Below are 107,314 nucleotides of genomic sequence, written 5' to 3'. Positions count from 1 at the left end.
CTCCTGGGAATTTCATATATACCAGTCTCTAGAGTTTACAGAGAGTGGTATGAAAAACAAAAAACATAGAAACATCCAGTGAGTGGCAGTTCTGTTGGCAAAAACGCCTTCTTAATGAGAGAGGTCAGACTGACAGGAAGGCAAAAGTAACTCAAATAACCACGCATTACAACAGTGGTGTGCAGAAGAGCATCTCAGAACGCACAACACATCGAACCTTGAAGTGGACGTGCAACAGCAGCAGAGGAGCACATGGAGTTTCACTCCTGTACCTAATAAAGTATCCATTGAGTGTATGTTAAGTCACCAGGGATTTGGATTTAAATTCTACAGGAGGTTCAATGATGCTTTTGTCGAGTTGGAAGTTGCAATTTTATTTTCCAGTTAGACAGGCAAATATGCAGAGAACAATCTAAATTTATCAGTATCTTGAAATGAGGCACCCCCACTGAGTCTAACTGTCTGTAGAGCTGTCTGTTCTACAAAAGGCACTCAGACTCAGTGTGTTAGCAAAGTGGTGAACTTTAAAAGACAATTGTCAGCTTTAATACTTTTCAGCAAACTTAGGCAATCCTGCTTTCTGACTGCTGCACTTCAGAATTTATTTCCAGCCCTTACGGTGAATCAAATGTCTCTGGTCCAGCTTTTCTTTGTAATAGTTAATGGAAAGTGGTTATGCTGTCAAGTTAATATTGGCTCATAAGGTTGGTTCAGTAAAGTTTAGGTAACTCCTTAAAAATCTCTGGTAAATACACTGGCTGATACTGGTCTTGGTTTATTAGTATCACATGTATCAAGATACAGTGAAAAGCTTGTCTTGCACTTTGTTTAATCAGATCAGATCATTACACAGTGCAGTGAGCAAGAGTAAGGTAGAACAATAACAATGTAGAAAAAAGTGTAAAAGCTACCAGAAGAGTGCAGTACAGTACTGGTAAATGATGAAGTGCAAGCTCATTACAAGTTTGATTATAAGGCCACGAGTCCAGCTTATCATAGAAAAGGTAAGTTTGAAAGTCTGATAACCACGGGATAGAAGCTGTCCTTGAGCCTGGTGGAGTGTGCGTTCCTGCTTTTGTGTCTTCTGCCCAGTAGGAAAGGGGAGAAGGGAAAACACCTGATGATACGGAACTGTATGGACTGATTCTGGTGAAATGGATGAACCCATCTAGAGATTTTTGACCCATTGATCAGGTGGTTTGATGCACCTTTTGCCCAATGAGAAGGGGGAAGAAGAGAGAATGCCCAGGGTGGGTGGGATCTTTGATTATGTTGGCCGCTTTACCGAGGCAGCATGATGTGTAGGTAGAATCCATAGAGAGGGTGATGGTTTCTGTGATAGGCTGAGCAGTTTCTTGCAGTCACGGGCTAAGCAACTGCCATGCCAAACCATGATACATCCGTAATGGGACACTTTCTATATTGCATCAGTAAAATTAGTAAGGGTCAAAGGGGATATGCCAAAATATAGGAGTTGGTGAACTTTCCTGGCCGTGGCATCGCCATGTTTGGACCAGGCCAGGCTAATGGTAACGTTCACTCCTAAGAACTTGAAGGTCTTAACCTTCTGCACCATTGATGTAGTCTGGAGCATGTGCAACTCCCTTTTGGAAGTCAATGACCAGCACTTTTGCTTTACTGACATTGAGGGAAAGGTTGTTGTTATGACACCATGTTACGAGGCTCTCACTTTGCTTCCTGTACTCCAACTTGTCATTTTTTTTGAGGAACGGCCCACTACAGTATCTACAAATCTGTAGATGAAGTTAGAGCAGAATCCAGCCATGCATTTGAGAGCGTACAGGGACAGAGTAGGGGGGGACTACTTTCTGGGGCATCAGTGTGGAGGATAGCGTTGGTAGAGGTGTCATTAAGTCAAGGATCCAGTTGCGAAGAGAGGTGTTGAGTCCCAGGTTTAGGAGTTTGGAGATGAGTTTTCTTGGAATGAAAATTGCTCATGTGGTTCCATTGTTTAAAAAGGGTTCTAAGAGTAAATCTAGCAATTATAGGCCTGTCAGTTTGACGTCAGTGGTGGGTAAATTAATGGAAAGTATTCTTAGAGATGGTATATATAATTATCTGGATAGACAGGGTCTGATTAGGAATAGTCAGCATGGATTTGTGCGTGGAAGGTCGTGTTTGACAAATCTTATTGAATTTTTTGAAGAGGTTACGAGGAAAGTTGACGAAGGTAAAGCAGTGGATGTTGTCTATATGGACTTCAGTAAGGCCTTTGACGAGGTTCCGCACGGAAGGACAGTTAGGAAGGTTCAATCGTTAGGTATTAATATTGAAGTAGTAAAATGGATTCAACAGTGGCTGGATGGGAGATGCCAGAGAGTAGTGGTGGATAACTGTTTGTCAGCTTGGAGGCCGGTGACTAGTGGTGTGCCTCAGGGATCTGTATTGGGTCCAATGTTGTTTGTCATATACATTAATGATCTGGATGATGGGGTGGTAAATTGGATTAGTAAGTATGCAGATGATACTAAGGTAGGTGGTGTTGTGGATAATGAAGTAGGTTTTCAAAGCTTGCAGAGAGATTTAGGCCAGTTAGAAGAGTGGGCTGAACGATGGCAGATGGAGTTTAATGCTGATAAGTGTGAGGTGCTACATTTTGGTAGGAATAATCCAAACAGGACATACACAGTAAATGGTAGGGCATTGAAGAATGCAGTAGAACAGAGTGATCTAGGAATAATGGTGCATGGTTCCCTGAAGGTGGAATCTCATGTGGATAGGGTAGTGAAGAAAGCTTTTGGTATGTTGGCCTTTATAAATCAGAGCATTGAGTATTGGAGTTGGGATGTAATGTTAAAATTGTACAAGGCATTGGTAAGGCTGAATTTGGAGTATTGTGTACAGTTCTGGTCACCGAATTATAGGAAAGATGTCAACAAAATAGAGAGAGTACAGAGGAGATTTACTAGAATGTTACCTGGGTTTCAGCACCTAAGTTACAGAGAAAGGTTGAACAAGTTAGGTCTTTATTCTTTGGAGCGTAGGTTGAGGGGGGACTTGATAGAGGTATTTAAAATTATGAGGGGGATAGATAGAGTCGACGTGGATAGGCTTTTTCCATTGAAAGGACATGAGTTGAGACTTAGGGGGCAAAAGTTTAAGGGTAACACGAGGGGGAATTTCTTTACTCAGAGAGTGGTAGCTGTGTGGAACGAGCTTCCAGTAGAAGTGGTAGAGGCAGGTTCAGTATTGTCATTTAAAGTAAAATTGGATAGGTATATGGACAGGAAAGGAATGGAGTGTTATGGGCTGAGTGCGGGTCAGTGGGACTAGGAGAGAGTAAGTGTTCGGCACGGACTAGAAGGGCCGAGATGGCCTGTTTCTGTGCTGTAATTGTTATATGGTTATATGGTTTATGTGGAAAGTACTGATATATGAGCTGTAGTCAATAGTCTATCATAGGTTCCATTATTGTCTGGATGCTCCAGAGATGAGTGTACAGCCAAAGAGGTGTTGTTTGCCATAGAGCTGTTTCAGTGATGGGTAACTTGAAATGGCTGAAGGTTGTCTGGGAGGCTGATGTTGATGTGTGTCCTGTCCAGCCTCTTGAAGCATTTCATGATGGTGGCTATCAGAGCCACCGGGCATTAGTCATTAAGGCATGTTGCCTTGTTTTATTTTAAGATACCAGGATGATAGTGGTCTTCTTGAAGTACGGATTGAAGCAGGGAGAAGTTATAAATGTCTGCACATACCCCTGCTAGCCGATCCTCACAGGATCTAAGGATGCAGCCAGTTACTTTCACAGGTTCGCTCTGCAGAAACTGATTTTCACCCGCACCCGTGACCGTGAGCTGGGTTGTATTGGAGGCTCTCAATGTGACTAATGACTTCCCATTCTCTTTCTGGTCAAAACGTGCATAGAACGTGTTACGTTTATCAGGAAACTATGTTCTGTTGTCAGCAATGTTGCCTGACTTCATTTAATAGCCATTTATAGCATATAAGTTCTGCCACAACTGATAGCTGTTCTGGGATTCTGTTTTGGACTAGTATTGTCTCTTGGCATTACCGCTAGCATTATGGAGGTTGTATCTTGACTTCTTTTATAGATCAGGGTCACCTGATTGGAACACTGCAGTCCTGTCCTTCAGTAAGGACTGGATCTCCCGGTACATCCCTGGTTTCAAGTTTGGAAACATCTGGATTGTTCTCTTTAGTGCGCAGTGCTTAACGCATTTCCTGATCAAGCCTGTGATGGAGGCGACACACTTATCTAGGCGGGCTGCTGAATACGTTAATGTGGATCAGGCTAATGACTCAAAGCAGTCCTGTAGAAGCTGGACCTGTTTTCTCAGACCAGCATCGTTTGACTTTCTGTACTGGATCGTAATGTTTCAGCTTCTGTTTGTATGCAGGGACGACGAGCACAGCTTATAGCCTGATTTACCAAAGTGTGGATGAGATTGGCTTGGTAGGTTGTGTAACAACTGAGCCCCTGGTGGGACAGGAGTATTTCAGTAATGCATGCTTGAAGTTCACCTGGTTAAAATCATGAGCGATGATGAAGAAGGCCTCAGGATATCCTGTTCCAAGGCTTCACGTCTGCGTGGGGAGGGATGCAGGTTGCTGTCAGGATAGCTGAAGTGAACTCCCATGTATGGGCAACATTTTTCCATTTGTTCAAAGTTCAAAGTAAATTTATTATCAAAGTGCATATGTCAGCACATAGAATCCGGAGATTCATTTGCTTGCAGGCATATTCAATAAATCGAATAATCGTCGTAGAATCAGTGAAAGACCTCACCAATTGGGCAGATAATCAGTGTGCGAAAGACAACAAACAGTGTAAATACAAACAGAAGGAAGAAATAGTGATAATAAATAAGCAATAAATATCGACAACCTGAGATGATGAGTTTGAGAAAGCAAGTCCTTAGGTTGTGGGAACATTTCCGTGATGGGGCAAGTAAAGTTGAGTGAAATTATCCTCACTGGTTCAAGAGCCTGATGGTTGAAGTAATAACCAGTCAATGTACTCTCCACCACACATCTATAGAATTTTGGCAAAGTTTTAGATGTCACACCAAATCTTTGCAAACTCTAAGGAAGTTGAGGCACTTTCATGCTTTCTTCATAATTAAATTTCTGTGCTGGGTCCAAGACAGGTCCTCTGAAATGTTAAAACCGAGGAATTGAAAGTTGCCGGCCTCTCCATCTCTAATCCCCCATTGAGGACTGGAGTCAATAATTGGCTCCCAGGTAATGCCGACATTGATTAAGGGGTTATTGTGGCACCTCTCAACCAGATTTTCAATCTCCCTCCTTTATGTTGTATTGGCCTACGTCACTGGTGTCATCAGCAACTTGAATATGGCATTGGAGCTGTGCTTAGCCACACAGTCCTAAGTGTAAAGTGAGTAGAGCAGGGGGCTAAGCACACGGCCTTGTGGTGCACCAGTGTTGATGGAGATTGTGGAGGAGGTGTTGCCAATCCAGACTGACTGGGGTTTGCTGCAAGTGAGCACATCAAGTATCCAACTGTACAAGAAGGTATTGAGGCCAAAATCTTGAAGCTTATTGATTACTGATATTTCAGGTTTGGTGAACAAGAACTCATTTAGTCCCAGAACCACAAAGTATTGATTGGAAAGCGTACTCTTCAGCTTCTTACTTTACCTGAAGATGCTGTACAATGGGTAATTGGGAAGCCCTAAGGTTGTATGGAGCAGTCAGGTGAAGCAGATGTAAGCCATGTTTCAATATGACAGCAGATCTCTTCGGTAGATCAAACTTGCTCTTGGTTTATCAACTTTGTTCTCAATGGTCTGACATTATTCCACTCAAAATAGTGATCAATGATGCCCAGTGGATCATACATAGATAGTCAGGGAGGGAAACTGAGAAATAAGAGATTTTGTTCTAAGACATACATACAATGGTTACGTCCGAGGAAGCTTCTAGCGTAATGTTCCGCTGCCCCCTGGTGGTAACAACCTGAAATGGCACCAGTATAAATGTCAGAAAGATGCTGCAACCTAACACAGCATTAAAGAAACTCAGCGGGTTAGACAGCATCTATGGAGAGAAACGAACAGTCGGCAAGATGAAGGATCTCAAGCCAAAGCGTCAGCTGATAATTTCTCTCGTAGATGCTGCCTGACTCCAGCGCTTTGTGTGTTGTTTTAATGTTAAGTATCTAAAGGCAATGTTAGCTTTAGGCAGGATTTTTCTTTTATTTACTTTTTTTAAGATGTTGGCATCGTTGGCAAAACCAGCACTGATTGTCCATCCTTACCTGTCCTTGTGAAGATGATGGTGACCACCTCAGACTGCTGCTAACCTCCAGGTGAAGGTGCTTCCTCTGTGCTGCTAGATGTGAGGATGAAGAAACACCAAAGATCAAAGTACATTTATTATCAAAGTATGTGACTTGTCTCCTTTAGGCAGCCACAAAACAGAGACCCAATAGAACCAATTAAAAAAGACCCTTAGACACCCAATGTGCAAAACCAAGAACAAACAATAAAAAATGAGCAAATAACATTCAAAACTATCATTCATGAAAGTGAGATCACAGCCATGCAGCCAGTCACAGTCATTGGTTAATTATTTAGTCAATACTAAAGACATGAATTGTAGAGTCTTTGAAAGTGAGCCCACAGATTGTGGAATTGGTTCAGTGTTGAGGCGAGTGTAGTTATCCATGCTGGCTCAGGGTTGCATGGTGCTAACTGTTCCTGAACCTGGTGTTGTGAGATATAAGACCTGTGGCAATTCACAAAGGGCAGGACTCAGTCACTATCCATTTGCCCACTGCGTCTTGGGTATTTGTATAATCATCTGCGCTCAAGAAATCAGCAGTATTCTGTTTGACAACTTTGTGGGAATACTAACTGAGTTTGAATGAACCCTCATAAGGTCTTGAGCGGCTGGGGTCCTTCAGTGACTTGTTTCTTCAGGATGCGTATTAATTGCTTACAGTTAACCATGGGCTGAGCGGAGCGGAGACGGCAGGAATGCTGATGGGAAATGGAAGATGTTGAAAGATTTTAAGGTTGACGTTTCACCATTATTCAGACATGATCTACGAAAGCTAAATAACATAAGAAATATTCAATAGAACTAAGAAAGCAGCATCCATCCTCAAGGATTCTGACCATCCAGGCCATGCTCTCTTCTTGCTTCCTGAACCATTAGTTCAGGAACAGTTATTACCCTACGGACATCAGGGTCCTGAATTGGTGTGGATCATTTCACTCACCACAACTCTGAACTGATTCTACAACCTACTGATTCACTTTCAAGGACTCTTTACAACTCATGTTCTCAGTATTAATATTTAATTTGCACAAACAGTCTTCTTTGCACATTGGTTGTTTGCTAGTTTTCTTCTCTGGCCCCATGAAACCAGATGCAACATTAAAGCAGAGCTGTATTTGAACAAGTGGTGTTGGTGTTGGATCCCAAGGGAGGAATGATTAATTGCAGAGATTGAAAGTGGCTTGTAATTAGATTTGGTAAACCTGACAACACAAATGTCGTGCATTGACACGACCTGAGGTGGCATGGTGCCATAGCAATTAGTGTAACACTTTCTTTTGGGTGGCAACCAGAATGAGAGGTCGTTCATTGGTGAAGCAGCACGAGGTTTAAAAAGAGCTTGGCTGCTTTCAGCTTCTCTCTCGGCAGGTGGCAATCAGCGTAGGGCCAATAGAAAGAGAGGAGGTGTAAGCAGACCGGGCAGTGTTAGAGTGGACTTTGGCTCAGCAGGCTTTCGTGGGAACAGGTCTGGGAAGTACAGGTGGACCTGCAGCAATAGATACGAAATTGAGACAGGGTTTATAAACAAACCACGCGATTTATTAACCTCTGCTCAAAAACATCGAAAAGTAAACAAACGACAAACTGAACCGGTAGTTAACTGTTAGGCGGCAATATCTAACAAACAGTCAAACGTAGAAACTGTTCTTAACGAGTTCTCATCCAAGCACAGATGTAAAGTGGTAAATTCAAAAGTCCATGTGATTTATAGTCAGTAAGGAGAGACTTCCCCGAAACAAACGATTCCTTCGAAGTAACGACGAATCTGCCGATCACAGCTGAGAGGTGCCTTGTCCGAAGAAATAAAGTGTCCTAAAGGAACTGACCTTTCGGCTGGAGGGTGGTCACCGCACAAACCTTCCCGACATGCCACAATTCCCGAACGAAGATTCACAAAGGTCGATCATTCCCAAGACGCTGAACAACATTAACTTTATCCAATCCTTTGAACTCGGATAACGCTGGTAATGCCTTCACTCTCCGATACTGGACTGTGAGGGAAAAATAAACGTACAACAAGCAAAACCGGTAGAGCCTCCGCACCTCCGACTGGCGACAACAACATCGCACAAAAATGAGAACCGTGTCACAGTGGCGGGCTTTACCATTCCATCACGTGGCCATTACATCATCCCACTCACAAGACCTTACTGTGGGCGTGTAACAGTAAGTAGGAAAGTTTCTAGTAAGTTTTGTGTCTGTTAGTACATAGCTACTGCGCTGAGAATGGATCCGGAGATAGCAGTACATTCTTTGTGTGTGATTTGGGAGACCTCCAGTCTTCCTGATAACTACATCTGCATCGGGCTGTAGCTGCTGGGAGACCAGGTGAAGGAACTGGAGCTGCAGCTCAATGTCCTTTGGCTCATACAGGGAGAGTGATAGATAGGAGCTATAGGGAAGTAGTCACCCCTAAGTTGCAGAGCACCCCTGTGGCCATTCCCCTCAATAACAAGTATACTTTTTTGGATACTACTGAAGGGAGTGGCCTACCAGGGAATCCACAGCTATCGGTGTTATGTGGCCGGCAACAATGAATATAGAATTGAGTCAGGTTTTATAAATAAACATAAACATTTATCAAACTCTTTTTCTTTTTCAATCTTTTTATTATTATTATTAATATCAACATAGTAAAATTGATACATAGATAATGGGATTACAAACATACACATTTCAATTGAACATGAAAGAATACATAAGCAATAGTTACAGTATAAATGAGTCTTCCCAAATCATGGACGATACAAGTAACCAATAAACAAGGCAAACCTAGGTATATCATAATATATATTAAAAAAAACAGAAAAAAGAAAAAGAAAAAAAAATTATGCAAAAAAAACTAATCTAACAATCTAATAACTAATAAGGAAAAAAATGAAAAAAGAAAAAAGGGAAAAAGAAAAAAATGAAAAAAAGGGCTGTTTATAATATCTAACAAAAATACAAAATCATCAGTGTCGTCAACTCCGATCCTCTCAACATATGTAAAATCGAAACTGGAAAAACAAATAGGCTTGGAACAGGGTCATATTACATCATATGAAAATATTGAATAAATGGTCTCCATATCTTTTCAAATTTAATAGAAGTATCAAATACAACACTTCTAATTTTTTCTAAATTTAGACATAACATAGTTTGAGAAAACCAATGAAATACGGTAGGAGGATTAATTTCTTTCCAATTCAACAAAATAGATCTTCTAGCCATTAATGTAAGAAATGCAATCATTCGACAAGCAGAAGAGGATAAATGGAGTGAGTCCATCATTGGTAAACCAAAAATTGCAGTAATAGGATGAGGTTGTAAATCAATGTTCAATACCGTGGAAATAATATCAAAAATGTCTTTCCAATATTTTTTCAAAAGCGGACAAGACCAGAACATATGAGTTAAAGATGCTATCTCAGAATGACATCTGTCACAAATAGGATTTATATAGGAATAAAAATGAGCCAATTTATCCTTGAACATATGAGCCCTATGCACAACCTTAAACTGTATTAATGAATGTTTAGCACATACAGATGATGTATTAACTAATTGAAGAATTTTATCCCAATTCTCAATAGGGATAGTAAGGTTAAGTTCTCTTTCCCAATCATTTTTAATCTTATAGAAGGGCTCTGAACATATCTTCATAATTATATTGTAGAGTTTTGATATTAGCCCTTTCTGAGAAGGATTTAGTTCAAACAAATTCTCCAAAATACCTGAAGACACAAGATTTGGAAAGGTAGGAAGTACAGTATTTAAGAAATTCCTAATCTGTAAATATCTAAAAAAATGAAATCTAGGCAAATTATATTTATTAGATAATTGTTCAAAAGACATAAAACAATTATCCAAAAATAAATCGGAAAATCGTAGTAATCCTTTAGTCTTCCAAGCTGAATAAGCTTGGTCTATAATAGAAGGATAAAAAAAGCAATTGGATACAACAGGAATATTTAAAACAAACTGAGTCAACCCAAAAAATTTCCGAAATTGAAACCATATATGTAAAGTATGTTTAACTATCGGATTGTCAATTCGTTTCTGCAATTTAGAAAGAGCAAAGGGAAGAGAAGACCCTAAAATAGAACCCAATGAAAATCCTTGTACAGATTTAATTTCCAGGTTCACCCAATGAGGACTAAAAGATAAATCCCAATCCTTTAACCAACATATCAAATATCGGATATTGACTGCCCAATAATAAAATCTAAAATTAGGCAATGCCAATCCACCTTCCTTCTTTGCCTTCTGTAAATATTTTTTACCTAATCTAGGATTTTTATTCTGCCATATATATGAGGAAATTTTTGAATCAGCATTAGCAAAAAAAGATTTCGGAATAAAAATTGGTACCGCTTGAAATATATATAAAAACTTGGGTAAAATAACCATCTTAATAGCATTAATCCGACCTATCAGAGATAAAGATACTGGAACCTGTCTATTTAAAGGAAACAATTCACTCTTATTAAGATTTAATTTATACCCGGAAAAATTACTAAATTGAACCAACAATGATATAACTGCAGGAATGGATTTCTCAGGATCAGAAATAAATAATAATAAATCATCTGCATATAATGATAGCTTATGTATATCCGTCCCACGATTAATGCCAAAAATGTTCTGTGATTCTCTGATAGCAATTGCCAAGGGTTCTAAAGCAATATCAAATAATAATGGACTAAGAGGACAGCCTTGTCTAGTACCCCAAAATAAATGAAAAAAGGGAGATCTTTGATTGTTAGTAAGCACTGAGGCTACTGGAGTATGATATATCAGTTTAGTCCAGGAAATGAATGTCGGACTAAAATTAAACTTCTCAAGCACAGTAAATAAGTATGGCCATTCAACTCTATCAAATGCTTTCTCTGCATCTAATGAAATGACACATTCTGAAGTGCTATGTGAAGGAGTATAAACAATATTCAATAATCTCCTAACATTGAAAAAAGAATAGCGATTTTTAATAAAACCAGTTTGATCTTCCGAGATAATTTGAGGTAATACCTTCTCCAGCCTGGATGCCAGTAACTTGGAAAAGATCTTGGAATCTACATTCAATAAAGATATTGGTCTATAGGATGCACAGTCAGTAGGGTCTTTATCTTTCTTCAATATTAAAGAAACGGAAGCTCTATAAAAAGATTGTGGCAGATTACCCAATCTAATTGCTTCTTCAAAAACCCTGCATAACCAAGGAGAAAGAGTAGTGGAAAAACATTTTAAAAATTCTGCTGTATACCCATCTGGACCTGGTGCTTTCCCAGAATTCATAGAGGAAATAACCCCTTTAATTTCTGCATCCGTAATAGGAGTTTCTAATATTGAAAGATCATCTGATGATAATCTTGGAAAATTCAATTTCCCAAGAAAATCGCACATGGTATTATAATCATGAGGGAATTCAGAATGATACAGGGAGGTATAAAAATATTGAAAAGAATTGTTTATCTCATCATGGTTAACTGTCAGATCCCCATTCTGCTGACGAATCTTAGTAATTTGACGTTTAACCAAAGCATTCTTCAATTGACTAGCTAACAGTTTACCCGATTTATCACTATGTATATAAAAATCAGATCTGGTTTTCATTAATTGATTTTCAATCGTAGATGTAAGTAATAAACTATGTTACATTTGAAGTTCAACCCTTTGTTTGTAAAGCTCCTTACTAGGAGTAGTCGAATATTTCTTGTCAATCTCTTTAATTTTATCAACCAATAAAAGAGTTTCCTTCTTAATGCATTTTCTCAGACCAACGGAATAGGAGATAATCTGTCCACGTATATATGCTTTAAAAGTGTCCCAAAGTGTTCCGCAAGAAATATCATCCGTGGAATTAGTTGAAAAGAAGAAATCGATCTGTTCCTTCATAAATTTAATAAAATCCAGATCTTGCAGTAAGGTAGAATCAAATCGCCATTGTCTAGCACTAGAAGCTGTATCCATAAATTTAATAGAAAGTTTTAATGGAGCATGGTCAGAGATGGCTATAATATCATAATTACAACCAATTACCGATGGAATAAAACAAGAGTCAATAAAAAAATAATCAATTCTCGAGTAGGAATGATAAACATGTGAGAAAAATGAAAACTCTTTGTCCTTAGAATGCCGAAATCTCCAAATATCAAAAATTCCATTATCAGTCAAAAAAGAGTTAATGTAAGTGGCCGACTTATTAGGTGAAGTCTGAGTAGATATAGATCTGTCCAACAAAGGATTTAAACAACAATTAAAGTCACCACCCATTATTAACTTATATTCATTTAGATTAGGTAGAGAAGTAAATAAGGACTTAAAAAAATCGGGATAATCCACATTTAGAGCATAAACATTAACCATAGCAACATTTTTGTTAAAAAGTAAGCCAGTAATTAACAAAAATCTACCATTTGGATCCGAAAAAATATCGTGTTGGACAAATGCAATAGAGGAGTCAATAAAAATTGAAACTCCCTTTACTTTAGCATTCGAATTTGAATGGTACTGTTGACCCCTCCAAAACCTAAAAAAGCTATAATTGTCCTCTTTTCTCACATGAGTTTCTTGTACAAAAATAATATGTGCATTCAGTCTTTGGAATACTTTGAAAATCTTTTTCCGTTTAATCGGATGGTTTAAGCCATTAGTATTCCAAGAGACAAAATTAATGGTCTGAGCCATATTTTTGAAATCAACCCTTTGGTATATAAAGGGTTAACCAAATTATGAACTCATGCACCTGGAAGAGGAACAAAAGTAAGGGGCAGACCCGGAAGTGACGACATCGTGGACATTTTAGTAGTTTAAAATCAGCCCAAATGAAAAAACTAAAAAAAACTGATGTAAAGAACATCAGATTTAGAAAAAGACCTCCCACCCCCCACCCAAGAGGAGAAAGCTCCTCCCCAGCCAGGAAAAGGCTGGGAAAAAAGAGAAATGAAACTAAATCTACCCCCATATCAGCAGAAGGCAACTCCGTATATAAAGGATAAAAAAGATCCACCCAAACTCTAAAGAAATAATAATCACTATACTAAAACCAAACTTCTTAATATAATTGGTAGTAAAAAAACCAAAAAGAATATAATCACTAGTAACTTATAAATCGGGTTAAAACCCAAACAAACCAAAAAAAATTTAAACTGTGATAAGAGATGCATTATAGGAAGAAGACGAGACAGAAAAAAATGGCGAAATAAAAAAACCCAAAAATATTTTAGAGAAGAAACCGCCATCTTAGTAAAAAAAATTCACCTTCGAAGGATAAATAATAATGACCAAAGATAAAGTACAGTGATTGAAGTAAGTAAAATAAAAAGATTAGTACATCAAAAAAAAACTTTAACTAGAGTATAAAATATAGAGTAAGCCTACACCAATAGCCAGAAACAAAACAAAATCTGGTTTTGGAAACAAAAACCATCTTGCAACGATCAAAATCACTCATTTATTAGAGATGAGAATCCGCAGCAGTAGGGAAGTTCTCATTCAGGAAGCTTCGAGCTTCAGATGTAGAAAGGAAAACACGCCGTGATGCATTCCTTCTTCCTTCCCTTTTCTCAACTTCCTTTCCAGTCCTGATGAAAGGTCTCAGCCCAAAACGTCACCTGTTCACTCTTTTCCATAGATGCTGCCTGGCCTGCTGAGTTCCTCCAGTATTTTGTGTGTGATGCTTTGGATTTCCAGCATCTGCAGATTTTCTCCTGTAAGAATAGGATGAATGTGTGGCTGAAGATTTGGTACAGATCCAGGTTTCAGGTTTATGGATAATTGGGATCTCTTCTGGGGCAGGTATGACCTGTACAAAAGGTCTGGTTAAACCGGAACCCAATGGAGACCAATATCCTTGCAGGCAGGTTTACTCGAGCTGTTGGGTAGGGTTTAAACTTATTTGGCAGGTGGATGGGAACTGGAGTGCTAGGGCTGAGGATGGGCAGTTGGTATACAAGTAGATGCAGTGTGTAGTGAGACCGTGTGTGGCACGTGGCCAAGTGGTTAAGGTGCCGGTCTAGTGATCTGAAGGTCGCTCGTTCGAGCCTTAGCTGAGGCAGTGTGTTGTGTCCTTGAGCAAGGTGCCAAGGATAATACCGGTGATACCGGTGCCAAGTTGTATGGGTCCTAATGCCCTTCCCTCGGACAACATCGGTGGCATGGAGAGGGGAGACTTGCAGCATGGGCAACTGCCAGTCTTCCATACAACCCTGTCCAGGCCTCAGTCATCATCAAAAGTGGATGGACAGCTGAAGAAGTGAGACTGTAAGGAAGAACAGGCAGATGCTAGGACAAAATTGCAGTCAGTGAGATGAGTTAAAGTGTAACAGGGGGCCAAAATCAAAAAGGGTGATGAACACAGAACTGAAGGTGTTATATTTGAAAATGCGCAAAATACAGAATAAGGTAGCGCAGTGCAGATTGGGAGTGGACATCTCTGAGTCATGGCTGAAAGAAGACCATTGTTGGGAACTTAAGTATCAAAAGAACAGGCAGGTAGGCAGAGGCAGGAATTAAATCCTGAGAAAGAGGTGAGATGTAGAATCCTTGTGGATAGAGTTAAGAAACTGCATGTGCAAACCTGATGGGTGTTATATGCCAGCCTCCAAACAGTAGCGAAGATTACAGTATTACAGTGGAGTAAATGGAATTGCAGAGGCATGAGAGAGGAGCTGGCCAAAACTGATTGGAAGGAGACACTAGCAGGGAGGACAGTAGAAGAGCAACGGCTGATGTTTCTGGGGGAAATTCAGAAGGACAGGAAAGATACATTTCAAAGATGAAGAAGTATTCTAAAGGGAGAGTTAGGCAACCATAGCTGATAAGGGACAGCATCAAACCAAGAGAGAGAGCATATACAGTAATAAAATAAAAATTAGTGGGAAGATAGAGGATTGGGAAGCTTTTAAAAATCAACAGAAGACAATTTAAAAAGCCATAAATAGATAAAAGATAAAATGTGAAGGTAAGATAGCCAATAATATAAAGGAGGATACAAGAAGTTTTTTACAGATATATAAAGAGTAAAGGAGAGGCGAGAGTAGATATCAGACTGCTGGAAAATGACACTCGAGAGGTAGTATTGGGGATCAAAGAAATAGCGAATGAACTTAATAAGTATTTTGCATCATTCTTCACTGTGGAAGACATTAGAAGATTGTCAGAAATGCAAGAGTGTTGGGGCGGAAGTGAGTATAGTTGCTATTACAAAGGAGAAGGTGCTTGGGAATCTGACAAGTCACCTGGACCAAATGGATAACACCCCAGTGTCCCGTTTGTTTGACTTCGGCCAGATTTGAAGATATATTTTGCAAGCCAACAGCATTGAGTCTGCTTTGATCCTGATGATATGAACACTAACAGATTGATGCAAATAATGCTGGCCTCAATTTAAAAATATTTTTTATATGACGCATTGAAGCAACAATAAAAGAAACAGTCAGTTCACAAGAGCTTAAAAGCAATGTACTCACTATGTTTGTTTTAAGGATAGTCAATCAATCTTTAGGAATCTGCTTCCCTAACCAAACCTCACTTACTGTTAAAGGGTTGCTTTGAAAAAGATATGATACCACTTGGACAAACACAGAGTGCCTCCCCTAGTGAAGGGACTCAGCCTAAAACATTGACTGTTTATTTCCCTCCGTAGCCGCAGCCTGACCTGCTGAGTTCCTCCCGCATTTTGTGTAGGGAGAGGCAGAACTTAGCATGTGATCACAGAGGAATGAATGATTTTCACTAATTTTATCCAGCAGAGGGAGCTACACCCCTGGAGTCCAGGTCGGAACCCAATTCAGACCTGGAGTGCTGCAGCCTATCACCTGAGGTTTGGATGCAGTTTGTATTTCCACTTACTTACACTTCATATTGGTTTCCCTTGTAATATCTGAATCTGTGTTCCAGGGGAGTGGATCAACCTTCCAATGTATCACAGGAAAGATTCCAGCATGGATAAAGCGGTGACTGAGTGGCTGGAGGCAAAGTGTGGGAATAAAGGGAGCATGTCCTGACCGGCTGCTGTTCTACAGGGGTCTGTGTTGGGACCGATGCTTTCTACATTATAGTCAATGATTTGGATGATGAAATTGATGGCTTTGTTGCAAAGTTTGCAGAGGATATGAAGACAGGTGGAGGGCAGGTAGGTTTGAGGAAGTAGCGAGGCTACAGAAGGACAGGCATATTAGGAGAATGGGCAAAGAAATGGCAGATGGAATACAATGTCTGGTCATGCATTTTGGAAGAAGAAATGAAAGGGTAGACTATTTACTAAATGGAGAGAAAATACAAAATACTGGGTAGCAAAGGGACTTGGGAGTCCTTGTTCAGGATTCCTTAAAGGTTATTTTGCAGGTTGAGTCAGTGGTGAGGAAGGCAAATGCGATGTTAGCATTCATTTCAAGAGGACTAGAATATAAAAGCAAGGATGTAATGTTGAGACTTTATAAAACACTAGTTAGTCCTCACTTGGAGGATTGTGAGCAGGTTTGGACCCCTTTTAAGACCATAAGACTTAGGAGCAGAATTAGGCCATTCAGCCCATTGAGTTTGCTTTGCCATTCTATCATGGCAGATTCCCACTCAACCCCATACACCTGCCTTCTTGCCATACCCTTTGATGCCCTGACCGATCAGGAAACTATCAACTTCCAACTTCAGTATATGCACGGACTTGGCCTCCACCACTGTCTGTGGCAGAGCTTTTACTACTCTCTGGCTAAAAAAATTCCTCCTTACCTCTGTTCTAAAAGGTCGCCCCTCAATTTTGAGGCTGTGCCCTCTAGTTCTGGACACCCCCACCATAGGAAACATCCTCTCCACAGTCTCCACATCCACCTTATCTAGTCCTCTCAACATTTGATAGGTTTCAATGAGATTCTGATGTTTGAACCTTCTCCCCATTTAGATAATAGTCTGCACTATTTTTTCTTTTACCAAAATGCATCATCATACATTTCCCAACACTGTATTCCATCTGCCACTTTTTAGCCCATTCTTCCAATTTGTCTAAGTCCTGCAGCAATCACATTGCTTCCTCAGCACTACCTACCCCTCCATCTGTCTTCATATCATCAGCAAACTTGCCACAAGGCCGTCAATTCCATTATCTAAATCATTGACAAACAATGTGAAAAGCAGCGGTCCCAATACTGACCCCTGAGGAAGTCTACCAGAAAAGACCCCTTTTATTCCCATTCACTGCCTCCTGCCTGTCAGCCATTCCGCTATCCATACCAGAGTCTTTCCTGTAACACCATAGGATTTTATCTTGTTAAGCAGCGTCATGTGTGGCACCTTATCAAATGCCTTCTGAAAATCCAAGTAAATGTTATCCACTGCCTCTCCTTTGTCCACCCTGCTGGTTACTTACTCAAAGAACTCTAACAGATTTGTCAGGCAAGATTTCCCTTTACAGAAACCATGCTGACTTTGATTTACTTGATCATTAGTCTCCAGGTACCTGGAAACCTCATCCTCAATAATGGACTCCAACACTTTCCCGGCCACTGAGGTTAGGCTAACTGGCCTATAATTTCCTTTCTTTTGCCTTCCTCCCTTCTTGAGGAGTGAAGTGACATTTGCAATCTTCCAGTCCTCTGGGACCATGCCAGAATTAAATGATTCTTGAAAGATCATGACCAATGCATTAGCTATCTGTTCCTCCTCATCTCTGTGTATTCTTCTGTTCCGAGACTGTCCCCGCTGGTCTTAGAATTCTGCCTTGCTATTGGATAAATCCTCTCCACATGCACTCTATCCAGGTCTTTCAATATTCGACAGCTTTCAGTGAGATCCCTCCTCATTCTTCTAAACTCCAGAAAATACGGGCCAAAAGCAATCAGATGCTCCTCATACATTAACCATTTTGTTCCCAGGACCATTATGGAATTCTTTACATCTTTATTCAGTCCCTCCACTAACCCCACACACTGGTCCTACTTGCTCCCTATTCAATCCTCCAAACAAGTTATCATCTCTCTATCTCCTGTTTCATGGCTTTATTCAGTCCTGCTGTCTTCTCTGCCACATTATTCTGACTTTAGCTGTTACTTTTAAAATCTAATCTCAATGGTGTATTTAAATAAACCCTTAACCTCGTATTAAAAAGGTCTATCCCCCACATGACAGCTATTTACAAGAGACCAACTCTTCTCAACTCAAAGGTGCCATTTCTGTTCTCCATCAATGTGGCAGCTGGGATCTTGCGATTTTCCTGGCAATCTGGCTCCCATATGTAATTGAAGATTAAAGAACAAGGCTAAATAGACTATATTTATCTTACAGCAAACCTTTTGAATTAAATCAGTATTGGCACCACTGAGCTTTTGTTTTCCCTTTGTACAGCTGCATTTCTTCAAACGTACAATCCAATATGTTGCCGACATGTTCCCTTTGTTCTAGATTACAAGCAAATGTAAACCAGCAGCTCAATCATTTATCAGAGAGACCCAGCCTCCTCCGAGCCCATCTTGTCCAGAAACACCTCTCTAATGATTGCTGTCTTGACCTTTCCTGGCGAAAGAAAAACACACAACTCTATGTCACAACCGCAAATGTTCCAAAGCACTTAATGGTGAATTGAATTCAACACAAAGACATAGAGGAGCCAAAGAGCACTTGAGGTAAAGTGGATCAGAAGTGGCATTGGAGAGTCAATCACTCTCATCTGAGAAGGCAGGTAGGCCCTTGGCCTGGTGTTGAGAAGCTGGGGAACCTCCTCAATGCCACAAGGAAGTCTCCTTGAGGTCAGGATCCTCAAATGTTCAAATGCAACCACTGTCCAACTGTCATCTATCCAGCTTTCTCGTTCCTCTCAGTGCCCCCCCAACTCTGTCAAGCTCTGCAGTTTCTACTGGCCCTGGTCAGCTACACTCTTCCATCGGGCAGAGTCCCTTGCTAGCCCTCACTTTCACACTTCTCCACAAGTAGCTGTCAAGAAGTCTAATTCAAAATCACGTGACACATTTCTTGGTGGAGTCTCACAGAATACAAGTGAGTCTTTTAACTTCCTCAGTGTGCTTAAAGCTGCTGCACATTTATTAATGAGCATTCATAGCAGAATTCTTAATTTTAAGTGACAGAAAATATTCCTTGCATGAGCTGTTTGAGTTCCAATTCCACAGGGTGAAAGTTCTCTGACCAGATAACCATTCAAGCAGACAATAGATAATAGGTGCTGGAGTGGGCCATTCGGCCCTTTGAGCCAGCACCGCCATTCAATGTGATCATGGCTGATCATCCACAATCAGTACCCTGTTCCTGCCTTCTCCCCATATCCCTTCACTCTGCTATCTTTAAAAGCTCTATCTAACTCTTTCTTGAAAGCATCCAGAGAATTGGCCTCCACTGCCTTCTGAGGCAGAGCATTCCATAGATCCACCACTCTCTGGGTGAAAAAGTTTTTCCTCAACTCCGTTCTAAATGGCCTACCCCTTATTCTCTGGTTCTGGACTCCCCCAACATCGGGAACATGCTTTCTGCCTCCAGTGTGTCCAATCCCTTAATAATCTTATATGTTTCAATCAGATCCCCTCTCATCCTTCTAAATTCCGGTGTATACAAGCCCAGACGCTCCAATCTTTCAACATATGACAGTTCCGCCATTCCGGGAATTAACCTCGTGAACCTACACTGCACTCCCTCAATAGCAAGAAGGTGTGAAACTGGACAATGTACAAAAGTGGGCAATTTGATTCTGCAGACTATCATTGCCTATCAGATCCAACATTCCCCAGACCAATCACATCCCTGTTCTGGACTAACAAAAAAGCTAGTTACATTGTCTGTGGGTGACAATACAGACACCCAATGCAGCCCTTTACCTATCACCCTCCCAGCTTCTTACTTCATCCCACCTACCCTCCTCCAAACTGGCTTCACATATCACCTGCCAGCTTGTACTCTGTCCCTTCCCCCTCTCCAAACTCCTGGCCTCTTTTCCCTTCCTTTCCAATCCTGGTAAAGAATCTCGGCTCAGAACGACGGCGGTTAATTCATTTCCGTAGACACAGCCTGTCCTTGAGTTCCGCCAGCAGTTTGTATGTGTTACTCTGGATTTCCAGCATCTATTAGAATATCTTGTGTTTAAACCCAGTGCGTTATATTTTCACCCCACGCTTCAAATGCTAATGGACCCGGTCGCTTGAAGCTTCCTGGGCATTATTTGCGTTTCCCTCTTTGAAGCGCAGTTCATTGTCTGGAAAACATTCGAGAAAGTCGCTTTTAAAAATTAAAAGTTTTTGAGATCCGAGGTTCCACCCTGGCCTCTTCCTGTCTGAAGCCCAGTCAGTTCCCTGTAGGTTTAACGCACTGACTTGAGAGGAACATATTTGAATTTAAAACCACTTTTTCAGGGAAACTGAAGTGACCGATACTATTTTCGGGGAGACTTTCTGAACTACAGGGTTAACATGTGCCTCTCTTTTCTTCGCAATGAAGTCAGTTCTCCCTTGAGTCTTGTTCTCCCCCCCTCCCCCCAGCTCCGCCTCTGCGAACTTCTGTCTCCACCCTCGCCCCTGCCCCGCTTGCTGACGTGACCCGACCCGACCCGCTCCCGGGGATACGGGCAGCGCCAGAGCGCGGAAGGATGGCGAGGGCGAGGACCGTTTGCGCGGCGCTGTTTCTCACCCTCCTGTCCCGGCCATTCCCTACTGCCGCCTACTTTTCCGAGGAGCGGCAGCCCTTGGAGTCGCCGCTGCAGAGCCCCACCGTGCTGATCGCCATCATAGCCAGGAATTCGGCCCACACCCTGCCCTATTACCTGGGGGCTCTCGACAGACTGGACTACCCAAAGGACAGGATCTCCATCTGGTGAGTGGGGTTGGGGTTAGTCATATCCCTGTTTAAGCCTAGAAACGCGGGCGACAATGTACCCCCTACAATCGGAATACTTTCTCTGCAAGTGTTTGTGGCCCCCTCGGCTCAGCTGTGGACGTTCAAGCCAAAGTGCATTGCCTGAAGGGAAAGAACAGTCTTTGTGTACTGCCCTATTCAGCTGTAGATACCATTATCGTCATCCAGCGAAGAGTTAACGTTTACTGGCGCAAATTGCGGGACCTCATTGGTCCCTTGTGCCGTTCTCTAGAGCAAGTGAAGCACCCTCATTGCTTAACGCCTGGGGAGCTGGACATCCCAGGGCGCCTCACTGCCCTGAAGAAAAGTTGGTTTTGAAATGTGGCCGTCCACAACTGGGATACCAGATTCCAATATCCAATCAGGTCGTCTGTATGTAATGGTGTTGACTGAGGAATGGATGTTGGCCCCAAACACTCTGAGATTCTTGTTCAGTCGAGTGTCATGGGATTGTTGGCTTCTAACTGAGAGTCTGATTAATGGGTTTCAATTTATTGTTCCAACTGAGAAACATGAAATCTGCCAATTTAACTGAGATCAGACTAGTAACTTCAATGAGTTTAACTTGAAATCATCCCTCCTCCAAATCCCACACTGTTTTACAATGGCAGAGTGACGTTGTTGGGAACATCGTGTTGCCAAGTAGCAGAAAGTCCGGATGATGAACTACAATTTCTGTTGTCGATGGTTGGCTCACTGTGCAGAGTTGAGTTTGAGGTATTCATCCGGTGGGCAAAGTTCTTTTTTTTAGTGAAGGTGTGTCTGCTGCAGGTGGTACCGAACGAAGGGGATTGAGCTGGTAAAGAGTCTTCCCATCAAACCTGTGAAGTGCAGTGGCATGTACCCAGAATTGATAGATAACCTGTCAGTTGTGCAGGTGTAGAATTTGTACACGTTGTGCATGTGGAAACCCGAATAGGAATGCTCCAGATTAGATCCTCAGTGATCTTGACACCCAGGAACTTGAAACTGCTCACTCTCTCCACTTCTGATCCCTCTATGAGGATTGGTATGAGTTCCTTCATCTTACCCTTCCAGAAGTCCACAATCAGCTCTTTCATCTTACTGATGTTGAGTGCCAGGTTGTTGCTGCGGCACCACTCCACTAGTTGGCATAGATCACTCCTGTATGCCCTTTCATCACTACCTGGGATTCTACCAACAATGATAGTATTGTCAGCAAAGTTATAGATGGAATTTGAGCTATGGCTACCCACACAGTCATGTGTATACAGAGAATAGAGCAGTGGGCTAAGCACACACCCTTGAGGTGTGCCAGTGTTGATCGTCAGCGAGGAGGATATGTTATCACCAATCCGCACAGACTGTGGTCTTCCGGTTAGGATGTTGAGGATCCAATGCAGAGGGAGGTACAGAGGCCCAGGTTCTTCAACTTCTCAATCAGGATTGTGGGAATGATGGTATTAAATGCTGAGCTATAGTCAATGAACAGCATCCTGATGCAAGGGTTTGTGTTGTCTAGGTTGTCTAAAGCCATGTGAAGAGCCATGGAGATTGCGTCTGCTGTTGACCTATTGTGGCGATAGGTAAAATGCAATAGGTCCAGGTCCTTGCTGAGGCAGGAGTTCAGTCTAGTCATGACCAGCCTCTCAAAGCATTTCATCACTGTCGATGTGAGTGCTACCGGGTGATAGTCGTTAAGGCAGGTCACATTATTCTTCTTAGGCACTGGTATAATTGTTGCCTTTTTGAAGCAAGTGGGAACTTCGACCCGTAGCAGTGAGAGGTTGAAAATGTCCTTGAATACTCCCACTGGTTGGTTGGCACAGGTATTCAGAGCCTTACCAGGTACTCCATCAGGACCTTTGGCCTTGCGAGGGTTCACTCTCTTTAAAGACAGCCTAACATCGGCCTCTGAGACGGAGATCACAGGGTCATCAGGTGCAGCAGGGATCTTCACAACTGTAGTTGTGTTCTCCCTTTCAAAGCAGGCAAGGAAGCCGTTGAGTTCATCTGGTAGTGAAGCATCTCTGCCATTCATGCTATTGGGTTTCGCTTTGTAGGAAGTAATGTCTTGCAGACCCTGCCAGAGTTGCTGTGCATGCGATGTCCCCTCCAACCTTGTTCAAAATTGTCTCTTCATCCTTGAAATAGCCCTCCGCAAATCATAGCTGGTTTTCTGGTACAGGCCTGGGTCGCCAAACTTGAATGCCACAGATCTAGCCTTCAGCAGATGACGTACCTCCTGGTTCATCCACGGCTTTTGGTTTGGGAATGTACAGTAAGTCTTTGTAGGCACACACTCATCCACACAGGTTTTAATGAAGTTGGTAACAACTGCAGCATACTCATCCAGGTTCGAAGATGAATCCCTGAATACAGTCCAGTCCACCGATTCAAAGCAGTTCTGCAGGCGTTCTTGTGCTTCTCTTGTCCATAGCTGTGTGGTCCTCACTACTGGTGCTGCAGTCTTCAGTCTCTGCCTATACTCAGGGAGTAGAAGTACAGCTAGTTGATCAGACTTCCCGAAGTGAGGGCGTGGAATAGCACGGTAGACATTCTTGATGGTGGTGTAGCAATGGTCCAGTGTGTTGTTTCCTCTGCTATTGCAAGTGATCTGTTGATGGTAACTGCTTAGTAATTTTTTTCAGTCTGGCCTGGTTAAAATCTCCCAAAATGATGGTGAAGGCGTTAGGGTGCGCTGTTTCGTGCATGTTGATCCCATTACTCAGATCATCTAAAGCCTGCTTGACGTTGGCCTGAGGTGGAATGTAAACTGCTACCAGAATGACCCCAGAGAACTCCTGTGGTAGGTAAAAAGGATGACATTTCACTGCTAGATATTCCAGGTCTGGTGAGCAGAATTGGGACAGCTCTGATATATTTATGCACCAAGAAGAATTGATCATGAGACATACTCCACCTCTGCTTTTGAGAGACTCTTATTTATCCTGACGGTGTATAGTAAACCCCTTAATCTGAATTGGTGCATCCGATATGGAAGGAGTTAACCAGGGGTTAATCTACATCCTGACTGTTTACTAGTTTGGCCAATAAATCTTGTGATGAATATTATGGTATTATTGTAGGAGCCTAATTCTATCATAGAGATTCGCATTTTTAAAAATATTAAAAGCTTGCAGAACATTTCATATCTTGCAGAGCTGAGGTTTGGCAACCCATTCCTACAGCTCCTCACTCTTACAAACATTAATCACTGCTTTATGATATGCATTGTTTAGGACGGCACATAGCCAAGGTTTATTGCCCAATCTCAGGTACTTTGAGGTGTGTCTTTAAGTGGTTACAGGTAGATGGGAGCTTGCTCGGATACTTAACAGCTTCCATTTTTCTACCGTAGTGCCTTTAATGTCCCAAGGAGTTTCACAGGAAAAATCATCAATCAAAATTTGACAGTAACCTACAAAAGGACCACAACCTTGTAATAGGGTTTGGAGGCTTGTGTGCCTCAATGACCTGAAGAAATATGTTGGTTAGAGTCAGGGCTTTATGCTTTGGCTCTTGGTCGGGTCATCCATGCCAAACAGGTCTAAGGGTAGAGACCAGACTAAGAGTGGTCCACCGGTCCTCCAAGTCAGGGCTAACAACACTGACTGGTCAAAAAAATGTTGTTACGGAAACAGCAATGAAGAACCTTCAACGTTCGTGTGTGATGGTTTGGACAGACTGAGATGGAGGACCTTCATTGCTGCCCCTTTGGCGTAACGGGCAGAAACAACTACAGAAGGTGAGGAGAACAAGTGAAACTGTAGGTTGTAGATGCCATCGAGTCATAGAGGTACCACACAGAAACATGCCCTTCTGCCCTCTGCACTGACCATTTACACTAATGCTGTTTTACTCTCCACACATTCTCATCAACACCCCCAGACTCTACCACTCTACTAGAGTAGCCAATTAAACTAGCACTTTGCAGGCCTTTGGACCATGGGAGGAAACCAGAGAACCTGGAAGAGCCCATGTAGCTACAGGGAGATTGGGTGCACACACACACTCACTCACACACTCACACTCTCTCACACACACACACACACACACACTCACTCTCTCTCACACACACACACACACACTCACTCACTCACACACTCTCTCACACACACACACACACACACACTCACTCTCTCTCACACACACACTCACTCTCTCTCACACACACACTCTCTCTCTCACACACACACACACTCTCTCTCACACACACACTCACTCTCTCTCACACACACACACTCTCTCACACACACACACTCACTCTCTCTCTCACACACTCTCTCTCTCTCTCACACACACTCACTCTCTCTCACACACCTGTGTCAGTGTGAAACCTGTAAAGAGTGTTTTAAAGTAGTGAAGTGTTAGAGAGATGGAGAAATGTAAGGGAGGAATTGTTAAACTTCAGGCAGGAATTTTCTGTGCCCAGGTGTCCTTGGAGAGAGAGCATGCTGTGCCCGTCGGTTCCCTTGAAGCATTTGAGAACCAGTGGGTAGCAGAACAAGGATGGTCATGCTTTAATCTAAAGTTGAATTTTCTGTACAGTCTGCAAAATTTACACATTTTATCTGTGTTCCATCATGGTTACTTCATTACATGCACCTGTACACCTGCAGTCGTTAATGCAAATATCTAATCATGTGGTGGCAACTCAATGATTCAAAGCATGCAGACAGAATCAACAGGTTCAGTTGTTGTTCGGACCAAACATCAGAACGCGGAAGAAATGTGATCTAAGTGACTTTAACTGTGGAACGATTGTTGGTGCCCGACAGTATGGTTTGAGTATCTCAGAAACTGCTGATCTCATGCATAACAGTCCCCAGAGTTTACAGAGATTGGTACGAAAAACAGGAACATCCAGTGAGCAGCCGTCCTGTGGGTAAAAACAACTTCTTAATGAGAGAGATCAGAGGAGAATGGCCAGACTGGTAAAAGCTGACAGAAGGTGACGTGGCCATGCATTACAATGTTAAGGTATAGAAGAGCATCTCTGAATGCACAATGTGTTGAACGTTGAAGTGGTTAGGCTACAGCAGCAGACGCCTTTGAACATACATTTGGAGGCTACTTTATTAGATACAGAAGATACCCAATGAAGTGGCCACTGACTGTATGTATACAAACCTTTTTAAAGAAAATGTCTGCTGAAGTCACAGCTAACAGTAATGAAGAGACTAACCTCAGTAGGCCAGAAAAACCGTAGAGGGTATCAGACAGCAATTAAGAGCCAAGAAATGGAGCTGGTGATCCAGATTATGAAAGTCTGGAAAGGTCCTTTTCCCAAAGGATATTTATTCAAGTGGCAGATGTTTATATTGTAATTTCTGAGTTTCATGGCTGTTACTCTGGTTGTGGGGTCCACAACCAGCTGTGTTCATTGTCTCTTTCAAATCGGATGTCTTTCTTGTAGGGTGGCAACTGATCATAACATAGACAACACGACTGCCATCCTGAGAGAGTGGCTCATCAGCGTCCAGAGGTTTTACCACTACGTAGAGTGGCGTCCAATGGCTGAACCAAGGTATTTTTCTGCATCTGCCGTTCACCCTGCTTCCCGACTGGAGCTGGCTTTTGCTGATAGTATTTGGGTCAAACTTGCTGAGTATAACCCAGCTGAGGGCCAAGTCCCACTCCCCTCAACACTGCTGGATTCCCAATCCTTGGGACAGGAATCCCTTCTGCTAAATTGGTAATACAATTTCCATGTGGTAAAGGGTATCAAAATGACAGGGTGGGATAATTCTCTCGCAGGGCGTTGGAGTGAGCAGTCAGTGCTTGTATTGTTTTCCCTTTTGCCTGAGCTCACAATGGGTTAAAGAAGTCTATTTATTTAGCACCACTCACAGTCCAGCATATCCCACAGCACTTCATAGTGAATCAACAGCAGCCAAGCCTCACATAACAAGCTCTCACACAAACGGCACTGAGATTGATGATTGAATCATCGGCGAGCAGAGAGAATGCATCAGCCACTCCCTGGCTGGGAGATGATTCAAACTCGGCTGCTGCTCCGTGGCAGGGTGGGGTCATTGTGGGAGGGAGGCACTTACTAGGCAGAAATTGAGGAATTTTGCTCCCCTAGCCCCACACAAATGATTGTAAACAACCTGAGCAGCCTGCTGCAATTGCATGGAGGATTGTGATGCCTCGAACCAATGGTCAGGACAATGCTTGAAGCTTTTCCTGCTGAACTGCAGCCGAAGTCCAGCCAGACTGCATGGAGCAGTTGTGGGATTCCCATTGGCTCTTGATGTTGTGTCCTGCCATCCACTGTGTTTAAGTCCGTAATTAGTATTCTTATTATTTTTCTTATTGTTAAGTCCATTATTAAGGGTGTCAAAGGTTACAGGGAGAAGGCAGAGAATGGGATGGGGGGGAATAAATCAATCAACATGGAATGGTAGAACAGACTATGGGCTGAATGGCCTAGTTCTGTTCTTAAATGTTAGCCTTATTTGTCACTATGTGCATGGAAACATACAGTGAAATGTGTCATTTGGGTCAAATCAAATCAGTGAGGATTGTGGTGGGCAAGTGTTACCACACTTCTGGTGCCAGTAGAACATGCCTACAACTGGCTAACCTTAACCTTAACGTTACATCTTTGGACTGTGGGAGAAAAGCAGAGCACCTGGAGGAAACCCACGTGTACAAGCTCCTTACAGACAGCACTATAATAGTGTTGCACTATGGTCTTGTCTGAACTGGGTGAGCAATTTTGCTTTTCCCTTTTCCCGCATTGACAGGAGAGTTGCTGGGTGAAATTTCCAAGTCATCCCCCCATTCACCCTAACCCTAATTTCCCCAAGCTCAGCCCAGATTTGTAAATCACTTTTATGCAGATGGGTGGTATGGTATTCCTAAGTGAACATGGAAAACAATCACACACCCACCATTCCGCATTGCAGGAATGCTAAAGCTGCCACAGTCCCCATAGGAACCCATACTGTGGCCGGGCTTGAAGGAATGAGGTTAGACTAGTCACTGTGAAGGTTCAGCCTTCGACTTGAACCATGACACTGTTGTATCCTGGAGCTTCCAATCTCTCAAACCACCAGCACCCTGGAGGAACAGATAGAAGGCCTGCACAGCTGCAATTGATATTGCTGCAGCCTGCAGCTTTCGTGTATTTCTCTTGTGCGGGAAACGGTTTGTCGTGCAAACCATTTGTTTTTGAATTAGGTTCTGTGGAAAGATGCAGCTTGAGACAAATAGTAAACACAAAGTACACTGCAGATGCTGTGGTCAAATCAACACGTAGAACATGTTGGAGGAACTCAGCAGGTCGGGCAGCATCCGTGGAAACGAACAGTCAACGTCTCGGCCCGAAATGTTGACTATTCATTTCCACAGATGCTGCCCGACCTGCTGAGTTCCTCCAACGTGTTGTACGCGTCAGCTTGAGATGATCTTTCTGGGGGGAAAAAAGACCTTCCTATCTGCTTGCCCCCAATCACTGACTTTAATCCTTCCTGTGAGAGTTAGAATGGAGTAACAAAGCGTGGCATGTTGTGTGAATTTGACTGGTTCATGGGGCATGGGAGGCGAGCTGGTGGTGAGTGTCAGTATGGTTCACAGCTCTGGCACCTCACCTTCACTAACTGTGCAGATCTGTCCATCTCTCCTTCTCCGTTAAGGGCAGCTGGTTCCCATGGATGATGTCAGCAACTCAGAGGCAAATGAAGAAATAAATAAATAAAATCCTCATTGTTAACATAAAGCAGTACAGCATCATACAAGCCCTTCAGCCCACAATGTTATGATGACCTTTTAACTTCACGATCAATCCAAGCCTACACAGCCTAAAGCCCTTTGCAATATGATAGAATTCACCCTGCAGTTTGAGAGGGAGAAATTAAAGTCTGATGTATCAGTATGACAATGCAGTAAAGGGAATTACAGAGGCATGAGAGAGGAGGTGGCCAAAGGGACATTATGAGGGATGATGGCAGATCAACACTGGCTGGAGTTTCTGGGGTTAATTCAGAAGGCACAGGATAGATACATTCCAACAATGAAGGACGAGGTAACTGCGGCTGACAAGGGGAGTCAAGGACAGAATAAAAACAGAAGAGAGGGCATATAATAGAGCAAAAGTTAGTAGGAAATTAGAAGATTAGGAAGTTTTTAAAAAAAAAACCAACAGAAGGCAACTAAAAAAACAATGAGAGAAAAATTGAATTATGAAGGTAAGCTAACCAGTAATATACAAAATACTGGAAGAACTCAGTAGCTCAGACAGGATACCAAAAAGTTTTTTCAGATATATGAAGAGTAAAAGAGAGCGAGAGTGGAAACTGGAGCACTGGAAAATGACACTGGAGAGATAGTAATAGGGGACAGAGAAATGGTGGATGAGCATTTTGGTAAGTACGGTAAGTATTTTGCAGCAGTTTTCACTTTGGAAGGTACTAACGGTATTCAGGAAATTCATGAGTGTCAGGAAGCAGTGTGAGTTTTTGCTGTTACTAAGGAGAGGTGCGTGGAAAGTTGAAAGGTCTGGACCAGATGGACTACACCACAGGGTTCTGAATGTGGTAGCTAAAGAGATTGTGGAGGCATTAGTAATGATCTTTCAAGAATCACTGGATTCTGGAAAGGTTCCGGAGGACTGGAAAATTGCAGATGTCACTCGACTTTTTAAAGAGAGGAAGGCAGAAGAAAGAAAACTATAGGCCAGTTAGCCTGACTTCAGTAGTTGGGAAGATATTATTAAGGATGAAGTTTCAGGGGTACATAAAAGTGAATGATAAAGCAGGCCTAAGTCAGCATGATTTCCTTCAGGGGAAATATTGCCTGAAAAACCTGTTGGAATTCTTTGAGGAAATAACACGCAGGATAGACAAAGGAGAGTCAGTGGATGTTGCTTACCTAGATTTTCCGAAGGCCTTTGACAAGCTGTCACACATGAGGCTTCCTAACAAGCTGAGTGTCCATGGTATTACATGAAGGATACTAGCATGGATAGATGATTGGCTGACTGGCAGGAGACAAAGAGTGGGAATAAAGGGGCCTTCTTTCCACATTACATGTCAATGATTTGGAAAATGGAATTGCTGGCTTTGTGGCCAAGTTTGTAGGTGATACAAAGATGGGTGGAATGGCAGGTAGTGTTGAGGGAGCAGGGAATCTGCAAAAGGATTGGTCTCTTGTGAGAGCGAGGATGTGATGCTGAGGCTTTATAGGGCATTGGTCAGACCACATTTGGAGTATTGTGAGCAGTTTTGGGTCCCTTATCTAAGAAAAGATGTGCTGGCATTGCAGAAGGTCTGAAGGAGGTTCACAAGAATGATTCTGGGAATGCAAGGGTTAATGTATGAGTGGAGTCGAATGGCTCTGGGCCTGTACTTACTGGAGTTTAGAAGAACAAGTGAGCCGCTCATTGAAACCTATGTAATATTAAAAGGCCTAGATAGAGTGGATGTGGAGAGGATGTTTCCTATTGTGGGTAAGTCTAGGACCAGAGGGCATTGCCTCAGAATAGAGGGGTGTGCATTTAAAACAGAGATGAGAAGGAGTCTCTTTAGCCAGGGGGTGGTGAATCTGTGGAATTCATTGCCACAGATGATTATGGAGGCCAAGTCATTAAGTATATTTAAAGTGGAGTTTGATCGCTTATTGATTAGTCAGGGTGTCAAAGGTGACAGGAAGGAAGGAAGGAGAACAGGGTTGTGAGGGATAATAAATCAGCCATGATGGAATGATGGAACAGATTTGATGGGCCGAGTGGCCTAGTTCTGCTCCTATGTTTTATGGTTTTATGGTCTTTTTTTTTCTGTGCTAAGAGTCTCTTAAAAGTCCCTAATGTATCAGCTTAATGTACCACGTAGTGATTTCCAGGCTCTTAATCTGCCTAAAGAAATCCTATGTTTGACATATCCCCTCAACTTTCCTCCATTCACCTTAGTTATATATGGCACTAGGAGAATAATACTACCCAAGAACAAATACTGTAATCTGATTAAAGCCCGTCACCCTTCTTGGGAAGGGGCCCAGTGGACCCATGAAGTCTGACAGTCTGAAAAGGAACCCAGAAATCAAGAATCAGGTGACCTAGAGTGAAGTTCATCAGAGAATATGACTTACTGTGAGGTTGTGATGTGGAATGTGCAATGCAGGGGGTTGGTGGAGCAGACTCATTCCTAGTCTTCATATGGGAACTGGATAAATACCTGAAAAGTGGCAGTGGAGTGGGACTGTCTGGATTTTGCTTTCATAGGACTGAAATGATTCAGTGGCTTGAGTGGTGGTCTCCCGTGTGTGAAGCAGTGGTAAGACCAGGTAACCAAACCAAATCTCACCAACAATCTCTCCCTCCTCTCTCCCCCCTGTCCCCCTCCCCCTTCTCTCCCCCCTTCTCTCCCCCTCCCCCTCTCCCCCTTCTCTCTCCCATGACTAAAGCTACTCTAATTAACTTAGTAACTGAGTTCTGGTTTAACGTTAATCTTAAAACCTTGAGGTAGCAACTAGGAGGTTAATTCAGTGTCCTGTGAGTCTTTTCTATTTTGCAGTAGGTTAATTCTTGTAGGTGAGGGAATGTGAGTAGCATTTGGCAATCATTCTGTGCAGTTTGGGCTGTTTTTAACAGTTCATTATGGACACAGCATACATTCCATCAGTGAGTTCCTAGCTTTACAGTATTCCAGATTCTGATTAAACATTTTTAAAAGATTGAGGACAAGGGGGAGAACAAACTTTCATACTCAAAAGGGGTTTGAAGCTATGGAATTCAGTGTTACAGACTGAAGCAGAGACCACGGTAAAACTTAACCACAGTTTAATTGTGTTCCTAAGGGAATAAGGAATGCATTCATATATGAACTGATTACTCAAGACTCAGAATTTTACTCATTTCAAAGATAAACACTAAAATGAGCTGAAGTTTTCCATGTAGTTTGATTTAAAAGATACAACAATGTTTGTCTGTCTTATTTGTGTTTGTGGAAAGATTGTTACCTTTCTCTTGGCTGTATATGATCTGATGGATATATCAGGTTTCCCTGTTTAATTTCACAGTTTCTCCTGTGTAACCTTATGCTTACTGGGTCCTACTCTGCATGACATCATTCTCCCTCACGAAGTACCCCGTGGAACCTCAGATTAGTTTTCCAGCTGTCGGCTCAAACCCCATACTTGCTGCAGCTCCCATGTGTTAGCCCAATTGAATTAAACCATATTGATTTGGTAGTCCCCTCTGAATTTAACCTTCCTTCTTTCATAATCTCCAAATTGGACTGGGTAAGTACCTGAAAGAAAAAAGATCTGGCATGGTTATGGGGAGAGGGCAGAGAATGTTCTTGGATGGTTCTTCTACGTGAATCTGATAAGGACATGCAACAAAACGAAATCTCTCAAAAATCAGCACGCATGCGTGCACACGCGTGCGCACGTCCTGGCTGAGGCTTTGTGACTAAAACAACTCTAACTAACTAAGCCTTTCCAACCATTGCCAATTTACCAAGCCAGTGTAATACCAGAACACAATTACCTTTAACACATCGAACATGTGTTGGTACATTAGTACATCGAAGTATACAGTGGAGTGCATCATTTGCTATCCCAAGTGGATCTTGAATTAAACCTCATCGATATAGTGCTTCCCTAGTATTTATCCATTCTCCTTCCTGCTTAGCTGTCTTGCCAGTTATCCTGTGTAATCACGGATGTGTTCACTATTTAGCCCATCAAGATGTCAACTAGCTGCCTCTACTAGGAACATTGTCACCTCCTGAAGAAAAAGTGAAAACACTCCTGGGATTAGTTCTGTATTTCCCAGCTGCTAAATCCTTTTTGAAACGACTAACTTTTCCTTGAGCAAATGTCAAAGCTGATTGTATAGTCCTTCAACACAAGCAATCAGCTTCATCTTCTACTGGTTGTAATTTAAACACAATCATCTTGATGACCATCTTGTTCACTCCCTAAGGCTGTAAAGTCTGGGAAAAAGGTAATAAGGTTTATTGCAGAAATAAGAATGCATCACTTGTTGCATAAACTCAAGTGGAGGTGCCTGTTACCATCAGTGTGTTTCATTATCCCAGCCAGTCAATGGGCGTGGGGTGTGGGGGTGCACAGCACGGTAGCATAGTGGTTAGTGCAATGCTTTACTGCGCCGGCTATAAGATCGGGGTTCAATTCCCGCTGCTGTCTGTAAGGAACTTGTACAATCTCCCTGTGACCATGTGGGATTCTTCTGGGTTCTCTGGTTTCCTCCCGTATTCCAAAGATGTATGGGTTAGTGTTAGTGAGTTGAGGACATGCTGTGTTGGTGCCGGGAGCACGGTGATACTCGTGGGCTGCCCCAGCACAACCCTTGCTGATTTGATTTAATGCAAATTGTACATTTCACTTTATGCTTTGATATACTAATACACTAAGACATGTTCATCGTGTTAAAGCTAATTTTCTTCTGACGTTCTGTTGAGCTTTTGGGTATTGAATGGAGTTGGGAAATTGACAATGGTTGGTTACGTTTCTAAGAAGGATGCAAATAATTCTGTAGGGATTGTGGTTCTTGGAGAATCATTTTAACCAACGTAAAATGCTACTGAGGGAATTTCTTTCAGCAAAGCTTGTTGTCCTGTTTTTCACAAGTGGCCTTGGGGAAGTGAAGAGCAATAATAACTTGCCTAATATCACAACCACACGAGTCAATTATATGAATTATGCTGTGATTGAGATAATTACTTTTTAGTTTATTCTGCACTAAAGCCAATTGATCTGCCTAGTATTCAAATTGTACCAAGCTTCAAATAACTTATACTATGTATGTTAGCCACTACCACGGCTTCATTGTCATTGAAACCATCAGCCTGTCCTGATAGTCCTTATTCATTGCGTCAGCTTCCCGAACACCACGCGTTTAAGTTCTACTCATTTGAATGTTGACTACCCACACTCAATTCATTATCGACTTCTATTCTGTTTTTACCTCACCCGCAGCTTCCATTTCCCTGAGCAGGATGCTGTGCTGTATTTAGCACCAAATGTGCAGGTGTTTGGCAGTCTTGTAACTCTTTAGGTTGACTGTCATAGGAAGACTAAAGGCTATGGGATGTACACGGAAGTTGCATGTCAAATTATTGACCTCCAAAATAATGAGGAATTAAAGTGGGATCATGTAGGTTGGAGAACTGTGAAGCCCCTCTTTGGCTCCCTGATGCACTGGCTGGAAACAATTTAGGGGAACATCAAGAGATTCTTCATCCTCAAAGGAGTTCAGAAAGGCAAAACAGAGTCAGAGGGAATTGGATAAACTCCAGAAAAGCATGAAAAATTTACTCCTGCTGCAGTCAAGGTGGATGTAGAGGAGGAACTCTTGAGAGCTAACGAGATTACAACTCTTGCTCTTTGACTTGGAGTCCTCCAAGATCATCTTCTCATCCAAAGGTCACTTTTTGCAGCAGGATGAGATGTGCTTCACAACTTGAGAAAGAGATTGGCTTGGTAACATCCTCCTAGTCAGATATATTGAGGACCTTTTCATCCTTCCTTCACTGGTCTGTGCAACAGCTTCTTCCCTTTCATCTCAGAGCACGTGGGAGAGTCTGAACCAGTCACTGATCCCTTCATTCTCTTGAGAAGAATAAAAGTCCCAAAGTGATGGCTTACTGGTTGAGTGTACTTGGCCCTGTGGCACTGGGTGAACCCAGATATGGTGGAAGCTTTGTGATGCTTCAGATTGACAGCATGTCAAAGGGCATCATCACCTTCATCTTCAAATATAAGGGGAGAGGGAGGACGTGTCAATTTGGAACGTGGATTACAAAATCCTATGCAAGATCCTTGCAGATTGGGGCAGGTCTGTTCTGGGACAAAACCAACCTGCGCTTTACCAAGTAGGGAATTCTCTAAAAGCCTTGCTCTGCTCAGGATACCATTGCCCACATATGGGATGGGTCTAGAGTGAGGAGTGCACACTTGCCTGGTCAGCTTGGATCAGGGGCAGGCCTTTGACAGGATATCACACAAGTACATGATGGTGTACTGCCCAAAATGGGCTCTGGCTGGGAATCAGGAATTGGATTCAACTGCTCTTTGCGGACATCAATAGTACAATCCGAATGAATAGGTGGAAAACAGAAGGCTTCCCATTAAGTCTGGAGCCAGGCAAGGTTACTTGCTCTGTTCTGTCTTGTTTGTGTGTTGTATTGAATCCTTTGTCGAATCTGTCAGGAGCTATACTGGTGTAAAGGTAGCGATGCTCAGATCAAAGCCTCTCCGTAAGTGGACAATGTCACATCTTCTCCTCAAATAATCAGCATCTATGACCAGTTTGAGCTGACACTGGGGACTGGAATTAATAACACCAAGAGTTCTATGTCAACTGGCCCAACCATTCCTCTGTTTCCTCCCCCCCTCCTGCTGGGGTTGAGTCTGATTACCTGAATTATAGATAGCAGGAGAGGCGGTGGGGGCAAGAATTAGCTTTAACTTTATTTGTCAGATATACATTGAAACATTCAGAGCAACGCATCATTCGTGCCCACAACTTACTAATCCTAATCCGTATTTCCTTGGAATGTGGGGGGAAACCAGAGAGCCTAGATCATATATGTCAAACTCAAGGCCTGCGGGCCAAATGCGGCCCGCGGTGGAATTATCTTTGGCCCACGAGATAATATCTAATTACTATTAAAGCTGGCCCCAGTAATCGAAGTGCCTATGGTGTATGATATGGCTAATGCTGAGTTTATTCAGGTACCAGGTTTTCAGGGTTTTTAGTGTTTATTCGGCAGTATTCTTCATAAGAAACGGAATTTGTAAAGTGAAACACTTTGTAGTTATAGCAGAGACTGAGACACATGAGAGCAGGCTGAAAAAACGGAGGCAACGAAAGCTGCATTCACACGCGTCCGACTGATCCGCCCCACATGAAGCTGCATTTTGCTCAATCCGGCCCGTGACCTAAAATGAGTTTGACACCCCTGGCCTAGAGGAAACCCACGTGACCACGGGAAGAATGTACAAACTCCTTACAGGCCGCAGCGGAATTGAAAACAGATCAATGGCACTGTGTGAAGTATCATGTTAGCCACCACACCCACTGTATCGCCCTTACCTGGAGCAGATAGCTGAGGAGAAACAAATTGGGCAATGAGATTGGCACTCCATCTTGGTCAGCAGGGGCAAGGAGTTCTCCCACTGGGTATGCCATAGCAACAAGATGTTGGGACTTTGCTGGCCAGGACACTGCCCTGTGTAACACCCTCTCATGGTCCACTGTATGTTGAGGGGGATGGGGAACAGGGTGACATTGAAGCATTGTAGGAGAATGTATTGAATTACTGTGAATATAGAGAAAGGCCTACAAATTGTGTTTCCTATGTATATAGTTATTAACAAAGTATGTTTTTGAGATGAAGGAACTGAGGGCAACATGGCGCCAAGGCTCAGCAGAAGATGTGTCCCAGGGCTGGCAAGCCAAAGGAGGGTGTGACCTGGGGCTGGTGAGAGACAGGGGTATATTCCAGGAGTGGAGAGAGACAGGGGATGTGTTCCAGCAGAGGAGAGAGATGGACGTGTGTCCCAAGCTGGAGAGAGATGGATGTGTGTCCCAAGCTGGAGAGAGATAGGGGTTGTGTCCCAGGGCTGGATTGAGTCCCGGGCTTGAGAGGGAAGGGTTGAGTCCCGGGGCTGGGGCGAGTTACGGGGTGTTTCCCAGTGGGGAGTGTGTCCCAGGCTGAAGCAGTGGGAATATGCTCTGGGGTGATGTCCCTGGGACTGGTTCCCAGTGGGGAGTGTGTCCTGGGTCTGTGACCATTGGGGTTTGTCCCAGAATACACTCATTCTTTCAGGTGCATAAGGACCAAAGAGATTTACAATTTAATTCTCTTGCTTGTGGTTTTTCTATTTCTAATTCCTGGCTCAGTGTCTGATTATTTTCCCATCTGCCTGGTTTGTCATGGGACTCAGGAAATAGAATTATACATGCTTGTAAGTGCCTGACTGAGCCAAATGTGGATCGTGGAGTGGTCACAAGTGATGCTTCATTGCACAGCTGGTTCACCTACTGCTGTTCAACTTTATTCACACTCTGCAGGACCTGACAACTGAACATCCCATCATGGAATTGGGGCTGCAGATGAGGGGTGAGGGCTGTCTCCTGGTGAATGTTTTAATTGATTATCTGATCAAATAGTTACCATAAGGGACTGAAAAATGTTTCGAATGTTAATATTTACTCATGTAATCAAAAGCATAAACCCCATGGTTTACATTTTAAAAGTTTTCCAGAATAAAAACTTCCATCTGCTAGGAATTTGTATCTCTGCCCATTTGCCTATCTGTTCTCACTATATTGCTGTAATTTGTATTATCTCATAGTAAATCTGGATTTGAGCCTCTTTCTTTGAACGGTGTCACTTTTCTCCTCCATTTACTGTGCTTCACTCTCCTTTCCCTCCCCCTACATCAAATCATCTACGTTCAGATTTTTGTGTTTCTTCCCTTCCCACATTATGTTTCCTTTTCTGCTCTCCACTCTTCTTGTTAACAACTAATTGATGAAACTTTGGGCTACAATAAGATTCTGAGAATCTGCCATCCCACAGTTCAGAAATACTGACAGTTTGACAATGAGTTCACCAGATGCTGATCCCAGCACTCCTTCGACCACAGCAGGTTTCTCTATAGCACTCCAGGTCCCAGTTCACACACGGGGGGGTTTGGTTCCTGAGAAACACACAAAATATTTGAGGAACTCAGCAGGTCAGGCAGCACCTAAGGAGGGAAATGAACAGTTGGCATTTTGGGATGAGACCCTCCATCGTGACTGCGAGGAAGGGGGCAAAAGTCTGAGTAAGAAGGTCGGGGCAGGAAAAGGAGCACAAGCTGGCGGGTGATGGATGAATCTAGGTGAGGGGGGAAGGTAGATGGGTGGAGGAAATGGTTTGAAAGGGAATTGTGTGAGAAGCTAGGAGGTAATAGTAGCTGAAGAGGAAGGAATCTGATAGGCACTTCCTTTAACACCGGGTCATAGTTCCCACACTCGCTTTAACACACAGGGTCACTTCCTGTACACCCTTTCACACAACAGAGCACTGGTTCCTGCACTCCCTTTAACACATTCTGGAGCCCAATGTTGTGAGCTCACTCTGTCACAGCAGGACGTTGGATTCTGCATTTCTTTTAACTCACCAGACTCCCATTCTCCACTCTCTCTTTAAATCAACAGGCCTCTCTTCCATGCTCCCTTAACTTTACTAGGTTTACTCAAAAATTTAATAAATCTGCATATATCTTTAAAATTTGCTGATATATTATGGATGTTGAAGAGACTGTTAGATTGACACATGGATGAAAAGAAATGGAGGGTTTTGAGCTCTGTAGGAGGGGCGAGTAGGCTCCTTATGATTAGGGATAAGCTCTTACTATCTGTTAAATGCTCTCAATGGTATATGTCTCAACTAGACTCTGACAACCAAATCCAGCTCCTGATCTTCACGTGTAAGCCTGGCAGAGCCATTTCTACTGACAGGAGAAGGGGAAAAGGTGGGTTACTGGTGAGGCAGATGGGGCTCATCAGCTGCGATCGGCAGCTCATCGAGGAGAAGGAAAACTCTGATCTCAAACCTCTGTTAGCTGTACCCACTCATGGGGAAGGCTTCCGGAGAAAACCTCAGGGAAAAATCTAGAGCTGGAGTGCCTAAGGCAGCCCTACGTTGAGTTCAACGTTAATTGGCATCTCTGCTGTTCCCTTGGATTCATCAACTGTGTGGAGAAGGGTAGCCTGCTGCACGGGCAACAGCTTACTCTCCATACCATACTGCCCTGGCTGGTGTATTGATTGTACGTAGACGGCTAGGATGCAATATTCATGGTTAACGGCGACCAATGGAATCCTCAGCAGGGAAGGGTTAGATTGATCATGGAGTCGGCACAACATCGTGGGCCAAAGGGTCCATGCTGTACTGTACTGTTCTAGGTTTTGTTTTCTAAAATTATGTTAGTTGTAGGTTGGGGTAATAACATCCAATAGTTATGTACACCTCTAAAGCCTCAAACGAGCTGGAATAACAACTACACTGTACTTATTTAAGAACCACTTATGGATCTTGTGTGCAGTTGTGTCATCAGGTAGCATCTGTGGAGAGAGGAAGGAAATTAACAGAAAAAATGTGATTTGGAAGGGAATGTTCAGGTGAAGGTGTACTTCTACACCTGTTGCCCTTGTACTGCTTTATGGAGTTTGGGATGTGTTACCTACAAAGTCCCAGTGACCTGTTATACTGCATTGTGTAGATGATGATACTTGGGTGTATAGTTAAATTGAAAGTGGGTCTAGTGCCAATCAAATGGGCCACTTTGGTCCCAGTTGGTGTCTTGTTGGAGCTGCACTGACCCAGGCAAGTGGAAAACATCCCAACACTCTGCTACTGATGCACCATCAATAACTCACGCTGAGACGTAGGAAGCGAAGTATCGGCTTTTATTGACTGGAAGAATGAACAACACTACATCCTGGGGAATGAGGCAGAGCAACAGGCCACAGTTGCCTTTATACAGGGGTCTGTGGGAGGAGCCACATGAGCAGTCAGACAGGTATATCTAGTTCACCACAGCTACCATGACTTATAGATGGAGGATAGGCACTCTGGTGGAGTCTCTTTCCATAAAATATCCAGCACCTGAACTGCTCTTATAGCCACCTTGTTTATTTTGCTGGACAACTGAGTTTCTGTTTAATGCTGGCCTCAAAAGGGTTGAGGTGGTACTTCAATGACCATAATACTACTGAATATCAAAAGTCGGAGTCCAGACCATCTCATGAGGTCATTACTGCCGGCACTTGTGTGACGTGGCCAGTTATCAGATGGTCTTGAGTCAGCTGAGTGTGGGTATGGACTGTACAAATCTGCTCATTGTCTCCTGCATTTAATACTACATTTCTTGTCCTGTAGATCATATCCAAATGAACTGGGCCCTAAACACTGGACCCAAACCAGATTTGAATACATCATGAAGCTGAAGCAAGCCGCACTCAAATCTGCCAGAAAACAATGGGCAGATTACATCTTGGTGAGTTGAGCTGTCATCGTTTGCCTGTGAAGCAAAATGATTCTGCCATTCGGGATTTCCTCATGAGTGCCATTCTTCCATCTATTAATATTAAAACTGTCAGATGTGCCAATGATCAACGCAGTCTGGGGACGTGCTGTGGGCTGACGCCAGCATAGCGTGCCCACGGATGACTAACCCTAACCCATACGCCTTTAGGATGTGGGATGCAACCTGAGCACCCAGAGGAAACCCACGAGGTCCTGGGGAGAAAGACAGCTGTTCGTAGGAGGAGACCCAGGTGAATAGAGGTTAGAGGGCAGAGTGTAGTGAATTTGCCAGTGAAGGTGGTGAATAATCAGGCAGGGAAGCTTCAACAAGAGTCAGAGCCGGTGGATTTCAGTGTGATCGTCCTCTATACGACTGTGGATGGTAAGGATCTTGGTCACAAGCAATTCACAGAGTGGCAGGAAGAACCAGTAATTCTGACAAAAGCAACACCTGCAAAGTGTTGGAGGAACTCAGCAGGTCAAGCAGCATCTATGGAGGAGAATAAACAGTCAACACTTCAGTCCAAGACCCTTCACTGGGCTTGAGACATCAACTGTTTATTCCCCTCCATAGAAGCTGCCTGACCTGCTGAGTTCCTCCAGCATTTTTTGTGTATTGCTCAAGATTAACAATATCTGCAGAACCTCTTGTGATTCTGACCAGAGTCCCAATGAAGAGTCTCAGCCTAAAATGTTTGTTCCCCCCATGACCTGCTGAGTTCCTCCAGCATTTTGCATGTTTTGCTCAAGCTTTCCAGCATCTGCAGAACCTCTTGTGTTTAGAACCAGTAGTTAGACTGCTGGCAAGCTGAACATTGGTCATTTGAACACTGGTTCCCCGAGGGCAGGTTGGGGGGATGGTTGGTATGAGAGGAAGATGTGGAAATTGGATTTACATTGGGCTACACATCTTTAAACATTAAGTGTTTTTATGATGTGTGTGAAACATGCCAAGAATGAAGAGCTACATCTGGAGCACTGTAATTACCACGATGTAAACTCATTTTATCAGCTTATTAGTCTAATATAGGTGATACATGACCTGCTTTCTTATAGCACTCAAGGTATTTAATGGAACTGCCTTATTTTAATGAGTATTTAAACTGGTTTCTCCCACTAGCCACAGCAACCTGCTGACAAAATAGCCAACAAATGCCAGTTTACTGCCACAAGCTGCAATTGTTTAGTATTAGCTACATGTTTGAAATGAATAGACCTGTTAATCGACTGTGGCTAACGCCATCCAATTCGGTCTTGTTTTCATGGGGCAGGAAGCTCCGCAAAATATTGCAAGTGCACTTGACAGAGCCTGTAGCATTTTGTGTGTTACTGCTCGTAGGCTGCCTGTTTCTTTAATCTCAAGTCTAATTGCTGCAGATTGTGGTCAGTTGGAGGAAGATGGAAGGCTGAGAAATCTCTTTAATTCTCTTTAAGTTTGGGTACCTGGCAGTGTTAGTTCTTTACTGACACTGCGACTGCTCGGAGCTGAAGCTTGTATAGATTTCCTCATTCTGCAACAACAGTTCAGAATGACTGAGCAAGTTCAGTGATTCCTCCCATTCAACCCCTCACCGTCTAATGACCACACCTAGTTCTTTACTGGCACTGTCGCAAGTAAATGTTTGTTTAAACAGTGGAACAGTTACATTATCCACAGTAACTTTCCATTATGTCATTTTCTCCACTGTGTTCCCCCACAGTATAAGCTCCTCACTCCACCCAGCACTAATGTGCTTTGGAGCAGTAAGCAGAGGGTATATTAGTCTGAGCCTAATTGGAGGGGAGTGCTGGGGATGGATTTCCAGCTCTGTAGATACCATGAAGGGATAAGTTGGCACCAAAGACTGTCACACATAACCTTGGTCAAAGAATGAGGTGATTTTCACAGCATGTGAGTGAACGTAGACCAGACAAAGACAGTGTATTGTGCACTGTAAGAGAATGTGAGTGGCAGATATCATAGACAGAAGGATAATGACTGAGCCCTGAGAGTGGTGCCTCTCCAGTTGTCAGTCATTCCTCCAAGACTTGCTTATAGTTGCCCCTTGGATATCACAGAGGAAATCCATGGTTGGCCCATCCAGCTCCAGAGACTTGCCTCTCAAGAGCTGCTGGAAGGGATCAGTCAGCTCTGCACATGTCAATAGAACGTCCAGGATCAGGGCCCTCGAGTGGCGGAGAGGACTTCCAGGAGAAACTGGATAAATGTGAGGGAGAAGAAAATAGAAAGCTGGTACTGGTGGTTAGACTTCTGTGTGTCTGGTGGGGCTGTGAAAACTGGTCAGGGCCAACTGTCCAAGTACTCTGCTTCTGTCCCTTCAAAATTCAAAGCAAATCTATTATCAAAGTACTTGTGTGTCACCATATCCTAACTTGAGATTCATTTTCCTGCAGACATTTACAAGAAAATAAAGAAATACAATAGAATTAACTTTAAAAACTATAAGAGCAGATAACCAATGTGTTGATGAAGTCAAATTGTGCAAATATATATATTTTTTAAAAAGTTTATAGTTCAAGCTACACTTATTATCGAAGTATGTATACTATATACAACTTTGAGATTCATCTCTTTATAGGCAGCCACAAAATGAAAAAACCCAACAGAACCCATTAAAAAAGAAGACAAATATCCAATGTGCAGAAAAATAGAACAACTCATGCAAACAATAAAATGTAAGCAAATAACATTTAGAGCTAAAGTTCATTAAAGTTAGTTCTTAGCCATGAAGCCAGTCCTGGGGCCTGTTAGTTGCAGGCCACAGCTACAGTTCAGCGCAGAGATGAGAAAATCTTGCTGGACACTGGCCCAACGGCTCGCCTCCGTGCCCGACACTCTGAGCTTTTCAATCTAGCCTGGTGCTTAAGCTGGCCAAACATTGGCTTGTTCCTCACCCTCAGATACGGGCCCTGCCACTCTGATGAGCTCTTGGACCTGGCCTTCACTGCCTCAATTCGACTTGTACCCAACCTTTCCAATCTGGCCTGGTGCTTAAATCAGTCAAAAATCGGTTGTTCCTTGCTCTCAGGCCTGGCTCCGCCATCTCGACTCTGCTTCACCTCGGATCTGTCACTTCGAATTGGTTCCAAGTCCACTCCAAAAATTGCCAAACATCTGCTTGTTCCCTGCTCTTGGGCCCGGGCCCCGCCACCTCGATTCGGCCTGTATACGCCACGCTGCAAATGTCCTGCACCTTCGAGACTTTAGTTCGCATCGCAAAAATGCCAGGTTGTTCAGGCAGTTCGAAAGCTCATAGCTGAAAAGGATGTTACCGGCTATTGACTGCAGTGGTTGTTGTCCGAAAGAAATGTGATTAATAGAGTAGGCAGTAGTTTTGTTTGCTACCACTATGGCATCTCTGTGGCTCACCAGCACTATCTTAAACTAGAATAAATAATACTGTGAATATGAGTGAGTCTTTGAAAGTGAGTCTGCAGGTTGTGGAATCAGGTTAGAGTTGAGGTGTCTTAGATGTTTGACAGGATGATGTAGGAGGATATTTAGACTAAGTGTTTAATAAACCATTGATGATTCACGCAGACACTGGAGGGTCAGAAAAGAATTGCCCATTCCCTTGAGTAATAGAAGGAAAAGTGGATCTTGATTTTCCATGTTGAGTGAACTGAAGAGTTGTGCAAGCCTAGTTTTGTTTCCTCCTCCACCTGTCAGAGTTTGACCGTACTTTGTTCTGTGTGTTGTGAGGCTCTTCCGGTAACTTTCAGCCATCGGATTCCTGCTTGCCTTGAATCGCTAACACACAGAAGAAGCTGAGGGGCTCTGCTCTTTCCAAATGTCAAATGCTGCTAATTCACATCTGCTAGAGCACAGCCTCCAGCTAACACTGTAGTTTTACAGCTGTGTGCCAACTGTGAAACTGAATTCACCTCTGGCAAGGATTGCTGGCAGGAGTGATATTAAAGGAGGTGAACAGATTGCCAAGTAAACCTTTGCCAATTGTTGCTGCTGTTGGTAACAGACATCAGCCTGGATCTTTCGGACTTTCTGCTGGTGGAAAAGTAATTGGAAAAGCATGAAATTAAAAATTCATATCAGTGGAACGCCAGCAACAATAATATGTGTTTGCCTGTGAGAAATACTGGGTCCTTGGGAGACATAGTTATAACCTTACTGGCAGTATGGTTGTATGTCATCCAGGAAAGAATCTCCCAGAGAGTGCCCCTTCGAGGGTGGATAATGGTGGAAGTATTACTAGGGTTGTTGAACCTGTAAGCAGAAATTGTGTCCAACCTTAAACATTTAACCCAGTCACATGATGTTCCTTGCTCCAATATTTTAGCAGAGGGCTGTTCTAAGATTTTCAACGAGGAATGTCCTGCAAGAGAAGAGAGGTAGATGTTATGTAAGTGAGCGAGCTCTGTGACCGCTGTTATCAGCTGCAGCCAGATTAGCCATGTTGTGTGGTTAGAGGAACCTTGCTGGGTTTAATTGCATTATTTTTAAGGGTAGTCATGTATCCATGATGCAAAGTCCATGGTCGTGATTCAGAGAAACACACACAGAATGTTGGAGGAACTCAGCAAGGACAGAATGGTGGCGTAGCCATTAGCATAATGCTTTACTGTGCCAGATCGGAAGATGGTGTTTCAGTTCCCACTACTATCTGTTCTCCTGTCCTGTGATCGCACAGGTTTCATTTGGGCGCTCCATTTCCCTCCAACGTCCCAAGCAAAGATGCATGAGTCAGGGTTAGTAAGATTCTCCTATGTTCCTGCGAATAAAGTGTTAACTTTTCCAACCTTTCCCTGTAACTCTGGTCCTCAAGTCCTGGCAAAATCCTTGTAATACATATTTGGCTGAAAATTACAGTACATTGCAGTAAATTAATCAGAAACATGAAGTCAAATAAGATATTTTAAATAAAACTTACATCTTTAATTAAGTCTAATGTTCTATACCAGCTATGCCTCGTTTTCAGCGGATTTAAAGTGCAATGTCCCTTCAACTTCAACTGATGTAGAATTTAATGGTGAGTCCAGGGGAACTGACTCGTGTGTCTGAGTTCACTTGGAGGTGATAAATGTAGAAGCTGAAGATGAGCAGAACACTTCCACATTGACCTACACGGACGAGTAACTAAGCTGCTGGACGGTGTGCCTGAGCCCTGAGAGAATGTGAACTCAAGAAGAGATACCACAGAGAGATGACATTGACCAGCTTCCCTGTGTATCAGTCTCCCTCCATCTCCCAATGCAACATGGATTTAAAATCTAACCCACTCTTAATTTTGATTCTTTCAGTAAACTCCTGTGATTCCTAGATATTTTGGCTTTTGTGTCAAATCTCCAGCTTCTGCCATGTTTGCTTAAGCTTAATGCCCATTCCTTTTCTTTTTTAGTACGTGGACACAGATAATATTCTGACCAATAACCAAACACTTAGACTGCTGATGGCGGAGAACAAGACTGTGATAGCTCCATTGCTGATCTCCCAGACAGCTTACTCCAACTTCTGGTGTGGGATCACTCCTCAGGTAATCAGGTGCTTCCGCAGATTGTTCACGTGGAAGAGAAATTCTATCATTGGTGGGGTTGTGGGAAGGAGCACTGAAAATATGGAGGCATTCGCCCATTCAGTTCATCAGATGATTCATGGAGATAAAAGTAAAACAACTTTTTTTGGTCACTGAGGCTGAGGGAGGCACTAATATTTGCTTTTGGGTCTTAATTTCCCCATTATGTGAAGTTAATGTCTAATATTTGTAACTAAGACAGTGTGTTGGCTCATTCTGTGCCGACTGTATCATTGGCCCTATTGGTAAAGGTATGTGATTATAACAGGATCACAAGAAAATACAAGCAAGATTAGGCCTGTTGGTCCCTCAAGCCTGTCCACCATTAAATGTGATTAGGGCTAATCTGCCTCTTCTGTGCCTGTTTCCCATAGCCTTCAACTCCCTGATCCTAATAATGCTTGTCTAACTCCTCTTTAAATATTAGCCCCCTCAAGCTCTTTGGTGGAGAATTCAAGGAATTGGCCGTTCTGTCTGATTCCATAGCTGATTTTACCTGACTGCAGGATGTGCAACAGTGCTGTAGTCAGTGCCTCAAAAGAGGATGCTGCAAGTTATATACGTAAGTTTGCAAAGTGTAATCTTATTGCAGGGGTGAGAAGCAACAGGGTGAACTTCTAGGATCCAAAATAAATTAACAAGCAGCCTTTGGCTGCTAACCTTGTGCCTTGCTGATTGCCTCAGCCTCTCAGGCCCTGCCTCATGTTGCTAAGGCTGCTGACAGTGGGCCTTGTTCCTCTCTCTCCCCGTGGTGTCCCCTTTGGGACTCAGATTATTAGAGCCCTCTTTTCTGTATCAGTGAGCCTGACCTTACAGCTGGAATTTTGAGGCACCTGGGCTCAGACCTGCTCAGGAACCTCTGGCTGTTCATTTTAATGAATAGGAAGCAGTGGGTGGCAGCCAACAGCAGTTCCATCCCATGGATGGGAACTTGGTGGCAAGTGCTTGACTAATGGGCAGAGCTGGTCTCCAAACTCCTGCATTTTTAAAAGGAATGGAAATTCTTGGGAATACTCAGCAGGTCAGGCAGCCCGTACGGAGAGAAAAATGAGTGTTAATATTCCAAGTAGATGCACTTGCTTCAGTTCAGGGTGGAGGAAAACCAAAGGGGAGTTCAGGATCAGAATAAGGTTTATTTATCACTAATATGAAATTTGTTATGCTGCAGCTGTAGTACAGTGCAAGATATAAAAATTACTGTAAATGCCATAAAAATAAATAGGGGGAAAGAGGACCAGTGAGGTAGTGTTCATGTGTTCTTGGACCGTTCTGAAATCTAATGGCAGCGGGTAGTGCCCATGATGAAGCCGGCTAAGTCTACTCACCTCTGCCGCCTCTTCAATCCTGTGCCTTGATCCCTCCACGCCATGCGGAGATGCAACCGGACAGAAAGCTGTGGTTTGTGGCAAGGATTAAATAGAAGAGGTGACAGGAGCAGGTCTGAAGACAAGTAAGTATCTGAAATTACCAGCAGGGAGAGCGAGGTGTAATGCTGGAAATGTGAGGAAGCTGGCAGTGTAATATGTCTCTGCTTTGTTCGGTCAAGGGTTACTACCGCAGGACGGCAGAGTATTTCCCGACTCGGCATCGCCAGAGGTTAGGCTGCTTCCCCGTTCCCATGGTGCACTCCACCGTCCTGATCGACCTGCGCAAGGAAGCCGCGCAGAGCCTGGCATTTTACCCGCCGCACCCGGACTATTCCTGGGCCTTCGATGACATCATGGTGTTTGCATTTTCCTGTCGTGCCTCAGGTAGCTGGTGCATGCGTGAGCAGGAGTCAACCGATCAAAGAGAAAAACAACAGAGTATTCTTTACTGCTCTGATGTACACAACGTAGAATCAGAATATGGTGTAAAATTTGCTGTTTTCCAGTAGTACAGGCACTATGTTCTCTCCCTTCTAACGTTACCTGGTACCCATGCCTTGAGTTTCCCTCTTTCATTCCATGTCATTTGCTGGTTTTGACCAGCTTCCATCAGCTGAGGGTTGGAGAGGGATTTCTTCCTGGTTTCTTTACCCTGACTTCCTCTACTTATGCCACTCAGGGGATCACATGCTTGTAGTGTGAATCTACTCAATCAACCGGATAGCCTTTTCCGTAGTGGCTGAGGGAGCAGAGTGACTGGCTAATAGCGAAGGAACGGTTCGCGGCTTATCTCCTGCCGACATAAGGATCTCCTGGATCTCCATATTTCTACCGGATTGTGCCTTTATCGCTGCTCATTCTCTCTCTCTTCACATGGGCGTTTTTTCACTTCCACATTGAAAGTGACTTCCATTTCCTATTTTTTTCCCTCCTTTTCACTTCACACCTCAGCCCATCACCTCATTCCACAACCAGGCACTTCTCAGTTTTGTTGTTGCCTCCTTTTACTTTTCCCATTCACTGCTCCTCACCTCTAACCCTTCCACTCTCTCCTCAACCTTTCCATGTTGCTTCACCTCTGGCATTTAACTGCTTGAGTCTAAGCTCTGGAGTTCCCACTCTCCTTCCCACCCTCCTGAGTTCCTCTTTCGTAGACTCAGCTTCACTCCCTTTTCCTCTTATCTGTTTTATTGTTCGGCTTTATTGAATAGCTCCCCAGCAAAATGACTCAAGGGAAGTTTTTTACTATGATGAAGACACTTTATCAATGTCCTAACATGATCTTCAACTTCATGGTATTTTTTAAAAATGAGCGGTTCTGGAACAAGTCCGTAGTTAGTTAGTTAAGCTCACCTCCCCTACCGGGGCACAGGCCACTGCCAGCAGCTCGCAAGGCTCCTCTGTCCTGGGATAGTAGAAGGTTGATTGACCCTGTGGCTTTCACCACACGACCTCGTACACCTTCTAGGCAGAGATCCTTCCTCTCCCAGGGGTGAGGTCTTTGGGGCTTCTGTTTGATTTTATGTAGCACTGTTTGCTAGCCCCATGCCCAACCACCTCCTTTCACAGCCATCTGTCTGTGCTGGAGTTAATAAGGCTGTACAACCATAAGAAATAGGAATAGAATTGGATCAATGGGCCCCTCAAGTCTGCTGTGCCATTTGGTCATGGCTGATATAGCCCCATCTCAACCCCATTCTCCTGCCTTCTTCCTTACATTTGACCCCCTTATAGCCGGAATTTATATACTGTATGTTAATCTATTAGAAACGCAGGAGCTTGAAGGTTTTATTTTTGTTTTATTCAGAGATGATATTAGGCCCCAGACATAGTTTAATTGCCTATTTGGCCTTATTCCATGCTACTTGTGATTCTGATCTCAACGTCATTATCAGTGAGACTACTGCCAATATTCTGCACCACCTGTTGCATGCCTGATTCCCCATATCCTCTAATTTGACTCCAACCATCTTTCAAATTCAGCCTCAACATCTGAGTATTTAAAAGCTCTGGGTGGAGAGTTTAAAAGCCTCACTGGAGCAATGAAACCTCTTTTCATTTCAGTCTTAAATTACCATCCTTTCCCTGAGGTTTTCGACCCTTTGACCTCTCTGAATTTTACACATTTCAGTGAAATTACCTTTCATTCTAATGGACTGCTGAATATAGTCCCTGATACGAGAGATTGTTCAGATGCTAGTAATTGTCTGCTCAATCCCACTCCATTCTCCAATCCCTTCATTGCCAGAAGTGATCTCTTAAATTTACAATGCAGTCTCCAAAGGGCATAGAAAACTACAGCACAGTACATGCCTTTTGCCAACCTTTTAGCCTACACTAAGATCAATCCAACCTTTCTTTCCTACATAGCCCTTTCCTTTTCTATCATCCATGTGCCTACCTAAGAGTTTCCTAAATGCCGCTATCTGCCTCTGCCACTGTCCTTGGCAGGGCATTCCACACACTCATCATTTTCTGTGTTTAAAAAAAATCTTACCGCTGACATTCCCTCTCCCTATACTTTCCTCCAGTCAACTTAAAATTATGCCCCCTGGTATTAGCCATTTTCGTCCTAGGAAAAGTCTCTGGCTGTCCAGCTGATCTATACATCTTCTCATCTTGTATACTTCTATCAAGCTGCCTCTCATCCTCCTTCATTCCAAAGAGAAAAGTCCTAGCTCACTCAGCCTATCCTGATAAGACATGCTTTCTAATCTGGGCAGCGTCCTGGTAAATCTCTGTGCACCTCTCTAAATCTTCTACGTTCTTTCTATAATGAGGTGACCAGAAATGAACACAATACTGCAGGGTTTAAAAAGTAGGATCATCCATGCTGTTAGTGTTGGTGGATCGACTGCCCACCCAACTCCTCCTCTTGTTCTTCTGTTCCCTCTGTTTTCAGTTCTTGTATTTGCCTGGGGATCTGTTGTTAGGCTCGGCTATTGAGCACATTCAGGATGGAACTAATGGCATTTTCGGATGCTGGGGTGAATCAGGGAAAGTTGGGAGGGTCCCAAAACATGCACAAGAATTCAAGGAAACAGTAACAATAGCCCTGAAGCCTACCTTGCTATGCAGTGCTGCCTCATGTAATTGAATGGCTTGGGTCAAGAGGTCTGCTGCTGTTACATTATGTTCTTGCTGTCAACAGTATGGACAAGAGTGGGCTGGTTCTGGGTGTTAGAGAACTAGATGTGGATTTACTGAGGGGAGGAGACTTTTGGTGGATTGGGACAAGAAGTGCAAATATTTTAATTTTTTTAACTTACAACATAGAGCATGGTAACGGGCTCCTCTGCCCCAACAAGCCAGCGTCACCCAATTACAACCAGGTGACCAATAACCCACTAGCTCAAACGTGTTTAGAATGTGGGAGGAAACCAGAACATCTGGAAGAAACCCACATAGTCGGGGAGAACATACTAACTCCTTGCAGACAACAACGTAATTGAACCCGGGGCGCTGGTGCTGTCATAGTGTTATGCTAACCTCTACTTTGGAAGATGAGGCTAAACAAATTGCCAGGCTCCAGTCAGCCTCCCTGTTGCTTTCTTTTGCAGAGGTCCAGATGTACGTGTGCAACAAAGAGCGATACGGTTTTATCAACATTCCTGGCAAGCCCCAGAGCACACTGGAGGATGACAATCTCAACTTCATCCATCTAATGTTGGACGCAATGAGTAAGAGCAGCTTCCAGCACAGTTTTTTTTTGATCCATCATTGATGTAGCAGAATAGGTACGCCAGGGAAACAGAAGTTATTATGGGCAGCAAAAATACCCTGAACTCCTTCCACGATTCCCTGTTCTGCTAAGTGATCAACAGTGATGTGAACAGCTAGTCAGGATTGTTCTTGTGCTCCGGAATGATTAATTGCAGCCCTGAAGTTTATTTCTCTTTCATTGTCCTTAAGGAGTTGGGGAAACACCTTCTACTTAATGGAAGTTTAACCTCTAATGAGTTACCTTCCCCCAGATGATTAAATAATCAGTATGGTCAGTTCACTGTGTTCTAGGCCAAATGGTTTTATCTCATTTCATATTTTTTCATGCCTTGACAATAGAGGGAAGATGATAAACAAGACCAAATAAACCATTACAACATGTTAAGAAAGGTTTGTATTATTTTAAATCTTCACTGTCTTCATCGGTAAAAATGCATTGGGAACCTCTGTTTTCACAAATGGTGTTGTATATTGGAGAAGGTGTTTTCTCCCACAGTGAATCTGGATATGCACTACAGACATCCAGAGGACTAAAGAAAAGTCGGGAAATGAAAAATAATTTTGCTGCTGTAAGACGGTCACTTTGGATCTTGGTGACCTGTTGTAGCGTTGATCTTGACTGATGGTCGTTGGTTGAGCAAAGTGCAGTAATAATTCAAGTGAACTTGCAAATGGGGGACTAAAACAAAGGGAAGGGAGGAGGTTGTAGCATAGTTTTACTTATATCCCCAGTTTTGTGCCAACTTCTTGCTAAAGTGAAATAAACAAGCCAGTGAAATCTCCCTACAGTTGTTTGCTTTCTTTACTCTTTTGGAAACAGTATTATAAGTGCCAGTTTAATGGTTAATGTGATCAATTGAATTATAGCCCAAAGTGGTGGAAGCAAATTTAGAACAAACATTTATGTTATCTCCATAGTGTAATAGCATTGGAAATGCTTTAATTTTTAAAAACAGTTTATATTAGAAAATTCCTGTAAAATTGTAGAAATAGATTTGAGGAACTAGAAGTCGTAAACATCACCATATGTGTGCATTTATTTTTGTAGAAGCATTTTAAATTAAAATCAAATACAAGCATTTTCAAGGATAGATTTTGCTTTTAAAACTTTAAAACAAAACATTTTCTTTGTCATAACAATTTTATTTAAAACGCAGAAAGCTTGCAAAACCTCTTAAGTTGCATCATTTGGAAGGATCATCACGTTTCTCTGCCCAGTCAGGATGCTTGGGATCTTGCTGTCCTGACTTGCTAGGCTGATGACTGATTCTGTCACACCATCTCAGGTCTCAGTCAATGCATGGTCCCTGCCCCTGTAGCACCTCTGATAGCCCCTGACAAGGCAAAGATGTGAATTGATGTTTGCAGTGTCATCACTGCTTTTAAATCGGATACACAAAACTGCTAAAATTGGAAGTAAATAATAGACGTTCATGAAAATTTTAAAAATAGTTAATTCAAACTCAAAAAAAATGAAACAATTACAACACCTAAATTAAGTAAAATATTTTTTAAAAAAGACTAGACACAAGAGTTTCTGCAAATACTAGAAATCTAGAGTGACACTCAAAATTTTGGAGGAGTTCAGCAAGTCAGGGAGCATCTATGGAGGGGAATAAACAGTCGACATTTCGGGCTGAGACCCCTTATCAAGATGGTAAAGGAAAGAGAGGCCAGAATAAGAATATGGGGGGAGGAGTAGGAGTACAAGCTGGAAGGTGGTAGGTGAAGCCAGGTGAGGGGGAAGGTAGGTGGGTAGAGAAGGGAGGATGAAGTGAGAAGCGTAGAGGTGATGGATGGAAAAGACAAAGTGTTGAAGAGGAAGGAATCTGATAGGAGAGGAGATTTAAAAATTAGACTTCCCCTTTGTTTCCCAATTTGCAAGTCTGAAATCCTCAATAAATGAACAAGGTCTCTGATCAAACCTTTGGTCAGGTATAGTGCAGGATCCCAGAACAATTCATCGGTCTGTAAGTCCTATAGTTCCATGGAAGCCTGAAGTTCAAGTTGGTGAAAGTTGGAGCTCCAGCCAGTGAAATTCACCACATCATGGCAGTTACAAACATTGTATCTACACCCATGCTGTTTCTAATTGAGGCACATGAACCAGAAGAATAAAAACTGGTCAATGCTTATATAATGTCTGAAATTTGGCTGGTAACTATAAAAATCTGGAGAACATCCTTTCCCTTTTAGGAGGTAACAAGAAAAATATGTGTGTCAGGAAACTGAGAGGAGACAGATTGTGGTGACATGTTGTCTGTCAATTGATTCCAGTTTTTTCTCAGTAGTTCCCATTTCTTTTTCATACCTTTCATTTAAGGGGATTGTAAATTTGCAAAAATTCTCATTTTGTTCAATGCAACTATGACTGGTTTAAAGTGTATTAGAGTGGCAGCATGTTTAATGTCCTATGCTGAAAAAAAATTCAGCCGTGTTTAAAAGTGTGGCAAACAATCTGCTGGAGGAACTCAAGGGAATAAGCGGCATCTGTGAGAGGAAAGGAACTGGTGATATTTTGAGTTGAAATCCACTGAGTGCCTTCAGCAGATTTTTTTACGCTTGAGGTTCCAGCATCTTCAGTCTCTCTAAGTAAAGAGGTGGCAATGTCTCCATCAGCCTGGGAGTGAAATCGGGGTCAAAGTGCACTCGACCTTATGAGCCCATGTCTCTGTTTTAGCTACAGGGCAGTGGCTGATATTTAATGCTTTTGTAAATATTTTCATATGCATAAGTCAAGAATGTATTGGTTGTGGTGTGCTCTGTTGAAGCTTCCTTTAAGTATGATGGTCAGGAGACATCCTGACGCTGTTTGGGTCAGGAGAACTAGTTCATTGGAGTAAGCGGTGTGCTGCTGTGGAGAAGTGCTGTCGCTATGCTGACATTCCAGTGCAGACAGCACAGTGAACTCCTTCTGAGTCAGGGAAATGCAAACACTTTCCTGGGACTGTTGCTGAAAGAAGGATAGGTATCCATAAGCTACTGTCTAATGTTTATCCCTTAAATATATTGCCATTTTTGGGGAGATTTCTATCCACAAATTGCTGTTCTTCCTCCACTGTAATCATAGTAACCATACATCTTAAGGGTTCAATGACTGTGATGAATTTTGGGGTGTCATGGAACTCCCTTCTCTTCTCTCTATTCTCTTTTTGCAGAAGATCCCATTTAACCCCTAGGATGCACATTCCCCCTTCTCCCAACACTATTCCCCATCTTGTCTCCCCACACTCTTCCCCCTCTTTACAGCCCCTCAACATTCACAATCTCAAACCTGCTGGAGATGTGTAACTGACTGGGATTGTGAGTATGGAGGAGGATGCAAAGGGGCTTCAGGGTCTCAGCAACAGGCTGACTGAGTGGGTGACAATCAAATGAAGCGGAAAATGTGAGATCATCCACTTTGGTATATGTAACAGCAAAGAACTTTTTAAATGGTGAAAGATTGGGTGATGTTGATGTTCAAGGGGACTGGGTGTGCCTGTATAAAAATCACTAAAGGCCAACATATAGGTGCAGAAGCCAAGTATGGGGTAAATGGGAAAGGGCCTGATTGTATTTGAGAAGCAAGAGGATAGATAACCAAGAAAAGAGTGGGTGTCCTTTAGGACCAAAGGTGTAATTTGTATATGGAGTCAGGAAATATAGGCAAGGTCTGAAATGAATAATTCTTCTCTGTATTCACTTAAGAAAAACAATGTGGAAGGTAGTGAGTTCAGGGAGGGATATGTAGGTAATTCAGAACAGGTCAATATTCAGAAGGCCATGTTAAATATTACTGGCTTACAAAAAAAGTTAGTAATTCTCCAAGGCTATATATTGAATTTATCCCAGAATACTGAGGGAAGCAAAGTAGTAAGTTTTTGTATCGTTGTCAGCCAGTTGAGGTGCTGAGAGACTGGGGGGGGGGGGGGGGGGGGGTAGCTAATGTTCCTTTGATTAAATGGTGATAGAAGGCTGAAGGAAGAAATAGATATTTTCCTGATTGGGAAGTCTGTGAGCAATGGTGTACTGCAAGGAGTGGTACTGGGACTGTGATATCTATAAGCAACTTGGATATAAATGTAGGAGGTATGATTAGTAACTTTATGGTTGACACTGAAGTTGGTGGTGTTACAGATTGTGAGCAAGGTTGTCTAAGGCTGCACAAGTGCCATGGTAGCATAGCAGTTAGCAAGACGCTATTACAGCTTGGGTCATTCCAGAGTTCAGAGTTCAATTCCAGCGCCTTTCTATAAGGAGTCTCTGTATGTCCTTCACTGTGGAATGCGTAGGTTTTCCCTGGGGGCTGTGATGTGCTACCACACTCCAGAGACGTAGCAGTTAGTAAGTTGATTGGTCATTGTAAATTGTTGCGTGATTGGGTGAAGGTTAATTGGGGTTGAGTTGCTAAGGGCAGTGTGGCTGGAAGGGCCTACACCACACTGTTATCAGTAAATAAGTAAATGATTGAGATATAGATCAAATGACAAATTGTGAAGCATTGGCAAGTAGAACTTAACCCCAACAAGTGTATGTGATACAATTTGAGAAGTGAAGTAGGGGTAAGACATGTACTGTTTGGATTGGCTGGGTTTGTTTTCCTCACAGCTAGTGAGGCAGAGTGATGAATTATAAGAGTTACAGGGTAGATGAGCAGAATTGTTTTCCCCTTGGTAGGGGGATCACAAACAGGAAGGATTTGGTTTAAAGTGAGAGAAGAGTTTTAGAGAGGAGTTGAGGGATTTTTTTACATTGAGAGAGGTTGACATCTGAAAGTGATGGCTATATTTCAGAGACAGGAGACAAGCACTTAAATAACAGAACATAGAAAGATGTGGACCTTTTGCAGGCAAATAGGATTAGTGTATTTGGGCAAAATGTTTGGCATATGGATGTGGTGGATTGAAGGGACAAGCTCAGACATACATCTTGTGAGCCGAGGTTTCAGAAGAAGGGTTTGGCCAAACAAAGTCACTGCTGGTAAACATTTCTTTCCTTGGAGGATGGGGAACCTATGGAATTCTCTGTCCTGGGGGGGCTGTAGGAGTTTGATCATTGAGGTAGAAGTTCAGCCATGGTCATGATGAACGGTGTAGTGGGCCTGAAAGCCTGTAATCCTGCTCCTATTTCTGATATTCTCCCTGGCTCACCTATTCCCCATACCTTCTCCCTCACCCCTTCAATTTTGTTTTTCTTTTTGTTTTCAGTGCTTTGAGAGTGGGATTTAGGGTGAGAGTGAGACTTTCCTTTCTCATATGCCTACCTCACTAGCTTGTTCCTCTTGTTACACCAGTGCCTGTGCCAAAACATCTACTGACTCTTTTTCTCTGCTTCTGGATTGGAGTTGGCAGAGAGAGAGAGAAAAACGCATTTTAGGAGTGCCATGTTGTCATGGTCTTTGAAGTAAGGCCAGATGTTTGAATGAACACCCCGGGACAAAATAGTTGAGGTTTGTGCTCTGACTGTTGATGGAAGTTCTTTGTAGTAAGTTAAATTCTGATCTGACATGCAGAGGGGCAGGAAATATCAGTCAAACTGGTATTTCCAGTTTCATTAAAGTAAAGAAATAGCGGACACAAGAGTTAAAAGCTAATTGAACTCTCCTCACTGTGGCTAACATCCTGACTCAGAACTGTAGCATGCTAACCAAAATAAGCCTGAGGTTCGACCCTGGGTCTAGACTACGAGTTAACCAGCCTCAAAGAGGATAGTGTCCCTACTTAAGTCAGAAGAGGGTCAGGGGATAACCATGGTGCTCTCTTGTCAACGGTAGCTCCTGCTAAAGAATAGCTTTGTGTGTGTGTGTGTATGTGCGTGAGAGAGAGAGAGAGAGAAAACCATTATTGGATCATTGTTGAATCATTTGTTAATTCCCTATCTTATCTCTCATACACAAGAGAAGAAGATCCCAGACTGATTTAGACTCTTTGGGGTAGATGTAAATGGAGACTGCACAGAAGAAATAATAATGGAAGGGTTGTCTAGTTAGTCTGTTGATTTCTCCATGCTAAAGTGTACTTAGTCCATAATTGTCTTTTCTTGTTTCTGTACAGACATATCCCTGTTCTAAAAGAAAACATGGCACCAGACAGCCAAAGGTCTGGAGCTGGTCCAAGTACAATCCCAGTAGTGAAACTACTCAGCATTCTGTGCAGTTATAAGGGAATAGCAGTCATAGTGGGTCCTCAGGAATAAACAGATTTCATCAGTTTATATTTCACTTTACATGCTGAGGGTTCCTTAGTATATTTGCGTTAAATCAGAGCCTGACTTGAATGATGGTCTAGTCCGTTGTCCATTGTGGTAGTTCAGCCATTGAAAGGTGTCACAGTTGGTCTGCAGGTGCCTTTGCTGGTGAGAGAAATCAGGAATCAGCAAGCTCTTGGTTGTTTCTCAGATTTTTCCTGTACGGGGGGAAGGAGATGGATTTAGATGGTGAAGCAGTCTGTATAATAGGCACTCCGGTAGCAAAGCGGTTAGTGGAAGGTGCAGAGGTCTGGTGTTAAACCCCGGCATCCTCTGTAAGGTCCTCCCCATGAAATACAAGGCTTTTCTCGGGATGATCCAGTCTCTTCTCACTGTCTAAAGACGTACCAGTTAGTAAGGTTAATTGGTCATTAGGTTAGGGTTAAATCAGGGCTTGCTGGGCTGTGCAGCTTGAAAGCCTGAAGGGTCCTTTCCACGTTGCATCTCTAAATCAATAAATAACAAAGCTGGCCTTCTGGATTTGTACGTGAACATAAACAGAAATAGGACAAGGGTAATTGGCCCCGGAGACTTTCCTACCATTCAGTAAGATCAAGGCTGATGCAATCTTGGCATCAGTAACATTTTTTCCACACCCTCACCACATCCCTTGATCCCGTCAAAGTTCAGTTGTGTCTACATTGGTTATACGCGGGGTAGAGAATTTGAAACACTCATGACCCTCCATTAGCGAGGAATTTGCACATTTTTTCTCTCTAGCGTGGCGCAGTAGTGTAGCAATTAGTGTAACACTATTACGGTGCAGCAACCTGCGTTCAGTCCATCGCTGTCTGTAAGGAGTTTGTACGTTCACCCCTGACCACACGGGTTTCCTTTAGGTGCTCCAGTTTCCTCTCGCATTCCAAAGGCTTATGGTTTAGGGTTAGAAAGCTGTGGGTGTGCTACGTTGATGCCAGAAGCACACGAGTGCTCCCAGCACATCCTTGGACTCTGTTGGCAAATGATCCATTTCACTGTATGTTTTGATGTGCATGTGACAAATAAAGCCAATCTAGTTTAAATGGTTGACCACTTAATATGAAATTATGTCTCCTGGTTCTGAGGGAAGCCATGCTCTCAGTATCCATCCTGACAATCTGATGTGTCACCCCTCATTCTAAACCGAGGTGACATTAGAAGCTTAAAGCTGCTCAATATCTCTTCATCTGACAACACTTCCATCCCAGGAATGCTAGTGAGCTTTCCCCACGCCATTTCCAGTGCAAATGTCAGCATGAAGATGTGTGATACTTTAATAGAATGGGGGTGAGGAGCAACATGTGCATGTCCACCCCAGAACAGAGAACGTAGTCACCCCAAAGAGAAGTCCTCCTACTTCCACTGTTACTGCTTTAGACTGAAATACTTTGCAGATATCAGACTGGAGCAAGGGTCTGAGCCCTGTACCAGGTCCCTGCTCACTTAGATCTGATTAGCCAAGAAATGCCTCTTTTATTTTCAAAAGATTAGATCAGATCAGCTGTATTTGATATGTATACATCGAAATGTAATGACCAGCACAATCCAAGGATGTGCTGGGACAGCTTGCAAGCATCACCATTCTTCTGGCACTAGCATAGCAGGGCAACAACTAGCTAACCCTGACACAAACCCTGGAGTGCCTGGAGGAAGCCCACGTTATCACTGGGAGAACTTACAAACTCCTTAAAGACAGCAACAGGAATTGAATCCCGATTGCTGATGCTGTAAAGCATTGCACTACCATGCTGCATTGTGAACTGTCTTGTCACCTGCATAAAGCCAATCAGCTGGACCTCTGCTTGATCCTCTCCACTTCAGCCATAGGCCTCTGATTGAGGCCCCTTTAGACAAGGCTTTTCTCTCCTGCTGTGGCACTTCACCTGGAGGTGTCTTGTGTTGAAAGTAAGGCCCGAGCTGATTGTTCACCAGTCCTCAAATACAAGAGGGTGAGCAGAAAGAAAACCATGCCAACAATTTTCAGTGCTGCAAGCCAAGTAGTGAAGTCAAGTCACAAAGTGAGGCTGCCTTGGCTTTCAGCCAGGCCTCTCGGGGTTTACCAGGATGTTCAGGATGCAGAGCAGCTGAGAAACTTAACAGCTCAGGAATTCTTACATCTACAACTCAATCGCTTAACCAAGCAATCAGCCAGTTCTGGGACACATATTGGACCTGTGGGAAAATTGTAAGAAAAGTTCAAGCCTGACTTTAGATAATTGTTCCCTCCAATACATTTAGCCTCCGTCTAAAACACTGATGCTCCCGACACGTGGAACCACAAAGCAATTGGAGCCAAGTTCTTCACCTTTGATCACCATGGTTCTTGATTAGGAAGAGTATTTGACAAAAGACCCACCAAATGTATATGAATTTGTTAAGCGCCTGTACATTAAATAGCATCTTGTGCAGAAAATGCATCTGAATATATAGTTTAGCATAATAATCAGTGCAGATTACATAACAGTCAGTTTATATTTGAATCTAAAAGAAGTGTTATTACATTCAATGTATAGCTATAGACAATAGACAGTAGGTGCAGGAGTAGGCCATTCAGCCCTTCTAGCCAGCACTGCCATTCACTGTGATCATGGCTGATCATACACAATCAGTACCCCGTTCCTGCCCTCTCCCCATATCCCTTGACCAAAGTGTTTTTGAGCTGGTGAAAAGTACATGAAATATCTATTGATATCTTTAAATATTTGTATATATACAATCAATGTATTATATAATGTGGATGATAAGTTGATGTCACACCTATTGAAGGAACTGTATGCCAAAAAATGTCTTAACCATGCTTGAAAGCATGGTAATGTTTTGGATTGGACAGTTTCCATTTTCAGGCATAACATGTAACATTTCACTCACATCGTGAGGTTCACCCAGGCAAACAAGGGCATCTAGTGTGATGAGCAAAGGCGATACCCTTGCCTGGCTGCAGCTTACTGGAGTAATGGGGTGGAAATATAGCATTGGACTATTGTGAAGGTACTACTTATTCTGTTTGTGTACCGTGATGTTGGAGGATTGTTGATGCTGATTCTAACAAGTGAAGCTCAAGCTTCCCTCGGAAGAGGGAAATATGGCAGAGCTTGTAAACGGTGGCTGATCTGAGGGAACAGTCATTCCGCAGTCCAGACCTTAGCAATGTCTCAGTGACCTCTGAAGAATATGTAACTATCACAAAATATATCAATATCACACTTCAGGAGCACTTGTCACTAGTTTTAAAGCTTGGTTCATCTATTTTATGTGCAACCATATTGTCATCTGTTGTTGGGATTTAGAAGACAAAATGTGTTGTCTTTCCCCCTGCAGTTTATGGCCCCCCGATGTCACCATCACAGTTCACCTATCTCCCGCCCAGGTATCCGGATAAGATGAACTTTGATGAGGTAAGTATGATGGAGAGCAGGTGGGTTTTCTGAGGGGGTTGGGCTGTCCCCATAAGATGCACCATGGGAAATCAAGGGTGAGGGAGAGTTTGACTTCAATCATCCAGTCCTGTCCCTGATGACCTCACTTTGATTCTCAGCCCCTAGCCCTGGACATTTCGTTATGACTGCAAACTCTTCCCAAGGGTATGGCCCCCTCTACTCCTCATGTAGTTATACATGTGGAAACAGGCGCTTCTGTCCATCTGGGTTTTAACCCTATAACCACCAGGCTCCTGGACCAGAATAAATAACTTCTGAACTGATTCTATGACCTACAGACTCACTGTCACGGACTCTTTATAACTCATGTTCTCAGTGTTTTTTTTATTTGCAGTTTGTATTCTTTTGCAGATCTGATATCTGTCAGTCTTTACCTCAATGATTATTTATGTATAGTTTTCTGTAAAATTTTATTGTATTTCTTTTTTCCTGTAAATGCCTACAAGAAAATTAATCTCAAGGTTGTAAATGGTAACATATACCTACTTTGAAAATACATTTACTTTGACCTTGTCCATGTTGACCAGGATGTCTTCCTGTTAGTCCCACTTGCCTGCTCTGGAACCACATTCCTGTAAACCTCTTCTATCCACGTACCTGTCCAAATATCTTGTAAATGTTGCAGTTGCACCTGCCTTTGGTTCCATATATCACATGCTGTGTACCTCTGTATGTATCCTCTGCACTCGAAGTTCTGGGCCCTTACCATAGCCTCTTTCCCACCATTATCAGAATCAGGTTTAATATCACCAGCCTATGTCGCGAAATTTGTTGTCTTTGCAGCTGTCGCAGTACAATGCAATACGTAATAATAGAGAAAAATAGTGAATTACAATGTGTGTGTATATACAGGTCCACAATCCCTTATCCGGAATCCTTGGGGCCAGTTGCATTTCAGAATTCAGAATCCCTCCTTATTTAACCAGTCTCAGTGCAGGTGGACTTTAGGACCAGGGGGAGACCCGGACCTACGCACATCCTCCCGTATACTTTAAATCATCTCTAGATTACTTATAGTACCTAATACAATGTAAATGATATGTATTTGTTGTTATACTGTATTGTTTAGGGAATAATGACAAGAAAATGTACATGCTGAAGCAACGAGTGCTGGAGAGAGAACTTCCAGGTTTTCCCGATCCGCGCTCTTTTTAACATTTTCACAGTGAAATTAAACACAAAGTCAACAGTGAACACAAAACGTATAGTTAGGTGTTTCATCAGCATTGTAAATTTGTTCAGGGCTAAGGTTTTCATCAGTTATTATCTTGGGAAATTCGTCTATGTAAGACGCTGCACAGACACATCACGATCAAGCTTCTGCAATAACTCCACTTTCTGCATTATTGATAATGACAGATGCTTCCTTCTCTTTCTCTTATTGTTACCCATAGGGGTATCTGCAGCTCTTTTTGACATTTTCACAGTGAAATTAAACACAAAGTCAACAGTGAACACAAAATATCAGTGAACAGCAAATGCACGAGTAACCAGTACGAGCACTGAGCCACAACTGACGTCTGGCGGCCTCTGCTAGACCTGAGTGTTGATGTGGCGTGCCAAAAACTTCGGTTTTCAGAGCTTTTTGGATTTCAGAATTTCCCATTAAGGGGTTGTGGACCTGTATAAGCTAAATTAAATAAGTAGTGCAAAAATTTTAAAAAGTATTGAGGTAGTGTTCATGGGTTCAATGTCCAATCAGAAATCAGAAGTTGAGAGGATGCCAAGAGAATTTGCAAATATTTCCAGCAACCCACTTTAACTTGTGCTGTGGATAAGTGTCAACAGACTGAGCCTGTGTCTGTGTTGAAACTACAGTGTCTTTCAGTGATTATGTTAATGTCCAGACAGCTTATAGATATGTTTAACAAGGACCAGCTGGTTTAGTATGTAACTCTTGCTTCGGCTAGCAGCTTAATATAGGGGGTGATAGACCCCCGGCCTGGCCAAACTTAAGAAATCTCGTTTGGGTGGATGCTGCGCGATGTGTCCCCTGTTACAAATCAGTACCCCGAAATAACAAACAGTACACAATATGCGATTAAACGATTAATTCTTACTTTGACTATATGGTTAGTAAAGAAATGAGAAAAAGGGCCCAAACTTATTAACCAGTCTGTTGCGCAATGTTGGAGCTCACCGATAAGCCGATCGTCCACCATCGATGTCCTCCAATCGTTGCTGCCCTTCGCACCCTTGCTCCGAGTCCACCCCGTCCAGCGGTCTATCAACTCTCCAATCGCGTCTTCTCTCCTCATCTCTCCCCAGCAAAAGACTGAAATCTCTCTTTCAGCTCACGAGAAAGAACAACAGCATTTCAAACCCTGTTATCCTTAGTCATAACCCAAACATTGCTGCTACAGAGAAACCATTACATTATCAGTGAAACCTTACAGCATGTTACACAGCAGTGAAACCCTACAGCAGTTCTGACCAAGGGTTTTGACCCGAAATGTCAGCTGTACTTCTTCCTATAGATGCTGCCTGGCCTGCCGCGTTCCACCAGCATTTTGTGTGCGTAGCTTGTTACAAGTACATTTTCAGTTCTTCTACCTTGATGCTGAAACGAGTATTGACGTTAGGATAGGAGTCAAATTTCTAGGCTGGCTATTTGTCTAAAAACACAAAATTTAAAAATATCACATCAAAATAGCTACATTATGATGTAGCTACTCTTACACAAAACCCAATTTCTCAATCCCTCTGGTTTTCATTCTATAAAATGGTAATAAATGGTGATTTTTCTCCAGCCAGTTTAATTTGATGATGCAGTGGACTTGTACATGTCTTGACAAGCTTGTTGCCATCAAGTTGAATTTTCAAAAATGGTTCTCAAGACAGGTAACATGATCCTTGGTTTTCAAGGGTTTAATGAGAGGGTAAGATATAATATGGAACATTCTAAAACTGATTCTGCCATTAAGTGCAGGCCTATGAAAGAATTTCAAAAGGTTGGGGCGGTGTGTGTGTGTGTGTGTGTGTGTGTGTGTGTGTGTGTGTGTGTGTGTGTGTGTGTGTGTGTGTGTGTGTGTGTGTGTGTGTGTGTGTGTGTGTGTGTGTGTGTGTGTGTGTGTGTGTGTGTGTGTGTGTGTGTGTGTGTGTGTGTGTGTGTGTGTGTGTGTGTGTGGTAGTGGGAGGACAGGGATATGGAACTGATAGGAAAGCTCTTTTAAATAACAGGCATGAGTACCTTGGCCTCCTTCTGTGCTGTAATATTCCATGGTAAAAGTCAGCCTATGTAGATGGCCAGTGATGAGAGATGAAGGAAAGTTTTCACCAATACTCCAACATTGAACCTGCTAGGTTTACAGAGTTCTTCCATCAGAACATTCAGGTTAGAGAGGGCAGATTGCATGCCTGAGCTATGTTGATTAAATTGGAGATACTGTATGGGACCTGAGAAATGATCCTGACATTCTTGGCTGAGGGAGAGCGTGGACATAAAGTGCTTTAGTTATTCATTCCTAGCTCCACCATGGATGGTCCCAAGCCCAACTGCGAAAGGAGGAGGGTTGGGCCTGGGGCTAGAAAACCCATCTAGTAAAAAGCCAAAGCTACAGGAAACATTAATAGAAGTTCCAAAGACCTCATCCCTGTGAGAAGAAGAATATATCAAGAAGATGGGTTACACCTGGAAGAAGCTTGAAAGAATCTCCCAGGACTGATGAGTCTGGTGAGCTGCTGTCCCAGCCAGTAGGAGTGATGGGAATCTCACTCCCATGATGTGAGCTTTTATTTTCCATTCCTTTATCAGATCGAGTTGATAGGCTGTTTCATAAGGCATATAAGATAGCTATGTATCGGGTACGGGCAGTAGGTTTCTTCCATGAAGTACTTTTGAATATATATCCAGCATTTTCCATGATTGAGATAACCAGCCTTTCATTACAGGTTGTATTTAATTAACTAAATCTGAATCTCCCAAATGACAGAGTGGGAGCTGAATTTCCTCTAGATTGATCAGCCAGGTCTTTCATTAACTCTGGTACCTTAACTATGAAATCACCACACGTCCCTTCTTTGTCGTAACCCGATGTCCATCCAGAGGCTCATTTGTGTGTCTCTGTCTACTGAATTAATTTGTAAAGGGATAAAAAGCAGAGAGATTTTATATTAATGTAACCAATGTACTTGTCTTATTTTGTGGCAGGTTTATCTAATAAACCTCAAGCGGCGTCCGGATAGACGGGAGAGGATGCTGCAGGCGCTGTACGAGCAGGAGATTGGCTGCAAGATAGTAGATGCAGTGGATGGAAGGTCAGTAGGTTTCCCTTCCAGGTGTACAAGTCTCAGGGAAGATAAACTCACTTGGCCTTAAGGGTGGGAATCAGGACATTCAGCAGGACCAGAGACGATGTTCAAACTGCCCATGTGTTTATCCTGCTGAGAGGCTGAAGATTTTCTGACGTGACTGGGAGAGGAGTGAGACTTTTCAGCTCATTCTTTCTCCACTCATCAGTACCAGGGGCTGCCCGCCAGCAATTGTGGGGTTTTACTCTGTGACTGTACTTGAATAAACAATGGGCATATGTAGTTTATTCTTTAGGCAGCCAGGTGAAGCATAATTTCAACTTCCACTTCCTCAATTAGTGATGGAATTACAGAGGTCTGATTGAATTTGCATTTAAGTTCTGGGCTGAACTGTGGAATATTCTCAATTCTGAACTTAGATAATATTCTTGGGAGGCTTCAGAGTGGAAAAGTTAAGCATGGTTCTTGCTTCAGGGCAGGGCCGGGCATCGTCTTCCAGGAAGAATATACACAGAGAAGAAAAGTTCTGGAAAAGGAGCAAAAAATTGAGGAGAAATATGTTTTATTGCTTATTGCGAACAAATGTGGAAAAATACAATTCTCCAAATATGCTGATAAGTTTATTTTACTGAGGTGCCCAGCCCCTTGCTGCCACAAACCATATCATCCACCTTCTTCAATTAATTTAAACCCTTAGCTGGCTCCCTGACTGAAATATAAAACGCAACGTTTTGGCAAGGCTGGATGAGCCCGCAGCCCAGAATGATTACTACGGGCAGGAATAGTGAATTAGTTTGCTGCTGTTCGAGAAAATGTGGCTGCAATTTTTGAAATTAAATGCACCTCAGGCAAATGAACTGTGTGCCAAGTGGAAAGAATTAAGCTAAAATCAGGACTTTCTGTTTTAAATTTCATGTGTGGCTAACCATTTTTTTGTATTTAGGATAATATATGCCGATATAATTTAACAGATCTGACTGAAAACTGAAAAGGAATGTGATGTACGGCCAAATTCAACTTGATCATTCAGTGAAGACTGAAGTTAATTATTTTCCTTTCCCCCTGCCCTTAGAGGTTCTGGCTGGTTTCACACTGACGCCTTTTCTTACCTCACCATTGTGGTAGCTCTGTGTCAGGCTATTCTGTAGTGGGAGGCAACGCTGTCTGCCAGATTCAGTCCACTTTCAAATATGATTGCTTGTGTGTCAGTCGGTACATCATAATTGACTCACGGTTCCTGGAAGCTCATCCCTTTCCGATCCTTATTGGAGTATTGTGTGCAGTTTTGGTCTCCAAATTTGAGGAAGGACATTCTTGCTATTGAGGGAGTACAGCGTAGGTTCACAAGTTTAATTCCCGGAACGGCGGAACTGTCATATGTTGAAAGATTGGAGCGACTGGGCTTGTATACACCGGAATTTAGAAGGACGAGAGGGGATCTGATTGAAACATATAAGATTATTAAGGGATTGGACACACTAGACACAGGAAACATGTTCCTGATGTTGGGGGAGTCCAGAACCAGAGGCCACAGTTTAAGAATAAGGGGTAGGCCATTTAGAACGGAGTTGAGGAAAAACTTTTTCACCCAGAGAGTTGTGGATCTGTGGAATGCTCTGCCTCAGAAGGCAGTGGAGGCCAATTCTCTGGATGCTTTCAAGAAAGAGTTAGATAGAGCTCTTAAAGGTAGTGGAGTTAAGGGATATGGGGAGAAGGCAGGAATGGGGTACTGATTGTGGATGATCAGCCATGATCACATTGAATGGCGCTGCTGGCTCAAAGGGCTGAATGGTCTACTCCTGCACCTGTTGTCTATTGTCTTTTGGATATATATAAGGCATAGGAGCAGAATTAGGCCAGTTGACCCATCAAGTCTACGCCATTCCATCATGGCTGACTCATTATTCCTCTCAACCTCATTCTTCTGCCTTCTCCCCGTAACTTTTGACACCTTTACTAATCAAAAACCTATCAACCTCTGCCTTAAATATACCCAATATATCCAGCTGTGACAATGAATTCCACAGATTCACCATTCTCTCTGAAGAAATTGTCCTCATCTCTGTTCTAAAGGGATGTCCTTGTATTCTGTAGAAGAGGATTAGTAATCTTGATAGATTCCCTATTGAAGAGGGAATTTTGTGTTTCACTAAAAAGTAAAGGGTCCATGTCTTGCGTTCTTTAGTTCCCACACAACCCCCTCTCATCCACCCCGCTCTCATATAAGCCACTTACCTTTCCAGTTCAACAATGTTCCTAGGCATACTTTCTGCAATCTGATGAACATCATTTCATCCAGTGTTGTTCATCTCACTCATTCCACGGAGTGGCTTACTCATCACAAGGGCTGTTGCTGTGCAACACATACAGCACTGTGCAAAGGTCTTAGGCATCCTAGATCTTTCTATATGGTTTCAGATGCTGTGGCCTTCACAGAGCCTTGATATCAACATCATCAATGCTGTCTGGGATTACCTGGCAAGACAGAAGCACTTGAAATAGCCAAAGTCTGCAAAAGAACTGTGGCAAGTTCTCCAAGTTGCTTGGAACAACCTACTAGCTGATTTTCTTATATAACTGCATGACAGTACTCACTAATATGAAAGAACTGCTGTTGCTTCTTCTACTTTTTGGGAAGTTGAAGACACTGGTAAAACATGTAGCTCAGAATGGAATGTGAATTCACCTATACAAGCTTCAATAACTAATTTCCTGTATGTCTTTCCAAGTTTGCACATACTTGTTGCCACTCACTGACCTGGCATTGGTGCACACAGGGGCATTCTCCAAATGATATACATGTCTACAGTACCAACCAAGTGTACGTTCTTTCTTTATAAGACTGCAGATGGATTATTTAACTGTTTGGGAGGCAAATCCATACCAGTTCCTGTTCTCATCTTACCCCAGATGCTTCAGTTTCCTCCCGCACTCCAAAGTCAGAGGAGTTAGCAGACTATTTGATCACATGTGGGTAATTGAGCAGCATGGACTGGAAGGGCCTGTTACCAAGCAGTATCTCTAAATAAATAAATAAACAAACACGCAAGTCAACCGTTATTCTGATTACAGTAACGAGCCAACAGAGATGAGCTGGGACAGCAGAGAGGAGGAGGGAATCTGGGACCTCCCAGTTAACAAATAAGTGGTCTATGTTTATAACAGCCTTTTGAGTAATCTCAGAAATTTCTGTAAACATTTCAGCGTTGTTTTGAAGGACTTGCCAACTCGAACTCTGGAAGGTCCCAGTTCAGTGTTGGCTGAGGACCGGCTTTAAAATCAGACACTTGGAAACCTTGTAGCCTGGTTTTATGCTTTCATCGGAGGGTTCTTAAAGGGCCTAACATCAGACTGCTAGCTCATGGAAGAAGATGGAGACTCCTGTAAAGTGCTGAAATGAACTGTAAACGAGAGTGTATCAGTTTCCCCAGTGGGCAATGTTTATCTTTTATTCTCAAGCAAGTTGACTTTCTTGATGCATTGTTCCCCTGATTTTATCTCCACAGTGCTTTGAACAGTAGCACCTTAAAAGCAATGGGAATTAGCATGTTGCCAGGCTATTCTGACCCATACACGGGAAGGACTCTGACCAAGGGAGAAATCGGATGTTTTCTTAGCCATTATTCCATCTGGAAAGAGGTATGCATCTTCAATACCATGAACTTGTGTTATTAAACTGTTGTGTTTTTGATAAACACAGAGATGTATAAAACATTGGTGAGGCCGAATTTGGAGTATTGTGTACAGTTTTGGTCACCTAATTACAGGAAAGTTATTAATAAGGTTGAAAGAGTGCAGAGAAGGTTTACAAGGATGTTGCCGGGACTTGAGAAACTGAGTTACAGAGAAAGGTTGAATAGGTTAGGACTTTATTCCCTGGAGTGTAGAAGAATGAGGAGAGATTTGATAGATGTGTATAAAATTATGTTGGATATAGATAGAGTGAATGCAAGCAGGCTTTTTCCACTGTGGCTAGGGGAGAAAAAAACCAGAGGACATGGGTTAAGGGTGAAAAGGGAAAAGTTTCAAGGGAACAGAAAGTAGTGGGAGTGTGGAATGAGCTACCAGATGAAGTGGTGAATGCAGGCTTACTTTTAACATTTAAGAAAAACTTGGACAGGTACATGGATGAGAGGGGTATGGAGGGATATGGTCTAGGTGCAGGTCAGTGGGACTAGGCAGAAAAATGGTTCAGCACAGCCAAGAAGAGGCAAAAGGCCTGTTTCTGTGCTGTAATGTTCTGTGGTTCTATGATTCTGCAGATACAGGGAATCCAGAGCAACACACACAAAACGCTGAAGGAACTCGGCAGGTCGGGTAACATCCATGGAGGGCAATAAACAGTCAACATTTCAGACTGGGATCTTTCATCCTGTACTGAGAAAGAGTCTCGGTCTGAAATGTTAACTGTTCTCTCAGCATATTCTAAAGACATCCACATTTGGTCAAATCTTGACACGCATTCCTGCTGAGTTTCTCCAGCATTTTGTGTGTGATGTGTGTTCTTGTTTATATTATTATTACATATCTAGCCAAGATTTGACCAAAGGTCTAGCTAGATCTGGACCATAAATCAGAATATCCTGATTTATGGTCCAGATATTCTGTTTGTGCGGATCTTGGCACTCAGCTAATACCTCAACAAGTTACTGTTCTTCTTTTGTCAGTCTTTATTTCAGAAGATACTCTAACACAGAGATGATCACAGATTGATCCTCTTCTGAGAAATGTTGTCAGGATGAATGGGAAGGACCTATTTTCATTAAAGATGCCAAAAGTAGGGTTCTTAGATTGAAGGTAACATAATTAAATCAGTCACAGTATTTAAACTTCACAGTTTCAACTGCAACATGTCTAACACCATATCCCTGTATTTCACTGTTACCAGTATCTTTGATACTGGAAGTAATCAATAAGTTAGCAACAAAGGTCCTCAATTAAGACAAGAACATTTTAAAATTTAAGGTAAGTACAAAGATAATGTTTTCACCAAAGCATGCTCACTGCCTGAAAGGGGTGCTGCAGAAAACAAAATCTCTTCATATTTAAAAAGTACCATAATGATATGTTTGTTGCGAACAGCCACAGAATCTTGGAAGTAGGGTTAAGCTGAACAACTTCATCATTAGAATGGGCATGGAACGACCCTGTATCCTGACCCACAAGTTTTAATGATTCTAAGAGTCATTGATTCTGAGCCTTGATTCCAAGTGCCAACCTGTGGTCCATGGACCCCTCAGTTAATGGTAAAGGTCCATGGTATTGAAAAGGTTGGGAACCCCTGCATTAGTGTTTGAATACTAATAGTCATTGGTCTGTACAGTACAGAAACAGGCCTTTCAGTCAACTGGTTTGCAGCGACCAAGATGCACATCCAATCTGGACCCATTTGTCAGCATTTGCCCACAGCCTTCTAACTCTTTCCTATTCGTGTACCTGTTCAAGTGTCTTTTAAATATCATTATTGAACCCACTTCAACTTCTTCCTGCATCAGCTTGTTCTACATACATATCACACCTGTGTTAAAAGAAATTGCCCCTCAAGTTCAACCTTTTACCCGAAAGCTATGCCCTCTCATTTTTAATTCCCCAACCCTGGGGAAAAAACTGAGGGCATTCACTCTATGACCCTCATGATTTTATACATCTCCATTCGATTACCTCCTACCCTCCAAGGAGAAAAGTCCTAGCTTGTCCAACCTCTGTCTGTAACTTAATCCCTCAAGTCCTGGCAATCTTTAAATTCTTTCCTAGATTTTCCAGTTTAATAGCATTTTTTCCTGTAGCAGGATGACCAAAACTGAATATAATGTTTCAAGTGTGGTCTCACCAGCATTTAGTACAACCACATCATGACCTCACAACTCTTATACTCAGTGCCCTGACTGATGAAATATGTCAGAAGTATTTTTTCACCACCCTGTTTATCTGAGACTTCAAGGTTTCTCTATCCCCCAGCACTCTTCAGGGCCCTACTATTCACTGTGAAATTCCTACCTTCACATTGCAAAATGCAGTATCTTGCATTTCTCTGATACCTAACTTCAAGCAATCTAGCATAGGAATATTTCTGGAGTTTTCCTTTGAAGCTACTTATGAAGGCATTATCTCTGTCCAGCCTAAGACTGGATGACAGGGCACAGTGATGGAGTCATACATGCAAATATAGGACTTTCTGCCCATCTTGTCCATGCTTTCCATCAAGGTCTTACTTCATTCACCAGCACTTAGTCTGTAGCCTACCATGTACAGGAGAGGAACTGAACTGGTGATTCATTGGGCTGTCAGGCATTGCCAGGGTACCACTGTTCGTTAGGCAAGCACCTTTCATTCTTTATCAGCTTGTGTTGGGTCACTGGGTTCTGGCACTTTCTCAGTGGCTAATTAACTCCGTAAGTCAGTTTCAGTCCCTTATTTATTTTGCTTCAGTAGCTAGCAGTGTCAGCATTGGTCTCAATGTCAGGGGTATAGTTCTGTATTCTATACTGCAGTAATTCAACCAAATAGAATTTGCAAACACGAGGAAATCTGCAGATGCAGATCTGTTCTCAGGATGAGGCTTTTCATTCCAGGACGAAGGAGTTGTCTTCCTTTTTTAAACAAAGGGGCTTCCCTTCTTCCACCATCAACTCTGCTCTCAAACGCATCTCTCCCATTTCCTGCACATCTGCCCTCACCCCATCCACCCGCCACCCCACTCGGGATAGGGTTTCCCTTGTCCTCACCTACCACCCCACCAGCCTCCAGGTCTAATGTATAATTCTCCTTAACTTCCGCCACCTCCAATGGGATCCCACTACCAAGCACATCTTTCCCTCCCCCCCCCTTCTGCTTTCCGCAGGGATCGCTCCCTATGCGACTCCCTTGTCCACTCGTCCCCCCCACCCCTTCCCACTGATCTCCCTCCTGGCACTTATCCTTGTAAACGGAACAAGTGCTACACCTGCCCTTACACTTCCTCCCTCACCACCATTCAGGGCCCCAGACAGTCCTTCCAGGTGAGGCGACACTTCACCTGTGAGTCGGCTGGTGTGGTATACTGCGTCTGATGCTCCCGGTGTGGCCTTCTATATATTGGTGAGACCCGACGCAGACGGGGAGACCATTTCGCTGAACACCTACGCTCCGTCCGCCAGAGAAAGCAGGATCTCCCAGTGGCCACACATTTTAATTCCACGTCCCATTCCCATTCTGATATGTCTATCCATGGCCTCCTCTACTGTCAAGATGAAGCCAAACTCAGGTTGGAGGAACAACACCTTATATACCGGCTGGGTAGCCTCCAACCTGATGGCATGAATATTGATTTCTCTAATTTCCGTTAATGCCCCTCCTCCCCTTCTTACCCCATCCCTGACATATTTAGTTGTTTTTTTTCCTCTCTCTCTGCCCATCACTCTGCCTGTTCTCCATCTCCCTCTGGTGCTTCCCTCTCCCCTTTCTTTCTCCTGAGACCTCCTGTCCCATGATCCTTTCCCTTCTCTAGCTCTGTATCACTTTCGCCAATCACCTTTCTGGCTCTCAGCTTCATCCCACCCCCTCCGGTCTTCTCCTATCATTTTGCATTTCCCCCTCCCCCCACTACTTTCAAATCTCTTACTATCTTTCCTTTCGGTTAGTTCTGACGAAGGGTCTCGGCCTGAAACGTCGACAGCGCTTCTCCTTACAGATGCTGCCTGGCCTGCTGTGTTCCACCAGCATTTTGTGTCTGTTGTGCTTTATTTTTGTTTTTAACTCTGCTGGATGTTACAATTAACTCCAGTCATGTATTAAGCTAGATATTGCCTCAATTGATTGGATGTCTGTCGTATCTGACCTCAACAGTTAAATTTGTGCAGTTCTTTTATTGTGAAGAAGATGTGAACTACACAAAGAAACCATTGCAGCAGAGTTTTTAAAGTGGATAAGCTTGTTTCACTGGGGCAATTCCACTCTTTCAATCACAGAAGTCTGGGTCCAGTGGTATGAATAGTCGTCACAACTGGGATCTTCCTTGGTTGCAGTGGACAATCATGACTTCTTCTGTGGCTTTTTATGCCCTTCTCTTGTCACAAAGTACTGCAGAACCGGCTTCCTAGCCACTGGATCTCACTGTTGATCTTGTCTGTCCAGTCTGCCGGAACTGACTTTGCATGTAGTCAGTTGCCTTAACTTCAATTAGTCATTCCCAGGTCACTGGATAAAGATGAGGTGAAGGAATCTTGGCAGATGTGTGGGGCATTGCCTCATGGAGTATTTGGGGAAAATAGCACAAATGCCTCTTAAGGAGAAGCCAAGCAAGTAATTGAGCAGGAGAGATATAGGATGGATGTGAAGAGGATGATAACTATTGAGGGACAAAGATGAGGCGATCATTTTTCTCTCCAAGGGTATGACTGCTTGGCATACTCTCCTACCAGAGGGAGTTAAAGCGAAGTCTTAAAGACAGAGATAACCAAATGTTGCAATGTAACTGGGATGGATGGGTGTGCAGAGTCGAGATTGCAGTCATGATCTTACTAAATGGTGTAGCAGGCCCAAGGAACTAAGTGCCCTACTCCTGATTTCAATGTTCACGTACAGAAAGATATGTTATTGGGTCAGATACAGTGGAAGGTTCAAGTAGATCATAAACACAGACACAAAACGACAAACCCAAATGGATTGGTTCAATCTATTTCCAAAACATCTCCCAGTTCTGCCCCGCCCTGCAGTCCTCATCCATGCCTCCATTACCATCAAACTTGAGTATTCATCCTTGGCTACCCTCCCATCTTGCATTGTTCATAAATTAGAGATCTTGTAAATATTATGCAGAAAATAAAAATTGCTGAAAAAATGTTCAGCAGTTCAGGGGTCATATCCGGAGAGAGCAACAAAATAAATGCTGGAGGTCAATGAATTTTCTAAACGTCTATTGAAATATCATCAACCTGGAACATTAGCTGTGGCTTTCTCTCCGTGGATGCTGTCTGACTGCTGATTATTTTGCTTCCTTATCTCCTTATGTGGATCAGTGTAACTCTGATGAAGCACATTGGGATTCATCACTGTCTTAAGGCAGCAACTAAATGTGTTATTTTAATAATTTAATAAGCCAAAAGAATTGGTGCAGTTTGCCCTGAACTTTCTTCCCTTAGCTGAGGCCATAGAATCTGTGTCAATTTAATGGGTAAAAGTATTTGTGAGATATGGACCTGTGTGTGGCACTGGAGTCATTTTGGCAAAAGAAAATTCCTAATCTGGGTGTGTGTTACATTGTATGTTCTCAGCATGCCTGGGCTTCCAAGCTCACTTGTTCTGTACCTTTCCGGCTAAGACAAAAGAATTCTTCCAATGCTACCTGAAGTGAGATCTCTGCTTTCTTGTTGAAGTCTATTGGGAAAGGTATTCAAGTGTTATTGTTATGCTAATAAGTCAAAGGTTGACCCAATATTTATCTAAACTCTGGCTCTCCAACTTTGACTAAGTTTTGTTTGATGGACTATAGAAGCAAAGAGAAGTGAAATCATCTATCCCTCACAGAAGAGTTCAAAGTAAATTTATTATCAAAGTGTATATATATATAATGGGTGTGTGTGGTTCCATACACCACCCTGAGATTCATTTTCTTGCAGGCATTCACAGTAGAACAAATAAATACAATAAAATCAATGAAAAACGACGCCAAAGACTGACAAACAACCAATGTGCAAAAGAAGACAAACTGCAAATATATAAAAAATAATACCAATACTACTACTAGTACTAATAATAAAAATAAATAAGGACACATATTAAATGGCCATTAGAAGTAAACATATTCCTAATACATAACTATTATCAAGAAACGGAACTTGAGACTGTCAGCATATACGGATAAACTTCATCAACAGTTTATAGCCCAATATCCCTTTATGCATGTAAATGCACAATGAGTAACAGATCAAGGTAGAGTAAAAATAAAAAAATAACTTATTGCCTATAGACATAAAGTAGCAGGAAAGAAGGCAACCTAAAGACCACAACAATGGTATTCAAGAAAATGTCACCCCCCCCCAAGTGCTGATGGAAATAGAATTACTTCAACAACTGCTCCACAAATAGACGGTACTAGCAACAACACAGATGTAGAGCCTCCACAATATGCTGATGACAAAGCTGAGTTTACAGATCAAATTACCCTAACACTTAACCCCACACTAACAGAATACATGGGCAGTGACCCAACAAAAAGCCCCTGCATGCCAAAACAAAAAACATTATCGGAGTCTGCAAAAATTGTTAATACTCTCAATAATATTAAATTACCACAATATTTAGGAAAGCTTGAATCATTTGGAGAACTGCACACAGTAATGTACTCATTAATGGAAACCCAAAACTGAGTAATGAAATGAGAACACCAAAATGGCAAAAGCGATTAAGAAGCAAAATTGAAACCTTAAGGGTCAAAATAGCCCGCCTAATGGTGTATAAAATGGATAACCTAAGCAAGAAGGTTAAGAGAAAAGCTAAGGAAATAAAACATCCACACAAGATATGATCAACCTAACAAGGTTTACAAGGATGATTCTGGGAATGAAGAGCTTAATTGTACTGACTGGAATTTAGAAGAATGCATGGGGATCTTATTGAAACCTACCAAATGTTGAAAGGACTAGATAGGGTGGATGTAGAGAGGATGATTCCTATGGTGGTGGTATCCAGAACTAGAGGGCACAGCCTCAAAATTGAGGGGTGACCCTTTGGAACAGAGGTAAGGAAGAGCTTTTTTAGGCAGAGTGTAGTGAATCTGTGGAATGCTCTGCCATGGACTGCGGTGGAGTCCAAGCCCATGTGTATATTTAAGGTGGAAGTTGATTGTTTCCTGATCGGTCAGGGCATCAAAGGACATGGCGAGAAGGCAGGTGTATGGGGTTGAGTGGGATCCGGGATCAACCATGATGAAATGGTGTAGCAGACTCGATGGGATGAATGTCTTATGGTCTAAAAGCGCTATAGAATTTATTGATACACTAAAACGAAAGCTTGGAGCATAGAAAACCAGACTAAATGAAGAAAACAGAATTATCAGATCATGGATAAAGATAGATCTGGTCCTTGGGTTGAGGCTCTAAACTGGAAAAAGGCCAAATTTGAAGAAATGAGAAAGGATCTAAAAAGCATAGATTGGGACAGGTTGTTCTCTGGCAAGGATGTTGTTGGTAAGTGGGAGGCCTTCAAAAGAGAAATTTTAAGAGTGCAGAGTTGGTATGTTCCTGTCTGGATTAAAGGCAAAGTGAATAAGAATAAGGAACCTTGTTTCTCGAGGGATATTGGAACTCTGATAAAGAAGAAGAGAGAGATGTATGACATGTATAGGAAACAGGGAGCAAATAAGGTACTTGAGGAGTATAAAAAGTGCAAAAAATACTTAAGAAAGAAATCAGGAGGGCTAAAAGAAGACATGAGGTAGCTTTGGCAGTCAAGGTGAAGGATAATCCAGAGAGTCTCTACAGGTATATTAAGAGCAAAAGGATAATAAGGGATAAAATTGGTCCTCTTGAAGATCAGAGTGGTCGGCTATGTATGGAATCAAAAGAAATGGGGGAGATCTTAAGTGGGTTTTTTCTGTCTGTATTTACTAAGGAAACTGGCATGAAGTCAATGGAAATGAGGCAAATAAGTAGTGAGGTCATGGAACCTATACAGATTGAAGAGGAGGAGGTGTTTGCCATCTTGAGGCAAATCAGAGCAGATAAATCCCCAGGACCTGACAAGGTATTCCCTCAGACCTTGAAGGAGATTAGTGTTGAAATTGCAGGGGTCCTGGCAGATATATTTAAAATGTCGATATCTATGGGTGAAGTGCCGGAGGATTGAAGGATAGCTCATGTTGTTCTGTTGTTTAAAAAAGGCTCAAAAAGTAATCCGGGAAATTATAGGTAGGTAAGTTTGATGTCTGTAGTAAGTAAATTATTGGAAGGAGTACTAAGAGATAGGATCTACAAGTATTCGGATGGACAGGGACTTATTAGGGAGAGTCAACACGGCTTTGTGCATGGTAGGTCATGTTTAACAAATCTATTAAAGCTCTTCGAGGAGGTTACCAGGAAAGTGAATGAAGGGAAGGCAGTGGATGTTGTCTACATGGACTTCAGTAAGACCTTTGGCTAGTCCCACATGGGAGGTTAGTTAGGAAGATTCAGTCGCTAGGTATACATGGTGAGGTAGTAAATTGGATTAGACATTGGCTCAATGGGAGAAGTCAGAGAATGGTAGTGGAGGATTGCTTCTCTGAGTGGAGGCCTGTGACTAGTGGTGTCCCACAGGGATCAGTGCTGGGTCCATTGTTATTTGTCATCTATATCAATGATCTGGATGATAATGTGGTAAATTGGATCAGCAAATTTGCTGAAGATACAAAGATTGGAGGTGTAGTGGACAGCGAGGAAGGTTTTCAAAGCTTGCAGAGGGATCTGGACCAGCTGGAAAAATGGGTTGAAAAATGGCAGATGGAGTTTAATACAGACAAGTGTGAGGTATTGCACTTTGGAAGGACAAACCAAGGTAGAACATACAAGGTAAATGGTAGGACACTGAGGAGTGCAGTAGAATAGAGGGATCTGGGAATACAGATACAAAATTCCCTAAACGTGGCATCACAGGTAGATAGATAGATAGATAGATACTTTATTCATCCCCATGGGGAAATTCAACTTTTTTTCCAATGTCCCATACACTTGTTGTAGCAAAACTAATAACATACAATACTTAACTCAGTAAAAATATGATATGCATCTAAATCACTATCTCAAAAAGCATTAATAATAGCTTTTAAAAAGTTCTTAAGTGCTGGCGGTTGAATTGTAAAGCCTAATGGCATTGGGGAGTATTGACCTCTTCATCCTGTCTGAGGAGCATTGCATCGATAGTAACCTGTCGCTGAAACTGCTTCTCTGTCTCTGGATGGTGCTATGTAGAGGATGTTCAGAGTTTTCCATAATTGACCGTAGCCTACTCAGCGCCCTTCGCTCAGCTACCGATGTTAAACTCTCCAGTACTTTGCCCACGACAGAGCCCGCCTTCCTTACCAGCTTATTAAGACGTGAGGCGTCCCTCTTCTTAATGCTTCCTCCCCAACACGCCACCACAAAGAAGAGGGCGCTCTCCACAACTGACCTATAGAACATCTTCAGCATCTCACTACAGACATTGAATGACGCCAACCTTCTTCGGAAGTACAGTCGACTCTGTGCCTTCCTGCACAAGGCATCTGTGTTGGCAGTCCAGTCTAGCTTCTCGTCTAACTGTACTCCCAGATACTTGTAGGTCTTAACCTGCTCCACACATTCTCCATTAATGATCACTGGCTCCATATGAGGCCTAGATCTCCTAAAGTCCACCACCATCTCCTTGGTCTTGGTAATATTGAGACGCAGGTAGTTTGAGTTGCACCATATCACAAAGTCCTGTATCAGTTTCCTATACTCCTCCTCCTGTCCATTCCTGACACACCCCACTATGGCCGTGTCATCAGCGAACTTCTGCACATGGCAGGACTCCGAGTTATATTGGAAGTCTGATGTGTACAGGGTGAACAGGACCGGAGAGAGTACGGTTCCCTGCGGCGCTCCTGTGCTGCTGACCACCGTGTCAGACCTACAGTCTCCCAACCGCACATACTGAGGTCTATCTGTCATAGGACATATCTGTCATATCGTAGATAGGACAGTAAAGAGAGCTTTTGGTACATTGGCCTTTATAAATCAAACTATTGAGTATAACAGTTGGAATGTTACGGTGAGGTTGTATAAGGCATTGGTGAGGCCGAATTTGGGGTATTGTGTACAGTTTTGGTCACCGAATTACAGGAAAGATATTAATAAGGTTGAAAGAGTGCAGAGAAGGTTTACAAGGATGTTGCCGGGACTTGAGAAACTGAGTTACAGAGAAAGGTTGAATAGTTTAGGACTTTATTCCCTGGAGTGTAGAAGAATGAGGGGAGACTTGATAGAGGTATATAAAATTATGATGGGTATAGATAGAGTGAATGCAAGCAGGTTTTTTCCACTGAGGCTAGGGGAGAAAAAAAAACCAGAGGACATGGGTTAAGGGTGAAGGGGGAAAAGTTTAAAGGGAACATTAGGGGAGGCTTCTTAATGCAGAGAGTGGTGGGAGTGGAATGAGCTGCCAGATGAAGTGGTAAATGCGGGCTCACCTTTAACATTTAAGAAAAACTTGGACAGGTACATGGATGAGAAGTGTATGGAGGGATATGGGCCAGGTGCAGGTCAGTGGGACTAGGCAGAAAAATGGTTCGGCACAGCCAAGAAGGGCCAAAAGGCCTGTTTCTGTGCTGTAATGTTCTATGGTCTAAGAATGATGAAAAGATTTAGACAGGACTTTGAAGCTAAAATTGACACACCAAGATGCTGCCAACCCTAGCATAAAATTTCCAACAAACACAGAGATGATGAACTTTTGGTCTAATATCTGGTCAAACAGGACAATGAACAATCAAGAAGCAAACTGGGTAACGGAGGACAAATAAGACACACACAATTGAAGACATGTAAATACCTGGTTACAATCGATATACTAAATAAAGACAGTTATAAAAAATACCTACAACTGGAAAAGCACTGCAGTAATTATTGGTATCAATAATATTTATACCATCTGGGATATAAGTATCTGGGATATCAACAAGCAAATATTCATAATTATTGGTATAAAAAATTTACTTGCCTTCATCCAGACCTATTAATACATATCAACAATTTTCTTAAAATCTTGAAAGAGTGCCCAAATTTTTGACAGAAGGCAAAGCATATCTCTTCTCTCAAGGAGAAATCACAAATATCATCCTATTACTTGTTTCTGAATTATTTATAAAATTGTAACATCATGCATCACCACTCACTTGGATAACCACAATATGCTTGCAGAAGAGCAGAATGGGTGCCTTAAAGGCTGCAAAAGGATGTAAAGAACAACTGATAATAGAGTCTGTAATTCTAAATGAAGCCCAGTGGAAAAGAAAAAAATCATTCATATTGATACATTGACCACCAAAAAGCATTTGATTCTATCCCACACTCATGGTTAATAAAAAGTTCTTAATGCCCAATGCCTGTGAAATTCCTACGTCAGATGAAGCTTCAGCATGCTGTAATCACCCTATCTATTAACAAACAAAAAGAACAACTACCATTATCAAAATAAACTGAGGCATTTTCCAGGGTGATTCTCTAGGTCTGCTAAGGTTTTGTCTAGCTTTAAACCTGCCCTCTAATTTACTGAGTTGCATGAAAATAGGGTATTAAATCAGCAACAGCCAAATGAATTATACCTTCACATCTTCTATACATGGGCGACAAATTGAAATTATGCACTCCTTCATCAGTAAAGCTAAAATTATTAATTCAAATAGTTGAACTATTTTCAAAAGATATAAGCATGAACTTTGAACTAGATGAGTGCAGAACTTTAAACATAAAGAGAGGCGCAATAGAGCTAGTAGAATATAAAACAGAGCAGCAGGATACAATACAACGCATGGATGAATATGAAACATATAAGTATCTGGGATATCAACAAGCAGAGAAAATAGATCATAGTACAATATAGGGAAAACTTTTGACAATTTAGTTCAAAGTTTAAGAAAATTTACCAAAGTTCTATAGTAAAAATTGACAAATACAATAAGCTCTTTCGCTATACTCACATTAACGTATTCTTTTGGCATAATATGTTGGTCCAAAACGGATCTGGAAAATTTACCAAGAAAGATAAGAACTGAAATGATAAATTTTAGAAAACATTATGTATGCTCGAACACACTTAGATTAACACTACCTAGCATAGAGGGAAGAAAAAGAATAACAGACAGTCAGATAAAACTTCTAAGGATATATCAGGGATAAATAGGATTCAGCACTCCATGCAAACATATGCAATTCTAATAAGAAGTACTAAACTTAAAATGAAAACACGACCCTGAAAAATGAAGAAATTATCAGTGCAGAAGAAAAAGTTAACCAATGGAACAGCGTGACCTTCCATGGAAAACATCCCTGTGATCTGAGCAGACCAAGGAAGTGTCGAATGCCTGGCTCTCTTCCCAGAAATGGGAAGTAAAATAAGTAATAGTGCGGATATTAGTTGTAGAGTTCTTGAAAGTGAGTCGGTAGACTGTGAAATCAGTTCGGTGTTACGGGGAATGAACTTACCCTTTCTGGTTCAGGAGCCTGATGGTCGAAGGCAGGAACTGTTACTGAACCTGGTGGTGTGGGACCTGAGGCCTTTGAGTCTCCTTCCCGATGTCAGCCTGGATGGTCAGGGTGTACCTTGACGAAGGATGCTCCTTTTGGATGTGCTCAATGGTAACAAGGCCTTTTCCTGCGATGAACTGGGCTGTATCCAACACTTCTTGTAGGCTCTTCCATAGCTGGGCATCGGTGTTTCCATACCACGCCGTGATGTAACACCTCCGAGAGAACATGAGAATAAAGATCGACTTCAAAAAACTGTCCAAGTAAACAATAGATGCAAAGTGAAGCGTGGGTAGAAATGTTGTAACAGAGGGGTTTTGGGTCAGCTGAAACAATTACACTTCAATGTGCTTTCAGGTGGTGGATCGAAAGCTGAAGAAAGTAGTGGTGTTTGAAGATGATGTGAGGTTTGACGGCCACTTCAAGAGGAAGCTGTTGAGATTGCTGAATGAAATTGAGGATGTCGATATGGAATGGGACCTTATGTAAGTGCACATGAAACTTGTATTTTAAATGTTTGAGGCTGGTGATCCTGTTTTGACCTAAATGCACTGGAGCCTTGCTGGTTTCTGCCTGCTCCTGCCCCATGGAGTTGTGTCTGCTTAGCTCGACTTTCTTTTATACCCCCCCCCCCCCCCCAACCTGGTTAAGTCCCTTCCTACCTACATCTGTCACACTTCACACTCTTTTGATCTTTTCAATGACTTGAAGTTCCCTGGCCCCAGTCGTCTAATTTTCACTATCCAGTCCCTATACACTTACAACCCCATCAGGAGAGCCTTAAAGCTCTCTATTTCTTTCCAGTCAACAGACCCAACTCTCCTCCGTCTGGCAGAACTGATCCTTAACCTCATTAATTTCTCCTTTGGCTCCTCCCACTTCAAAATAAAAGTGTAGCCATGGGCACTCGCATGGGTCCCAGCTATGCTTGCCCTTTCATCGGCTATGTGGAACAGTCCATGCTCCAAGCCTACAGTGCCTATAAAAAGAATTCACCCCCCCCGTAAGTTTTCACGTTTTATTGTTTTATAACATTTAATCACAGTGTATTTCATTTGGCTTTTTTGACACTGATCAACAGAAAGCAATTCTTTCATGTTAAAGTGAAAACAGATCCCTACAAAGTGATTTAAATTAATTACAAATATAAAACATAAAATAATTGATTGTATAAGGATTCACCCTCTTCAAGTCAGTATTTAGTAGATGCACCTTTGGCAGCAATTACAGCCTGGAGTCTGTGTGGATAGGTCTCTATCAGCTTTGCACCATGGGCACTGCAGTTTTTCCCCATTCTTTACAAAACTACTCAAGCTCTGTCAGATTGCATGGGGATCGTGAGTGAACAGCCCTTTTCAAGTCCAGCCACAAATTCTCAATTGGATTGAGGTCTGGACTCTGACTTGGCCACTCCAGGACATGTTAAGCCATTCCATTTTTAAGCCATTCCAGTGTAGCTTTGGCTTTATGCTTATAGTCATTGTTTTGCCGGAAAACAAATTTTTTCCCAAGTTGCAGTTCTCTTGCAGATTGCATCAGGTTTTCCTCCAAGATTTCCCTGTATTCAGCTGCATTCATTTTACCCTCCACCTTCACAAGCCACCACCATGCTTCACAGTAGGGGTGGTGTATTTTTGATGATGTGCAGTGTTTGGCGTACAAACATAGCGTTTAGTCTGATGGCCAAAAAGCTCAATTTTGTTTTTCATCAGACCATAGAACCTTATCCCAGCTGACTTCAGAGTCTCCTATGTGTCTTCTAGCAAACTGGAGGAGATTACATATGAGTTCTTTTCAACAGTGGCTTTCTCTTTGCCACTCTCTGATAAAGCTGTGACTGGTGAAATACCCGGGCAACAGTTGTATGTGCAATCTCTCTCATCTCAGCCACTGAGGCTTGTAACTCCCCCAGAGTTGTCAGAGGTCTCTTGGTGGACTTCCTCACTATCCCCCTCTCGCACAGTCTCTCAGCTTTTGAGGATGCCAGCTCTATGCAGATTTACAGCTGTTCCCTATTCTTTCTATTTCTTGATGATTGACTTCACTGTACTCCAAGGGACATTCAGTGACTCGAAAAGGCTTTTCAGTAGCCTTTTTGCAGAGTTGCTCAGAGAGTTCATTTGTCTTCATGGTGTAGTTTTTGCTAGGATACTGACTCACCAGCAGTTGGACAATCCAGATACAGGTGTATTTTCACTCAGTCAGTTGAAACGCCTCAACTGCACATAGTGATCTCCATTTAACTAATTATGTGACATCTAAAACCAATTGACTGCACCAGTGATGATCTGGTGTGTCATATTAAGGGGGGGGGGGAGGTGGTGAATACTTACACAATCAATTATTTTGTGTTTTATATTTGTAATTAATTTAGATCTGTTACCACTTTGACATGAAAGTCTTTTTTCAGTTAATCAATGTCAAAAAGCCAAATTAACTCCACTGTGATTAAATGTTGTAAAACAATAAAACATGAAGATTTCTAGGACGGGTGAATGCTTTCTTTAGGCACTGTACACCAACATTGCTCCCCAGCTCTTCCTAAGCTACATCAATGATTGCATTGCTGCTGCTTCCTGTTGAGCTCTCTGCTTCATTAACCTTGCCTCCAACTTCCACCCTGCCCTTAAATTTACTTGGTCCATTGCCAACATCTCTCTCCCCTTTCTCGATGTCTGGAGACAGTCTACCTACTGATATCTTTTACTGACCCTCTCAGCTAACTGGACTATACCTCTTCCTGCCCTGTGGCTTGTAAAAATGCCATCCTCTTCTATCAGTTCCTCCACCTCCGCCACATCTCCTTTCAGGATGATGCTTTTCATTCCATAACAACTGAGATCTCCTCCTTCAAAGAAAAGGGCATCACTTGTTTCACCACCAACGTTGCCTTCACCCATACCTCTTCCATTTCGCGTATGCCTGCCCTCATCCCATCCTCCTGCTGCTACACCAGGGATAGGGTTCCTCTTGTTTTTACCACCGCCCCACAAACCTCCATGTCCAGCACATAATTCTCCATAACTTCTGCCATCTCCCATGAGATCCCACCACCAAGCACATCTCCCTCCCCCACTTTCCACTTTCTGCAGGGATCGCTCCCTACGTGACTGCCTTGTCCTCTCATCCCTCCCCACTCATCTCCCTCCTGATACTTACCCTTGCAAGCGGAACAAGTGCCACACCTGCCCCTACGCCTCCTCCCTCACTACCATTCAGGGCCCCAAACAGTCCTTCCATGTGAGGTGACACTTCACCGCTGAGTCTGTTGGGATCATCTACTGTAGCCAGTACGGCCAGTGTAGCCTCATATATATTGGTGAGACCCAGTGAAGATTGGGAGACTGCTTTGTCGAGGACCTCCGCTTCAACTGCCACAAAAAGTGGGATTTTCTGGTGGTCATCTATTTCAATTCTACTTCCCATTCCCATTCCGACACGTCAGACCATGGCCTCCTCTACTGCCACGATGAGCCCACACTCAGTTTGAACATTGATTTCTCGAATTTCCAGTAATTGCCCTCCTCTACCTCTCCTTCACCATTTCCCATTCCTGTTTCCCACTTTCATTTTATCTCCTTGCCCATCCCCTCCCTCTGTGCTCCCCCCCTTCCCTTTATTCCATGGGCTTTTGCCCTCTCCTATCAGATTCGCCCTTCTCCTGCCCTTTATCTCTTTCACAGAACCATAGAGCACTACAGCACAGAAACAGGCCTTTTGGCCCTTCTTGGCTGTGCCAAACCATTTTTCTGCCTTGTCCCACTGACCTGCACCTGGGCCATATCCCTCCATACACCTCTCATCCATGTACCTGTCTAAGTTTTTCTTAAATGTCAAAAGTGAGCCCGCATTTACCACTTCATCTGGCAGCTCATTCCACACTCCCACCACTCTCTATGTGAAGAAGCCTCCCCTAATGTTCCCTTTAAACTTTTCCCCCTTCACCCTTAACTCATGTCCTCTGGTTTTTTTTCTCCTCGAGCCTCAGTGGAAAAAGCCTGCTTGCATTCACTCTATCTATACCCATCATAATTTCATATACCTCTATGAAATCTCCCCTCATTCTTCTACACTCCAGGGAATAAAGTCCTAACCTATTCAACCTTTCTCTGTAACTCAGTTTCTCAAGTCCCGGCAACATCCTTGTAAACCTTCTCTGCACTCTTTCAACCTTATTAATATCCTTCCTGTAATTCGGTGACCAAAACTGCACACAATACTCCAAATTCGGCCTCACCAATGTCTTATACAACCTCATCATAATGTTCCAACTGTTACATTCAATAGTTTGATTTATAAAGGCCAATGTACCAAAAGCTCTCTTTACGACCCTATCTACCTGTGACGCCACTTTTAGGGAATTTTGTATCTGTATTCCCAGATCCCTCTGTTCTACTGCACTCCTCAGTGTCCTACCATTTACCTTGTATGTTCTACCTTGGTTTGTCCTTCCAAAGTGCTCACCTCACACTTGTCTGCATTAAACTCCATCTGCCATTTTTTAGCCCATTTTTCCAGCTGGTCCAAATCCCTCTGCAAGCTTTGAAAACCTTCCTCACTGTCCACTACACCTCCAATCTTTGTATCATCAGCTCATTTGCGAATCCAATCAATCCTTTTACCAATCAATTTCCCAGCTCTTTACTCCCCCTTTCCCCCCTCCCAGTTTCACCTAGCATCTGTCACTTCATGCTTCTTCCTCCCTTCCCCCCACCTTATTCTGCCATCTCTCCTTCCTTTCCAGTCTAGATGAAGAGTGAACATGGACTGCTTACTCTTTTCCATAGATGCTGCCTGGCCAGCTGAGTTCCTCCAGCATTTTGTGTGTGTTAAGCAGGAGAAGATTCTATATCTCTGCTCAGTGTACCATGTGTGAGGTGAAAATGCAAAAGGCAGCAAGGCATCTCAGTCAATCCCAATCCAGTCGTCCTTCAGCTGCTCCAGTGAACAGATGCTTTCAGTAGGTTTCACTGAGATTAGAAGCAATTGATCAGCTTTCATTTCTATAGCACCGTTAATGCAATAACATTTTCCAAGAGACTCTACAAGGATTCCTTTAAGTAAAACTAACATTAAGCAATTTAAGAAAACGTTAGGTCTGATCACAGCTCAGAAATGAGTCCTTCAGCTCACCATGTACATACCAAACCTTTTCCCCATCTACATTAATCCTTCAGTGCTCTATGTGTATCTTTCTAAATGTCTCTTTTATAGTGTGCCTTGATGAGAGTGGTCTGAAGATGGAAAATTTAGAGGTTGGACCGAAATGGCTTCAGGAATGGATGGTGAAAAATCAGAGATATGTATGGGACATGAAATGGAGTGACATTGGCAATTTTTTCTGTCCCAACTACATCCAGAAAATATTAGTGCCTTTAGTGCACTCAGTAATTAACAGGCTCATCTCTTCCATCCCAGCACAGACTATGGGCATTTTTTCTGTGCTGCCCAGGGCCGTGGTGGTTTAAACAGTCCAGTGATTAGTGAAACACTATTACAGAACTGGTGACTTGGGTTCAATGCTGCTGCTGTCTGTAAGGAGTTTGCTTGTTCTCCCTGTGACTCCCACATTACAATGATGTATAGGCTGAGGAGGTTCACTGGTCACATTGGTGTAATTGGGCAACATGGGCTTTTTGGACCAAAAGCTTCTGCTACCATGCTATATCTCTAAAAAAATGTATACATATCCGCCATCTGAAACTTTTAAGTTGAGATATTTTTTTTAAAGTGGGTGTTTGAAAACAGCCAAATATTAAGTTTGAGATGAAATCAAATGCAACTTATTTCACTTTTCAGCTACCTCGGTCGTAAATTGGTCAATCCCAGTCAGGAGGAGGCTGTGCTGAATGTCCATAACTTGGTGGTGGTGGAATATTCATACTGGACGCTGGCATATGTCATTTCACAGCAGGGTGCTGAGAAACTGGTTAACTCTCAGCCGTTTAATAAGATGCTGCCTGTGGACGAATTCCTTCCTATCATGTACGACAAGCATATAAAGTGAGTCCTTCTTAATTAATTAGGAAAAATTATGACTGTGCTGTTGTAAGAGTGCTTGGTATTATTATTGTCACATGTTCTAAGATACGGCAAAAAGGTTGTCTTGCATACTGTCATTACAGATCAAATCATTACACTAGTATTGATCGAGAACAGAGTAAAACAATAACAATGCAAAATAAAGTGTAGAAGCTACTGAAAAAGTTCAGTAAATCACCAATGCAAGAGATTCTGCTGATGCTGGAAATCTAGAGTAACACACATAAAACGCTGGAGGAACTTAGCAGGCCAGGCAGAACCTATGGAAAGGAATAAATAGCTGACATTATGGGCCAAGACTTTTAATCGAATCTTGGCCTGAAATATTGCCTGTTTATCCTCTCCGTAGATGCTGCCTGAATTGCTGAGTTCCTCCAGCATTCTGTATGTGTGTCTGTGTGTGTTGCTCTGATAGTGTAAGATCATAATAAGGTGGATTGTAGGGCAAATACTCCATCGTGTCATACAAGAGGTCCATTCAAGAGTCTGAATTCAGTCAGATAGAAGCTCTCCTTGAGTCTGATTGGTACGTGCTTTCAGGCATTTTTATTTTCTGCCCGAGGGGAGAGAGGTGCCTGACTATTAGTAATTTGTTGATGAAACAATGTGCAGGACTTTGAGGTTGAAATGTGAAGGGAAAAAACATTAGGCTAAGGAACAGTGATTGGGTAATGTACCGGAGCTAAGTCTTTCAAGGCTTTATTCACAGACATGCAGTGTTCTGCACATTCTTGTGTATTCAAAGGTCTATCTTTGATGTTCTCTGTCTGAATTGAATGAACACCAATTGATCTAATTAACAGGAAACACTATGAGATTGGTTTAAAAGATTTTATATTGGAAAAAGGAATGAATGAGTGTTTTAAGGCCTCAAGTAAGTGTATGTTAAGATTGTGCTTTGAGGAATCTCAGTTTCAACAACATGCCTGGGAAGGGGGAAGAAAGGAGAAATGTTACCTCTCAAGCATTTGTGAATCTATGTAGAAGGTATACAGACACTCTTTAGGGGAGTTTTGGGCCCTGTATCTAAGGAAGGATGTGCAGGCATTGGAGAGGGTCCAGAGGAGGTTTATTAAAATTATCCAGGAGGACAAAAGGATTAACATGTGAGGAGTGTACGAGTGATGAGGGGGATTTTCTTCAGCCAGAAAGTGGTAAATCTGTGGAATTCATTGCCACAAACATCTGTGGAAGCCAAGTCACTGGGTATATTTAAAGCAGAGGTTAATAGGTTTTTGATTAGTAAGGGTGTCAAATGGAAGGCAAGAGAATGGGATTAGGAGGGGTAATAAATCAGCTATGATTGAATGGTGAGGCAGACGATCAACTGAATGGCCAAATTTTGCTATACAGTATATCTTATCATCTTATTACAGCCTCTGTGACTTGTGACCTAATAGAAATCAGAGTGAAGAATACACTTTCATGCATAATGGATCGCTAAATCTGTGACATTCTAGTGAAAGTTCAACATACCGCAGGCATTTTAGTTTTGTTTGCTTTAAATCACACCACGCTATATTCACTAAATGAATACAGAACTGAAGGCAGAGATTGTCTTGCGCTGTTGTGAGGAGAAACAGCATGTGTATCTTTTCCTGCAAAGTTTGCCCAATATTGATTCATGGAGATTTCCACTTTTAAAGTCTTCCCCTTGTGAAATGATTGTACCGCACTGCATTCTCTGAATGTGTTCCTGTTTACGTCAACTTGCCAAGACTTGGTCACGGGGTTATTCATGGTTCATCCTCAAAACACCTCACCTGTCATCACACTTAGGCCAGTAATACTAGAGCTGTCTGAGGAAATGAGAGCAAAACATGCTTTTGTCTTGAACATCACTGCTAAACATAGCTCTCTGGCACTGGTGGTGCATTTATAAATAATCCCTCTCTGTTGCTCTTGGAGGGTCTGCAGTGTACTGTAATATAAGAGGCTGACTGCTGAGGACTTTTACTGAAAATTACTTTACCTGCTGGCTGTCTAGGAAGCAGCATTACATCCAGCACTTGTTTCAGTTCATTTTATGCCAAGTGCTGGTTATACAATTGGCAGGGGAAGAGCTGTACTCTTTTACATGGGCAAGCATTCAGTTAGATAGATTCATGAGATAGCATTCAGTTGCATTAAATTGCATTAAAGCTGGCAATTGTATTTGAATGAAGCCAATTTAATCTACCATTTGTTTGTGAAAAGTCAGCTAATGCCCTGTTGTAAATATGCTGCTTGTGATGAATCAGTATCAAGGGTTAATCCCTAGTGGCAATGTGCAGTTTACTGTGCATCTAACCAACTAAATTCTAACAGTTTACCTAATGCAGTCACATGCTGAGGAAGTGAAGTGGGAAGTTTGTTTTGTCCTCAATCCTTCCAGCCCCAAACCTAAGAGGACCTGATGTTGCTGCTAAAGTAGACATTGCAAAATGTTCCATTTCCATCCCTGGTTTTCTTCAGTAAAAAACTAAACCTGCTTGGTGAAATGGCCATGGATCTGCTCTCAATGTGGCAGATGATTGTCCAGCATCAGCACCTTTCAGTGTTTTACCTTGATGAGCTAATGCTGTAGATGTTTAAAGCAGTAAAGCCTAATCATTGTTCATCGTTAATGATCTCTGGGCTATATTGCAGATTGGATTCTGGTTGTCAGTTTTATCTGCTGCTTGGAGTCAGTGTTATATGTTTCTAAAGGATGAGATCTGACATCCAGGCACATCATGATGGACTTGGGGGCCTTTCCTTCATCCTTCCTTCCTTCCTTCCTTCCTACCCACCTACCTACCCACCTACCCACCTACCTACCCACCTACCCACCCACCCACCTACCCACCTACCTACCTACCCACCTACCCACCTACCTACCCACCTACCCACCCACCCACCTACCTACCCACCTACAATACCTACCTACCCACCTACCCACCCACCCACCCACCTACCTACCCACCTACCTACCCACCCACCCACCCGCCTACCCACCCACCCACCTACCTAATTCAGAAATACAGCACAGTAACAGGTCCTTCCGGCCCAACGAGCCCACGCCACCCAATTACACCCATGTGACCAATTGACCTACCAGTCCATACATCTTTGGGATGTGGGAGAAAACTGGAGCACCTGGCGGAAACCCACGCGGTCATGGGGATAACGTACAAACTCCTTACAGACAGCGGCCGGATTATCAGTATCCTGCCAAAGGGTCTCGGCCCGAAACGTCGACTGTACTTCTTTCCATAGATGCTGCCTGGCCTGCTGAGCTCCTCCAGCATTTTGTGTGTGTGGCTTGGATTTCCAGCATCTGCACATTTTCTCTTGTTTGTTATCAGAATCAGGTTTAATATTACTGGCATATCTTGTGAAATCTATTAATTTTTTTTGTAATTTATTTTTTTATTGAAGTTCATCATCAAGCAAACATTTCCATAAGATGTGTTTCAGACATTGTACATATATATCATATAGTTGAAATTTGTTAATTTTACGGCAGCAGTACAATGAAATACAAGTATAAATATAGAGAAAAAACTGAATTACAGTATATATATATATAGCTATTAAATAGTTAAAATAAGTAGTACTGAAGAAAAACAGATATAAAAAATTAGTGAGTTAGTTTTCATGGGTTCAATGTCCATTTAAGAATCAGATGGCAGAGGGGAAGAAGCTGTTCCTGAATCGCTGAGTGTGTGCCTTCAGGCTTCTGTACCTCCTTCCCGATGGTAACAATGAGAAGAGGGCATGTCCTAGGTGATGGGGGTCTTTAATGATGACCACTTCTTGAAGGTGCCTTGGGAGGCGAGTGCCCTGATGGACCTGACTAATTTACAAGTTTCTGCAAGCTGCAGCAGTGTTACTCTGACCACTACGCTACTGTTCCATCCCTACCCTTCCTCCTTTGGTATATTTCTCTATCTTTGCAGTTGACTGCATTAAAGTTGTGTCTCCATTGTAGTGTTAAGTGCTGACATGTTAGGGATAGCTCACTCAGCCAGAAATCCATCTACTGAGCACCAACAACGATGTTCCAAACCAAGACACTCAACAGGAGACATTACTCTACTGATAAGGAACGTGGCCTCCAGAGATCTGCCAGCATGCGAGTCTGATTGCGAAAATGAAATAAATTAAAGACAGGTTGAAGCTATGGGCTTACATAATTTGAATCCTTCAGAGGCAAAAGAATTACAGTCCAAGTTGCTATTGAACTTTAGTCCAACTAAGAGCTATTGTGTCTGCATAACGCTGCATCATACTTTTGTGTTAATTTTAACAGTGGCAATTGTAAACATGAAGGAAGTTTATAATTGAGCTTATAACAAGTACTCAAAAACTTAAATGTAGACCATTTTTCCATTCAGCCCGCTCGATAAAACAATCAAAGCATGGCTAATAACTCTAGCCCACTCTCTCAGTTGATTCACGTATCCTGATCTAAAATTATATCTATCTTAGTCTTGGACATAAAATGCATCCATAAGCATTTGAGTAGAGAATTCCCTTTAATATGAAGAACTTCCACTTTGGCTCATTATGAAATTATCAGCTCCTTGATCTGAGGAGTTCCATAGCTCCCAGCCTGAGGAAACAAACCTCAAAGTTCAAAGTAAATTTAAAATCAAAGTACATAAGTGTCATCCTGAGGTTCATTTTCTTGTAGGATTCACAGTGGAAAAACGAAATGCGGTGCCTATAAAAAGTATTAACACACTTTGGAAGTCTTCTTGTTTCAATGTTCTACAACGTCGAATCACAGTGGATTTAATTTGACTTTTTGACACTGATTAACAGAAAAAGACTCGTGTCAAAGTGAAAACATCTCTACAAAGTGATCTCAATTAATTATAAATATAAAACACAAAATAATTGATTGCATAAGTATTCAACCCCTTTAATATAACAAACCAAATTATCATTGCTGCAGCCATTGGTTTCAAAACTTATATGATTAGTTAAATGGAGATCAGTCTTTGGAGACCTATGTGCATTCTAGTTGTTTCAATTGATTGTAATAAAAATACGCCTGTATCTGGAAGGTCCAACTGCTGGTGAGTCAGTATCCTGGCAAAAATAACACCATGATGACAAAAGAACACTCCAAACAACTCTGCAAAACAGTTATTGAAAAGCACAAGTCAGGAAATGGATACAAGAAAACTTTCAAGTCACTGAATATCCCCTGGAGTACAGTTAAGTCAATCGTCAAGAAATGGAAAGAATATGGCACAGCTGTAAATCTGCCTAGAGCATGCCATCCTCAAAAACTGAGTGACCGTGTAAGAAGGGGACTGAGATGGGAGAGACCAAAATTGAGCTTTTTGGCCATCAGACTAAACGCTATGTTTGTACGCCAAACACCGCACATCATCAAGAACACACCACCCCTACTGTGAAGCATGGTGGTGGCTTGTGAAGGTGGAGGGTAAAATGAATGCAGCTGAATACAGGGAAATCCTGGAGGAAAACCTGATGCAGTCTGCAAGAGAACTGCGACTTGGGAGATTTGTCTTCCAGCAAGACAATGACCACAAGCGTAAAGCTAAAACTGCACAGGAATGGCTAAAAACAACAAAGTAATGCCCTGGAGTGGCCAAATCAGAGTCCAGATTATAGGTGTAGATGAAGCCACAGCTCTTGAGCTAACCATCAGTAGCTTACACCACAGACGACAGGTTGCTGCAGCTACTGTGCTACACCAACCACAGCCCTGCAGACCTTCGCACCATGCTGCCTTCATCTTATGAGAGACGGCGCACCACACAATCAAGTTCATCTATGCCTGCTCATGCTGTTTCTATGCCTGATGCGAGAACCTACACACTGGACAGAAGCTTCCTTCACTGTGCTATCAGAATTTGGAACAGCCTTCCAGATGCTATGGTTGGAAACATCTGAGACGATGGGGTCCAAGCCTTCAAGAGTCGAGTGCACAAACACCTATCATCTCTGGGAGGGAAGTCACATGCTTCTTCATAAGCCATCACGAAGGGGACTAGGATGGCAATACTTGGCAGGTAGGGTTAGTACCCGACTTTCAAGAGCACTTGTGAGTTATGTTCCAGCTGGATTTAGTCCTTAAACTGCTGGGGAACAGTGCGGAAAGATCAGGTGCTGTTTTCTCCTGGTAGGGATTAGTTTTTAGTTCCAAGTGCTCCTGTCAGATTTTGTCACCCTGTAACCTTATCCTTCAATCTCTCTGAACTATGGAGGATAGCATGTGTATAAATGTTTCTCTCCTGCAGACTTCATCATGATCACCATGACTCCAGTATTTATAATATTTTTAAATGTTTCTTAAGTGTACATATGATTTTTTAATGTTCTTTCGCTGAACAGCAGTGAACCATCTGATTGGCCTATCAGAGTTCTCTTTGGGAACTAGTTGACTTGATCAGTATTTCTGATCTGGCGATAGTTCACGATAAAAAAAAATCTCAATCAATTGAAAATTTGTGGCTGGACTTGCAGAGGGCTGTTCATTCATGATCCCCATGTAATGTGGCTCAGCTTGAGCAGTTTTATAAAGAAGGATGCAGAAAAATTGCAGTGTCCAGATGTGCAAAGCTGATAGAGACCTATCCACACAGGCTCAAGCCTGTAATTGCTGCCAAAGGTGCATCTACTAAATACTGACTTGAAGAGGGTGAATACTTATGCAATCAATTATTTGTGTTTTATATTTGTAATTAATATAAATCACTTTGTATAGATCTGTTTTCACTTTGACTTGAAAGAATCCTTTTCTATTGATCAGTATCAAAAAAAGCCAGATGAAATCCACTGTGATTAAATGTTGTAAAACAATAAAACATGAAAACTTCCGGGGGTGGGGGGGGGGAATACTTTTTATAGGCACTGTACAGTAGAATCAGTGAAAAACTGCACACACAGACTGACAAACAAAACTGTGCAGAAGAAGACAAACTGTGCAAATACAAAGTGATAAATAAATACTAAGAGCATGAGTTGTAGAGTCCCTAAAAATGAGTCCCTGGGTTGCAGAGTCAGTTCAGTGTTGAGGTGAGTGAAGTTAGCCACTCTGTGTCAAGGGCCCAGTGGTTGAAGGATAATAACTGTTCCAGAACCTAATGGAGTGGGATCCCAATGGCAGGTGCCATTAGCACCCGACAAGTGCTCTTAGTACACTCGTTCTCGATTTCCTTGAGTGAAAATATTGCATATGACCTGACATTTCCAGTGAATAAGTGTACTGCAATACAAGAGGAATGGATGGATACTGCACCCCATTCACCCACTCAAGAGAAGTTGGCTGCTATGCAAGTTGAGGATCAGGGAGAGCACAGAGGAAGTGCTGAGAAAAATGAGAAATAAATACACAGCTTTTATAAAACACTGCAACTGTGAATGTGACTGTAATATTTGTTCACTGTTTTTATGGTGTAGCATGTTTTAAGAGTTTTTTTCTTCAATTTTGTGAGCGAGTAGTTTGAGTGTTGTAAATGTTTCATTGGTTATTACCTCACCCAAGGAAGTCATGTCCATTAATTTCATGCCCTGTTGTAAAGCTTGGGGAAGGGATGGTGGAACTGCTCTAGAACAGGATATTGTTGTCTTCATTTCTGAAGGAAGAAGGTTCAAACGGATTGAAGGAATGAGGCCATCCTGTCATGGTTGGATTTATTATTGAAGAACAGCAATAAATTGGCTTTAAATGATGGGATCAAGTCTCCAGGGGTCTTGTGGAGTTAAATGGCCCATGAGGCACTGGCTCCAAGGCATCCGTCAGCATGAGTAGATGCCCTGGAGGAATCAGGAATCTACTGTAAGAATCTGAAATGAGGAGAGACCTCTAGATAAACCTGACAGCATGTGCTGGTGGGAAGGTTCTGAACCCTAACGTTGGAGGCTATTGAGTGATAGAATTTAACACTAGGGTGGATATTCACCTGTTAACCAACTGGAGAGAGCTCAGTCTTTCAGCTCTGCTTTTAGATATCAAACATCACCCACATGAAAGCAAGCAGTGTAACAAATGCTCATGTTCGTGCCCATTACCTTGTGCTGAGGAGGTGCCTGCTGTCTCACCTGGCTGTGCCAGAAAGCTGAACTCAAGTCATCTCCATTACACAAATTGGCTGAATCTCCAGACGAATGATCAATTCCAGGCTGGTTATGAACCATACTTTCATAATGAAGTTTTCTTGGCAGGGAGCTCAAATTACAGAGTTCCTTAAATATTTTTCTAAAACACAGGTGTTAGGAAAATAAATTGCTAATGGTGTGATATTCCTGCAGCTTCTGGAATGGCAACGAGGTTATAATATTCTGTGAAGCTTGTCAGGGAGTGTTCTGAAGAGGCACTGGTCAATTAAAAGAATGAATGGAAATCTGTGGCACTTCACCTGATCCAGGCCTGTCTGCTGTTCGGGCTGATATTTTCCAACTTCTTGAGGGGTCGTTTGTGTAGAACTACAAAAGAAACAGTGGCATACACTTCCACACTGGATACTGAAAGGTCATGTTAGAGTGAAGCTGTCAGTGGTCAAATTTAATTATTCACGTTTATCTTTAGTGAGTGTTAAACCAGTCCCATTATAGAGTCGTAGAGCACTACAGCACAGAAGCAGGCCCTTTGGCCCATCTAATCCATGCCAAACTTATTTTGCCTAGTCCCATTGACCTGTGCCTGGACCATAGCCCTCCATTACATTATACCTGTAATAACTATAAAATCTTATAGTGCCTGTGCATTTTCTAACTATAATGTTTGCTTTCTTATTGTTACCTTTTTGCCACATTTTTGTTGCCATTCCTTTCCTCCCATTGGTAAAATCTCAAATGGCAGCAACCGCGTACGGGAGTGAAGTAGATCGGCAGGTTGAATGGTGTTGCAACACACCTGAATATCAGCAAGATCAAGGAATTGACTGGGGGCTTCATGAAGGGGACGTCAGGAGAACACACACCAGCTGTACAAAGGATGGGCAACTTTAAGCTCCTGGGTGTCGACATCTCCAAGGATCTATCATGGTTTCAACAAGTTACTAGAATCACAAAGGAGACATGCCAATAGTTCTACTCCATTAGGAAGTAGAGCAGATTTGGATGCCATCAAAATCTCTTGCAAATTTCTGTACGTGTATGATAGAAAACATTCTGACTGGTTACATCACAGCCTGGTATGGACTCTCCAATGAACAGGATCGCAGGAGGCTGCAGAACATTGTAGACACAGTTAATTCTCTCATTGTAGACACAATCCTCCCATCATCGAGGACCTCAAGAAGCTGGCATGTATCACTAAGGATCCTCATCATCCAGGATGTGCCCTCTTGTTACTACCATCTGGGAGCAGACACAAGAGCCTGAAGGCTCTCACTCAACAATTCAAAAACTGCTTTTTCTCCACTGCTATCAGATTTCTGAACAGTCCATAAACCCATGGATACCACTCGGTTACTCCTTTATGTTTGCACAATTTATTTATTTTGTAATTAACGGTAATTTTATGACTTTTGAATGGCAACTTTAAGTTCCTGGGTGTCAACATCTCCGAGGATCTAGATAGATAGATACTTTATTCATCCCCATGGGGAAATTCAACATTTTTTCCAATGTCCCATACACTTGTTGTAGCAAAACTAATTACATACAATACTTAACTCAGTAAAAATATGATATGCATCTAAATCACTCTCTCAAAAAGCATTAATAATAGCTTTTAAAAAGTTCTTAAGTAGTTTACTTAAATACATTAAATACAATCAACCCCGGCACTTTAACATATCTTACTCCTGGTGGTTGAATTGTAAAGCCTAATGCCATTGGGGAGTATTGACCTCTTCATCCTGTCTGAGGAGCATTGCATCGATAGCAACCTGTCGCTGAAACTGCTTCTCTGTCTCTGGATGGTGCTATGTAGAGGATGTTCAGGGTTTTCCATAATTGACCGTAGCCTACTCAGTCTATCATGGTTTCAACACAATTCTGGAATCACTGCTGGTGTAAAAAAAGAATTTCACATATTACAAGAGTGCTAGTAAAGCTGATTCATTGGAAGGAAGGTATTTGATCAATAATGCCTGCTATTATGCTTACTGCAACTACAGGTTCCCCACTGCATCCTGTTTCTACATCCTTCTATACCGACAGTGGAAAATGCTGCAAAACCCTACACCCCCCCACCCCCATCTCACTTTGCCCTATTGAGCGCAATGCACAGCAACACAATCAAAATCCTGCAACAGACTTTCCATTTTGAGTCCAGCCTTTGATTCGAGTGCCTATTTTAAGAAGCTTTTTTCTTCCTCTTTACTTCCTGCCTTAGCTGATTTTGATACGATTCACTCAGTCGTTATGTGCTGTGTATCATGACTTGGGCGATCATGAACAAGATTGTTCTTGGCAAATTTTTCTACAGAAGTGGTTTGCCATTGCCTTCTTCTGGGCAGTGTCTTTACAAGATGGGTGACCCCATCCTTTATCAACACTCTTCGGAGATTGTCCGCCTGGCGTCAGTGGTTGTATAACCAGGACTTGTGATACGCACCAGCTGCTCATACGACCATCCACCTCCAGCTCCCAAGGGTTCAGGTGACCCTGATTGCGGGTATTAATCAGGTTCTACACCTTGCCAAAGGGTGACCTGCAGGCTAATGGAGGGAAGGAGTGGCTGACACCTCCTTTGGTAGAGATGTATCTCCACCTCGCCACCTTTGATATTAGTGAATGCAAAATCTGTCATAAATCAATGCAAGTAGGAGCCATTTATTTATTTAAACATTTATTGACATATTTAAGAATGTTCACTTAGTGCATCTAAAAATGGGTTTATCACAAAAGAATAAATGTTTTTAACTATTGTCTGTCCTGTGTCAATTAACATACTCTTAAATTACTAAAAATGCTTTATACTTGCATAGTAACATAATGTCTAGTTATTCTAAGTGTGGAAGCCAGTTCCAATATAAATTTTTTTTAAAAATGTACAAACCTTTAAAAGACTGCCAATTTTGTAGTGGGCCTGGCCTTGACAATTTTTTTTAAATCAAAAGGGAACCCAGAGGATCGCAGAAGCTTGAGTTCTAGCTAACACAATTTGTCAGGTTAAAATTTTCTGAGGTTTTGTGCCAATTTCAAGCAAATTTTGCAAAGAAGACCTTGTTCAATATAGTGAAAAATCCTTATGTTGCAGCTCATCCTACAGATTCTGGCTTTAAGACCATACTTGTTGGTTGAGATTCTTACTGCATTAAGAGTTTGACTAATAGAGTATGAGGGTGACATATATTTAGTTCGAAGGGCTGTACATTGGCTTGTAGAAACACAGATCTTCATAGGTAGGGTACATGCAAGTAGGCTTTTTCCACTGAGGTTGGGTGAGACTGGAACTAGAGTCATGGATTAAGGGTGAAAGGTGAAATATTTAAGGAGAATATTGGGGGGGGGGTATCTTGACTCAAAGGGTGGTGTAAGTACGGAACGAGCTGAGTGGCAGTGTTAGATGCGTGTTTAATTTCAACATTTAAGAGAAATTTGAATAGGCATATGGATAGGAAGGGTATGAAGTTATGTGGCCTGAGTGCAGGTCCATGAGTCAGGGCAAATTAATAGTTTGGCACAGACAAGATAGGCCAAAGGGTCTGTTTCTGTGCTGTAGTGTTCTATGACTCTGTGACGAACATGTGCACCAACACAGGTACTGTTTACACCTTTAAGGAAAATTAGGCAGAAAATTGAAGTGGTGAGTAACTTCTCTCAAAGAACTGGATTTGGCCCTCATATGTAACTAACTTGGCTCATGGGTGAAAGCACTCATGTTATTTTCCAGTCAAGCTTCTGTCATGTTAGAAACCGCTGCTTTGCTGAATGATAGTTAACAAAGTAATTATGCAACAGTGTATATTTGAAATCAGCATGATGTCAGCCCAGCAAGTCGAAGTATCTAGCATGCACATCCCATTCTCTTGTTCTTCATAGTAGATTATATATCTCCCACTGAGGGATGTGTCTGGCCTTTACACAACAAAGAACTTACACTAACTTACAAAATGATGTAATGCCTTCTACTCCTCAGCTAGTGTGCAAACCCACATAAAAAGTGACTGGAACATTCTCGTCTCATGTTATTGTTGGCCGCAGTGTGGAATGCAGTCCTGAGTTAATTGTCAAAGCACAGAAACAGAACAACTGTCTGGGCTTTTAATGTTCTTGAGTTTAACGCAATGATGAGCAGATACATTGCAGAGTGATGAGATAAACCAGACAGAACACATCTGCACTCAATATCATGGAATGTCAAACCTGATGTGGTAATTGAAAGGGTATAATGTTGTACAATACTGAGGCAGCATCAGGCCACCTGAATTATTTCCAAGACAACAAAATCCTTTCGCAATATTGTTCTTATCATGGTGCAGAATGCTGTTGTGGCAGAAAATACTCTTGGAGTATAGTCACACTAGTGTAATGTGTGCTTCTGCTGTAATTTTGGAGTGTTATATTTTGTAATGGGTAGAATGCCGTGTCTTTCTGTACACTGCATGGGTTGGTTGTTCGGTGAGGTTTTCACAGGTCTGGGTTCAACTGTGAGCCCCTTACTTCTTCTGCTGCCTGAATGATATACTGAGATTCTTGGACTTGGGTCTCCAGTAGAGAAACTTCCCAGGCCGCAGGTTTCCACCCCTCTTAGTGATCGGAATCCCTTAACACGTTCAGAGCCTCCTCTGTCATACCCCACATTGGGACTGAGACGCACGCCCGCATGCACACAGAGTGGCCACCTGAGCAAGTTGTGTGGCACTCTGCTGCAGAGGTAGGCATGGAGAAGATGTGATCACTCAACCTTTTCCAGTATCTTAAATCTGTACAAAATGACTGCCAGATCCATTTCCACCCCTCTTTCAGCTAGAGCACTGTCCATGACACCGATTCCTGACATTTGTCAAATATCATTTTGTATCTCTCTTGCAGTGAAGAATACAAGAAAGCTTACTCCAAACGAGACCTGCTGGCCTTTTCTGTCAACCCTCTCCTTGTATACCCCACCCACTATACTGGAGATCCTGAATGGTTCAGCGACACTGAGACCTCCACCATTTGGGATGATGACTTGGTGAAGACGGATTGGAGTGGCTCTCAGAAAACAGTGAAGGCCTCGCAGGCAGGAGCCTCTCGTCAGTCCATTGGGTCTTTGTCAAGAGATGAACTGTAATTTTCAGCGTCGGTGTAAGGTAAGGCAGCCAAACAAACCCTTCCTCTATCATAGGCAACAGGAGTGAATCTGCAGATGCTGGAAATAAATAAAAACACAAAATACTGGCAGAACTTAGCAGGCCAGATAGCATCTATGGGAGGAGGTAGTGACGACGTTTTGGGCCGAAACCCTTCATCAGCCAAACAAACCCTTCCTCTTTCATGGTTGGGGGTAAAATTTCTTTGCCTCAATAGCTCATGTGGCAAATGCAGATCTAGAATGGTCTTGTGTTCAATTCCCAGCATCTGCTGCACTCATCCTGAAGGGCTTTAACATAGCCTGAACTCCACACCAACTTTACACTACCAAAGTTCTGTATTCCCTCAGTGCTGCAATATGGGGTTTGAACCCACAGCTTCCTGGCTTGGCAGAACTGCTAACCAGCAAGCCACCCGCACAGAACCTCAACCTAGCAATCTCTGTGTCTCGTCATTTTGTTGTATATGAGCTTAGATGAACTGAATCGACTGTTCGCCCATATTTTAAAAAGCCAAATTAAATTCAGTCTTCCTGTAAATATAAAGAAATAACATCTATTCTCAGAAAATGAGTTACTGAGCTGTGTTATTTTTAGTGGATAATGAGGATGCAATAGCTATAATCGGTAAGCTACCATATGTGTCAGGCAACTTGATCTCCAGTGTTCCCAGGGATCTCCTGGCATGCAGCCTGGATCTTTCAGTTACACAGTCAACATATGTTGCAGATGTCTGTTGGACTATGGATACGCAGCTGAGAAACTGCAAAACACAAGGATAAGTGTCATCTGAGCAGAGCCACCCTTCCTAACAATGCATGGGGTCACAGTGCAGGCCCACACGCCCAAGTTAGAGATCGCTGCTCCAAAGACTGCAACACTGGAGCGCAGAGTGGAGGGAGTGTGGACAAAACAACCCGGCACTTAGGTGATGTTGTAAACCAGTGTTCCACCTGCTCTCTCAGGTGGGTACCGAAGGTCCCATATTTCCAGGCGAGAAAGCGCTGTAGCAAAATGCTGGAGGAACTCAGCAGGTCAGGACCTATGGAGGGTCCCAGCCCAAAACGTCGACTGTTTATTCATTTTCAAAGATGCTGCCTGACCTGCTGAGTTCCTTCAGTATTTTGTGTGTTTTGCCTTGGATTTCCAGCATCTGCAGATTTTCTTGTGTTTGTGAGAAAGCGCTGTGTTGTTCTCCTCAATGCCAATATTTACTCCACAACTAATAAACTTTGTCTCCTGTTCCACTGGTACTGGTGGGATTCTGCTGTCCATAAATTGACCATCATGCCTCCCACATTACACCAATAATCATTCCTCAGTAGCCTGTAGAGCATTCTGACATCCTGCTGTTGCAAATTGCATTACTAATTCTAACAGTTTTTCCCCTTCTAATCTTAAAGATATCCTTCTTGAACACATTCTCAGCGGCTGCTTTATCCGGTACAGAAGTGGAACCCAGTGTGGTCTTCTGCTGCTGTAGCCCATCCAGTCCAAGTTTTGACAGGATAATGCACTCAGAGATGCTCTTCTGCCCGCCACTGTTGTAACATGGGGTTTGAGTTACTGTCACCCTCCTGTCAGCTTGAATCAGTCTGGCCATTCTCCTCTGAACTCTGTCATTAAGAAGGTGTTTTTGCCCACAGAACTGCTGCTCACTAGATGTTCTGGTTTTTTGTACCATTCTCTATAAACTCTGCGGACTGTTGTGTGTGAAAATCAGTAGTTTGAGATATTCAGATCACTCCGTAGGCCACCGACAATCATTCCACAGTCAGAGTCACGCAGAACAACTTATTTCCCCCATCCTGATGTTTGCTCTGACCAACTGAACCTCTTGACCATGTCTGCACGCTTTAATGTATTGACTTGCTGCCACAAGATTGGCTGATTGGATACTTGCATTACCGAGCAGGTGTAGAAGTATATTTAATGAAGTGACCGCTGAGTATGAATTTCATGCAGCATTGTAAATGTTTATTTGGCTAAGTTCACTTGATAAGTTGCAATTGTGCCCCCTGATGGCCCAGTAGGAACTGCAACTGGAACAGAAAAGGACAAAATAAATTGTCGATTCAGTTTCATTTATTTGTCACATGTATAACAAAACATAGTGAAATGCATTGTATGCATTAACAACTAACGCAACCTAAAGATATTCTGGGGGGAAGTGTCACCACATATTCTGGTGCCAACATAGCATGCCCACAATGTTTAGCAGAACAACAGCAAACAAAGCCCCTTTCCTCCCTCCCAATCACCCACTCACTCACACACAGACAGTCCTCCAACCCAGGACAGGTCGCCGGTCCTCCAGCCTCCATTGGCTGCTAGAATACGCAGGGGAAAATAATGCAACATTGGAAGGTCTCAATGAGACAACCAACGTCTGTGGCGGCAGGAGATGTAAATCAGTATTTCAGGTCAAGACCCTGCATCTTGACAGAGGGAAGAAGAAAGATTGCCCACACACAGCAGTTCGGCAGGGGAGATAGATGTTGGTGGGTGATAGATGAAATTGGATAGAGAGGAAATGATAGAACCAGGTGACAGGAAATGTGAATAAAGGAAAAATAAAACAAAGTGGACAGGTGAGTATGTTTGAGAGAACACCTTTCACCTACCGGCCTTTGTGCAACATTTGCCCCTCCCCTCCACCTGGTTCTATCTGCCCATCATCTCCTGTCACCTACCAGCCTTTATCCCACCCATTCATCACCTAACCCCATACCACTATATACCGGCAATCTTTCCTCTTCCTTCCCAGTGCTGATTCAGGGTCCTGCCCAAAACGTCGCTTGACACCGTTTCAGAAACACAAGAGGTTTGTGCTGGAAATCTTGAGCAACACAGATAAAATGCTGGAGGAACTCAGCAAGTAGATAGATAGATAGATAGATACTTTATTCATCCCCATGGGGAAATTCAACTTTTTTCCAATGTCCCATACACTTGTTGTAGCAAAACTAATTACATACAATACTTAACTCAGTAAAAAATATGATATGCATCTAAATCACTATCTCAAAAAGCATTAATAATAGCTTTTAAAAAGTTCTTAAGTCCTGGCGGTAGAATTGTAAAGCCTAATGGCATTGGGGAGTATTGACCTCTTCATCCTGTCTGAGGAGCATTGCATCGATAGTAACCTGTCGCTGAAACTGCTTCTCTGTCTCTGGATGGTGCTATGTAGAGGATGTTCAGAGTTATCCATAATTGACCGTAGCCTACTCAGCGCCCTTCGCTCAGCTACCGATGTTAAACTCTCCAGTACTTTGCCCACGACAGAGCCCGCCTTCCTTACCAGCTTATTAAGACGTGAGGCGTCCCTCTTCTTAATGCTTCCTCCCCAACACGCCACCACAAAGAAGAGGGCGCTCTCCACAACTGACCTATAGAACATCTTCAGCATCTCACTACAGACATTGAATGACGCCAACCTTCTTAGGAAGTACAGTCGACTCTGTGCCTTCCTGCACAAGGCATCTGTGTTGGCAGTCCAGTCTAGCTTCTCGTCTAACTGTACTCCCAGATACTTGTAGGTCTTAACCTGCTCCACACATTCTCCATTAATGATCACTGGCTCAATATGAGGACTAGATCTCCTAAAGTCTGCGTCCCCAAACAGTCGACATTCTGGGCTGAGACCCTAAACAAGGACTGACTCCATTCACCTGCACAAATGCTTAGAAACATTCCACTTTGATTTGTTAGTCGCTCTGCCAGTGTGGCAGAGGAGAAGTTCAGTTTCTAAGCTATGGAAAAGCTTCAGTGAGGCAAGAAGATTGACACCAGGGTGTCCAGAAGTACTTTATAGTGCTCAAATAATAAAAGAATAATGCTGGAAATGCTCAGCAAGCCAGGTAGCATCTAAAGAGGATAAGAGTGTTAAAATTTTAGGTTGATCACCTTCTAGCAAAATCTTTGGCATTTATACTGCAGGAGAAACAGTACCTCAAACACCAGAATAATAATGACCAAGTCATCTGCTTTTGGTGATGTCAGCTGAGGAATAAATATTTGTCAGAATTCCCAATCCCAATGAAGGATCCCCATCAACTGTCCATTTTCCTCCACAGATGCCTAACCCACTGAGTTCATCCAGTCGTATATTTGTTGCTGAAAATTCAAGCTTCTGCAGTCTCTTGTAGCTCTATCATAATTCCCTGTTCTTCAAAACAGTATTCTGTGATCTATGTGTTGAGTGGGTAGGTAGGCCTTAAAAATTCATCTGAAAGAAGACAGCTTCACTCACTTGAACCCTCAGCCTTCCAACTAGGTATGAGAATGGTACCGTGGAGCCACAGTAGAGTCAGTTTTCTGATTTCTCTCCACGACTCTGGCATCGTATCCCAACACAAATTCAAAGAGGAAAAAGATCTTTTCATAAAAGGAATGAATTTCCCTCTTAATTAAAATAATCTCTTATTTTACTTTCTCAATTTTCAGAAAGTGAACATTCTCAGGAATTTGGTTTCGGACTGACAGAACTACCCAATAATGAACGAAGGTCGTCCAGCGGCAAAGTTGTGAAGTTCTATCAAAGCTCATCTGCCAGATGCAGGCCACACAGCTAGACAGAGACACCTAGGACGAACAGAAAAATTATTCAGTCCCACCTCAGCACTTTAACTGCGGGTAGTATGAAGGTGGCACCCATTACATAAAAGGAACAGCCCTTACAGACAAAGCATTGAATAATATGCAAACTAGAATGATCCAACTCATCAACAAGGCAAGCAAAATATTGTATGAGTAGATAGATCCTTCAAGACCTTTGAACTGCAAAAGCCATACTTGACCTAAACACAACTCACTCCTATTATGTAGTCAAACAATGTTAAAGGGAATGCCTGTGCTTGAAGCAGATTGTTGGAACTTTCCAATGGTCCTGTGTGCTCCCAGTGTTAAGAAGCAAAGGCCATTTAGGTATAGGGAGGATTTGCCCTGCCCTGACATGAGATTGTAAGAGGGACGATATGAGTTCAAGCATTCTCTGTGCATTATTTTATTCAACTGTTCAGTGGATTTGGGTGAGCAACTCTTTGAAACTCCCAGGTAGTAAAATATCGAAGCTGTAAGACATTGGAGACCACATTCCAAAATAAATCTGCCCTCATTCCATAGTCTTCTCTAAACGGCCACCTCCTGCTGTGGTTGTAATCCATGCATATTCAAGAGTTTCAGAATTATCCGATCTTAGCTAACATAGCGATGGCAGCAAGGCATTCTTGGTGCAGCATGGAGTTCATGAGATAGAGATCTATGTGCAGATACTGGGAAAGGTTAGTTCCTCTGTGATCGGACAAACCACACCTTGCGGGTGTTACTGGGAAGACTGTAAAAGAAGCTCATTAGGAACAACCAAACAATTTAAGACTATTCTAGACTTCAATATTTCCATTGGCCCATGCTCTCGATATTGAATTCTAAACAATAAACATTAAGCTTAAGTTTAACTTTAGAAAAACAGTCCTTCCCCTATTCACTATCTTTAGTGAGATGAGCAGTTCAAAATGTTGTCTTGTTTTCTTTCTTAAAATGCTTCTAGCCAACATAAAAATAGAAGTGCGATCTTTCCAACAAAGTTGATTCCCAGCTATGTCATTTTGTTTAACTGGTTACAATTAAATGTTGTTTCTCCTCCCATTTGTTGCTTTTCCTCCCATGGTTGGAGGTTCAGAGATTGAAGAAACTCCAACTATTTTATTTAGAAGAGGACACCATTCGTATTGAGTAGAGAAAGGGTGTGCCTGAAATACCGTTCAGGTTCAACCCTTATAGGGTTCAAAGTGAGAAAGATATACACACAGCTGTCAGCAAGGCAAGAGAAGTGAAGCTCACGGATTGGACGGTGACAAACAGGAACAGCCAGGTACTGAAGTGGGCCTTGACAAAAGCATGAGCTGCAGACTGAGCTCCGATGGACAGAATGTGCCTTTTAGCGATTTAATCTTAACTGGGCAAACAGCTTCCGTGCTCTCATGCTCCCTGCTGCAACTTTGGTCATTCTTTGTCTATCAAGAAGTGGGCAGAAGTTCAACCAATGCTACAGAAGACAAAGTTTCTAAACTGGAGCAGGGAAGCAGTAAAACTACCCTTCTGGTCAATCAGTAATGTTGTCTAGTATGTCTCTTTGTATACTGCATTTCATTGTAAACCATAGAAATGGGAGCATTTCCTTGGGTGTATCATTGTTGTGCTTCAGATCAATATTTTCTTCACCACACTTTACACTGTTCAGCTGGTCTGAGTTTTTAAAAAAGTCATTATAAATTAAATATTTGTTTTCTTCATCTTCTTCACCAGTCCTTTTCCTGTGTGTGGACTGGAAAAGTTTAGAGGCATGGGGACCAAATGCAGACTAATGAGGAATTTAATTAGCCAGAGGGTGGTGAATCTGGAATTGATTACCACAGATGGCTGAGGAGGTCGTCATTGGGTATATTTAAGGCAAGAGGTTGATAGGTTCTTGATTAGTAAGTGCATCAAAGGTTACAGGGAGAAGGCAGGAGAATGGGGTTGAGAGAGATAATAAATCAGCCATGGAGCAGATTTGGTGGCTGAATGGCCTAATTCTGCTCATATGTCTTATGGTCTGTATGCTTGAGCAACATTTCTCAAACAGGTTCGAGATAAAGATTTCATGAATGAACCCTGGTTCACCGAGGAGCTCAGATAGGCATGCTGAGTGCAACGCCAGTCTTAATTAAAATGGGAACATTAACCTAGACGAGCTGGACCACATGCACGCAGTAGGCAGAGCCGAGTGGTCCAGGTTAGATCAGACTCTGATTATGCCAGAGCTGTTTATAAATGGTAATGGATAATTAAATATTTAACAGGAGGCTTAGGTTCCAAGCACACCCCACCTTCAATGATTGTTGTGCCAGAATGAGAGCGTTAAAGAAAAGGCAGAATCAGTTTTAAACATAAGGTTGTAGAGAAACAGGTCCTTTGGGTCATTAGCTCTGCAGCAATCATCAACCAATTGTTTACCTTAATCGTACATTAATCCTATTTTTTAATTTTCCCCACATTCTCCTCAACTTCCCATAGATTCTACATAGCAGGGACAATTGTGGCTAATGAACTTACTAACCTGTGTGTGTCTGAGATGTGGGAGGAAACTTGACCCAGAGATGAAAGGGAGAGTGGGAGAACTCCATGCAGGTAGTATCTGAGGTCAGGATGGATCTGTATCTCTGGCACTGAG

General features: G+C 42.5%; 1 protein-coding gene across 2 annotated transcripts; it reads left to right on the top strand.

Moving 5' to 3' along the window:
- Positions 1–6,366: 6,366 nt before the first annotated feature.
- On the top strand, positions 6,367–106,403 carry cercam (cerebral endothelial cell adhesion molecule). 2 transcript variants are annotated; one of them, XM_073052809.1, is made up of 13 exons: positions 6,367–6,385; positions 26,495–26,605; positions 39,987–40,104; positions 45,491–45,625; positions 47,211–47,415; positions 50,592–50,711; positions 60,280–60,356; positions 64,549–64,655; positions 68,156–68,288; positions 81,224–81,351; positions 86,666–86,869; positions 99,839–100,098; positions 104,548–106,403. In XM_073052809.1, the coding sequence occupies exons 2-12, from the start codon at positions 26,592–26,594 to the stop codon at positions 100,077–100,079; spliced, it is 1,482 nt and encodes a 493-aa protein (XP_072908910.1). In that variant the 5' UTR covers positions 6,367–6,385; positions 26,495–26,591; the 3' UTR covers positions 100,080–100,098; positions 104,548–106,403. The 2 variants fall into 2 exon arrangements, with proteins under 2 accessions (XP_072908910.1, XP_072908909.1); XM_073052808.1 differs by lacking the exon at positions 6,367–6,385 and adding an exon at positions 20,801–21,072.
- Positions 106,404–107,314: the final 911 nt, after the last annotated feature.

Source organism: Hemitrygon akajei, chromosome 7 (genome assembly GCF_048418815.1).
Source record: "Hemitrygon akajei chromosome 7, sHemAka1.3, whole genome shotgun sequence".
Taxonomy (NCBI): Eukaryota; Metazoa; Chordata; class Chondrichthyes; order Myliobatiformes; family Dasyatidae; genus Hemitrygon; species Hemitrygon akajei.
The sequence above is the reverse complement of the archived record's forward strand: the minus strand, read 5'-3'. Positions and strand labels throughout refer to the sequence as shown.

What these genes read in the sequence shown, in the direction of transcription:
- cercam (XM_073052808.1), top strand. Translation starts at nt 20,849, where the DNA reads ATGGCGAGGGCGAGGACCGTTTGCGCGGCGCTGTTTCTCACCCTCCTG. An exon ending in CGTCCAATGGCTGAACCAAG is followed by an intron (nt 26,606 to 39,986) that starts GTATTTTTCTGC and finishes CTTGTCCTGTAG; the next exon opens with ATCATATCCAAATGAACTGG. An exon ending in ATTTTCCTGTCGTGCCTCAG is followed by an intron (nt 47,416 to 50,591) that starts GTAGCTGGTGCA and finishes TTTCTTTTGCAG; the next exon opens with AGGTCCAGATGTACGTGTGC.